At 45.2% G+C, this 144,179-nt stretch overlaps 1 pseudogene; it reads left to right on the top strand.

Annotated features, from left to right (window-relative positions):
• The first annotated feature begins 102,572 nt into the window (after positions 1-102,572).
• On the top strand, positions 102,573-103,711 carry LOC143962138 (small ribosomal subunit protein eS6 pseudogene; annotated as a pseudogene).
• The last annotated feature ends 40,468 nt before the right edge of the window (positions 103,712-144,179 follow it).

Here is a 144,179-nt window from a genome sequence, read left to right as displayed (position 1 = left end):
AAAAATACACTTTTTTGAATAAAAAAATAGGACAACAGTAAAGTTAGCCAATTTTTTTTATATTGTGAAAGATAATGTTATGCCGAGTAATGCCCCGTACACACGAGCGGACTTTTCGACATCCAAACTCCGACGGACTGAGTCCGGCGGACTATCCGATCGTGTGTGGGCTGCAACGGACTTTAGCGAAGCTAAAGTCTGACGGACTTTAGAAATGAAGCATGCTTTAAATTTTCCCGACGGAACTCCGCCGGACCCGGTCCCCTTTGAAAAATCCGCTCGTGTGTGTGCTACTCCGACGGACTAAAACCGACGCTAGGGCAGCTATTGGCTACTGTCTAGGAACTTCCTACGTCGAATCCAGTCGTACGTCATCACGTTCGACTCCGTCGGAGTTTGGTGTGATGGTGTGTGGTCAAGTCCGTTCGGTCGAAAAGTCCGCCAGAACTCCGTCGGAACTCCGGCGGAACTCCGGCGGAACTCCTTTGGAGGTCTGTCAGACTTAATCCCTCTCGTGTGTACGGGGCATAAGTTGATACCAAAAAAGCACTTCAAAATCGCTTGTGGAATAGCGACAAACTTTTATGCCCCGTACACACGAGCGGACTTTTCGACATCCAAACTCCGACGGACTGAGTCCGGCGGACTATCCGATCGTGTGTGGGCTGCAACGGACTTTAGCGAAGCTAAAGTCTGACGGACTTTAGAAATGAAGCATGCTTTAAATTTTCCCGACGGAACTCCGCCGGACCCGGTCCCCTTTGAAAAATCCGCTCGTGTGTGTGCTACTCCGACGGACTAAAACCGACGCTAGGGCAGCTATTGGCTACTGTCTAGGAACTTCCTACGTCGAATCCAGTCGTACGTCATCACGTTCGACTCCGTCGGAGTTTGGTGTGATGGTGTGTGGTCAAGTCCGTTCGGTCGAAAAGTCCGCCAGAACTCCGTCGGAACTCCGGCGGAACTCCGGCGGAACTCCTTTGGAGGTCTGTCAGACTTAATCCCTCTCGTGTGTACGGGGCATTACCCTTAAAAATCTCCAAAGGCGATGTTTAAAAAATTCTACAGGTTGCATGTTTTGAGTTACAGAGGGCTAGAATTATTTCTCTCATTCGAATGATCTTGGCTAGGGATGAGCCGAACACCCCCCGGTTCGGTTCGCACCAGAACTTGCGAACGACCCCCGCGTTCGGTACGAACGTTAGAACCCCATTGAAGTCTATGGGACTCGAACGTTCGAATTGGAAAGTGCTAATTTTAACGGCTAATATGCAAGATAGTGTCCTAAAAAGGGTTTGGGGACCTGCCTCCTGCCTCAGGGGACATGGGTCACTGCAAAAAAAAGTTTTAAAAACTGCCGTTTTGGCGGGAGCACTGATTTTAATGACGATTAAAGTGAAAAAAAGAAAGTGAAATATTCCTTTAAATATGGTGCCTGGGGGGTGTCTGTAGTATGCCTGTGAAGTGCCACGTGTTTCCCGTGTTTAGAACAGTCCCTGCACAAAATGACATTAAACGGAAATAACACCATTTAAAACTGCTTGCGGTTTTAATGTTATATCTGGTTCCTGCAACATGGTTGAAAATCATTGAGAAACATGGCATGGGTAGCCCTCCCTGCCCATTACCAGCCTATTTGGGTCTTGTACGCATATTAAGGGGAACCCCGTACCCATATTAAAAAAAGGAAATGCGTGTGGCCCCCAGGCCCTATATACTCAGAACAGCAGTATACAGGCGGTGCAAACAAGACAGGGACTGTGTAGGTTTGTTGTGTTAAGTTGAATCTGTTTGTCATTTTCAACCGGTACATTTTTAAAGTGTAGCTCCAGTCAAAAAAACTATCTTTAAGCTTTTTGGAAAACATAGGGAAGGGTTATCACCCCTGTATAATTTGTTTTGTCGTCCATCTTTTTTCATCTCACTTGCTGCTGTCTCCTTGCGTTTGCAAGTAGGAGATGTGTAAGTTGGATGTTTGAAAGTAGGGGCCTGCCCTATATTATAGCGGTATGTACTGGGTACAGAGCACGCAAACAGCACGCACTATCTCCTAACACTACTGACTGCAAGCTCTATTATTAACCACTTGTTAGCCCAATGTTTGCATAAAGTGAAAGATGAAGTTATGCTGAGTAAATAGATATCAAACATGTCACTCTTCAAAATTGCACATGCCCGTGGAATGGCGCCAAACGTCGTTACTTAAAAAATCCCCATAGGCGACGCTTTAATTTTTTTTTTACTGGTTACATGTTTTGAGTTGCAGAGGAGGTCTAGGACTAGAATTATTGCTCTCGCTCTAACATTCTCGGCGATACCTCACATGTGTGGCACATGTGGGGACATGGGCGCTTTAATTTTTATTTTATTTTTTTATTGTTCATTTTACTTTATTTATGTTAGTTTGACATTTTTTTCCCCAAAAATATATTTTTGATCACTTTTATTCCTATTACAAGAAATGTAAACATCCCTTGTAATAGGAATATGGGGTGACAGGTCCTCTTTACAGTGAAATCTGGGGGGTCAATATGACCCCACATCTCACCTCTAGGCTGGGAAGCCTGAAATAAAAAATAAAAAAAAGATTCTGGCTTTGATCGTACTGGCGAGTTGGTAGAAGCACCGGAGGGCGGTGAGGGGTGGGGGGCGTCTATGGCTGGGTATTTCAGGGTATCACCGAGTATGGCTGGGTATCTCTGAGTATGGCTGGGTATGGCAATTTATGGCAGGGTATTACAGAGTATTGGCGGGGTATTGGCGGGGTACTACAGAGTAATAGCAGGGTACTGCAGAGTATTGGGGGGTACTACAGAGTAATGGCAGGGTACTGCAGAGTATTGGGGGTACTGCAGAGTAATGGCGGGTACTGCAGAGTAATGGCGGGTACTGCAGAGTATTGGGGGGTACTGCAGAGTAATGGGGGTTACTGCAGAGTAATGGGGGGTACTGCAGAGTAATGGCAGGGTACTGCAGAGTATTGGGGGTACTGCAGAGTAATGGCGGGTACTGCAGAGTAATGGCGGGTACTGCAGAGTATTGGGGGGTACTGCAGGTTAATGGGGGTTACTACAGAGTAATGGCGGGTACTGCAGAGTAATGGCGGGTACTGCAGAGTATTGGGGGGTACTGCAGAGTATTGGGGGTACTGCAGAGTAATGGCGGGTACTGCAGAGTATTGGGGGGTACTGCAGAGTAATGGGGGTTACTGCAGAGTAATGGGGGGTACTGCAGAGTAATGGCAGGGTACTGCACTGCAGAGTAATGGCAGGGTACTGCACTGCAGAGTAATGGCGGGGTACTGCAGAGTAATGGCAGGGTACTGCAGAGTATGCACTGGTATTGCAGAGTATTGGCAGGGAATTTAGGGGTTAAATTCGGTGAGCAGCGATGTGGGCACTGCAGATGCAGCCGACACCGATCTCTTTCCCCTCCGCTGTACCGATCGGTACAGAGAGAGGAGGGAGGAACAGGCGTCATAACATGACGCCGGTTTGTTTCCAAGTGATCACTCCGTCATTTGACGGAGCAATCACGTGGTAAACGGTCGCTATGAGCGGCAGTTTACCATGATCCGTGATGCGACCCGGCGGTCACGGATGCTCTCGAGTGCGCACACCTCGGGGCACGCGAGAGCAGAATTCTGGGAGGCCGTTAATTAACGGCCTCTCAGAGTTAAACAACCCCCCTGAAGCCGTTAATCGGCAATGGGCAGTTGTTAAGTGGTTAAAGCTAGATCACTAGCTATATAGGTGAGGTGAATATAGTGGTGTATACTGCAGTCAGGGCACAGACAACAACCACTACACAGCAGCAAGATAGGAAATCAGCCAAAAACGATTGGTGTGTACTGTGTTGAAGGTACACAGAACACCCACTGCTTCAGATGCTAAGTAACACACTACACGAAGCCGCCTCAAAGGCGGCCTTATATAGTGTGGGGCGTGCACTACACAGCCTGAGCTATGATTGGCCACAGGCAGGATGCCTGTGGCCAATCATGGCTCTCCTCACTGCCGGCGCTGCGATTGGCCAAGCATGCGGGGTCACAGTGCATGCTTGGCCAATCATGGGGCAGCAATGCACTGCGCCACCGCAGTGCATTGTGGTCCGGGCGCGCGTCACTCGAATTTTGACGCGAACGGCCCAAACGTTCGGAATTCGCCGAACGCCCGAACAGCCAATGTTCGAGTCGAACGTACGTTCGACTCGAACACGAAGCTCATCCCTAATCTTGGCGATACCTTACATGTGTGGTTTGAACACCGTTTTCATATGTGGGCGCTACTCAGGTATTCTTTTGCTTCTGCATATGAGCTTGGCGGGACAGGGTGCGTTTAAAAAAAAAAATATCTTATTTATTTTATCTTTTATTTTTTATTTTACACTCTTCTTTAAATAAAAAAAGTGTCACTTTTATTCCTATTATAAGGAATGTAAATATCCCTTGCAATAGAAAAAAGCATGACAGGGCCTCTTAAATATGAGATCTGGGGTCAAAAAGACCTCAGATCTCATATTTACACAAAAATGCAAAAAAAAGGTGTCATTTAAAAAAAGCCTTTAACCACTTAAGGATGGCAATGTACGTTGGTGCAATGGCACCGACAGGCACAAGCACGTACATGTACGTGCTCGCCTTCCAGTGGGTGGGGGATCGGACCCCCTCCCGCTGGATGCGGCGGTCCGTTTCGCTGCAGGAGCGATCCGGGATGAGGGGATGGCCGTTGGTTTCTGGCCATCCCCTCTCGATCGCTCCTGGCCAATGAGAAGCTTCCCCCGCTGTGTATAGTAAACACAGGCAGGGAGGAAGTGATGTCATTCTCCTCGGGCAGTCTTTTTGACCGGACTATGAGGAGAACAGTGAAAGTAAGTGTGCACCAACACTACACTGACATGTAGGCACACATAGGCACATAAACCCCCCCCCCCCCCCATTACCCCCCCGATCGCTCCCCGCCCCCTCTCCCCCTCCCAGTCACAGTGTCACTGATTGCAGTGATCATTTATTTTCTGATCACTGCATTTAGTGTCAGTTGTGACAGTAAAAACTGTCAGGGCAGTTAGTGTTAGGTCCAGGGTAGCCCCCTACCCCCCCAATAAAGGTTTAACCCCCTGATTGCCCCTAGAGTTAACCCTTTCACCCCCTTTTGCCAGTGTCACTAAGCGATCGTTTTTCTGATCATTAGTGTCACTGGTGCCGCTAAGTAGCTAGTTATTTTTTTAGGTTCACCGCCAGGTTTTTATAGCGCTAGGTACCCCGATATACTACCCAATAATGGTTTTAACCCCCTGATTGCCCCTAGTTAACCCTTTCACCCCCTTTTGCCAGTGTCACTAAGCGATCGTTTTTCTGATCGCTGATTAGTGTCACTGGTGCCGCTAAGTAGCTAGTTATTTTTTCAGGTTCACCGCCAGGTTTTTATAGCGCTAGGTACCCCAATATACTACCCAATAATGGTTTTAACCCCCTGATTGCCCCTAGTTAACCCTTTCACCCCCTTTTGCCAGTATCACTAAGCAATCGTTTTTCTGATCACTGCATTATTGTCACTGGTGCCGTTAGGTAGCTAGTTATTTTTTTAGGTTCACTGCCAGGTTTTTATAGTGTTAGGTACCCCGATATACTACCCAATAATGTTTTTTTCTTTCAAAGTATTTTATTTTTCAATAACAATATACAAAATACAGAGAGGCTGAATCAACCAGCTCGACAAGAAGTAATTAAATAAGTACAAACATATGGTTACAGTCGTGTTAGCTAACATATCAACCTTCTGGACATTTAAAGAAAGAGGGGAAGTCATACCCAAACACATATGAAAACAAAAACAACGCTCTAAAGGTGGTGAGCCTGGTTCCCTTCCTCAATAAGGGGGGAAGAATGACCTGGTGGGCCTGCTTGGTTCAAGACATATAAACTATTCGTCTCGGCTGAGGAGTCTAAGCTCTCATGTTGGGCCTAGCCTGAGTTAGTTCTATGAGGTACCCTCATCCCTGTGCCCCTCTCGGGATCACACTGCGCAGGGAGAGGGTCTCCCAAACATAGAAAGGACCCTCCCAGCCACCCCTCCATGATGTGCAAGGTCGGATATGCGAGAATGTTGTAAAGGTCGACCAGTGCCCCTGGGGGAGTGGAAGGCAAGCCTTCCAAAGAATCGGAAAGAAGAAAGAAGAGGAAGAAAAGGGTAGAGAGAGAGAGAGTAAGAATGTTCGTTAGGTTCCCAATGGTCAATCCCTGCTTAGTGCGTGAGCCGGGGGAATCCCAGGAATGAGAGAGATCCCCACAAATTGGGCCCAGGGTTCCCAGATTAACTCAAATTTTTGTGTGCAATCATTGAGAGAGCTCACTAGTTTCTCTTGAGTCATAATCCATGAGATTTTTCGTATCGCTTGCTTAACAGAGATTGTAGTTTGCTTCCAAGCTTTAGCTAAGGTCATTTTCGCCCCCAATAAGATGAATTGGATTAGTTTCCGCTTATATTTAGGTATGTGAGGAAGATGTCCGTTCAATAAGGCAGTTTGTGGTAACCTAGGAAGCTCGTGACCTGTCACTTTTTGGATGATTGAAAACAGTGTTTTCCAATAGTGCCTAATTCTGGGGCATTCCCACCATACATGTGCGATTGTACCTAGCAGTTGACAACCCCTAAAGCACAGTGGGTCGGCTGTCGGGAACATCTTGGCTAGTCTTGCTGGGGTTAGGTACCACCTAGTGACTATTTTTATGTTTGCTTCCATAAGGGAGGTGTTTAAGATTCCTTTAAAGGCCGTGGCGAAAGCAGATTGCCAGGACTCAAGGCTCCAGTGAAACTGGAGGTCCTCCTCCCAGGATAACATGTAGGAGGACTTTCCCGAAGGTTGTGATAGTGAAGCATAGATGAGTGAGATCCCTTCCCTTTGCTCCACGGCTTGGCCACACCAGAGTAAATAAACAGAGAAGCGTGGAGGATTTGATTTGTCTGGCAAAAGGCTATGTAGAAAGTGGCTAATTTGTGCGAAACAAAACCTTTCAGTATGTGGAAGGTCTAGTTTTTTAACGCAATGCGCAAGCGAGATGGGTCCATTGATAGAAAAATAATGTCCTATGCGGTACAGCCCTTTGTCCAGCCACCACTGAAAAGCTTGAATATCCATACCCGGAGGAAATTTTGGATTATGGAATATATGGGACAAAGGAGTTAGGGCTGAGGTTATGTTCGGGTTCTTCTTTAATTTATCCCATAACGAGATGGAATGTGAAAGAGTAGGGGCCAGGATTGGGGGTCTGTTTTTAGGTGCGGTCCAAAGCAAGAAATCCAGAGTATTGTGTGGGGCTGCTTGTCTTTCTATTCGTTGCCAGTCAGGTTTCTCCCCATTAAAGTATATCGCTGAAAGCTGCACCAATTTGGCCGCTTGATAATATCTGTGCAAATGGGGGAGGCCAAGGCCACCTTGTTTGCGAGGTAAGTATAGGATGTGTTGGGAAAGTCTGTAACCGGAGCCTCCCCAGACAAATTTCAGGATTTTGCTTTGGAACGATCGAAGATGAACGGACCGTATCGGGATTGGGAGAGCTCTAAAAAGATATAATAATCTTGGCATCAGGGTCATTTTAACAGCATTGATTCTGCCTAGCCATGAGATGTTTTGTGTGGACCAAAATTTTAGGTCTTGTTCTAGCTTGTGAAACATGGATGGGTAATTTTTTTCATACAGAGTGTCGAATTTGGGGGTTAGGTTTATGCCTAAATATTTAATGGTGTGATCATTCCAATCAAAGCGAAAATTAAATTTAAGTAGGTCTACCAGTGTCGGGGGGAGAGACACATTAAGGGCTTGGGACTTGGAGAAGTTCACTTCCAGGCCAGATACTCTTGCAAATGAGGACAGGGTGCTACATAAATTCAGTAGGGAAATAAGGGGGGAGGTGATATAAAGTATCAAGTCGTCTGCGAATATTTGTGCTCCTGGGACCCGCAGATTACCCCTTTGATATCTGGGTTTGTCCTGATTGCAATAGCAAGTGTTTCAATCGCTATAGCGAAGAGTAATGGAGATAAGGGACACCCTTGCCTCGTGCCTCTCGCTATTTCGATGGAAGTGGATAGGTATCCCTGAGATCTAATAGCAGCTGTGGGTGTAGAATATAGAGCTTTAATGATTCCCAGAAAACGTTCCCCGAACCCCCACCTATCCAAGAGTGAAAACAGGTATTGCCATGAGACTGAGTCAAACGCCTTTCGTATATCTAAGGAGAGCAGCATGCCCTGTTGTTTAGGTCCCCCTGGCCAGTTAGATTGGAGAATAGAAATAATATCTATAGTGCGCCTGGTCTGGTCAGGTCCCTGACGGCCTGGTATGAAGCCAACCTGGTCTTTGTGAATATAAGAGCGTATAAAGGAGTTAAGCCTATTTGCGAGGATTTTGGTGAGGATTTTGAGGTCATTACTTATCAGGGAAATTGGTCTATAATTACCTACTTCTTCCGGGTTTTTGTCCGTTTCGGGAGTACAGTTATAAAAGCTGAGTTTAAGTCAGTTGCGTTCAAAATAATCAAGAAGTGCGGTATGAATATCTGACACCCTAGCGGGTTCCGATAAGAGAGACTCATTGAGTCTCCAGTGGTAGTGTTTAGGTCTGTAAAGCGAATTGTGCAGTGTGACAGTCACTATGGAGTGGTCCGAGAGGACAGTATCTATGATTTTGGAGTTTGCAATAAGGGGCAGCAATTGTGTGGGCAGGAGCACATGGTCTATCCTGGCATAAGATTGGTGTGGATTGGAGAAGTGTGTGAAATCCCTCTTGGTCGGATTGGCTTCGCGCCATGCATCTGCCAGGCCATAATTATAAATCAGTTTAGCAAATTTTAGGCTAGTGTTGGAGGGGCGGATGAGTTTGCTTTTGGCCGGATTTGACTTATCAAGTCCTAGGTCTAAGCCATTGTAACAAAGAGAGGGGATGCCCGCCATACCTGCTTCATATACCTCTGGGGAGTCCTGAGAGCCTGTCGTCCCAAGGTGGAATCCATCAAACAGGAGCATAAAGCTGTGAACGACCCTTAAGTAGTCCTGGAGGAAAAAAGAATAAAGAATGACCATTGGGAACCATTGAGTTAGTGAGAGAGGGATAGAGAAGAGATCCCAGGCGGGAGGAGGAAAGAGAGAAGAAAGAGAGAAGGAGGAGGAGGTCTTATAAGACAACCTCAGGTTTGTCGGGGTAACCACCTGGAGACCATGTTGTCCCCAGGAGGCTACCTCCGCTAGAGACGCTTGCACCTCTGAGGGCAGACTTCCTTGCCAACTGAGTATTAAGGTTGGTGGGGAAGGTGGAGGCGCATGTACCGAGTCCAGCGCCCCGGCACTACTGTAAACAAAATAAAGTTGTGCAACCGGCACTAAACCAGTGAAGTATATAGGTAGAGCTAAACATATTGCAGATCGCTCTTCAAGGCAGCATGAGTCTAATAAACTTACTAAATGCTAAGTACGTGTGAGAAAAGGGAAACATTTTCTGGAAGAAAAAGGGATAAAAGGAAGAATGAAAGTGCAAACAAAACATATTGGAGATATCGAGATCTTGCTGTGGGCCTCTAAGTGGGACCCGGGCAGTACAGAATCGATTAAGATTGGCTGAGATGAGATCCATCTAAAAGTAAGGAGTCCATCATTAGACAGGTATGTTTCTTGTAGGGGTCTCGAACAGTTCTGTGATAAAGAGAAACTGTGCAACGGTGCAAAAAAACAGAACTTGATGCAGTCTAGATTGAGCCCCCCTCTTTTAGGCAGGAAAAGGTCGTCAGAGAAAACTGAGGCAATTAGAGGGGAGATCGGAGATGGATCAGCCAAAAAAAAAAAAAAAAGGGGGGGGGGGGAAGGGGGGGAGGGGGTGAAACAAAATCTTCAAGAGAGTATAGTGGAGCCGAGGCTCGCATCAGGTGGGGGGGAAGTTCCCCGGTTTTACTCCATCCTGGAGTAGGAGATGGGATAGAGAGGCCAAAAAGCTTGGGGGGGGGCCGGCCTCAGGTCTGTAAGCGGTCCTTTGTCCTCTTCGGCAGTTGTTGGTTCCACAGGGGTGTAAGCGGGCTAGTTGGAGGTGGGCGCTTGGCCGGGTTGTAATTCGGGTTAGAGGTGTCCATGTCTGATTCCGTAGCGATGAATTTAAGAGATAAGAGGATCCTTTCTCCATCTTGGAAGCTGGAGAAGGAGTAAAATTTGCCCTTGTGTTGGAACTTGACGGCAAAAGGGAAAGTCCACCAGTATTTTATTTCTTTTTGTGCAAGGATCACCAGAAGGGGTTTAAGGGCTCTCCTTCTTTGAATCGTGGAAGGGGAAAGGTCAGCAAAGACTTGAATAGGATGTCCTTGAAAAGAGAGTTGTTTTGTCGCCCTAGATTGCTTCATGATCTCCTCTTTGACAAGGTAAAAGTGTGGCTTGGCAATGACATCTCTAGGGGTTCCATCTTTTCTGGGGGGTCCTAGGGCCCTGTGGACCCTATTTAGCTCCAGATGGTGCTGTGGTATGTTCGGTATCAAGGATTTAATGATGTCTTGGGTAGCTTGTGACACATCAGAAATGGATTCTGGGAGTCCTCTGATCCGGAAATTATAGCGTCTGGATCTATTTTCGAGTTCATCAATTCTGAGTATGGCAGTGTCCAATGTATCCTGCAGAGTCTGGATGTGTTCTGAATTTTGATTGGTCGCAGAGACTGTCATGTCCAATTTGTGTTCTATAGCTTCCATTCTAGCTCCCAGGGTCTGGAAATCTGTTTTTATGTCCCCTGTTATCTTAGCTGCAGTAGAAGCTAAACCTCTTTCCAGGAGGGCTGACATCTTCAACAGGAGATCATCCGTGTGGGAGCCATGCTCAGAGAGGGGGAAAGATGGAGGGGATCCCCCTGGGGGTGGATTGAGATTCGGGCCTGCTGGGGAGTATGGAGGATCACCGAAGTTTCTGCTGAGCAGAGAGTCAGTGGATGCCGGTGAGGGGGTGAGGTGCTGTGCAGGTCCGCTGGGTTGAGGTGGGGCATAGGTGAGTGAGGCGGGGGCGAGTACTTGCCGCATCTCCGAATGGATTTCTCTCCCTAAGGCGTGCTGCTGGGCCGCGGCGGCCATCTTGGTACACCCCGGCGGTGAGGACTCGTCGAATTGAGGCACTAAATCTCTGCGGGGCTTTCTTCCGGGCATACGGCTGGCTTCTCCGGAACGTCCGGGCGCCGATCGCCCGTTTTAGCTGCTGGTAGTGCGGGTGGCCGTGCGCTGTGGGTGCCGTTGGCGCTGGACTCGGCGGAGCTCCGGCTCAAGCAGCCATCTTGGAAACTCCACGCATGCGCACCCCTCCAATAATGGTTTTAACCCCCTGATTGCCCCTAGTTAACCCTTTTACCAGCGATCACGGTATAAGTGTCACTGGTGATGCTGGTTAGCCAGTTAGTTATTTAGGTTCCCCGTCAGGTTTTTATATAGCGCCAGGGACACCCATATACTACCTAATAAAAATTTGAACCCCCTGATTGCCCCTAGTTAACCCTTTCACCAGTGATCACCATATAAGTGTTACGGGTGACTCTGGTTAGTTAGTTTGCTTTTTATAGCATCAGGGCACCAGCCATTTATTACCCAATAAAGGTTTAACCCCCTGATCACCCGGCGGGTGATATCAATTAGGTTTTAGGGTCAGGGTCTGCGTCGCCCCAGGCAGCGTTAGGTTAGTGCCAGTACTGCTAACACCCACGCACAAAGCATACACCTCCTGTAGTGGTATAGAATCTGAACAGATCAATATCTGATCTGATCAGATCTATACTAGCGTCCCCAGCAGTTTAGGGTTCCAAAAAACGCATTGTTAGCGGGATAAGCTCAGATACCTGCTAGCACCTGCGTTTTGCCCCTCCTCCCAGCCCACCCAAGTGCAGTATCGATCGCTGTCACTTACAAAACACTAAACATAACTGCAGCGTTCGCAGAGTCACGCCTGATCCCTGCGATCGCTAACAGTTTTTTTGGTAGCGTTTTATATTTAAATCCGGAAGGCAGTGCTTGGTTTTCGGGGTCCCGTACATGGCTAGGCTCCCAAAAAGTCCCCCATATGTGGTATCCCCATACTCGGGAGAAGTAGCAGAATTTATTTTGGGGTGTAATTTCACTTATGCCCATAGCATGTGTGAGCAATATATCATTTAGTGACAACTTTGTGCAAAAAAAATAAAAAAATAAAAATTTAATATTCCTGCAACTTGTGGAAAAAAATAAAATATTTCATGGACTCAACATGCCTCTCAGTAAATAGCTTGGGGTGTCTACTTTCTAAAATGGGGTTATTTGGGGGTTTTGGGGGGTTTTGTGCTATTTTGGCATTTTATGGCCTTCGAAACTGTGATAGGCCCCCCCTTCCCCAAGGCACCCCCCATGTTGAGGGCACGCGGCCTGGTACGGCTCAGGAGGGGGGGCGCTCGCTCGCCCGCCCCCCCTTTTCTGGCCGGCCGGGTAGCGTGCTCGGACAAGGGTCTGATGTGGACCTGGGGGGAACGCCCACGCCGATTTTTTTCGGCGTTGGGGTTCCCCTTTAAGTCCATACCAGGTGGCGGGGCCAGCGACGTCTCCTTCGTGGGCCCCGCCTACCTGGAGACCCGCTTGAAATGAGCGGACTTTTCTATGGGTGGGAAAAGTCCGTTCATTTCAAAAGTACGGCGGACTGGCATACACACGGCCTGATTGTCCGCCGAAATGCAAGTCCGACGGGAAGATTGGAGTGCAAAACTACTTTCTAAGTCCTCCATACTTTCGCGTCAAAAAAGTATGCCGGAGGCTACACACAGGGGGATTATCCGACGGACTTGAGTTTGCCGGACTTTTCCACCCGATTGTTTGATCGTGTGTACGCTGCATTAGAAATCCTGAAGGCAGTGATTGGGGTGCTGTACGCAGCTAGACTCCCAAAAAGTCCCACATATGTGGTATCCCCGTACTCAGGGGAAGCAGCAGAATATATTTTTGGGTGCAATTTCACATATAACTATGGCATGTATGAGCAATATATCATTTAGTGACAACTTTTTGTAAACTTTTTTTTGTTTCATTATTCAATCACTTGGGACAAAAAAAAATATTCAATGGGCTTAACGTGCCCCTCAGCAATTTCCTTGGGGTGTCTACTTTTTCAATTTTTTAGTTTATTCAATTTTTCTTATAACAAAAAGTAGAAAATATATTTTTTTCTCAAAATTTTCAGTCTTTTCCCATTTATATCGCAAAAAATGAAAATACCATCAAAAGAAAGCTCTATTTGTGGGAAGAAAAGGACGCAAATTTAGTTTGGGTACAACATTGCATGACCGCGCAATTACCAGTTAAAGCAGTGCAGTGCGAAATTGTAAAAAGATCTCTGGTCCTTAGACTGATAATTAGTCCGGGGCTGAAGTGGTTAAGATCTATGGACGGAAGTGACGTTTTGACGTCGCTTCCACCCAGCAATGGTATCGAGGCGGGTGGGGGCCATCTTCTCCTCACTCATCTCCATACCCAGCATGGATCACCAGAGGGCAGCGGGAGGGGGGCCCATCTCCCATGCCAATAAAAGTGATCTTATGGAAAATCTGCTGCAGAGACCACTATTTTAAGAAACCAGAACCGCCATCTCAAATAGAGAATACCAGGGTTATAGCAGCTAGCTGCTTCCATAACAACGATGTTCCTCTTCAAACTTAGGATGCATATCGGCATGCAGCGGTCCGGAAGTGGGTAAAGCCCTCCAATATCATCTAAAACAATATGGGGGTTATTTACGAAAGGCAACTCCACTTTGCACTACAAGTACAAAGTGCACTTGAAATTGCACTGAAAGTGCACTTGGAAGTGCAGTCGCTGTAAATCTGAGGGGTAGATCTGAAATGAGGGGAGGCTCTGCTGATTTTATTATGCAATCATGTGCAAGCTAAAATGCCATTTTTTATTTTCTTTGCATGTCCCCCTCGGATCTACAGTCACTGCACTTCCAAGTGCACTTTCAGTGCAATTTCAAGTGCATTTTGCACTTGTAGTTTGCAGTAGATTTGCCTTTAGTAAATAACCCCCATAGCATCTAGGACAAAGGTCTAAGCCCTTGTACACACGGTGGGAGATTCCGACGGAATATTTCCTATCGGACCGTCTTGTCGTATATTCCGACTGTGTGTGGTCTGCATCGGACTGTTTCGGTCGGAATATCCGACGGACCAACTTTTCCAACTTGCCGGTAAAATTTTCCGACAAAATGCTCCGATTGGACATACTCCGATCATGTGTAGCCTACTCCGACGGACATAGTGCCACGCATGCTCAGATCAAATTCCTAGACCAAAGCTATTGGCTACTAGCCTGAACATAGTCCCGTCCTAACGAAATAACGTCATCACGTTATGTACAATCGGATTTTCCGACAACTTAGTCCGACCGTGTGTATGCATCATCACTTCCGGACCTCCGCCGGAATTAATCCGTCGGAATTACTCCGATGGATTTGGTTGTCAGAATCTCCGACCGTGGGTACAAGGGCTTAGCCCTTGTACACACTGTTGGAGATTCCGACGGAATGTGTCCGATCGGACCGTTTTGTCGGATATTCCGACTGTGTGTGGTCTACATCAGACTGTTTCCGTCTGAGTATCCGACGGACCAAGTTTTCCAACTTGGTAAAATTTTCCTACAAAATGCTCCGATCGGACATACTCCGATCATGTGTACAGAATTCCGATCGGACAAAGTGCCACGTATGCTCAGATCAAATTCCTACACCAAAGCTATTGGCTACTAGCGTGAACGTAGTCCAGTTGTAATGAAATAAAGTCATCATGTCGGATTTGGTTGTCAGAATCTCCGACCGTGTGTACAAGGGCTTAGAGAATTTTTGGTCATGGCAGTTGAATTTTTTCTCTTCTAACTATTTCATGTTTGATCACGTTTTTTTTTTTTTTTTTCAATTCATTTTTATTGAAGTTTCAAGTGTTTACATACAGGTACACAACATTTTAGATTAGTTTCTTAGGAAATTACAAATTGCTATACGGTAAACAGACAAGTGTACAGCCTAATGGGTACAACCATAATACAATCACAATCGAGATCCTGTTGCCATTTACGGATTGGCTCTTATTCGAGGTTGACACCACTCTCGCACTCCGGCACCCCATGGGGAACTCACTGTGCCATGGAGCGCAGAGCGGCACTCCCCCGCTCACCTTAACGTTGGGGAGGAGTAAGTCCATTTATAATGGTAAGATTGTCCATTTATATCCATGAAAGTACAGTTCATTTATACCCACCAAGGAATCCAAAGCTAGCTCACTCTGACTGTCTACCTCATAGTTATCAAATCATCTTCCGATCATAAAGTAATAAGGGGAAAAGTTTTAAAAAGGAGTAACAATAACAAAAAATATCAATGAAAACTGAACCAAACCTACACTTACCACCACTCAAATTATTAAGTTATTTATAACGAAGGTTACTTTCTCGTATGTCTCATAGTCTAGTTATTTGATAGTGGGAATTCACCTAACCAGCACTTCCAGATATCATTACATTTTTGGGGAGAGTCTTGACTGAATGCCAAAAAAAATTCACATTGGGCAGTTCTGGGAGTTCTGTACCCTTTTAATTGTATCCGAAACGTTAGGGGCTTTGTTGGATTTCCAAAGTGATGCTATAGTCATGCAGACTGCAGTAAGGATTTGGATGATTAGAGGACGAAATTGTTTGGAAATATTCCCTATCCTTAGATGAAGGAGGGCCAGCTCTGCTTGTGGGGAGATAAAGAACCCAGTAACCCTGGAAATTAGGGAGAATATCCCGTTCCAAAAGCTGCGCAGGCACCTACATGTCCAGAATATATGGTACATTAATCTAACTTCTCCACACCCTCTTCAGCACCTGGAGTCTGTAGAGGGAAAAATCCTGGACAGCTTAAGGGGGACTAGATAGCTTCTATTAGCCCACATACACACGGTCGGAGATTTTGACAACCAAATACATCAGATTTTGCCCGTCGGATTTAGTCCGACGGATTGTGTCCGAAACTGTAGCATACACACGGTCGGGCCAAGTTGTCTGATTTCGCGGTTCCCAAGAACGCGGTGACGTAAGCCGTGTACTAGAAAAAAGAAGTTCAGCACCATGTCCGGCAATGTTAAAAAATCATTCATCAAGCGCATTCTCTTGTTCTTTACAATGCTGCAAGAACCAACTTCTTTTGATGCTCATAGTCACACACACTTCTCCCGAACGGAGCTATGGATCAAATCAGAAAAATTATACATAAAGTTGCGCTGACTCAGAGCATGCATCAAATTTTTTTCGAGCATGCGTAGGAATTTTGCGCGTCGGAATTGGTACAGATGATCAGAATTTCCGATCTGAACTTTTTCTGACCTCAAAAAGGAGAACCAGCTCTCAATCTTTTGCTGGCAGGAATTCCACCAGCAAAAATCTGATGGAGCATACACACGGTCAGAATTTCAGATCAAAAGCTCAAATCTGACTTTTGCTGGTGGAATTTCCAATTGTGTGTATGGGGCATTAAGCCTGGTACACGCTAGTAGGTTTTTTTCTGTTAAACCCAGTAGACGGACAGAGAACAGATGGAGACAGGTTTGTGTATTGAAAAACCTTGGTATCTGATGATTCATTGGAGAGCCTTAGATAACTCCAGGTATCCAGAGTGATCAGACGGCCACCTTGCCTTTCTCTACGGTGACCGAGAGGAGAAGCAGGATGTACGATGGTTTCCGGAACTTTTCGATCCAGGCTGGTAACCTTCGAATGATCCGCACGTACTCACGCCCTCAGTAGTGTGTCGGACCGGAATACACACAAAAGAACCCTGCAGAGGGCTGTCTGCTCGCGATAACAACTCAGTTGGTTTGGAGTCCACCCATTGCGGTAAGAGTCAAACCTTTTTCAGATTTGGATGCGATAGTGGCAAAGTCAGGAAGATTTCACTGAATTCGTGAAAAGGATTTATTTTCCTGTTCATTGTTTTTAGTTGGAACTAAGATTTCTTAAATTACAAGGACTCCCTTTTTCTTGATTGATTTTTTCACATGATGTTTTATTTCATTTATTTGTATTTTTTATAGAATTTGTATTGAGTTTTATTACTCTTTTCACTTCAGTTTTCACGTATAGTCAGCGCAACTTTATGTATAATTTTTCTGATTTGATCCATAGCTCCGTTCGGGAGAAGTGTGTGTGACTATGAGCATCAAAAGAAGTTGGTTCTTGCAGCATTGTAAAGAACAAGAGAATGCGCTTGATGAATGATTTTTTAACATTGCAGCGTGACGAATGTGCTATATTGCTTACGAGCAGTAGTTTTACCTGAACAAGCGCTTCCGTGTCGGAATTTGAATGTGAGCATGCGTGGCACTTGGTCCGATGAAAATGCTCTACACATGATCGGATTAGGTCCGTCCGGCCCAGTTGGTCGGGAAATACTTCCAACATGTTGGAAAATTGGGTCGGACGGAATCAGTCCAATGCATACCACACACAGTCGGATTATATGACGACGCGGTCCGATAAGACGCATTCCGACAGATTCTCCGACCGTGTGTACAAGGGCTTAGACATTTTTAAGAAATTGCCTCAATGGTTGGCACATCTGCAGGCTCTAAATGTTGCCTGTCTAGCTTGTTTCCAGTCTCTGGTGCTAAACGAGTTCCTGAAGTTTTCCTCCCACGTTATTATATGGTTCGTTTTGGTGCATTCCTCATTTAACTGTAATTTAGTGTAGTACCTAGAGATGCCCCCTTTTCTGTATGGTCTAGTTTGAAGTTTTTGCCATCTCTCTCTGTTCACGTCTATATGGCTTATGTCTTTATTTTTAAGTAGATGCCGAACCTGAAGGGTTTCTTAATAGTTATACATTGGTTGTTTGAGGTTTAAATCTTTAATAAGGCTAATTCCCCGGGAAAGCCAGGGGCACACATTAAGGGACAGGATTAGGTATTTTAAGATTGTAACCGGGGCTTTAATCTTGAGCTGTTCATGCTTATTGGTCTGTTTTTGATGGCTCCTATTCCAGGCATACACTGAAGCCTGTATTGTTAGGGGACTTATATAGTATATAGTGGGAGGCCGGTTCAAGCAGCAAGTAGAAGCACTGGGAGGTCCGAGGATGTCGTTATGGCTTTCTTGATCTCCACCCAGATGGTTTGTATAAGTGGATGAAAATTGACTTTATACATGTTAGCTGTAGGGGTTGTCAGGAATAAACCTAAGTATGGTAGTTTACTACGCTCCCATATAAAGGGAAATTTACCTTTTAAACTAGCTAGGTTTGGATTATGGATATTAATCGGTGAGATGGTAGACTTGGTAGTATTAAGTTTATAGTAGGAAATGTTACTGAATATGTCTATAGTAGTTTGCACTGATTTAAGCAAGGATTCTGGGTTGGTATGGGTCAGTACTCTGTCATCTGAAAAAAGGCCTATTTTATGGTGTTGATCTGCTATCTTAATTCCTGTAATTTCGGGGTTGACTCTAATGGATTCTGCTAGGGGTTCCATTATGAGGGTGAAGATAAGAGGGGACAGGGGGCGCCCCTGCCTGGTGCCATTAGAGATTCGGAAGGGTGCAGACAAAGCATTGGAAGTATAAATGTTCGCTGAGGGATTAGAATATAATGCTAGTATGGCAGATTGTACGAATCCGTGGAATCCAAATCTGTCCAGAGGAGCCTGCAAGTATCCCCAGTGCACCCTATCAAATGCCTTTTCGGCATCAAAATTTAAAAAAGTCATAGGCATTTTCTGTGATTCCACTATGTGGATAAGGTCAAGCATACGACGGGTGCCATCTGGGGCCTGTCTACCCTTGACAAATCCCACCTGGTCTATTTTGATTAGGGTCGGTGTAACTTTTGCTATCCTATTTGCTAGGACCTTCGCGTAAATCTTGAGGTCCGAGTTTAGCAGTGTGGAAATTTTGTGGGAAATATGGGGTCTTCCCTGGTTTTGGCAGTGTCACTCTGGTAGCTCTAAGCATCTCAGGGGGGAATGTTGCGGTAGATGCCGCTTGGTTAAATAATATGTCTAATTGAGGAGTTAACGTATCTTGGAAGACTTTGTAATACTCAGCAGAAAACCCATCTGCTCCCGATGACTTGTTATTTGACAGAGATTTGATGACAGCCAGAATCTCATCTTGTCCAATAGGGGAACTCAATACCTCCATTTCCTCTTTGGAGATTTTTGGCAGGGATATTGAATCTAAGAATTTAGTTATCATTGTCTCAGTAGGTTGAGGAGTCAGTGGATCTGCAGACAAATTGTAGAGGCCCTTGCAGTATTTATGAAAGGCCTCAGCAATATGTTCTGGGTAGAAAACTTTTGTTCATGTTTCAGGATCTATAATTGAGGTTAGTTTAGCTTTTGATTGTCTTTGTTTAAGATAGTGGGCTAAGAGTTTGCCTGCCTTATTACCTTGAGAGTAATGTAAAGCTTTAAGTTTTCTCAGTGAATTTGCATGGTTGCTTTCCAATAATTCTTTGAATTGGTTAACCAAATTTGTCAATTCCTGCCACTTATCCATTGTCAAAGTCGTTTTGTGTTGAGATTCTAGCTGTCTAAAGTTCAACAACAATGCAGACATTTTAATAACTGCGTCTTTTCTCCCTGGCTGCCATCTGTATTAATAGACCTCTTACGAAGGCCTTGTGGGTGCACTAGACTGTTGAGAAGGGTAGATCTTGTGTGGTGTTAGTGGAAATAAAATCCTGAATTTTCTTCTCAAGGTCTTTTCGAGGAAGGGCAGCAGGGAGAAAAGGCTTACATTGTTTCTCCACATATACACAGGTTTGGAGTCTTGAGCCTCTTCAATTACCATCATGATAGGGGCGTGGTCTGACCACAGAATAGAGTGTATTTTTGCTTCCATCACTTTGGTTAAGGAATGAATGTCAGTAATAAAAAGGTTGATCCGGGTGTAAACCCTCTGAGGGGCTGAATAGAATGTAAAATCCTTCTCTGAAGGGTTTAGATAGCACCATACATCATAAAGGTCTTCCTTATGCAAGACTTTCTGTAAAGTAGGGTGTCTGTGTAGTTTAGCTGTAGTGTCCATTTGATTGTCCACTATAGCATTAAAATCTCCACAGATAAGGAGTGACCCTATTCGGACTTGTCGGATCTTCTTTAGTAGCTTATATACAAATGCAATTTGATGGGTATTGGGTGCATATACATTTACTATTGTATATGTGACGTTGTCAATATCACACACTAGGATAAGGTATCTCCCATTTTAGTCAGGTGTTAGAGAATGGCCACAGAGTTCCTTATTGCAGTCATGGTTCCTCTTTTCTTAACTGCTGCATTTGCCGTATATACATGGGGGAATAGTTTATGTGGGCATTTGGGAGGATTAGAAGAAGATAAATGAGTCTCCTGTATGCAGATGACATCTCCCTTTAATGCTTTTGCTTCTTGCCACATCACCTTGTACTTAAATGGGCTATTAATACCATGGGCATTCAATGAGATGAACTCAAGAGGCATTGTTAAAGTAGGTGAAATATTGAGTACCTGATAGCGTAGGTTTCTTCATTCGTCCTGTGATAAGTAGGTTTCGGGTGGATTGCTTCTGGTGGCTGAGTGATCCCAAGAGTAAGAGTGGCATCGGTGGTGACAGTGTAAAAACATAAAGAAAGTAAAAAACAACAGCAAGGGTAAATCATAACACGGGATGTAGTATAAGAATTAACAATGGCAGTAATAACTGCTTCTGGTTAACTGGGTGTATCAGCTCAACTGAGCCATAGGGTTCACAGAATTGGAATTGGTGCACTTTCCTGCTGTTTCCATCTTAACGCTCATCCAGGGACCTTGTTCCAGAGGGGGCCCACTTTGGGTGGAGATGGGCTTCCTGGGAGTGATTGTTGGTCTGCGGGTAATAGACCCCATTCCTGTTTCCACTTTGAACACTGTATGGGTCTTGCCTTTCCAGGTGACAATCAGTTTGGCAGGGAAGCCCCAGCGGTAGACCACCCCGTTGTTCCGATACAGCTTGGTGAGTGGGACTAGTTTGTTATGTGTTTGTATTGTGTGCTTGGATAAAGCGGCAAATAATGTGATGCCTGTGTACAGTTCCAGTAGGTTCGATTCTTTCCTGACCGTCAGCATCATCTCCCCCTTTACGTAATAAAAATGTATGAGGGCTATGACATCCCGTGGAAGTTTATCCAGCAGAAATGGTGGCTTGGGGAGTCTGTGTGCCCTGTCCACTATTAATTCTCTCTTGGGCACCTCAGGTAAAAGAGAGGCAATCATTTGCTGAATGTAATTGCATAGTTCTGCACGAGAAACAGTTTCCGCTACACCCCTAAACTTAAGATTGTTCCTCCTGGAATGGTCTTCCAGGTTTGCAAGCTTGGATTTAATGGCCTGTATTTCATCTTCTGCTTCGTTGTGCGGGTCTACCAATTCATTATGCGCTACGGCAAAGTCTGATATGATTAATGGACAACATATCTTTGTGAAGAGACCCCCTCAGTGATACCAGCATGTCCTTTAATGTTTTATCTGACAAGGGCTGCCCCACTACCGGGTAATCATCTATAAATTCAATAAACTCCCTTGTGCCATGTCAATATGTCCCCTCTCACCTGCATATTGATGTGCCGGGGATTTCTTAGGGTTCACCTTAAGAGGGCTGCTGCTTGGTGATTCTCCAGGAGGAAAGAGGCTAACACTCCTGCTGTGGGCACCCATCGGCATGCTGTGCCTGGCTGGGGAGTGTGTCAGCTCCCGGTCGGTGCCATCTTTAGATGAGCAGGCCTCTGTTGTGCTGGCTGAAATAAATGGTGAGTTTCCGTGGTCCGGAGGGGGTTTACGCTTCCCCATTGTGTGCAGCCAAGTGTATCTGTCTGTGATGGCTCTCGGAGGTTCTCTAAGTTGGGGTGTAAGTCGCTCGATCTGGTCGGGAACCGCTGTTGTGCTCTGGAGCTCTCCTCTCACGCGGCCATCTCTCACGCGCTCAAGTTTTTTATTAACAATGCATAAGGGCCTTGATGGGGGCCTGTTTTTTACCAACCCTGGCAAAACTGTACATGGGTTGGAGGGAGAAGAGTTTTCTCTTCTCCCAACACATCCCATGTGCAGGTTAAATTATAAGCTATGGTCAATACATAGATGACCTGCTTATGGTATGGGACAGTTCCTCTATGAATTGTGACACTTTTTACCTTTGGCTAACAATAACTCCCTTAATCTGGAGTTTACTTTTGATAGCCATAAGGATACCATCAATTTCCTGGATCTAACCCTAATAGGTGATGTAGTTCATGGTCATGTTACAACCTTTACATATTGTAAGGAATGTGCATGCAACTCATTACTTCTAGCCATTAGTTGCCACCCTGCACACACCAAATGATCTATTATGATAGGGGAGTTCGCCAGGGCCAGGCATAACTGCTCTACTGAGGAAGGTTTCAATAAGGAGTACAATATTATTGCCTCGAGACAGTACGATAAATGGAATATCGATGGAGTGGCTCGTCTGGCCATGGAGAAAAATAGAATAACCCTTTTGGGGAAAACTAGCCATAAGAAAGGTATCAACCTTAGGACAACACAGTGGTGTAGTGGGTAGCACTCTGTAAAAAGGATCACTGGTTTGAATCCCAACCATGACACTACCTACCCGGAGTTTGCATGTTCTCCCTATGCCTGCGTGGGTTTCCTCTGGGTGCTCCAGTTTCCTCCCACACTCCAAAGACATGCTGGTAGGTTAATTGGCTTCTGTCCAAAATTGGCCCTAGTATATGAATGTGAGTTGGGGACTTTGGATTGTGGGCTCCTTGAGTGTGGGGGCCAATGTGTGTGTGGTGGGAGTAAAGGTATTCTCGCGCCAACCTATGTGCCCTACAAAAGAAAATTGTGGTTGCAGCAAAACACCGGCAGGGGTACTAACTCTCCCCAAAGTAAGTGATAATGAATAAAAGTGGTGTTGCGCTCCGGCTAAATAAATGTGATAAACTAAAATAAACTAGCTAGTACCTTGGTAGCAGCAGGAAGGTAAGAGATAAATGTTAAACTACGTGTTTAAATAAACTCAGACAATGTGCGTAACCTCTTGGGTGCAATACATCAAATAGTGCATTTAACAAAAAACAAACTTAAATCAGGTGATATACAAAATCCTCCATATAGAATCCAAAATATCAGTGAAACAACGTGCAATACACATAAATTAGTAAATTATATAGTGTAAAGAACAAAAATAAAAATGAAATACCTCTATTAATAGAAACTAGATTTCAATATTATTCATTTACCATAGGGAACATATAGCGTGTTTATGATTAGCTATTTTTATGGTGTAATATTGTTTTTATCCTTCATTCACCCCCGTCCATCCACTCCTCCCCTTTTTTCCCTTGTTCCTTTCCCCTTTCCCCATACAGCGCAGCACTATTACACTTTTACTTGAGGGACTCTCCTTGCTGCCAGGGGAACAACTCCTCCATTGAGAGTGGGGGCGAAGGGAAAGGATAGACAGATTCTGGTGGTAAGGGACTCAATTCTTAGGACTGAGAGGGCAATCTGTGAAAAAGACCTGAAACGCTGAACTGTATGTTGTCTACTGGGAGCTCGGGTTTGGCACATCATGGATCTGGTGGACAGATTACTGGGAGGGGCTGGGGAAGACCTGGCTGTCATGGTGTATGTTGGCACCAATGACAGAGTCAGAGGCAGGTGGAGTATCCTAAAGAACGATTTTAGGGACTTGAGAGCTAAATTGAGGAAAAGGTAGTTTTCTCAGGAGTGCTACCAGTACCTCGAGCCACACCAGAAAGGCAGAGGGAAATTAGGGAATTAAACAAGTGGCTGAGGAGCTGGTGTAGTAAGGTGGGGTTTGGGTTCCTGGAGGATTGGGCCAGCTTCTCAGTTGGTCACCAGTACTAGGTCCAGGAAAATTTCATGGGTCAGATGGTAGACGCACCAACTAGAAATAAAGCATTGCTAGATCTACTGATTACCAACAATACAGACCTGATCACGGATGTTGAAATACTTGGCAATTTTGGAAACAGTGATCACAGGTCAATTGGCTTCAATGCAAATCACATAAATAGAGAACATAAGGGAAATACAAAGACACTGAATTTCAAAAGAGCCAACTTACCTAAAGTACAAACCTTACTAGAAGGCATAAATTGGGATAAAATCTTAGGAACAAAGAACACGGAGGAGAGATGGGTTCGCTTTAAAAGAATATTAAATAAGGGCCTTAGCCAGTGCTACAACTGGCTACAAGGGCAAATTCAGAGAATGGTGATAAATGGGGAATACTCAGAATGGTCAGGGGTGGGTAGTGGGGTCCCACAGAGTTCTGTGCTGGGACCAATCCTATTTAATTTGTTCATAACCTGGAGGATGGAGTAAACAGTTCAATCTCTGTAATTGCGGACATTACTAAGGTAAGCAGGACAATAATTTCTGAACAAATTAATGGGGTGGGCAACTACATGGCAAATTAGGTTTAATGTAGTAAAATGTTAAATAATTCATTTGGGTGGCAAGAATATGAGCGGACCTCCAGCTGTTGCAAAACTCTTAACAAGTCCTGTCATGCCTCTGCCTCTGGGTGTCATGTTTGTGGCTGTCAGAGTCTTGTTATGCCTCATAGGACTTGTAGTTCTGCAACAGCTGGAGGTCCACAATTGCATATCCCCAGAGGGGAGAACCTCTGGGGGAAACTAGGATAGAAAAGGACCTGAGGGTCCTAGTAGATGATAGGCTCAGCAATGGCATGCAATGCCAAGTTGCTGCTAACAAAGCAAACAGAATATTGGCATGCATTAAAAAAGGGATTAACTCCAGGGATAAAGCGATAATTCTCCCACTCTACAAGACTCTGGTCTGGCCGTATCTGGAGTAGGCTGTGTAGTTTTGGGCACCAGTCCTCAGGGAGGATATACTGGAAATTCAAAGAGTAAAAAGAAGGGCAACAAAACGAATAAAGGGGCTGGAGGATATTGGATAGGCACCTGAATGACCACAACATACAGAGATATACAAGGTAATACTGCCATATAATCACACACATAGGTTGGACTTGATGGACTTGTGTCTTTTTTCAACCTCACCTACTATATATATATATATATATATATATATATATATATATATATATATATATATATATATATATATATATATATTTACCTGTACTTTCCACAGACTGTGATCACCAATACTTATGGCGGGCTGCAAATATTCCAGCCAGCCGCCATGCCAGAACTGTGGGTAGCCTTTTATCCCAGAGTTTGAGTCTCAGAAACATTTAAAAAACCTGGTTGAATACTGTGTGCTCCTACTCTGTGGCAACAATACATGTCACTTTTGTAGCAGATACTCAAATCAACATAAGACTTAAATAAGGTTGTCTCTTTTGCCACAGGACAGAAATGTTTTATCCATGATTATATTAATTGTGGCACCAGCAACGTTGTCTATGCTGTACAATGTAATAAATGTAATGTCGCGTACACACGGGCGGACTGTATGGCGTACTTAGTCCGTCGAAACACATTTCAGCGGACAGTCCGCTCGTGTGTGGGCTTCAGCGGACTTTTTCAGCGTGCAGTCTGGCGTACTAAGTATTTCGGATTTTTCGAAATTCTGTCCATCGTACTTTGGTTTCAGCAGGCAATCCGCTCGTCAGTAGGCTAGTTCGACGGACTAAGAATGGCGCATGCCCAGAAAGGATTTACACGGCGGAAGGGTGCTTTGCTGTGTATTGGACTTCATATTTCTAGTCCCGTCGTACGTGCTGTACACGTCATCGCGCAAGCTTTCGACGGACTGTTTGGGTATCCGTGTGTGGTCAAGTCCGTTCAGTCGAAAGTATGACGGACTGTCCGTCGGATTGTATGACGGACTAAGTACGCCATACAGTCCGCTCGTGTGTACGCGGCATAACAAACAATATGTAGGATGCACCTCAAGACCATTGAGAACAAGAATCAGTATACACTTTCATGGGGCATCTTATAGTACCGAAAAAGGTTTATCCAATGTGTCCAAATATTTTAAGTATGAACACAGTGTAAATATGACATCTTTTTCCTTTTCTGGTTTAGAAAGGGTTAAACTATCATCCTACGGTGGGGATATTCACCGTGCACTTCTTTTACGTGAAATCTGACCTGAAGGGCCTGGTAATTGAATTTGGGGGACCCCCACGCTTTATTTATTTTTTTTTATTTTTTTTTTTATCAATCACTTTCAATGAGTGTTCTCTGTATTACAGAGCCGACAATTCATAATAGCTGCGAGTGATTTTAAAGAACAATCCGGAAGTTCCGTTAGGGGCAGATCGAGCTGTTCACAGAAGGCTAGCAAGTCATCCGGTGACTGTAGGAGAGCAGTGCGACCTCTAGCGGAGGCTGAGAGGCAGAACGGAAACTTCCAGTGATATTGTATATTGCGGGATCTTAATTGATCTAGCAGGGTGCGCAAAGCTAGTATGTTCTGTAGAGTGGTTGGGGAGAGGTCCTGAAAGAGATTAATCTCGGTGCTATTGTGTAGTATACAGCCTCTCTCCCTAGCCTTTCTCAGTATTTCTTCTTTTAGTGGAAAATTCACTATGCAATATATCACATCCCTCGGTGGTTCATTGTCTCGGGGTGGAGGTCTGAGGGCCAGGTGCAGTCTCTCCTTCCTGATGGGAGAATCTGCCGGTCGGTCAAGCAGCTCATTAAAAATGGTGCATATAGTTTGTGTCAGGGAGCCAGCTTCTAGCTCCTCAGGTATTCCCCATACTCTAACATTATGCCTACGGCCCCAATTGTCGAGGTCTTCGACTTGACTGTGGAGACCATATGGAGCTGCATGGTTTGTTCCACATCTGACAGGCGGGCAGCCACCGCTTGAATGTCAATCTTGAGGTTCAAGATAGCAGCCGACAGCGTGGTTGTAATGTTGCTCGTAATATCAGAAGCAACTTTCTGTAGGTTGGATAGGCTCACCATAGGGTTTGAGTGCCTGCTGTGCATGTCTCTCTCTCCTCCGACTGCGAGTCCCAGCCATTACTTGCGGAGTAGAGCCTTGAGGCCTGTGCGGCCTCGTGGTTGTTGGAGCGGAAGGTATGAAACAGCTCACGGATGTTACGGCTGAGCTGCGTTCCGGTCTCCTTTGGTGTCTGGGAAGCAGAGGCACTCCTATTCGGCTTACCAATGCTGAGAAAGTGCTGTGGTTGACCACCTCTTTGTTCTTCTGATGTAGATCCTGCTTTTCCCCTGCTAACTGTGCATGAAGAACCTCTGCCTCTCCCTTTGGGCCTGCCAGACATGATGAAAATACGGGATTGCCTGTTTGTTTTTTTGTAATGGCTTCAGAACATCCCAAGTCCGAGAGTGCAACAAGGCTTGAGACTATATCCCTGTGCCATGGAATTACTCTCTACACCAGAGGTGCCCAACCAGTGGCCCGGGGGCCACATGGGGCCCGTGGAGCCCTCTGATGTGGTCCGTGACCTCCTGCTCTGGGATAGTGGGATGGCAAGCCCAGATTGTGGGTTGCCAACCCGCCATTGCAGAGCATCAGTGTTGTGAATAAATCCACTGGTAGAGCTTCTGTTAAAAAAAAGACACTGGTAGAGGAAGCAAGTGGCTGCAGAGCCAAATAAGCCAGTGCTTCCTGTATAGTGCCAACTCCTATCATGGGTGGAGCGGTACCAAATGTGCTATGGCCTGGGACAATAGCCAGCGATACTTGAATTGAAGACTGTTATTAAAGGTAAGTTTATTACTTAAATCACAATGTATAATATTGTACAATTGTACAATATATATACAGTATGGGCATATCTGTTCTGCTGTGGTTACTGAACTGCTTTCAAACTGATCCGCAGGTGCAGTGCAGAACACCAGCGGGTTACCTGCACTGAGCCATAGACTTCTGTTATTACCTGCAAGTTTAGTGCACTTTCAGAAAGTGCATCACACCTGCAGGATATAATAGAACTCTATGGGAAAGTACAGCTAACCTGCAGGAAAGCCACAGGTGCACTTGTCTGTACCCTCTGTGTTGGTAAGCCACAGCGCATCAGTGTGAAAACAGCCTTAGGCCCCATTGACACTGTCTGACCCTCTGTTCACTTCTATCGAGCTGCAGCTGTAAACAGATATGTAGCCATTTACACCCAACCTACCTCCAATCCAATCCACCCCCTTCTATCTGGGCAGATGGGATCCAAGGGCCCATAGAGTAGAGTGGGTTGTATCCGTGTCCGCTCTGCATATGTAGAGTGGACATGGAACTGTCATCCTTCTGCTCCACTCATTGTGGCCCGCAACCGGTTACCAAGTCACTTAAGTGGCTCTCACTCTTCAAAAGGTTGGGCACCCCTGCTCTACACCTTTCCCTGGGATATCACACTTTTGTGCAGGAGGTTTTGTTCTGGTTGTTTGCACCTTTGAGAGGCAGGGCATGTCTTTTTCTTTCTGGCAGTGGGGATGCTAAGCAGTTAAAGCATGTGGATAGGGTCATGGAGTGGATAACTCACCTTCCCCCTTCCAAGAGCAGGGCAGCACATTTTCATCAGCAGCTGCTAAGGACTCTCTTCTTCCTCCTCCTCTGCAGCTAATCCTGTATTTGAAAAAAAAAAAAATGTGTGTGTGTGTGTGTGGATTTATGTATATATTAAAGTTTTTAAAACATATGCACATTTAGTGAAAAATTAGCTATTACCTTCCTTACTAATTAGTCCAATTTATCTTTTCCAAAAACAATTAAGGCATTATTCACACCTTTAAAAATTAAGAAGGGCACATTTAAATGTACTCTTTCAATGTCATATTAAACCTACATTTGCTAGTATGATTCATAGTCTTTTTACAAGCTATAAAAGATGTGTTAAAGTTAAATTTGAGCTTCTTTTAGAATAAAAACAATGCCCTCTAGAATGGTTTAATACAAACATTGCAAATATTTTAGATCACATTAGTGCAGATCCTTACCTGCTTTTGTTCTTCTAATAATGACATACCGGTGTACTTGTTAGAAGTGTGTGCTAAGTGAGAGGATATGCCTTCTATAATTGCATGATCAGTCCCACTGTGGTACTCAGAAATATTGCACATTTCACCCTAGTTTTGCTTTATACCACTGTTTCTAAATTGTTCTAAATTGTATTATGTATTGTATCACTTTGTGATAGTTAATATTTACAAAGTACTGCTTGGTGTAGGTTAAATGTAAACACACCATTAATATAGGTGCTGTTTTTTTAACAACATTCCTCAAAATGTATATTACTATTTTATATACATTCTCTTCTTTTGTAAATATTCAAAATGCTTACTTAGATCTGTGTTATATATATGATTTATTTGGAATGCTTATCCCAAAGGTGCCATTATTTCCCATGTCCCCTGTTCCTGTGCCCATGACTCTGCAAATAGCAACACACATACACACACACACACACACACACACACACACTAAAACACCTGGTTGGGTGGAGGATATTTAATGCAGATGTATAGACAACACCCCAATGGGAAAAGGAATATGAAACAATGACAAAAATACAGTCCAATATACTATATATATATATATATATATATATATATATATATATATATACACACACACACACACATAACAAATAGGTATAGATACTACTGAACCCTATACAGGGGGAATCCTATATAGAGAGTACTATGCCACCATAACAGTCCAGCAATCTATAATATAGTCCTGCCTCCCTTTTTTCTGCTGACCAGCTCATCGGAGCACAAACTATTATGTTAGTGACCTCCGGTTAAAGAGTAAGTATACCCTGATTGGTTTTACTTGCTCTTTTTTCCCCTGCTTTCCCCTGCAAAGTAAAAGCATAATGGGTTAGTAAGCATCACATAATAGCCTATTATGTCGCACTTATCTGCAAACGAAGCCCGCAATGTCCCCACTGGTGGCCACATCCATCTTAGCCCCACTTCCTTCCGGGGTTTCGGACTCTGGCTCTGTGACTGGCTGGAGCCACATGACGTCAGTTCTGTGCTCGTGTGTTGTCAGTCACGGCACTTGCGAGTGAAGAAACGGCCCAGAGTTCCATTTCTTCACAGCACATGCACTGATGAAGTCATTGGCGTACTACAAGATAAATATTTCCTAAATGGCCCATGTTTAGGAGATATTTCCACTACCTATAGGTACGCCTTATTCTAGGCTTACCTATAGGTAAAATTGACAATTGGGGGTTTACAACCACTTTAAGTTCCACTTTAATCCGTTCTGTCCCTTTAGGAGTTGATACGGGTGCTGACACTATGTTGCTTGTAAATAACTATTTTTGAATAAAAGGTAGTGTCTTACCAACTCCTGTGTTGACTGATCTCTCTCTCTCTCTGCTCACTGTCCATGTAGTCCTTCCTCAATGTCCTCCACACTTTTTCTCCCCAGCCTGGGAAAAACAGCAGGAACAAGAGCTATCTCTTTGCCCCAGAATCTGCTGGGATTCATAGTTCTCCATTTCCATTCAATCAATTCAGCATAGTCTATGTGGGACTACACCACCCATAATCCTAGCAGTCTACATTTTGTCCACACATCCTGCGTGCATTCCATTGGGTAAAGGGTGCGTTCAACACTGGCTGCACAGTTTCACAATAGTAGTCTCCTCCGACACTGCGTCTGTGTAATAGTACACTATGAACACAAGCCAGGGCAGCAATATAAATTGCTCCTCTCCCTTTCAGCTGTTGGCTGAAAATGATTTTGCCCACATTTTTATTATGAATAAATATCAGCACAGGTGTGCATGTACTGCTGGTTGAAAATGTACAAACCTAAATTCAAACATTGCATCTGGTTCCTCTCTCTACGATCTGCATGACTCACCCTAAACTGCTACCTTGGCCCCATGGGAAGGTGTATCACTCATACCCTTAGCTCAATGTTCCTCTGAGAATGTGTGTGTGTGTGTGTGTGTGTGTGTGTGTGTGTGTGTGTGTGTGTGTGTGTGTGTGTGTGTGTGTGTGTGTGTGTGTGTGTGTGTGTGTGTGTGTGTGTGTGTGTGTGTGTGTGTGTGTAGGGGGTGCCATGTTCTTCGAATTAACTCTCAGATTACATTCAGCTCTATGATATAGTTCTGCAGTGTGTGTAACATCAGATCCCCACCTCCTGCTTTCTGCTGTTGAGAAAAAAACTTTTGATCTGTGTGTTGTAGAAGGCTGTACAGAATATATGGCTGCAGATAAACAAGTACAACTTATGTATAATAATTTGTGTATCATATAAGGCTTGTCACTTCATTGGATATATGTATGGGTTTACAACCACTTTAATAGACTTTAATATAGAAGTATGTTTTTTTTTGTTTTATACTTACCTAAGTGGATGCTGTATCTGTCCCCTGGCACCTCTAACACTGAGAACCAAGTGATTGAACACCGTAGATCACTCAGATCTCACAGCTCCGTGAGCAGAGAGCTGCTGACTGTCAATCAGTAGCTCACTGCTCTGCCTCCTCCTTGCTCACTGGAGCGCTGGTTTGTGGAGGGAGCGGGAGCGCCCACCTGAGGCTCTCAGCGGCTCAACGAGAGCTTGGGGATGTCTCTACCAGCTTTTCAGATCTAGAGAGTAATATGTTTGCCCATTCTTCTTAGAAAAATAGCTCAAGCTCTGTCAGATTGGATCTGTGAACAGCACTTTTCAACTCTAATCACAGATTCTCAATTGGATTTAGGTCTGGACTTTGACTGAGCTATTCTAACACATGAATATGCTTTGATCCAAACCATTCCATTGTAGCTCTGGCTGTATGTTTAGTGTCATTGTCCTGCTGGAAGGTGAACCTCTGCCACAATCTCGAGGCTTTTGTAGACTCTAACAGGTTTTCTTCTAAGATTGCCCTGTATTTGGCTCCATTAATCTTCCAACTCTGACCAGCTTCCCTGTCCATGCTGAAGAAATGCATCCTCACAACATGATGATGTCTCCACTGTGTTTTATGGTGGGAATAATGTGTCAGGGTTATGTGCAGTGTTAGTTTTTTTTGCCACACATAGAGTTTTTCTTTTAAGGCAAAATGTTAAATTTTGGTCTCATCTGACCAGAGCACATTCTTCCACATGTTTTCTGTGTCCCCCACATTGCTTCTTGCAAAATACAAATGGAACTCCTTTCAACAATGGCTTTCTTCTTGCCACACTTCCATAAAGGGCAGATTTGTGGAGTGCATGACTAATAGCTGTCCTGTGGACAGATTCTCCCACTGGAGGTGTGGATCTCTGCAGCTCCTTCAGAGTTACCATGGGCCTCTTCACTGCTTTACTGATTAATGCTCCCCTTGCCTGGCCTGTCACTTTAGGTGGACGGCCATGTCTTGGTAGGTTTACCGTTGTGTCATACTCTCTCCATTTTCGGATGATGGATTGAACAGTGCTCCGTGAGATGTTGGAATTTTCTTTATAACCTAAACCCGCTTGAAACTTCTCCACAACTTTTTCCCTGACGTGTCTGGTGTGTTCCTTGGCCTTCACGATGCTGTTTGTTCACTAAGGTTATCTAGTAAACATCTGAGGGCTTCACAGAACAGCTGTATTTATACTGACATTAAATTGCACACATGTGGACTCTATTTAGTAATTAGGTGACTTCTGAAGGCAATTGGTTCCACTAGATTTTAGTTAGGGGTATCAGAATAAAGGGGGCTGAATACAAATGCATGCCACACTTTTCACATATTTGTAAAAAAAAATTGAAAACCATTTATCATTTTCCTTCTACTTCACAATAACGTCCCACTTTGTGTTGATCTATCACATAAAATCCGAATAAAATACATTTATGTTTTTGGTTGTAATATGCCAAAATGTGGAAAATTTCAAGGGGTATGAATACTTCTTCAAGGCACTGTATGAGAGGTGTTTAAGCATTTTGGCTTTGGTGACACTTTTTGTAATTGGGCCAGGTTTCTATATATATCACACAATGCCTCAATAAGAATTCATAGGGGAATGTCAGATTTATTTTCTCTGTCCTGAGGTACTAGACAAGGATTGTCACCTCTTTTGTTCTTGGTAGCGATAGAACCCCTTGCAGCTCTGCTGAGACAAATGACGGAGGTGAGAGGTTTTTGGCTAAGGTAAACATGAGGCCAAAATAGCTCTGTATACAGACAATATATTGCTGTACTTAGCTGATACTTATGGATCACTGGTTGCTGCAATGTCTTCTAGAGAGAAGTTTGATACTTTTCTGGTCCTATGATCAATTGGAACAAGTTTATATTTTATTTTTATTTATTTATTTCAGTTACTTATATAGTGCCATCAATTAACGCAGCGCTTTACATATACATTGTACATTCACATCAGTCCCTACCCTCAAGGAGCTTACAATCTAAGGTCCCTAACTCACATTCATACTTACTAGGGGCAATTTAGACAGGATCCAATTAACCTACCGGCATGTCTTTGCAGTGTGGGAGGAAACCGGAGTACCCAGAGGAAACCCACGCAGGCACAGGGAGAACATGCAAACTCCAGGCAGGTAGTGTCGTGGTTGGGATTTGAACCAGCAACCCTTCTTACTGCTACCCACTACACCACTGTGCCGCCCATCGTATTACTCCCACTAAATCCCCTTCGGTACCCTCTCCCCCTGCAGTATCACAGCTCAAGGTGGATGTAAAGATTAAATACCTCATGGTAACTATTTCTGTCAATCCTAAGGTATATATTTCCCAAAATTTGTTCCCACTACTTTAGAGGTTTTGATTTTAGAATAAAGTCTGGTGTAAGTTGCCACTCTCTGTGGGGACCGGCCTTTTCAAAATGATATGGATGTCACAGTTAATGTATTATTGACACAATTCGCCTTGATCCTGTAGAAATATTTTCAGAGAATTGGTACGATTGTCTGGAATTTGATATGGCGGAATAAGCCCACTCGAATTAAATATTTATATCTACAATATCCAAATGTTCAAGGGGGAAATTTCCAAATCCCTGTGTATATTTTCTGACACTCGCAGGTTGGTAAAGTTGTGACTTGCGTACTGTATATCCTCTTTTAATATACAGTACGCAACTCCTCTACTTTATAATTGTCATCTTTTACTGGTTTTAGATTCCTCTATTCCACCCTTTAAGCAATATACCTAACCCACATTTAATTTGATTTAAAAAGTTTGGCAGTCCACTAAAACAATATTGGGTAATTGCAGGGCATACTACATTTATACCATTACAGTCAAAGCGTTTCCTGAAATCTCCCAGCTAGGAGGATTTTCCAGATAAGAACAGACGGGGATCACTACTTTGGTGCAGCTGTATTTCAACGGGGTGTTGAAAACTTACCAGCAGCTTTGTGTGGACTACAGTTTGGATCAAGGATGTTTTTTTTTACATATTTACAATTAGGTCATGCTTTGAAGACCCAAGGTCCTGACCTTTTTCTTTCAGTCCCTATTCTGAACAGTATAGTCCAAGAAAATTATACCAAGGGTCTCATCTCTAAAGTCTATACAAGACTGTTATCTAAACTGCTTCCTAAATTTTCGATTCCGGGAGAAGGTGGAGCCGAGAGAGGTAACTTGACCCTCTGCACATATATCTTACCAAACGGTAGATAAATATCCCTACCTTACATAGGTGACATTCGGGGGGGGGGGGGGGGGGTCAGAGGAGACTCATGAGGCAGAAAATTAACAAGAAAGCGCTGCCTCACACATACAGCAGTATGGCACTAAAACCCTCCCCCTCTGAGGGGAGGCACAGTGAGGAGAACAAACAGACAGCCCCTTCTGCTGCTTTATATAAAGATGTTCTCTCATTAAAGGCACATAGTCTCTCTAACCAAATACCTGAGAAAAATATGTCAGTTCTGGAGAATTTAGAACTTTCCACACAAAAAGACTTATCCCCTCCTGTAACGCTGAAACAAATAGAAAATCTGCTTCAAAAATCACTAAAATCCACTGCAGATACCATCACCACAAATCTTACTAAAGAAATTAGAGTACTTGGTCAGCGTACATCAGCACTGGAAATTAGAGCAGACGATCTGGAAAATTATACATCTAACATTGTCTCAGAAATAGATTTTCTTAAAGAGGAAAATGACATATTACAATCCAAATTGGAGGATTTTGAAAATCATGCAAGACGCTCCAATATACGTATTAGAGGAATACCCGAATCTGTGACTGATTTAAACTGTGCTATTACTGCACTTTTTCAAGAATTACAACCAGCTATCCCACTAGAGCGTCTTGAAATGGACTGGGTTCATAGAGCCCTAGCACCAAAGAAAACAGATGGTCCTCCCCGTGACATTATCACAACATTGCATTTCTACCGCACTAAGGAACTACTGTTAAATACAGCTATAAATAAAGATCCCCTAATTTTCCAGGGTCATAAATATCAATTATTCACAGACCTCTCACGAATTACAATCAACAAAAAAAGAACCCTGAAACCACTACTGCAAATATTACAGCAAAATAACATAATCTACCAATGGGGCTTTCCTTTCTCAGTGCGTTTTACTTTCCAAAGTCGCAAATATATGTGCTGAACAGCTAAGGACCTGCATACTACTTTACAGAAACTAGGGATGATAAACACATCAAGAGATGCTGCGGACACTCGCCAAAAATCATCCTCATATGCTGATAATCCCTCCTCTGCTTCCAGAAGAGAAGAAGACAATCCACAGAAAAGAAGTCACATACAATCTCCACCTCCGGATCCAGATCTGGCTAACACTATGGACTGATAAACACCTGTACTGACGCTGCTATCTTGTCTTTTCAACAGAATGGCTACTGCCAAGTTTTTCCTCTGACTTCTAATCAATATTTTTATCATAATCTTATTTAAGAAATGTTCCTAATAATTTAGGCACCTTATTATAACAGTTTTTTTTCTCTCTCTTCTCTTCTTTGTCTCTGAGTTTGCCTTAATCTTACATTTTTATTTTTAACTTGAAAAATGAAATTATATGATTGGCTCTTGGTGTTCTGCAGGGAAGTTCCTTGCACCCTCTCTTGCTACCCTCAGCAGCTTGGTGCACACCGGGCAGTTGACAGTGGCTCATGTACCCTTGGAGGGAGAGTTTTCCTCCTCCCAACGGACACATTAAGAACATAGATATGTTAAGATATATTTCAATATTGTATATTAATTGCATTTTCTTTTTCAGTCATTATCTCCTTTCCCCTCCCTCCCTCCACCCCTATACTGTGGAGACAAATAATTTCTTTACTTTTCCCAACTCCATGGCCCCATTAAAGATCATATCATTAAATACCACACAAATGCACTAAAGCCTTACGCACATTTTCATCCAAAAAAGCACATATAGTTTGCCTCCAAGAGACGCATTTTGCATCACAATCCACTCCCAAATTTTTCCGTAAAGACTACCCCCAAGTATACACAGCTTTGGCCTCCTCTAAAAAACGAGGCGTGCTTATAGTTTTCCATCGCAATACACCATTTTCACTAATGAAAGAAATCAAGGATCCAGAAGGTCGTTACTTTATTCTTAAAGGACACCTACTTGATACCGCTATCACCATTACATCATACTACGCTCCTAACAAAAATCCTATTTCTTTTCTTTCTCATTTATTTCAAACTATAGAACACCACAAAATAGGTACTACAATTCTATGTGGAGATTCTAATCAGACCATATTTACATTTTTGGATAAATCACCAATCCCACAGTCACATACAGCAGACAAACAACTCTTATCAAAACTAATTACAAAACATAACCTAGTAGATACTTGGAGAGAATTGAATCCAACCAAGAGACAATACACACATTACTCGTTCCCTCATCGCTCATTCTCTAGGATAGACCATATATTTATGTCCATAGGGCTAATTCCAGAAATAATATCTACAAAAATTATACCCATCCCATGGTCCGACCATAGTGCACTTTACATTACTGTTGCCTCTATAATGCCAAAAAAAGATCCAACATGGATAGTAAGAGATTTCCTACTCAAAAATCCAGCTCATAAAAATAATATTGAAATCAAAGATTATATAAAATATAACTCCACACCTGACGTCTCTCCGACTACATTATGGGAAGCACACAAACCTGTTCTCCCTGGCATATGTCTACAGCAAGCAAACATATTCAACAGAGAGCGGAAAATCCTTTGTCAGACTTTAGAAACAAATTTCAATAAATGTCACACAGCATTCCAAAATAACCCTTCTTTTTTATCTAAAATAAATCTTGACAAAGCTAAATTGGAATTTGATCTATTCCTTACTGAAGCAGCGGATAAAACCATCAAGAGATCACAACACAATTTCTATATCAATGCGAATAAACCTCACACACTATTAGCCAGGGCATTAAAATCCTGCCAGAACCCAACAAAACCGATACGTCTGAAAATCTCTAGGGGGGTATACACAAATAATCCTTTAAAAATATTACAAAAATTCAAAACACAATTAAAAAATATATACTCTTCTAATAATGAGTTGGACCCTTCTAGAGCAAATGATTTTTTCTCTCATATATCTCTACCGACACTAAACACAAATGGAAATGATGGAGGAACCAGTGTCAATTATAGAGGTATCTGAAGTTATCAAAAATCTGAAACTAAATAAAAGGCCAGGTCCTGATGGTTTTTCTGCGCTGTATTACAAAATGTTTGTAGACACCCTATCTCCAGTCTTGACAAACACTTTTAATTCCCTTTTGGAAGGTCATTCTTTTAGAAGAGAAACCCTGACTGCAATTATCTGTATGTTCCCTAAACCTCACACAGACGATTCAATATGGTGTAATTATTGCCCTATTTCGTTACTAAATTTGGACATAACAATTTTAGCCAAAATTCTAGCTAACAGATTAAATACTATTATAGGCAATCTTATACATCGTGATCAAGTGGGCTTCATTCCATTACGTCAAGCAGGAGATAATATTAGACGGGCAACACTCCTGTCAGATGCCGCTAAAAAAAGACGTATTCCCACTTGTTTTCTTTCCTTAGATATTATGAAAGCTTTTGACACAGTATCATGGTCATATATGAACTATACCCTTTCCAAATGGGGATTCGGCCCTAATTCTTTACGATGGCTCTCTAATTTGTATCAAGATCCCAAAGCTTATATCAGATATGCAGGGTACAAATCGGACGAGTTTAATATACTGAGGGGGACTCGTCAAGGATGTCCACTTTCGCCATTATTTTTTGCTTTACTCATTGAACCTTTAGCACAAAGAATTAGGATGGAACCCACTATAACAGGTATTGAAATGAGTGGCTTTCATCATAAGCTCTGTTTATTCGCAGACGGTATTCTCCTTTTTCTATCTTCTCCACATGTTTCGGCCCCAAATCTTATTGTTGTACTACAAGATTTCTCATTTATTTCAGGCCTTAAGGTCAACATTCAAAAATCTTCAGCATTAAACATTTCACTTGTCGAGAAAGATAAACAATCTTTACAAAATTCACTACCCTTTAAGTGGGTAGATCATAGCCTCCCATATATGGGTGTGCAGTTTACTCCTAACCCCTCCGATTTATTTGCAGCTAATTACCCAGCTCTATTAAAACATATTACAAGGTCGTTATCTAATTGGTCATCAATGCCGATATCATGGTTTGGGAAAATCAATATCATAAAAATGTCTGTTCTTCTGATTCATATTCCCGCAACAATATTTACTTGGGGGAAAATAAAAACCCAGACTTCACAAAAAACACTTGTTCTCCCCAAAGCTTTGGGTGGTTTGGGATTTCCAGACTTTAAACATATATTATAAGGCAGCTCAATTAGCTCAATTAACAAAATATCACTCCTCTACAGAGATTCCTTTATGGGTCCTCATTGAAGCTGTAGACTGTGATCCTCTTCCTATAAACAATATATTATGGTTACAACCTGCAGATCGTAAGTCTATAAATAACCTCATTTCTAAGCACTCTCTATCTATATGGGATAGGTATAGAATATCACATGGTCTGCAATCTCCACAAAATCTGCTATTATCTTTTCACAAGAATCTGACTTTTTACCCAGCCTGGAAATATCCCAAAACCTTTAAAGCCTGGTCTAAGGCTGGTATCACTTGTCTATATAATTTAACTTCAACTACATCAATAAAATCTTTTACAGATCTATGTGAATTATATAAGATTCCACAATCAGAAATATTCAGATATCTCCAAATCAATTTTTTTTATACTCCTCTTCTCAATTTAAATGTAAACTTACATAATATTTCTCAATTTGAAAGATTTTGTCTCAAGGAACCACATGCTAAAGGTCGTATTACATCATTGTATACACAATTGATATCTAATTCTAATACTGTTATACCTAAATATGTGGCCAAGTGGGAAAAAGATTTGGATTGTACGATCGATTCTAGGTCTTGGTCCAACATATGGTCTTTCACAAAATCTTCCTCTATAAATATATTGGCATCTGAACCATCATATAAATTTCTCACATGCTGGTATTTGGTTCCTGTGAGAATCGCCAAATTCTAAACAGACAACGCTGGTCTCTGCTTTCGTGGCTGTCCAGAAAAAGGTACCTATATACATCCCTGGTGGCATTACCCAATTGTACAATCATTTTGGTAAAAGATCTTTCTGATAATTACAAAATTTTTTGATCGTCCAATTTTTCCAGACCCAATTATAGCTCTCCTTAATTTAAAACCAGCCTTTCTGAATCAGAAACAATTCAAATTAGTTCTTACACTCCTGATAGCCGCAAAGCAGACTATAGCCAATGCGTGGAAAACAGATGTGGTGAATATTGCAGAAACCAAACGTAGAATGAATCACTTTTTCATCCATGCTAAAATGGACGCTATAGATAAAAACCAGATGACAAAATTTGATATCATGTGGAAACCCTGGATTAAATATTATATGACAGATAATATTGATAACCAAGTTTTATTGTTATGGTGATTAAGATTTTTTATAGAATTACAACATTAGCTGATATATAAAACCTCCTCCGGAGAATTATTCCCTCCCCTTACCCTCCTATATACCTTTTATGTTCTTCCCTTACTATATAATATTTACTATAAACATACTTTAGAAGTTATGGTCAAAACTTTAAAATCATATATTTTCTTTTAGACATATTTATATTTTCTTGGGATTAAAATGTTTAAAACTCAGCTATAAGAATGTTTTCAAATTCTAAAATATATAAGGCCATTTATTGTCATTCCCACGAGAATATCTTGAAATTCTTCTTTTTTATATATATATTCTTTATTTTTCCATTTTAAATACCATTTACCAAATACAGATTGTACAAATAATTCACTGTCCCAGCTTGGACATATATTTATATTAATCATCCATTGAACAATCCATTCCCAACACCCTCCCAAAAAAAAAAAAAAACCCTCCCTCTTCTCTACTCCTCTCCCTCTCCTTCCCCATTACCTTCCAACATTTCAAGATAGTCCTTATTCAAGAATGTTCCCCATTGTTGCCATTTCCCTTGGTATTTTTGCCCTGTTTCCTCTAGTTTCTGTATAGACTCCTTTATTACCCTTATTTGTTCCACTTTCCGCACCCACTCTGATATTGTCGGAACCTGCACGGTTTTCCAGTGGCGTGGAATCAGGGATTTAGCGGCGTTCAACAGGTCTGAAATCATTGTACGTCTGTATTGTGTAATCCCTTTCTCTGTATCGTGGAACAAACATTCCGATGGGGATTTTCCGATCCTTTCCCCGGTTACTAAAAATATCATTTCTATTATTTTCTCCCAGAAAGGTACTATTTTAGGACAATCCCACCATATATGCTTAAAGGACCCTGGTGCGTTACATTCCCTCCAACAGAATAACCGGCTTTCTCCTCCGATCCTCTGTACTCTTTGGGGGGTCAAGAGACAGGATAATAAGGAAAGGTGGCGGGGTCTGTCTCTATGTGAGAAGTGATCTCAAAGCAAGTGTGAAAGAGGACCTGGTGGATGGAGAGTGTGATGAGTCTGAAGCATTATGGGTGGAACTGCATTTAGTTGGGTGTAGTTCAAAGTTAATCATTGGAGTTTGTTATAGACCACCCAATGTTAATGAGGAGGTGGAGACTCAGCTCCTTGCACAGATGGAAAGGGCTGCAAGGGCTGGGACAGTGATAATAATGGGGGATTTTAACTACCCAGAAATTGACTGGAGTAATGGCACTGCTGGGACAGTTAAAGGGCAAAAAATGATAAACCTATTACATGACAATTTTATGGTCCAGTTTATTGAGGCTCCAACTAGGAATGAAGCTCTGTTGGACCTGGTAATCTCAAACCATGCAGAGCTTATTACTAATGTCCAGATAAAGGAACACCTGGGTAGCAGTGATCATAACATGATTTCCTTTGATGTTAGCGCTAAACAAGAAATACATACGGGTAAGATAAAAACACTTAACTTCAAGAGAGCAAATTTTCCAAGGATGAGGGCTGCTCTCCAGGACTTAGACTGGGAGAGAATATTTGCTTCAATGGGCACAGAACAGAAATGGGAATTCTTCAAAAAGACTGTTTGGGACCTCACTGCAAAGTATATTCCCATGGGCAATAAGTTTAAAAGGCTAAAAACAAAACCTATGTGGCTCACAGCCAAAGTTAAAAAAGCTATAAACTATAAGAGAAGAGCTTTTAAAAAATATAAAAATGAAGGATCACTAGTGACATTTAAATGTTACAAAGAATTTAACAGAATATGTAAAAAGCAAATCAAGGATGCAAAAATTCTAAACGAACGACAGATTGCAAAAGATAGTAGGACAAACCCCAAAAAATTCTTCAAATATATTAATAGTAAAAAGGTCAAGTCTGAGCATGTGGGCCCTTTACAAAATAATCTAGAGTGGGTGACTGGGGACAAAGAGAAGGCTAATTTATTAAATACTTTCTTCAGCTCTGTGCACACAAAAGAGCATGGGGGAGCGCATGTCCATAATGGGGGTGATAGGGACACAGCTCCAAATGATCCACAATGGCTCAAAAGTGATATGGTCCAGAAATATTTAGACAGAATAAAGGTGGATAAAGCACCTGGCCCTGATGGCATCCACCCACGGATCCTAAAAGAATTGAGCTCTGTAATTTCAGAGCCATTGTATCTAATTTTTAGGGACTCATTAATGATGGGAATAGTCCCACTGGATTGGCGCAGGGCGAACGTGGTGCCTATATTTAAAAAGGGATCAAAGTCTTTACCAAGTAACTATAGACCTGTTAGCTTAACTTCTATAGCTGGGAAGATACTGGAACGTTTAATAAAAGACCACATTGACGAGTTCTTGCTGAACAAAAACACTTTAAGCAACAGACAACATGGATTCATGAAAGACAGAAGTTGTCAGACAAATCTGATTTCTTTTTATGAGGAGGTAAGTAAAACCTTGGACAGAGGGGTGGCGGTGGACGTGGTATACTTGGATTTTGCAAAAGCGTTCGATACAGTTCCCCGCACACGGCTCATGTGTAAGGTAAAGTCTACAGGTTTGGAAATATCAGTTTGTAAATGGATAGAAAATTGGCTAAAAGACAGAATTCAGAGAGTAGTGATTAATGATTCTTACTCTGAATGGTCTAAGGTTATCAGTGGTGTACCCCAAGGTTCAGTGCTGGGACCCTTACTTTTTAACATCTTTATAAATGATATTGGGTCTGGGATCAAAAGTAACATTTCTGTCTTTGCAGATGACACCAAGATATGCAGTGGAATAACGTCCTTACAGGATGTCTCCAATTTACAAGCCGACCTCAATACACTGTCTAATTGGGCAACTATGTGGCAGATGAGGTTTAATGTTGATAAATGTAAAGTTATGCACTTGGGGGCTAAGAATATGCATGCATCATACATGCTAGGGGGAGTACAACTGGGGGGATCCATAGTGGAGAAGGATCTGGGGGTTTTGGTAGATCATAAGCTCAATAATAGCATGCAATGCCAAGCTGCTGTTTCCAAAGGGAGCAAAGTCCTTTCTTGTATTAAGAGAGGTATGGACTCCAGAGAGAGAGATATCATTTTGCCCCTGTTCAAATCATTAGTAAGACCTCACCTGGAATATGCAGTTCAGTTTTGGGCACCAGTTCTCAAAAAGGATATCGGGGAACTGGAGAAAGTGCAGAGAAGGGCAACCAAACTGATAAGAGGCATGAAGGAACTCCGCTATGAGGAAAGATTAGAGGAACTGAATTTATTCACTCTTGAAAAGAGGAGAATAAGGGGGGATATGATCAACATGTTCAAATATATTAGGGGTCCATATAGTGAACTTGGTGTTGAGTTGTTCTCTGTACGGTCAACCCAGAGGACAAGGGGGCACTCTTTACGTCTAGAGGAAAAGAGATTTCATCTTCAAGTACGGAAAGGTTTCTTCACAGTTAGAGCTGTGAAAATGTGGAATAGACTCCCGCCAGAGGTGGTTCTGGCCAGCTCAGTAGATTGCTTTAAGAAAGGCCTGGATACTTTCCTCAATGTACATAATATAACTGGGTACTAACATAGGTAAAGTTGATCCAGGGAAAATCCGATCGCCTCTTGGGGGATCAGGAAGGAATTTTTTTCCCCTGCTGTAGCAAATTGGAGCATGCTCTGCTGGGGGTTTTTTTCGCCTTCCTCTGGATCAATTGTGGGCATAAAATTGGGTATTTGGATTGTACGATTATTTTTTATTTTATTTATTTGTTTTTAAGGTTGAACTGGATGGACTTGTGTCTTTTTTCAACCTGACTAACTATGTAACTATGTAACTATGTAACCACCTCGCTAATAATTTGTAGGACATTTCAATCGTCTGAACATCCCTTGGGAGTGAGTGGGTCATTTTAATTATTTTTTCCCTATGCTCCTCTTTTTTTAATGGGCCAATCTCCCTTTCCCATTTCCCCAGATAGGCTGGAAACTCTGAGTTTACCTCTTGCCTTACTATTTTGTATATTTTAGAAACCCTTTTCTCTAAACATTGCGCTACTTTAAATAATTTCCCCAATGGTCTAAGTAGTGTATTTCCTCTCAATGGCTGTGGTAACCCTTGAATAAAGTGTGCAATTTGAGTATATCTCCATCTATCTAGTGGATTGTGCCTCCATTCTTGTGTAATTTCCCTGTAAGTGCTTATCCTATTTCCTTTCATCATTTCCAATAGTGTTATTTCCTCTCTATTTGCCCACCTACTAAAGTATAAACGCTCCTCTTTCCCTGGTAAAAAATTATTTGTGTCCAAAAGGGACATTAATGGGGAATTATAATTCCAATTGTGCCTCTTATTAATTTTATCCCAACTTTTTAAAGTATGCTTGTTAAAGTGCTGGTGCTAATCCTTAAATCCCTAAAGTAGGGTGGTATCCATATCATCTTTGCTAACTCCGTACTACTCAGTGTGGCTTCCAACTCTACCCAACTCTTCTCTTGCTTATTGTTTCTCCAATCAGCTACCCTTGAGATCACTATCGCTTCGTAGTATTTTTTAAAATCTGGCAATGCTACTCCACCTCTGTCTTTCTCCTTCACTAAAACATTGTAGGCTATACGCGGGTTTTTACATGCCCATATATACGACACAATCATAGATTTTAACTTCCTGAAGTAACTTGGGGGTAGGGGAACTGGTATCGTTTGAAACGTGTAGATTACCATTGGTAATATGAATGTTTTAATAGCATTTATCCTCCCCATCCATGTAAGGGCTTTATATCTAATTTTATTTATAGTGTCTTTAATTTTATTCAGCAGGGGTAGGTAATTAGCAACATATAAATTAGACTCTTGTGCCGTCAATTTTATACCAAGGTACAGTGGTGTGAAAAAGTGTTTGCCCCCTTCCTCATTTCCTGTTCCTTTGCATGTTTGTCACACTTAACTGTTTCGGAACATCAAACCAATTTAAACAATAGTCAAAGACAACACAAGTAAACACAAAATGCAATTTGTAAATGAAGGTGTTTATTATTAAAGGTGAAAAAAAATCCAAACCATCATGGCCCTGTGTGAAAAAGTGATTGCCCCCTTGTTAAAACATACTATAACTGTGGTTGTCCCCACCTGAGTTCAATTTCTCTAGCCACACCCAGGCCTGATTATTGCCACACCTGTTCACAATCAAGACATCACTTAAATAGGAGCTGCTTGACACAGTAAGGTCCACCAGAAGATCCTTAAAAGCTACACATCATGCTGAGACCCAAAGAAATTCAGGAACAATTGAGAAAGAAAGTAATTGAGATCTATCAGTCTGGAAAGGGTTATAAAGCCATTTCCCAAGCTTTGGGAATCCAGCGAACCACAGTGAGAGCCATTATCCACAAATGGCGAAGACATGGAACAGTGGTGAACCTTCCCAGGAGTGGCCGGCCGCCCAAAATTACCCCAAGAGCACAGCGACGACTCATCCAAGAGGTCACAAAAGACCCCACAACAACGTCCAAGGAACTGCAGGCCTCACTTGCCTCAGTTAAGGTCAGCGTTCATGCCTCCACCATCAGGGAAAGACTGGGCAAAAATGGCCTGCATGGCAGAGTTCCAAGGAGAAAACCACTGCTGAGCAAAAAGAACATCAAAACTCGTCTCAATTTCTCCACAACACATCTTGATGATCCCCAAGACTTTTGGGACAAAATTCTGTGGACCGATGAGACAAAAGTGGAACTCTTTGGAAGGTGTGTGTCCAAGTATATCTGGCGTAGAAGGAACACTGCATTTCATAAAAAGAACATTATACCAACAGTAAAATATGGTGGTGGTAGTGTGATGGTCTGGGGCTGTTTTGCTGCTTCAGGACCTGGAAGACTTGCCGTGATAAAAGGAACTATGAATTCTGCTGTCTACCAAGAGATCCTGAAGGAGAATGTCTGACCATCCGTTCGTGTACTCAAGCTGAAACGAACTTGGGTTCTGCAGCAGGACAATGATCCTAAACACACCAGCAAGTCCACCACCGAATGGCTGAAGAAAAACAAAATGAAGACTTTGGAGTGGCCTAGCCAAAGTCCTGACCTGAATCCTATTGAGATGTTGTGGTATGACCTTAAAAAGGCCGTTCATGCTCGAAAACCCTCTAATGTAACTGAATTAGGACAATTCTGCAAAGATGAGTGGGCCAAAATTCCTCCAGGACGCTGTAAAAGCCTCATTGCACGTTATCGCAAACGCTTGGTTGCAGTTGTTGCTGCTAAGGGTGGCCCAACCAGTTATTAGGTTTAGGGGCAATCACTTTTTCACACAGGGCCATGATGGTTTGGATTTTTTTTCACCTTTAATAATAAACACCTTCATTTACAAATTGCATTTTGTGTTTACTTGTGTTGTCCTTGACTATTGTTTAAATTGGTTTGATGTTCCGAAACACTTAAGTGTGACAAACATGCAAAGGAACAGGAAATGAGGAAGGGGGCAAACACTTTTTCACACCACTGTAAGTCAGTTCTCCTTTACACCACTTAAATGGGAGATTAGTGGCCATTACTCTCTGTTCTACCTCTGATAAATTCAAATTTAACATCTCCGACTTGGCCATGTTTATTTTAAAATTAGACAATCGTCCGTACTGCTCTAGCTCTTTAAGGAGGGATGGAATTGTTGTTCTTGGATTGGCTATATATAACAATACATCGTCTTCAAATGCAGATACCTTGTATTCCCTCTCACCCACCCGGATGAAATTCTTCTTTGCTTTGTATCATCCATACTTCAATATGTCTACTTTTTATTTCTGGTAACAAATAATTTGTCTTATATTCTGTACATGTAATTTATTTTAACATAAAATAAAAACTTTTGAATGAGAAATTTTCGATTCCATGTAGGCAAAAATGGGAGATGGACATTGATGTGGCCTTACGGGGAAATATGGGATCAAATCATAAAGAACGTACAGCTGGTTTCAATATCTCCAACCTAAAGAGTGACCTAACTTTTTATCCTATATAGGGGCTACCGCACTCCAGAGCTACTGTATACAGTAGGCAGGAAAGAAAAATCTGAATGTGTAAGATGTACTCAATCTCTTGCTATTTTTATACATCTGTTCTGGAGATGTCCAAAATGACACTGGTATTGGCAGGATTTGATAAATTCTGTATATGATACTATGCTGACTCCAGACCCTGTCTTATGTCTCCTTGGGTATATACATTTCAACAATTTAGAACACGATGAGACAGTGGCCATTGTCAGACTGCTCTTCATGGCCTGCTAATAGCCTCTCCCTGGGTTTTACTCAATCCTCCTACCCTAGGGGACTGGATTTGGGAAATGGACAAACACGTAACATTTGAGAAATACACTTGCCCTCAATGTAATGCTTTTCTTTTCTCTGGAAAAAATGAATAGATGCTCCATGTTCTTATCTAAGCTTACAATAATGAATGGGTGAACACTTGCTCTTCTTTGTTCTCTCCTTTATTCCTTTTTTTCTTTCTCTCTTCTTAGCATGGGCTGTCCTGTCATAGAAAAATGCTCTATATTTAACTAGATGCCGACCGCCGGCTGTCAAATGACGGCCAGGCGGCGCACCTATTTAAACAGGGAATGCACGCGATCCCTGTTTCTTCGGTGGCGGCGTGTCACGGAGACACCGCTCGCCACCGAAGGGGGTGAACAGCCATTCATTATGGCTGTTTACCACGTGATCGGCCGTGATGAAGTCACGGCCGATCACAGATGGTCACACCCCGACTGTGCACGGCGCATGCGCGCGATCGTGAGCACGCTGTGCGTGCACGTCGGTGGCGGCGTGTTCCCCGGGAACACTGCTCGTCACCGACGCTGGTAAACAGCCATTGGCCGGCTGTTTACCCACGTGATCGGCTGTGATCCTTTCACAGCCGATCACTAAAATGTAAACAAACCGCGGTAACGAGATGTTACCGGGTTGTTCTCCTCCTCACACACCGATCGTGTGTGAGGAGGAGATTGCGGTAAAATCTCGTTACCGCCTAGTGTACACCAATCACACTGATTGCCTGCCTGCCCCCCCCACCCCTCATAGTACCTGTCAATCACAGTCCATCAGAGTACCTGTCCCAGCCCATCAGAGTACCCGAGTACCTGTCCCAGCCCATCAGAGTACCCGAGTACCTGTCCCAGCCCATCAGAGTACCCGAGTACCTGTCCCAGCCCATCAGAGTACCCGAGCACCTGTCCCAGCCCATCAGAGTACCCGAGCACCTGTCCCAGCCCATCAGAGTACCCGAGCACCTGTCCCAGCCCATCAGAGTACCCGAGTACCTGTCCCAGCCCATCAGAGTACCCGAGTACCTGTCCCAGCCCATCAGAGTACCCGAGTACCTGTCACAGCCCATCAGAGTACCCAAGTACCTGTCCCAGCCCATCAGAGTACCCAAGTACCTGTCACGGCACATCAGAGTACCCGAGTACCTGTCACGGCACATCAGAGTACCCGAGTACCTGTCACGGCACATCAGAGTACCCGAGTACCTGGGACGGCACACCAGAGTACCCGAGTACCTGTCACGGCCCATCAGGGTACCCGAGTACCTGTCACGGCCCATCAGAGTACCCGAGTACCTGTCACGGCCCATCAGGGTACCCGAGTACCTGTCACGGTCCATCAGGGTACCCGAGTACCTGTCACGGTCCATCAGGGTACCCGAGTACCTGTCACGGTCCATCAGGGTACCCGAGTACCTGTCACGGTCCATTAGAGTACCGAGTACCTGTCACAGTCCATTAGAGTACCGAGTACCTGTCACAGTCCATTAGAGTACCGAGTACCTGTCACAGTCCATCAGGGTACCCGAGTACCTGTCACGGTCCATTAGAGTACCGAGTACCTGTCACAGTCCATTAGAGTACCGAGTACCTGTCACAGTCCATTAGAGTACCGAGTACCTGTCACGGTCCATCAGGGTACCCGAGTACCTGTCACGGTCCATTAGAGTACCGAGTACCTGTCACAGTCCATTAGAGTACCGAGTACCTGTCACAGTCCATTAGAGTACCGAGTACCTGTCACAGTCCATCAGGGTACCCGAGTATCTGTCACAACCCATCTGAGTACCCGAGTACCTGTCACAGTCCATCAGGGTACCCGAGTACCTGTCACAGTCCATTAGAGTACCGAGTACCTGTCACAGTCCATTAGGGTACCCGAGTACCTGTCACAGTCCATTAGGGTACCCGAGTACCTGTCACAGTCCATTAGAGTACCGAGTACCTGTCACAGTCCATTAGAGTACCGAGTACCTGTCACAGTCCGTTAGAGTACCGAGTACCTGTCACAGTCCATCAGGGTACCCGAGTACCTGTCACAGTCCATCAGGGTACCCGAGCACCTGTCACAGCCCATCTGAGTACCCGAGTACCTGTCACAGCCCATCTGAGTACCCAAGTACCTGTCACAGTCCATCTGTGTACCCGAGTACCTGTCACAGTTTATCTGAGTACCCGAGTACCTGTCACAGTCCATATGAGTACCTGTCACCGCCCTTCAGAGTACCCAAATACCAGTCACCAAACCATCAGAGTACCTGTCACCAGGCCATCAGAGTACCTGAGTACCTGTCACCAGGCCATCAGAGTACCCGAGTACCTGTCACCAGGCCATCAGAGTACCCGAGTACCTGTCACCAGGCCATCAGAGTACCCGAGTACCTGTCACCAGGCCATCAGAGTACCCGAGTACCTGTCACCAGGCCATCAGAGTACCCGAGTACCTGTCACCAGGCCATCAGAGTACCCATCTCCAGCCCATAAGAGTACCCGAGTACCTATTTGCAGCCCATGTCTCATAGAATATACGTTGGGGTGTTTGCTTTCCAAAATGGGGTAATTTTGTGGGTAATTTCACTGTCCTGGTGGTCCAGGACCTTCAAAAGTGTGATGGGTATGAATGAAATGAGATGTGTCATTTATGCTCCTAGAACGCCTGAACGTACTACTTCAATGTTCGGCCTCTCTATGTGGCCAGGCTGTGTAAAAGTCCTACACATGTAATATCACCATACTCGGGAGGAGTAGCAGAATGTATTTTGGGGTGTAATTTTTGCTATATACATGCTATGTGTTAGAAATATCTTATAAATTGACAACTTTGTGTAAAAAAAATGCATTTAAATTTTTTTCCACATATTCCAAAAACTTCTGGAAAAAAATTAACCATTCAAAAGACTCATTATGCCTCACAGATTATACGTTGGGGTGTTTGCTTTCCAAAATGGGGTCATTTTATGGGAAATTCCATTGTCCTGGTACTCCAGGGCCTTCAAAAGTGTAATAGGTGGTTGAGAAATGAGATGCGTCATTTTTGCTCATAGAACGTCTGAAGGTACTACATCAATGTTGGTGCTTTGTATGTGGCCAGGCTGTGTAAAAGTCTCACACATGTGGTATTGCCGTACTCGGGAAGAGTAGCAGAATGTATTTTGGGGTGTAATTTGTTGTATGCATATGTTGTGTGTGAGAAATAACCTGATAATATGACAATTTAGTAAAAAAATAAAAAAAAATCTTCATTTTGCAAAGAATTGTGGGAAAAAATGACAACTTAAAAAAACTCACCATGCTACTTACTTAATACCTTGGGATGTCTACTTTGTAAAAAGGGGTCATTTGGGGGGTATTTGTACTTTCCTGACTTGTTGGTGTCTCAAGAAATGAGGTACACCTGATGTACTGAAGGCCTGATCAGAAGTGATCAATTTTCAGTGATTGGCACCATAGTTTGTAGACTCTATAACTTTCACAAAGACCAAATAATATATACTAATGTGGGTTATTTTTACCATAGATATGTAGCAGTATAAATTTTGGCCAAAATTTATGAAGAAAAATTACTAATTAGCAAAAATTTATGACAGAAACAAAGAAAAAGGCATTTTTTTTCACAAAATTTACGTTTTATTTTATTTATAGCACAAAAAATAAAAAACCCACTAGTGATTAAATACCACTAAAAGAAATCTCTATTTGTGTGGAAAAAAGGACGCAAGTTTCATATGGATACAGTGTTGGATGAGTAATTGTCATTCAAACTGTGAGAGCGCTGAAAGCTGAAAATTGGTCTGGTCAGGAAGGGGGTGTAACTGCACTGTATTGAGGTGGTTAATATACTGTTAATAATACAGTGTATCGGTTGCTCTGGAATATTTTTTTTGTTGAACATTTTCGAAAAGCAAAATGATAATGAACTAAACGCACTGCTGACACTACTGCTTTATTTGTCATATTGATTTTTGTTTAAATTTGTTTTGTTTTCTTTTTATGTATTTGTTATGAAAACTTAAAATAAAATCTAAATTAAAAAACAAAACCAAAATAAAAACACGCAAACCCTTTTCACCCAATTTCTTAAAGGAAATGACTTTAGCCACTTTTAAAGCTGTTCAAACATCTGTTAGCACAGTACTACCTTTGCAAAAGATTATTAATATTATACAGGATTTATATAGCAACAACAGTTTGGGCAGCACTTTACAATGTGAGGACAGACAGTACAATTACAATACAATTCAATACAGGAGGAATCAGAGGACCCTGCTTGTTAGAGCTTACAATCTAAAAGGGAGGGTCAAGTGTTACAAAAGGTAATAACTGTAGGAGGTAGGCTGATGGAGAAACAAAAAGTACAGTTGTTAGGTGGAGGCAGGTTAGAGAATTTTTTTAGGGATTGCCTAAAAGTGTAAAGAGTAGAAGATAGTCAGACAGATTGGGCTAGGGTATTCCAAAGGATAGGAGAGGATCGGGAGAAGTCTTGCAGGAGAGCATGCGAGGAGGTGACAAGGGAGCTAGTGAGCAGGGGTTCTTAGGAGGACCAAAGAGAATGATTTGGTTGGTATTTTGAGACTAGGTTAGTGATGTAGCTGGGACCAAGTTATGGATGGCTTTGCAAGTTTTTGTTAGTATTTTGAATCTAATTAGTTGGGCGAGTGGCAGCCAATGGAGGGTTTGGCAGGAAGGGGTAGCAGATGCTGAGTGGTTTGTAAGGCCGCGTACACACGGGCGGATTGTCTGTCCAACTTAGTCCGCTGAACCGTGTTTCAGCGGACAATCCGCTCGTGTGTGGGCTTCAGCGGACTTTTTCAGCGGACTGTCTGACGAACAAAGTCTTATGGAATTTCCGAAATTTTGTCCGTTCAAACTTGGTTTTGTCCGTCGAAACTTGGTTTCAGCGGACAGTCCGCTCGTGTGTAGGCAAGTTGGACGAACTAAGTATGGCGCATGCTCAGAAAGGATTTACACGGCCAAAGGTTGCATTGCAGTGTATAGGACGTCGTTTTTCTAGTCCCGTCGTACGTGCTGTACACGTCATCGCGCACGCTTTCAGCGGACTGTCTGCTCATCGTGTGTGGTCAAGTCCGTTCATGCAAATTTTGAACGGACTGTCTGTCGGATTGTCTGACGAACTTAGTTGGGCAGACAATCCGCCCGTGTGTACGCGGCCTAAGTTGGATAAGTCTGACAGCAGCATTCATGATCGACTGAATAGGAAGCAGCCTATGTAAAGGTAAGAAATGAGGAGGGCGTAGCAGTACTTAAGGCAAGCGATAACCAGGGAGTGGATTAGGGACTTTGTGGTGTCATTGGTTAGGAAGTGGCGTATTTTGTAGATGTTGCGGAAGTTGAAGCAGCACATTTTGGAAAGTAGTTGGATGTAGGGCTGAAAGGAGAGTTCAGAGTCCAGGATTACACCTAGCATGCTGTCATGTGGGAATGGGTTAATGGTCGTGCCATTGATCTTGATAGACAAATCAGGGGAAGGGGCATGTAGGGGAGGAAATATTATAAGCTCAGTTTTGGACAGGTTGAGTTTGAGGAAGTGGTATAACATGCAGACTGATAGGTCGGTCAGTAAATTAGTGATGCGTAAGGAGACTGATGTGAGCTGATGGTTAGAGAGATAGATTTGGGTGTCCTCAGCATAGAAATTAAATTGAAAGCCATGAGAGGCTGACCCAGGGAGGAGGTGTAGATTGAAAATAGGAGAGGTCCTAGAACAGAACCTTTTGTTGGACTCAGATGGAGAAAGGCAGAGGAGAGGAGGAAGTAGAATTTTAAGTGACACTGAAGGCGAGTTGGAATAGGTAGGATGAGAGCCAACAGTCATGGAGATCAAAAGAGTAAAGTTTTTTTGAGGAGGAAGGGGTGGTCAACTGTATCAAAGTCAGCCAAAATGTCCAGAAGTACTGAGTACAGAATAGTAGCCATTGGTTTTGGCTGTTAGTAAACCATTTGTGAGTTTTAGGAGAGCAGTTTCTGGGGAGTGTTGAGGGTGAAATCTGGACTGAAGGGGATCAAGAAAGTTATTCTTAAAGAGTTGATCACTCAGTTAATTATAGATCAGACGTTCAAGGAGTTTGGGGAAAAAGAGGTGCAAGAAGGGTCATAGGATGTTTAGATTGCTGGGGTTTTTAAGTATGGGGGTGACTAGTGCATGTTTTAGAGAGTTGGGGAGGATGCCAGAAGAGAGGGAGTTATTGAAGATGTGGTTTAGAGAGTGTAGGTTAGAATCAGAGGGTGATGGCAGTATTTGAGAGGGAACAGGGTCCAGGGGTAGGGTGAGCCAGCAGTTTGAGTCGAACATAAGGTGCTGCTGAGAGAGCCATAATTAACGAAATCTACACCCCACACTATATAAGTCCACACCCCATACTATATAATGCTGCTTACATAGCGGCCATGTGTAGTGTTGTTGGCGTGCCAGGGTCTAGAAGGAGGATGTGAGGAGTATGTAATATGAAGAGGAAACTGGCCTTTTAGTTTCCTCAGTTTTTTCTAAAATCCACTTTGGGACCTGGAGCTCAGGGATTTCTGAAAGATCCGGTTGGGGTGAAATCCCTAGTCCTGGGTCCTGATTTTGAGAACATCCAGCAAACTGACAATGGTTCTGGGCTCCACCCAGCAGATAGGAAGTCTGAGTACCAGGAGTCAGGGGGGCTCCACGTGGGAGTCAGAGTAGCAAGAGGCTACTAGCTATATGCACCAAGGTGGTTGGTTAGTGAAACAGTTTGTACGGGACAAGTGAGAGCCAACTGGGCTGAATGTCATTTTTTTTGTTAATGGAAAAAGGAATGCTGAAAACCCCTTCGAGGGAAACCTATGTTTGTTTGCTGAACTTGCTTTTAATAAAATTGGGCAAACAAAGCCCTTAATCACTTCAGGCCCGGAAGGATTTACCCCCTTCCTGACCAGAGCACTTTTTGGAACTCTGCACTGCGTCTCTTTAACTGACAATTGCGCAGTTGTGCGACGTGGCTCCAAAACAACATTTGATCACCTCTGCAGTTTTTATTTTTTGCGCTATACACAAAATAAAGGGACAATTTTGAAAAAAAAAAAACGCATTATTTTTTACTTTTTACTGTAATAAATAACCCCAAAAATATACAACATTTTTTTTCTCCCTCGGCTGATACGTATTTTTGGTAAAAAATTGATTGGTTTGAGCAAAAGTTATAGCGTCTACAAAATAGGGGATAGTTTTATGGCATTTTTATTAATAATTATCTACTAGTAATGGTGGCAATCAGTGATTTTTATCATGACTGTGACATTATTGCAGACACATCGGACAATTTTGACACATTTTTGGGACCATTGGCTATAAAATTGCATTGATTACTGTAAAAATGTCACTGGCAGTGAAGGGGTTAACCAGTAGGGGTTGGGCAGGGGTTAAGTGTGTCCTGAGGGAGTGTTTCTAACTGTCTGGGGGATCGGCTAGCAGTGACACAACACTGATCACTGCTCCCGATGACAGGGAGCAGACTATCACTGTCCTGTCACTAGGCAGAATGGGGAGATGCTGTTTACATCTCCCTGTTCTTCAGCTCCATGACACGATCGTGGGTATCCCGGCAGCAATCGAGTCCGCGGGTCCCACGGGCATGGTCACGGAGCTTGCGGCAGGAAATTCAAAGTAATGTACGAGTCTGTTACTTTGCCCAGCCATGCCATTCTGCCGAAGTATATATGCTGACAGCAGTCGGTAAGTGGTAATAAAGAAGAACCAGGGAGTGGCGGTGTTGGTATATATATATATATATATATATATATATATATCGCTCTCTCTCTCTCTCTAGATAGATAGATAGACAGTCTGTTATATACTCGGAATTCAGTGTAGCCTATATCTACAGTGCACTCGGTGGTGTACTTTTTCTAATACACTTTAGGCGGTGTATTAAAATATATATATATATATATATATATATATATATATATACACACTGTATATACAGTCTAGTATATGTAGCGCCAAGGTCGTGACCAAGTTATCATGCTAAATAATGTGATGTTCTTTAAGTAAGAATTTGGCTCTCTCTAGTGTCCTTTTTTTTTTTCATAAAATTTTATTGAAAAAAAGAGGACATTACAGAAGGGCAACCAGCAAGTACAAAATATATATATATATATTTTTTTTTCGTAAAATGTACAGACCATATAGATACAACAAAATAGATCAACTGTGCCGTCTCACAAACCAAAAACGGAGAGTACCACTCTCCCTGACAGACAGAAAGAAATGAGGTAGCTATGACTGGATGGATCTGAGAATAATAAGGCACTAAGTTAACCTTGGGGAGAAGAACAGGGTATATAACTTGTCAACAAGAAAGCTCTGACGGGGGGAGGGAGGGGGGGTGGGGGCCCAAATTTGCAGTCCTGTCGTAGGTAGCTACCCAGTAGTAGAAGGGGCTACGGTCGGCCAACGGCCATTGTAGACAAAGGAGTGTTCAGCAAGGTGAGCTCGTTCTTGAGGAGTGAGTTGCGATGCCATAAAAGAGTCCCATCTGCTGTGGAAGCGCTGATTGGCTTTCTTGTGGGCTAGATTGGTGTTGATTTTGTCGCGGAATAGAAGTTGCAGGAGATCTCTATTGACCTGAGTGACGGAGGGTTTGGAAGCAGACGTCCAGTTGGCTAGTATGGCCCGTCGTGCCAGCAAGAGGCAGATCAAAGCCCATTCCTTGCCTTGAGGACCGGGAGCATTTGACCAAGGAAGTAGTGTAGGATCCCAGTGTTCGAAGATAAGGGTCTTTGGGGAGTTTTAGCAGTGTAATCCTAAAGATGAAGGCCAGGATTTTGGTCCCAAAAAGCAGAGATAAAAGAGCAAGTCCAGTAACGGTGCGCGAGAGAGGGCTTAGATTGGTGGCACAAAGGGCATAGTGAAGACGAGGCTGAGTGTGGTTGTTTGGCATGAAGAAAGGGGATATGCACCCGGTGAGCGATTTTTAGTTGCGTTTCCCTCCAGAATTCATTTGGAACCAAGTTGTAGACAGTGTTGAGGCCTTGAAGGATCTTGTCCATTATATCTTCCTCCGGGAAGTCTTTTGCCCAATTGGACACTGAGGATGAGTCCAAAGAAGGTGTCGTTTTTAAGAGTAAAGGCTTATAGATATCAGAAATTTTGTAGGAATCTTTCTATATAAGTGTCTCGAGGAGTGATGATATGAATCTTGTGGATTCGACTCTGCGGGTTTTGTGGAGAAAGCTGAGACAATGGCCATAGTGAAAGGCGGATGTAGCGGTGAGAGAAAATCGAGCAGCTAGAGTACGGAAAGGTAATGCTCGACCAGTATCAGGATTACAAAGGGAGAAGAAGGTGGTGAGACCCTTTTGCCGCCATGATTCATAAGGTTGGTGTTCCAGACCTGGAGAAAAGCTCGGGTTGCCTTGTATCGGAAGGAATTTTGAGATGAAAGGGGAAAGTCGGAGGCTTTTCCTTACCTCCCTCCAGGCAATAGCGGTGTCTCTCAACAGGAGGTTATGTTGATGCGGTGTTGGTAGGGATTTCCACTTACAGTGGAGAAGGGCTGTTAGGGAGTTAGGGGGTGGACCATTTCAGCCTTCAGTGGATAGTTGGAACATTTGGACTGTTGGGTTATCCAGTCCAGGCATACCCTCAAAAGACAAGCAAGGTTATACATTCTGAGGTTCGGGAGACTAATACCGCCTTCGGTCCTGGGAAGATGGAGTTTCGAGAAGGCTATGCGTGGTCGCTTGTTTCGCCATATAAATTTTGATATCGCAGAATTCAACAATTTGGAATCTTTGTGTCTTATAAGTAAAGGTATTGTCTGGAGAGGGTATAGCAGGCGTGCGAAACTGACCATTTTCACCAAATGGCATCTTCCTAGGAGCGAGAGGGGCAGATCCATCCAGTTGTCTAATTCCTGGGTGATTTTGGCAAAAAGTGGGAGGTAGTTTAGGTGGTAGAGAGAGGAAGGGAGTTTCCCTATTTTAACTCCCAGGTATGTGATATGGGACTTTGCTATATTGAAAATGGAATTTTGAACCCATGCTGGAGGGGGGAGGGCGCCTAGGGGCAGAATCTCGCTTTTGGAGTAGTTTATGCGCAATCCTGAGCATTTTCTGAATAGATCAAAGGTATATTTTATTGTGGGCATGTCTGCGGAAGGGTCAGCGGAGAAGATGAGGACATCATCCGCAAAGAGAGATGTCCTCAATTCCTGCTCCCCTATTTTTATGCCATGTATCTGGGCTACCGTTAATAGATATCTGGAAAGTGGTTCCAGAGCTAAATTGAAGAGTGGGGATAGGGGGCAACCTTGTCTCGTGCCTTTGTGTAGGCGAAATTAGTTTGAGAGGAGGCCAGCAGCAACTAATCTGGCTGCTGGTGAGGTGTAAATGGAGTTTATTAAGTTGAGGAAAGGACCAGAGAATCCCATTTTATGTAAAACCATGGAGAGCCATTCAAAGTTCACGTTGTCAAAAGCCTTGACAACGTTGTCAAAAGCCTTGACAATGGCATAGTCACCATTTGGATTGCATCTGGCGTGTTCTAGCGCCATCATCACCTTTCTGATGTTAATCGTTGCCGTTCTGCCTTTTACAAAGCCAGACTGGGCAGGATGTATCAGAAAAGGGATTATGTCGGCCAGTCTCGTTGCTACTATTTTAGAAAGAATCTTAACATCAAGATTCAGGAGTGAGATGGGCCTGTACGATCTGGGTTCCTGGGGGTCTTTCTCCTTTTTTTCTAGTAACTTAATTATTGCCTGATTGCCCGTGGGAAGGTAGGGGCCACCAGACCACATACATTGATAGACATTTTGAAGAGTGGGTGCCAGGAGCGGGTTCAGGGACTTGTAGAATTTGCCTGTTAGGCCATCTGGGCCAGGTGCTTTAAAGGAGGATAAATTGCGGATCGTGGCAGTTATTTCCATAAGAGAGATGGGGGAATTAAGGGATTCTAGTTGGGAGGAAGATATTTGTGTCAGTGTCACTTTGTCCAGGAAGTTGCACGCCGTGGGTTTGTCAATGGGATCAGCGGCATATAGCGTAGAATAATAACGCAGCATGGCCGAATGTATGCCTTTTTGCGTGGTTGTAACAGAGCCATCTGGCTCACGGATGGAGGGGATGATAGACGGGCGGTAGGTTCCCTTGCAAAGTCGGGCTAGGAGTTTACCTGCCTTGTTTCCAAATTTATGGAGAGTGGCGTCTAGGTATGCTCTCTTGGTCGATTCCAAGGTGTCTGCCCAGGTGTCAAAGGATTGTTTGGCTATTTGCCAAGCAGCCCGGTTTTCAGGGGAGTCATGAGTGTACAGTGCTAGTTGAGCCTGGTGAAGTCTGGAGCTGGAGGTGTTGTAGTTGAGGTGTGCGTTTTTCTTAAAGGACGATGCATACGAAATGATGCGACCCCTAAGAAAAGCTTTCCCAGCATCCCAGAATAGATTTGGGTCGTCTGTGTGAGTCGCATTCATTTGCGTGTAAAGCTGCCATTCTTTTGTGATATAGGTTTGAAAATCCGCATTATGTTGGAGGAAGGAGGGGAAACGCCAGATTTTAGGATTGGGGTGTATGTCTGGGGTCTCTAGGGACACAGAAATGGGAGCATGATCAGAGATAGCTATATCGTGTATCTTCGCTTCTGGGATTAGAGGGAGTAAATCGTCGGAGCAAAATAGATAATCTATCCTGGTGAAGACATGATGTGGGTGCGAGTTAAAGGAGAATTCGGGTGGTGTAGTCGCCATATGTCATGGAGGTGAAGGGATTCCATCGTTGCTGCAAGCATTGTGGGGTTTAAAGGGGTCGGGAGCGGGATGGGGCGTAGTTGCGAGGATTTGTCATCTAGCGGGTGAATAACAGAGTTGAAATCACCCCCAACGATCTGAGGGAGGTGTGGATGGCGTAGGAGCCAAGTGGTCAGTGTATTGAAAAATTGCTTCATGGGGCTGTTAGGGGCATAGATGTTAGAGATTACTAGTTCCCTTGTCCCAATGAGGACACGGATAGAGAGAAGTCTACCCTGGTCATCTGAGTCCTTAGATAAAAGTTTACAGGGGAGATGTTTGTGAATGAGGACAAGAACTCCTGCTTTGCGGCCTAAAGCCTCAGATCCCACAACCGTACCCACCCAGAGTTTCCTCATCCGAACAAAGTCGGGTGACAAAAGGTGGGTTTCCTGAAGTAATGCTATATCTGTTTTCAGCCTTTTTAGATGGCGAAGGACCTTCATTCTTTTAGAAGGGGAAGGAAGGCCCTTCACATTCCACGAGATTATTCGCAGCATGATGAGATTGCACTGGGGAGATGTTGTACAAGTATTAGAGCTACTAAGATATTGGGGCCTGGGTAGGCTATGTAGTTAAAGGCTGCATTGGAGTTGGCCTGCCAGGCCCCAGGAAGCGGGGTAGCAAGTGGTGTCATAACATTAGCGGGCTCAATGGGGAGAAGGAGAGAGAGAGGGGGGAGGGGGAGGACTGGTATGTGTACCAAAAGTGGAGTATACAGAATATTATTCATTAACCAACTACACTTTTTTCTGCATGGGGGTCACCGTGAGGACCAGCTCCCATAACCAGCCCCATGTCTGATGTGAGGGTTTCCGCCCTTCAAAGAAGAAATAGGGAGTATCATCAGAATCGGCAGGGGAAGAAAACATGGGTACATGTATAATGAAATCAAAATCTAGAGTATCATCAAAGACAGAAAACCGTACTAGATAACGTAGCAAGGAAAATACCACAAAAGATAACAGAAAACAAAAGAACAAAACGAACCGAGATGTCAATGTAGACATCCCCATAACCGTTTAACTCATATCGAATACTATCTGAAAGGTGTGGACAGTCCAGGAAGAAGAGTCCAAGAACAGTTCACCTTGACCAGGTCGGGGGGGTGGCCAGGTAAGGCCATCCGGAAAGAATATGAGACTGTGCCAGGGGGCACCGTTGATAACATCGCCCCTCAACGGGCAGTAAGGCCATGCTGTGTCTGGCCCGAGGCCCTAAAGCGATTGGGAGAGTTTTTCCGCGGGCTCCGTTGATCCAAGGCTCGGTTGACTGGGGGGGGGGGCTTTAGGTGCGGGACAGAGGTGGGAGCCCGAGCGTGAAGATTTCAAGAAGGACGCCGCCTCCTCTGGATCTTGAAAGGAAAGTTGCTCGCCGGCGGGTGTTTTGATCCGCAAAACGGCCGGGAATGCCAAGGTGAACTTGAGTTGACGTTGGTGGAGTTCTGCGCAGATGTGCTGAAAGGCCTTTACGTTTCTTGGAGACGTCCGCCGAGTAGTCAGCAAAGATTAAAATTTTGATTCCATCAATCTGCAAAGATCTGGACTGTCGGTATTGCTGTAGTATGGCGGCCTTGTCTGAGTAGTTGAGGTATTTGGCGATTATCGGGCGTGGGGTTTTGCGTTCAGAATTAAAGGCTCCCACTCAGTGAGCACGTTCCACTGTGCAGGGGCCTCCCAGACCGAGTGCATCAGGAATGCTGTGGGCACAGAATTCTGACAGAGCAGACTGAGGAAGCGATTCGGGGAGTTCTACAAACCGCAGGTTGCTCCTCCTGGACCTATTTTCGAGGTCATGGAGTTTTTCCAGTATGTATTTTTTCATTCTGTCTTGGGCATGTTCAAGAGATTGCGTCTGGTAGAGTTCTTCTTCAAGATTAGATATACAGTGTTCTGCTTCATTTAATCTAGAGGCATGTTCCCCTAGCTGGGCTTGAATCTTTTGCATGCCTGAGCCTACAGCCTTCTCCACTGATGCAGCAATCATAGGGGAGAGAAGAGCAGCCACAGCTTGAGCCAGAACTTCAGTGTGGTAATCCTGCAGCTGTTGAGGTATGTGAGGCTGTTGTACATACTGAGCTGTTGCAGGGCCGGAGATTTGTGGAGGGGTCTGGGGTTGTGGAGACAACGAGTGTCTCTCTGAGTAGGCTGTGTAGCTGGCTGATCGCCTACTTCCATGGCTGGGGCTGTCTCCGCTGGATAGGCCGCGCAGGCCGGTTCCGTGTAGGCCGAAGCCGGGGCCTCGATTTGCGGCAGGGCCGACCGTGCGGTGGCGGCCGTGTACGATCTTGGCCCGTTTTTTTAAACGAACCGATCCATCTCACGACTGGATTAGTGGAGAGGGTGGCTGGAGTTGTTGTGAGCGGAAACGCCGATTTTGTAGGCCGTTTTATAGGGCGGTCTGCGGGAGCTGTGAGGAGAGACAGCTACTCCATGCGGCGCCGGAACCGGAAGTAGTCTCTAGTGTCCTTTTAATGCTATTGAGACTTTTGTTTAGTTTCTGTGAACAGTTTCTGTGAAGTAGCGTTACAAAGCATTGTGGGAGATATAGTTTAAGAGGAAGTGACTCTTGTGTTAAAGTCAATCTGGGAACTACTGACCCACAATGCCCAGTTCACCTACCCATAATGCCAAGTCACTTAACAGCCTTCTGGGTAAGCAGATAAAAGGACAGGCGTGGCATGCTTTCGGTCTCTCCAGACACCATGCAACACACAGCAGGAGGCCTGTGTATGTGTGCCCCGGGCTGGAAGAGCCTTCAGTCTACAGCAGTGAGTGGATCGCCTGCCCCAGAGGGATCCTTGTGAACAGCCCTGCTGATCGAGCAGGAGGACCGGTCTGCGCTTCAGAGCATTTGAAGCCATCTGCACCTCAGCTATCCAGAGGAGCGATACAGCACGGAGGACCTATCTAGGATCAGACTGAAATCTCAGGAAGGGAGAGTTCAGAAGGAATCCTACAGCATCTGAACCTGTTGTGGTGAGTGGGCACTTGCCCAGACCAATAGAATACACTGTTTGCTGGTGAAACTTCTAGTTCCACGGAGGTGGTTCTGCTTATTCATAGTCCGTGCACAGCGGAACTCTGGGGTTTGTTATAATCCATGCTGTAGAGCTGATATTGCATTACCCGCACAATTCACAAGGAAAAGTTACAGGAGTATTGTTTGTTCATCACCACCAAAGGAATAGTCCCAGTACACTCATCACTCTAAAGTCTGTTTCTTTATGTTTTTCTCATGCGGATTACAAATAACTGCAGTTCAAATCCAAGGGCTAGCTGAAGAATAACTGAAGATACAGAACTCTTACCACCTTCAACAAAACATCAATATGTCACTATACTTTATGAACATTAAATTTCAGCCTAAGGGGAGCCCTAGAGTATAGGATTCAAATATTATACTGCATTATCTTGTCACTGTGTTATAATATTGAGCATTTGTCTCACTGCACACCTGTTTGCATATACCTTCCATGACAATCATTGAATTCTTGTTTCATGTACACATTGACTGTTTTCTATTGTCATTCTTTATGTCTGAGTTACCACAGTGTTTATTGTGCTAAGCATCTTCTTAGTAAATTTCCTAAGTGGTTGATTGACAACTTGTGTGAGACTCCATTCATTACTACAACTGGCTAAGGGACTGGTTCCAAGGATACGGTAAATATACTGTGTTTCTCTTTACTACTAGACATGTGCATTCGTTTTCGTCTGAATGCATTTTTGTCCGAATTTCAGGTATTTTCGTTATCGTTTTGACAAATGATAATGAAAGCACAGAATAAAAAAAACAAAAGATCCGACATAAATTAATGCTTTATTTTCATTTTCGTTTTGACACAGTTCGATACAGATAGGTGATTCAACGTGATTCTGACAATAACAATCTGTGTCTATTGAACTTGTATCATAACAGTCCATTCACACAGGGGCAACCCGACTTCCAGCGTGACTTTGGGAGGCAACTTGGACACGACTTGAGTGTGAATCACAGTGCGACTTACAACACAACTTTAATGTAAAATAAAAAAACAGCATGGGTTCCCCTTCAAGAGCATACCAGGCCCTTCAGGTCTGGTATGGATATTAAGGGGAACCCCGCGCTCCCCAAAAAATGGCGTGGGGGTCCCCCTCAAAATCCATAACAGACCCTTATCTGAGCACGCAACCTGGCAGGCCGCAGGAAAAAAAGGGGGCGAGAGAGCGCCCCCCCTCCTGAACCGTACCAGGCCACATGCCCTCAACATTGAGAGGATGCTTTGACTTCCTCCCTAAAGCACCTTGTCCCCATGTTGAGGAGGACAAGGTCCTCATTCCCACAACCCTGGCCGGTGGTGGGGGTCTGCGGGCGGGGGGCTTATCGCAATCTGGAAGCCCCCTTCAACAAGGGGACCCCCAGATCCCGGCCTTCCCCATGTGAAATGGTAAGGGGGTACAAAAGTACCCTTACCATTTCACCAAAAAAGTGACAAAAGTGTTACAAATGACAGGAGACGGTCTTTGACAAGTGCTTTATTAAAGTCTTTTTTCATCTTCTTTCTTCTGGTCTTCCTCCTTCTTTTATTCATCCTTTGGTTTCTTTCTCCAACTTCTTCTTCCTCCGATCCTCTTCTTCCTCCGATCTGCTTCTTCTTGCTCCGGTGTTCTCATCCAGCATCTTCCTCCATGGCGTCTCTTCATCCTTCTCAGGCCGCTCCGCGCAATGGGAGGCTCCCGCTGTGTGGCACTTCTCTTCTTCTGACAGTTCTTATATAATGGAGGGTGGGGCCACTAGGTGACTCCGCCCCCTCTGATGCATGGAGCCATTATATATATATATATATATATATATATATATGTATACACACACACTCTGCATTCAGTGTAGCCTATTTATACAGTGCATTTGGTGGTGTATAGTTTCTAATATACTTCAAGCGGTGTACAGTGTAGTGTTGCAAAACAAAAAATACGTCATGTTCAGAAGGCCACCAAGGAGAGGCAGATGCTCACGGCCACTAAAAGAGGGCAAGCAGTAAGGATGAGCCGAACATCCTCCTGTTCGTTTCGCAGTAAGGATGAGCCGAACATCCTCCTGTTCGTTTCGCAGCAGAACATACGAACAGGCAAAAAAAAAAATTTCTAAAGGAAAAATTGTCCTTTAAAATTGATCACGGATGTAATGAATTGTTGGGTCTCCGCAATATAGGTAAAGCTCACTGAAAAAAAGAGCATAGGATCCCCCCAACCAGTCCATTACCAGGCCCTTTGGGTCTGGTATGAATATTAAGGGCAACCCCAAGCCAAAATTAAAAATAAAATTCCGTGTTCGGGTCTGGTATGGATTTTAAGGGGAACCCTGTGCCAAAGTTAAAGAAATTACGTAGGGGTCCCCCCAAAATCCATACCAGACCCACATCTGAGCACGCAACCTGGCATGCCACAGGAAAAGAGGGGGGACAGGAGAGCACCCCCCCTCCTGAACTGTACCAGGCCACATGCCCTCAACATGGGGAGGGTACTATGGGGTAGCCCCCCCAAAGCACCTTGTCCCCATGTTGATGAGGACAAGGGCCCTTATCTCGACAACCCTTCCCCGGTGGTTGTGGGGTCTGCTGGCGGGGGGCTTATCAGAATCTTATCAAACCCTCGTGGTGTCAGAGGGCCAGAGTCACCCAGTTACATCACCGGGTGGCCCCGCCCTCAGTTATCTAAGAGCTGTCACAGCAAAGATCCATCACTCAGCGGGAGCCTCCCATGGGGGCGGGGCAGTTGCGACTTTTTTTTCCGGTCTGTCAGGGGGCGTGAACTTACACCGTGGGAAATTTTTCTTTTTTAATAAAGGACTTGTCTCAAGCTGTCTCTTGTCTTTTTTACCATTTTGACATTTTTTGGGTGAAATGGTAGGGGTACATTTGCACCCTGTTACCAATTCACACAGGGGGAGGCCGGGATCTGGGGGTTCCCTTGTTAAAGGGGACTTCCAAATTCTGATAAGCCCCCACCCACAGACCCCCACAACCACCGGGCAAGGGTTGTGGGGATGAGGCCCTTGTCCCTGGGCATGTGGCCTGCTACGGCTCAGGAGGGCGAGCGCTCTCGTCCCCCCTCTTTTCCTGCAGCCTGCCAGGTTGTGTGCATGGATAAGGATCTGGTATGGATTTTGGGGGACCCCTGTGCCATTTTTTTATTTTGGCACAGGGTTCACCTTAATCTCCATATTAGAGTTGAAGAGTGGATTTTAGGGGGAGCCCACACAATTTTTTTTTTTACATTTTAATTTGGGGTTACCCTTAATATTTATACCAGACTCAAAGGGCCTGGGAAATGGATGGGGGGATCCCATGCTCTTTTTTTTCAATTATCTGTATCTATATTGCCGAGACCCGACAATTCATTACAGCCACAATCAGTTTTAAATGACAATTTTTCCTTTAGAAATTTCATTTTGCTGTGGTACTGTTCTAAACAGGGTAAAAAAGGGCAATTTTTACAAAAAATGTTTGCATTGATACATGTCCCCTGGGGCAGGACCCAGGTCCCCAATCACTTTTTAAGACAATAATTTGCATATAAGCCTTTACAATTAGCACTTTTGATTTTTCATGTTAGTGTCCCATAGACTTTAATGGTGTTCTGGCAGCTGTCGAATTTGCCACAAAAACTGCATATTGTTCGCTGAACAATTCACTGAATGTTCGAGTCCAACGTAAGTAAGATGAACATCAGGCTCATTCCTAGCAAGCAGCCTCTGTGTCTACAGTCAACAGTGGTGGTCGTGGACATCCTCTGCAGGTGGCCGTGGGGCACGATTGTCCTTTTTTTTCTGCTGCTGACCGTCTTATTGAGCCACAACATGCAGAAGAGCTGGTGAAGTGGATAACAAATCTGTCCTCATCCGCCTCATTCTCTGTCAACCAGGCTCAGAGTAGTTTTGCCTTCCAATACAGCTGCCAAAGTGGCCTATTCCATTGGCTCCTTGTCCATAGTCTCTCCTTCCATAGCTCCCCCATCATGCACGGAGGAGTCCCCAGAATGATTTGACCACAATTTCGGTTATATGCTGCTGGAGGATGCACAGTGATTTGAAGGCTCCGATGTTAGTTCACAGGTTGAAGAAGGGAGTAAGGTGAGCCTAGAGAGAGGAGGTACCACAGAGGGACAAGAAACTGTCATATCCCCCCAGCTGCAGCATACTGCCAAGTTTGATCCAGTGACGAGGAGGGAGGGGATGATGAGGTCACTGACTGTACTTGAGAGAAGAGAGGAGGAGGAAGAGGCACAACTCCAATGAGGCAGGATGTCCTCTAGGGGGCAGCTTAAGGGCATCCACCCTATTGCATCACACCCCAGAGCTCCACGTAAACAGAGCCCTGCTGACTCCCCGCTGACTTTTAAAAGTTCCTTGGTGTGGACGTTTTTTGACCCGTATGCAGCAGATTACACTGTTGCTATTTGCAACCTATATCTGAAGCGGATCAAGTGTGGCCAGAACAGAAGCCACTTGGGCACCACATGCTTGACAAGACTTATGATGACCTGCCATGCAGTCCATTGCCAACACGTCAGAAAGACTCACATCATCCTCATCTGGAATCTCCAACCTTACTTATCCTCTCAAAAACTACACTGAGAGGAATGAAGGTATAGCAATAGGTGTTCCAAGTACAGCCAATCTGCTAGCAGAACACCACCAATTGATTTTAGCAGGCAAATTTCCCTACCCCAGTTGCTGAACCATAAAAAAATTGGTCCCAGCCATCCACATGCTCAGCATCTAAATGCTAGCTTGGCCAAATTGCTAGCAATGCAACTGCTGCCTTTTCAGCTGGTAGACTCTGCCCCCTTTTGTGAATTTGTGGAATGTGCTGTACCTCAGTGGCAGGTTCCAAAATGCCATTTGTTTTCATGGAAGGCTCTCTACCGGCATGTGGAAGGCAATGTTTTGGTCTAATTGGACAGGGTGGTCAGCAGTAAGTTTCATATTACTGCTTATGCCGCATACACACGACCGGACTTTTCGACGGACTAGGTCCGATGGTCTTCCCGAAGGACTTTCGGCGGAGTTCCGAAGGACTTTCCAAATGAACGAACTTAGACACACACAATCACACCAAAGTCCGATGGATTCGAACATGATGAGGTATGACTGGACTAGAATAAGGAAGTTCATAGCCAGTAGCCAATAGGGGTGCAACGGATCAAAAAACTAATGGATCGGATCGTTCCTCGGATCAGAGTCACGGATCGGATCTTTTTTCGGATCAGCAAATAATAATTGAATTTGCAAAAATCTGTGAAAATTCCACCACAATATAGTCCCCACTGTAATATCCACAATCTCCCTACTGTAATATACATCTCCCCCACAGGGGAGATGGACTGGCGCTAATCGCCAGACGGCTGAGCCGCCAAGGTGAAAGCTGTCCTACTCTCCAGTAATATGTTCGCCTGCGTGACGCCCGTGTTTGGAACCAGGTTGGTTCTCCATTGTGGGCACTTCACAGGTTGGGCTATACACATCTCCCTCTCCCTCCCTGCACAATCACATACAATTTTGACACTAAGTTCACTCACCTAATCACTTTAGGTTTCCTCATTGTTTATACCCCTCTTTTTTTTTTCTTGTTTTGGTGGTCATTGTCTTTTGCTAGTTTGATAGTTTAATCATGGTTTCCTTTTTGCCCCCTTGTCACCACATTAATATCCAATACATACATTTTATACACAACACATACACAGATCCATATGTGGTCTGTTTCACATAGATCCCTCACATAGATATTTCCATTTATTTCACAGGCCTTGCATCTACCCACCGTGGGAGTGCCTATGTTGGTGGCTACCTTTCCCGCAGGCTGCCCCGGTGCTTGGTGGCTATGCACTGCGGCTCTTTCTGCGAACCCTGATGCTGTTTTACTGGCCCGCTGATGCAGACGTGAGTTGAACGCCTAGCCTTCAAATCAATTATAACAATCAAATTATTTTGTCAATTTTTACTTAATTTACAATAACATTTTTCTTTTTATACAATTTGTAGAATTATGCCATGATGTATGCTCCTGATGAGCGGTTGGAATACCGCAAAACGAGTAGAGCCTTTAGCCATTATCTTCTATCTCAATCATGGAAAATCAAGATTCATATGATCCTCTCTGATTCATAATTTATTATTTAGGCATTTTTAATCGATTTTTTAATTTATTATTTAGTTACCATGGTTATTTTGGCCATTTTGGGTTCAACCACAGCAATAAACGTATATACATGCCTACTGCTCTTTGTGTTTTATGTGAATGTTTTTTGGATTGTAAACTATTATGAAATATTAGTCCATGATTTATTGTGTGGAGGCTGTATGCCCAGAGCATTTTAGAGGTTGATGCCCAAAATGTTTGTATGACATATCATGGACTATACAAAATAAATATTTATTATAGTCAATTGACTTATCCTCTTACTGATGTGTGCTTCATTTAAAGTCCAAATTCTGTTCTCTCCTCTCATATACTATCTCCCCCACTGTAATATCCACGTCATCTCCCCCACTGTAATAATATTGGCTGAGTATGGCTGGGTGCGGTTGAGCATGGCTGGGTACAGCTGGGTATCGCATAGTATGGCTGGGTATTGCCAAGTATTGTAGAGTATGGCTGGCTATGGTGGGGTATGGCTGGGTATAGCAGAGTATTGGCAGAGTCTTGGCTATTGTAGAGTATGGCTGGCTATGTTGGGGTATGGCTGGGTATAGCAGAGTATTGGCAGAGTCTTGGCTGGGTATTGCAGAGTATTGGCAGGGTATGGCAGAGTATTGGCAGGATATTGCAGAATATGGCTGGGTATTGCAGAGTATTGGCAGGGTATGGCAGAGTATGGCTGGGTATTTCAGAGTATTGGCAGTGTTTTGCAGAGTATTGGCAGTGTATTGCAGAGTATTGGAAGGGTATTGCAGAGTATTGGCAGGGTATGGCAGAGTATTGGCAGTGTATTGCAGAGTATTGGCAGGGTATTGCAGTGTATTGGCAGGGTATTGCAGAGTATTGCCAGAGTATTGCAGGGTATTGGCAGAGTATGGAGGGATGGCTGTGACTGCAATTGTCACAGAGCAGCGCTGTGAGCACTACAGATCCAGCCCACAGCGCTGCTGCCATCCGATCTCACCCCTCCACTGTACAGATCTGTACACAGAGGGGAGAGAGGAACCGGCGTCATCATAACTCCGGTTTGTTTACAAGTGATCGCTCCGTCATTTGACCGAGCAATCACATTGTAAACGGCTGATGGGTGCACCAAGATGGCCACCGCTCTGGAGCTAGGCCGAAGACGCGCCCTTTCCTAAGGCCGAGGCCGCGGAGTGCTCCGCAGATCGCTGCGTGTGCCGATCCGAACAGGGTGACCTGTTCGGATCACGGATCAGTGATGATCCGTTGCACCCCTAGTAGCCAATAGCTGCCCTAGCATTGGTTTTTGTCTGTTGGACTAGCATACACACAAATGGATTTCTCGATAGGAACTGGGACTCGGAGTTCGAAAAAATTGGAACGTGTTCTATTTCTGAAGTCCGTCAGATTTTTGGACAGCAAAGGTCCGATGGAGCCCACATACGATAGAATTGTCCGACGGATTTGTTCCGTTGGACCTTTGCTGTCGAAAAGTCTGGTCATGTGTATGCGGCATTACTCATGGTCCAGCAGGCATGGGCAGGAATGTTACCTTTCCTTCACAGCAATATATCATTTAGTAACAACTTTGTGTAAAAAACATAAAACTTTTTTTTTAATTTTCCCGAAACTTGTAGCAAAATATAAAATACTCCATGGATTCAACATGCCTTTCAGAAAATCTATTTTCTAAAATTGGGTCATTTAGGGGGGCTTTTGTGCTATCTTGGCATTTCATGTTCTCCGAAACTGTGATAGGTAGTGAGGAGTGAAATTAAAAATGTACGCCCTTAGAAATTCTGAAGGTGGTGACTGGTTTCTGGGGTCCTGTACGTGGCTAAGCTCCCAAAAGGTCTCACACATGTGGTATCTCCATACTCAGGAGAAGCAGCAGAATGTATTTTGGGGTGTAATTCCACATATACCTGTACCCATGGCATGTGTGAGCAATATATCATTTCAGTGACAAATAGTTTTGTCAATTTTCAATCACTTCAATTCCTTGGGGTGTCTACTATCCAAAAAGGAGTAATTTGGGGGACTTTGTACTGCCCTGCCATTTAAGCACCTCAAGAAAGGAGATAGGCAGTCACAAAGCGAAAAAGCTGCGTAAATTCCAGAAAATGTACCATGGGTTGTAGAAGCTATAACTTTTGCGCAAACCAATAAATATATGCTTATACATTTTTTTTTCTACCCAAGACATGTAAAAAATAGAAAATAAACTGCGCTCAGGTGAAAACAAAAATTAAAATAAAAATAAAGGTAAAAAATAAAAAATAAAAAATATGTATAATGACAAAATAAAAAAAATACTAGAATCAAGGCCGCAGATCTAAGTGGGATACACACACTAGAGTAAATTATAGAAAGATTTGGAAAGCTGCACCACAACCCCTATTTAACTAACCAAAATAATGTGAAATACCTGAATACTTAATATACACACAAATAAATGAATAAGTGTATGATACATAATAAATAAATAACATTGGTATCACACAAATTAATTAAGCAAAAAAGACAGTATGAATAATAGAAAAACAGCTTGAAAAAAGCCAAAACTGAGAAATAGAGTCCACTATATATGTTCTTATAAAGACACCGCGGTGAATCCACACGAAACTGCAAACCAGTGCCCATCGCCGAAAATTAGATGCGCTTACCAGATATAGATCAAATTGCAGCCTTAATAATAAATCATCCGTGTCATTTTCCATGCATCAGACCCTAATAGATCAGCTATCCCCAGTGTATGGCAGCACCGCACAAATAACTTCCACAGTCAGCAATCGGACATATCACTAACAGTGGCTCAAAAAAGAAGAGGATGCCTTCATAGTGTAAAACCACTCAGGTAATTTATTAAGCTATAAACAATTGCACTGACACAGAACATCCATTAAAACAGCACAAAAGATTATTTTCAAAAAGCCGGCCGGCATTCAGAAGCCCGTCCTCCCCTCGTATAGCGTGGTGGCGTCACTGCGTGCCTTCCCAGATGTGTTTCGTCACAAATGACGTTGTCAATGGGGTTTGTGTGATACCAATGTTATTTATTTATTATGTATCATACACTTATTTATTTATTTGTGTGTATATTAAGTATTCAGGTATTTCACATTATTTTGGTTAGTTAAATAGGGGTTGTGGCGCAGCTTTCCAAATCTTTCTATAATTTACCCAAGACATGTGGCTGAATACATTTTTGCCTAAATGTATGACTAAAATTTAGTTTATTGGAATTTTTATTTAACAAAATGTAGAAAATATCTTTTTTTTTTATTTCAGTCTTTTTTCATTTATATCACAAAAATAAAAATCCCAGAGATGATCAAATGCCACTAAAAGAAAGCTCTGTTTATGGTAAAAAAGGATGTAAATTTCCATTTGGTACAGCATTGCATAACCATGCAATTTCCAGTTAAAACAGCGAAATGCCAAATTGCAAACATGCTCTGGTCATGAAGTGGGTAAAACCTTACAGGGCTTAAGTGGTTAAAGGGACAGTGTAAAAATAAAATAACTACAGTAAAATAAATAAGAATTTTTTTTTAAAGCCCTCCGAGCTTGAGCACAGAAGCGAACGCATATGCAAGTTTCACCCACATATGTAAACGGTGTTAAAACCAAGCATGTGAGGTATTGCCGCAGTCATTATAGCAAGAGCAATAATCCTAGCACTAGATATCCTCTGTAACTCCAAACTGGTAACCTATAGAATTTTTTAAACTAAGCCTATGGAGATTTTTAATCACTTTAGCCCCGGAAGAATTACCCCCTTCCTGACCAGAGCACTTCTTGCGATTCAGCACTGCGTCGTTTTAACTGACAATTGCACGGTCATACATCTTTGCACCCAAACAAAATTTACATAATTTTTTTCCCACAAATAGAGCTTTCTTTTTGTACTATTTGATCGCCTCTGCGTTTTTTATTTTTTGCGCTATATAAAAAAAAAAGAGCGGCAATTTAGAAAAAAAACACAATATTTTGTACTTTTTGCTATAATAAATATCCCCATTTAAAAAAAAAAAAAAGCGTTTTCTTTTCTCAGTTTAGGCCGATATATAGTCTTCCACATATTTTTGGTAAAAAAAAATCACAATAAGCATATATTGATTGGTTTGTGCAAAATTTATAGCGTCTATTATTTTTTTTTACTAGTAATGGCGGCGATCTGAGATTTTTATCATAACTGCAACATTATGGCGACACAGCCAATTTTGACACATTTTTGGGACCATTGGCATTAATACAGTGATCAATGCTATAAAAATGCATTTACTGTAAAAATTTCACTGGCAGTGAAGGGGTTAACACTAGGGGGCGATCAAGGAGTTAACTGTGTTCCCTGGGAGGTGATTCTAACTGAAGATGGAGGGGACTGACTAGAGGAAATGATGGATCGTGGTTCATAGCTCATAGGAATACATGATCTGTCACTCCTCTCAGAACAGAACAGGGAAATGTGCAGCATGCGCGCGCCTGCAATCCCGACCCCGCGAGTGGACGTATAGCTACGACGGCTCACACAAGGGAGCCAACCTGCCACAGTATAACTGTGACGGCTGGTTGGGAAGTGGTTAAGTACCAAATTTTTTTTATACGAACTTTTATTGAGACATAAAGAGAAAAAATAGGCACATACATTGAGCGACTGAGTGCTCCAGAATACTAGCATCAAAGTACAGTACACAGAGTAACAACAATACATTGCTTGTGGTAATGGAATAGCAGGCATTCAAGTACAAAACAGAATAATGGTTGATAAATACCTGCCACCCAACACAATAGTCATTGTTCATGGGGGTACAGAGAGCAAGGCATCAAACAGAGATAAAGTATCCCCCACTATACCAAGCACTGGAGTAGTGACTGTAACATCGAATAACAACAAGTATGGAAATGCCAAAGAAAACCAAAGAAAAACAGGAATCATAGCACAAAACAATAACTAAAACTGAAATAATGAAATAAATGCTCAAAAAGGGTACGGAACTACAAGATCCTCAACCTAGGTCAGAACCCCGTTTGGGGGCGAGCAGACTCCCAGACAGTCCCAGCCCGAAGGCATAGGGTCTCAGGGGGACCAAGACTTCCATTTAAGGTCGTATACCGGCATGGTGTCCAAAATTGTATGGGAAATCCTCTCCATTAACTGAATTGCAGCCATCCTCTTGAGCACCCGTTCCCATGCAACCGTAGGCGAACGCCAGAATAAGGCAATCGACCAGTGTACTGCACTAAAGAGAGTATGGGAGAGCTTTTGCTCCGGGGGGGTAGAACCGGGGATATCAGCAAAAAAGAGGCACATTTGGAAGGTAAGCGTGACAGGGGTGCCAATGATACCCGACACTCTGTCCTGCACTTTCTGCCAGAGGGTTCTGAGAGCTGGGCAGCTCCAAAAAATATGGAGATGAGTGCCTGAATCAGGGCAACCCCGAAAACAAGATCCAGAAACGGTGGGGAAGAAGGTATGCAGCTTCGCAGGGGTGTAATACCACCTGGTATGGAGCTTCAACACCGTTTCCTTCACCGCCTCGGACCTGGTACACTTATGCATGTTAGAAATTCTGCGAGACCACTCCTCCGAGGAGACTACCTCTCCCGTCTCCAGTTCCCATTTAAGTATGGCCGCAGATTTCTCCGAAAGGCCCACATCCGTAAGGGATAAGTATATGATGGAAATACCGCCCCTATCTCTAGATTCCGGGCCACATAGTCTCTCAAATAAGGTGTCCGCCCCCCAGGTGGCCCTCGGGAAATAAGTGTTATAAAAATGTCTAATTTGCAAGTAGCGAAAAAATTCCGAGTTAGGTAGGGCATGAGAGGACCGGAGGGATCCGAAAGACCGAAAGGTCCCCCTGACATGCAGGGAACCATAGGTGATCAGATCCCCCCTAGTCCATAATGCAAAACCAGTATGATCCTGGAGGGCCGCAGGGAACTCAGGGTTCCCGATAAATGAGGCCAGTTTTGGGTTAGGGGGACGAAGTGAGAATTTCCCACTGTACAGGGACCATAGGCGAAGTGACTGACTCACAACTGTATTCAGGGCTGAGAGCTCTTTAATGTGTAAGGATTTATTCCAGAGAAGACCGGGGAGGTAATAGGGGATTACCGAGGCGCGCTCAAAGCGCAACCAGGGCACTGATCTCGGGGAATAGTGCCATTGGGCAAGCTGGAGAAATCTGGCTGAAAGGTAGTACAACCAGATGTTCGGTAAACCCAGGCCTCCCCTGTCTCTACTCCTGTATAACATATGCTTGCCCAAACTAGGCTTTTTGTTGTGCCAGACGAACTTATTAATATCACTTTGTAAAGATTCCAGGGTGAGACGGGAAATATAGTTGGGTAGGGATCTAAATAAAAATAACAGTTTAGGGAGGATCGACATCTTAACCGCCTGAACCCTGCCCAAAAATGAAATATGGTAAGAGTCCCAGGTGTGTAACAGTTGTCTAACTCGGGAAAACATAGCCGGGTAATTAGCAAGGTATATTTTATGGCTAGAAGCCGCTAGCTTAATCCCCAGATAGGAGAAGGTCTGGCAATCCATAGGAAAGCCAAAGTTCGCTTGAATCTGAGCTGCTATCTGTTGGGGAAAATTAATTGGCAGAGCTGAACATTTCGTGAGGTTAACACCCAGACCAGACAGACCCCGGAAATCATGCAGGACTGAAACTAAGTTAGGTATGGAGACCATGGGGTCCGTCAAAAACAGGAGCACATCGTCCGCATACATGCTCAGCTTAAATTCCTGATCGCCCTTAACATAGCCCCTAATATCAGGGTTGAGGTTGATCGCCCGAGCCAGAGGTTCTATGGCGAGGGCGAACAACAAGGGCGATAACGGGCACCCCTGCCTGGTTCCACGACCCAGTGTAAAATAGTCTGAGTTGCAGCCTGGCAGCTTGATTCGGGTGCGGGGGTGGTGGTAAAGTGCCCTAAAGCCATGAACAAAGGCTCCGGAAAAACCAAACCTCCCTAAAGCCAGTTCTAGATAGGACCACAACACACTATCGAACGCCTTGTGGATATCAAGGCCCAACAGTAAAACTCTACGGGAAAATAGATCAGCATCCTGAATGACATTAGAGGCAAGCCTGATATTATCCGTGATCTGTCTGGTCGGTATAAAACCCGTTTGGTCAGGGGAGACTAGAGAGGTGATTATCTTAGAGAGCCTGTCGGCCAAAATGCGCCCAAAAATCTTGAGGTTGGTGTTGATAACCGAAATCGGCCTATAATTCTGTGGAAGAGTGTGGTCCCTGTTCGGCTTGGGGATCAGAGACATATTCGCTAAGAGCATGTCATCCGGGAAGGTATTACCCTCAAGGATATGATCGAACATGGCCCTGAGGTACGGTGTCAGGGAGTCCTGAAATTTTTTATAGTACTGGGCCGAGAATCCATCCGGCCCGGGGGTTTTGGAGGGTTTAAGGGATTTGATAACTTTAGAAATTTCCTGATCAGAGCACGGGGCATTCAATGTTTGAATCTGGTCCGTAGTCAATCTAGGGAGCGGTATCTCCTCCAGCCAAGCCTCGAGGGCCTGGTCCGGGGGGGAGGCCGGGGGGGAGAGAAGGTCCGCGTAAAACTTGGAAAAAATTTTAAGGATCTCAGCGGGGTGGGAAACTGCAGTGCCTTGAGCGTTTCTTAATCTGTATGTATGCGGTGCTTGAATAGATTGGTTCAACTTTCTAGCAAACATAGCTGAGGCCGAGCTGCTGTGTAACAGAAACTTGGCCTTAGACCAGCGTAAATATTTCTCAGTTCTGTCAGACAAGATTCTGTCAAGTTCTAGTCTGTGCGAGTTGATTTGTAATAGGATGTTAGGGTCGTGATCTTGAGAATGTAAGTGATAAAGTCTGTCCAGTTCGATCGTGAGTCTGCGAATGTCTGCCAACCTTTGCCTATTCCTTTCTGCCGCTAACTGAATCAGGTGCCCCCTGACCACTACCTTATGTGCGGCCCACAGTATGGGGGGGGACACCTCATTCGTATCATTATGAGCAAAATACTCTGTAATATGGGAGGAAATCTGCGTTAACACGATTGGGTCGGAAAGAAGTGCCTCATTTAGTCTCCAACCCGCCACTGAGGGCTTAAGGCCCATGTGGGACAGGTCCAGGGAAACCATCTGATGGTCTGACCATGGGCAGGGGTGGATGGATGCAGCAGTGGAGTTTGCCAGGAGAATTGCAGAACAGAATAAATAATCCAGCCTGGAATAACTGTCATGAGGGTGAGAATAAAATGTATACTCCCTGGCCCCCATGTTATGGGCCCTCCAAGAGTCTGTCAAATTATGGGAGAGAAGCAATGCTTTTAAAGACTTCGAAAAGGCGTTAGCGGAGCCTCTGTCCCTACTACGGTCAAGCACTGAGTGAGCTACCAGGTTGAAATCACCCCCCACTATCATGTGGGGAGAAATAAAACCATCCAGGACCCGGAAGAACGCTTTAAAAAAAGCTAGTTGTGAGTCATTGGGTGCATAAACATTTGCTAGGGTGACCTGTTTACCTTGCAAGGAACCCTGAAGGATGATAAATCTGCTCTCAGGGTCCTTATACACTCTATCCATGTTAAACAGAACCCCATTGCGTAAAAAAATAGCCACCCCTCGGGATCGGGATGCATAAGTGGAGTAATAACCACGAGAATAAGCCTTATCGAAAAATGAGGGGTGATTACCCGTAGAGAAATGTGTCTCCTGGAGGAGCAACACATCTGCCCGCAACTGTTTGTAGGCACTAAATGCTTTTTTACGTTTTTGAGGGGAGTTAAACCCCTTAACATTATGTGAGACTATCTTAATCCCCATTGATCATATTGAGGGAAAAGCAAAACCCAATAGAGGCTTTTAACTCCGATCCCGAGGGGGGGGGTGAAAGATAAACATAAACACATTGGACAGCCCAATAGGCCGCACTGCAGCGGAAGACAACTAGCGTATATAAATAAGTGTTTCCAGAGGATCTTAACCTTAGGTATTCTAATGATATAACAAAAAAGTGTCCCGTACCTAAAAAAATAAAAACAACCAAAAAAAACATAGTGAACATATAAACCATTGGGGTCGGGAGGGGATAGACCATCCCGACATAAAGATAAACCATATCTGCCAGGTGAGTGACCTTCCTGAACAGTAGGACCTCATGGTCCAACACTCTCGGCCACCCGAGAGGAGACAGATGGCGGGAGGAGCAGGGACTAACTTGCCTCCACTCACCCCAACCCTCAACTCTCCCGCGGGGACGCAAGAGCGGGGGGACAAACAAGCGCGGGACCAATATCCCAGCACAGCGGGGACTAGGTAGAGCCAAAGGTGCATCAAGAAAAGCGCAGTGGGCCAGAGGGGGGAAGGGTGTCAAAAGCACAGTGTTCTAAGAAGAAAACCCCCCCAGCTGGCCTCTACACCAGTCCACCAGTCCCATCAAATCCCAGGCCGGGGGAAAAAAAAGGAAAAGAAAAGCAACCGGGCCAACGGGTTAAGTATCAAAATGCAAAAAAAAAAAACAAGACACGTCCTCACATGAGGTGGGCTCTGAGGTTTTGCCTTTGCCGCCTGCGGTCTCTGTTCGGGGAAGGAGTGGCCCATATGGCCGAAGGGCGAGGTGTAGAGGGCATCCTGGGCAGGTCCTCCTTCGCCATGAGTCCCAGCTTGACCAGGAGCTCCTTGCCCTCCTGAATGGTGGTAACAGAGTACGTGGTGCCGTTTTGGATAACCTGAAGTTTGAATGGAAATCCCCATCTGTACCGGATTCGTGCTTCCTGCAGGGGAGTCGTGATTTCTTTAAATTTACGCCTCTTGTCCAGGGTCGCCGGGGAAATGTCCGGGTAGATTTGGATCTTGACCCCCTCCAGGGTAATGTTGGGGGTGGCTCGAGAAGCCCTTAGGATCTCCTCCTTCACCAAATAATCCTTGAGACACAGGATAATGTCCCTTGGAGGTTTGTCTTCCGGGGGCTTGGGCCGCAAAGCTCTATGCAGTCTGTCACAGGTAAATGCAGAGATAGGAGAAGCAGGCAGTAGGGATTGAAACAGCTTCAGCACGGCAGGGGCTATGTCAGTTATGGCCTCCGGGACCCCCCTGAGCCTCAGGTTGTTACGTCTGTTTCTATTGTCAAGGTCCTCCAAGTGGCCCTGGAGCTGGGAGACAGACTCAGAGAGGGTTTCATGATCCCTGCGGAGGTCAGAGTATGCAAGCTGCAGCTCATCATGCTTTGTTTCCAGTAAGTCAGTTCTGCCTCCTAAAACAGCAAGCTCCTGTTGCAAAGTGCTGGTGGACTTATGGAGTTCGGTTTGAAACTTCTCCGCCAGTTTTGTATACATAGCTGTGAGGCTGTCATCCAAGTCTGCTTTGGTGAGTTGTAAAGAGTACTCACCATCCCTGATCGAATGTGCAGGGGAGGCTGCAGGGCTGCCTCTGAGCTCTGGCGTGCGTCCCAGGTCAACGCCATCTTGAGAATTCCCCGCCATCTCCCGGGCCCTGAGGAGATAATTTGTGAGGGACCGCTGTGCTGGTTTCCCGCGACGGGACTTGGCGGACGGCATGCACCGATCTTTCCTCCGGGGGTGCAGGTACTTCAGGTGCTCAAACAGCGCGTTAAACGGCCCCGGGGAGTGAGATAGCGTCCCCGCTGTGACGGAGCTCCGCTCAAGTGCGACCTTCCAGGTTCGCGCCGCGCATGCGCCCCCGTTAAGTACCAAATTTTGGCACCTTTTCATGAGCGTATGCAATTTTTAAGCATGACATGTTAGGTATCAATTTAGTCAGCTTAACATTATCTTTCGCATTATAGAAAAAAAATTGGGCTAAATGTACTGTTTTATTTTTTAATTCAAAAAAGTTTATTGTTTTCCTAAAAAAATTGCGTTTGTAAGATCGTTACGCAAATACAGTGTGACATAAAGTAAAGCAACAATCTCCATTATATTGTAAGGTAAGTACTCCTGCGCTAAAAGGAATTTATAATATATTCAAACAATAGGTGCTGCATCCACCGCAAGGACCAAACTCGTGTCCAAATATGTGTATAGTTGTAAAAAGAGGGGAGTGGTGTTGCGCTCCTTAGAAAATATATATATATTTTTCTTATAATAAAATTAATAAAATATTTAACTATGCTTCAAACTAGCAAACATTTATCAGGGACATCAATAAAGTGCAAAAGTGCAGATGACATAATATCCTGAATTAAATGGCATATATGTTAAAAGAGACATAATAATTTTTCTACTGTGCAAAAAACAAATATAAAATATATATCAAACATGTGCAATACTGCAAAAAAAATAAAAAATAAAAGTATGATATAAAGTGTAACTGCAAGTGATACAAAAACTGTGCAACATACACAAAGAGTGAATAGTTCATAAAGTGACTTGTTTTGGCAAAGAAAAAATTAAGTAAATGAAAAACGGATAATTAAATAAAAAATGCTTTTAACAAACTAAGTGTAACAAGTTTTTAGTGCAATATTGGACGTTATTCCTTGGTCCAATGTGCAATAGTAGTGCATGTGTGCAAGTGTTTCACTGGAACACTGTGTGCTGCTATCTTGACATTTTGGTGATACTGTGCCTATAAGTGCAAAAAAGGTTGATCTTCAGTGTCACTGACACCCGTGGTTATAATGAATGATTACCTTACTGCTGTAAGGTAAACAGCATGTAGCAGGATATTTATGGGGGGGAAGGGGTCCCTTCAGATCGATCCTTTCCTAGGCGTTCGTACACTATATGAAGTGAAGCCGGGGGGAGGGAGGGATGGTCCTTTCCTTTTTTCTTCTCTTTCCACTGGGCGTTTAGATGTCTTGGATCACTCAAATGATTAAGGTGCTCAATGTATTAAAAAAGATAAAAGAGGCCCACCATGGTGTAGTATTTTGAAAGATGGTATACGGTTTTATTTGGATAAGATAATAAAAACTCACATTTTGTTATGTAAACAGAGCGGTGTAAAAACGAGCGCCGAGCTCGTGTCTGGGCGTCTATTACAGTGTCTGATTTGCCTCTGGTCTCCTAGGCGTTACGTCACAACACACGTGACTTCGACTGGGACAGTCGAAGTCACGTGTGTTGTGACGTAACGCAAAATTTTATTAATTTATTATAAGAAAAATATATATATTTTCTAAGGAGCGCAACACCACTCCCCTCTTTTTACAATCTCCATTATATTCTCTAGGGTCTCTGTAAAAGCGGAGGTTCACAAAAAAATGTAACCTCCGCTTTTCGGAATCCTCCTTCTCTCCGTTGTTACGTTTGACACCTTTCAGGAGGGTGCAGATACCTATTTGCACCCATTTCCGGGCATAGACTCCCACGGGAGTCTATGCCTCTTCCTGTCCCACCACGCTGTCTGCTGGGACACACATGGGTCCCAGAGACAGCGCGGACCATTATCTTTGTGCTGCGCGACTCACGCATGCGCAGTAGGGAACCGGGAAGTGAAGCCGCAAAGCTTCACTTCCTCATTCCCTCACCAAAAATGGCACCGGCAGGAGCCGAGAGCCGAGTGATTGCTCAGCTTCGGCTGCTGACATCGCTGGACTCCAGGAAAGGTAAGTGTCCATTTATTAAAAGTCAGCAGCTGCAGTATTTGTAGCTGCTGACTTTTAATAAAAAATATTTAGGTGGACTCCCTCTTTAAGTGGCTAAACTGACACACTATGCTCACACACTATACTAACACTAAACTAACACTCTACACTCAGTAAAATGTTATGTAAAGCTGTGTTAAACACTACACTATACTAACACACTACACTGACACACTATTCTCACACACACTATACTAACAATAAACTTATACTCTGCACTCAAGAATCACAATAAGTGAACAGTAAACACACTACACTCTATCTATCTTCACTCCAACACACTACTAGTGCTGGCTATTGGAAATTAGCTTTTATAGTGTGGGGTGAGACAATGAGTAATGAGCCATGATTGGAGAAAGTATTCATCACTTTGTCCAACCAGGGCTCTGATGGTGCTAATTGGCGAAGGCTTTATTCAATTAGGGCGTTAGAATGCACTGTGAAGCGTGCATGCATTGTGGGGTGCTTGGCAGGCAAACATCCCATTGAGCTAGCTGCAAGTTTAGATATTTGCTAAAAGGGCAAACAGGAGACGTTTGGGCCAAATGTATGCTCAGCTAGAACCGTGCCCCCATCTCTAATAAGGTATACGGCTATCACAGCAATATTTTTACACCATATTCAAACTGCAAGAGGACCAAGAGGGCAGGGTTGTAAAGATTAAACTCAGTTCATAATTTAGGTAAGAGACTTAAAAAACAAAATAAAGATCACAATAATTTGAATAGAGTTACAGATAGATGCAAAGTAGCAGTAATATGCAAGTTGATCAGTGTTAAAAGTGAATGGTGGCCACATGATGGAATTTCTATTTCTTACCATGACAGTGATATCCCTGCAAGCTTTAATATCCACATGTATGAAATTTCTCTTTTGAATGGCACAAGGTGGCAACTAGAATCTAGTGAAGAATAGTGGCTTGAGTGTGCACAAGTGTAATGTGCTCAGCATCATATTGGAGACAAGGACAAAGTTATGGCAACTCTTCAGCGTTAGTATCTGGCAAACTTGAGCAATAAGCCATACGTCAATAATACAAGGCAAAATTTAGCATTTGTAAATACAGAGACTGGTCACTAGGGATGTGCTTCGAGTTCGAGTCGAACTCATGTTCTACTCGAACATTGCCTGTTCGCCTGTTCAGCGAACAGTGAACAATTTGGGCTGTTCGCAGCAAATTCGAAAAGCCGGAACACCCTATACAAGTCTATGGGAGAAATCTAAAGTGCTAATTTTAAAGGGTAATATGCAGGTTACTGTCCTAAAAAGTGTTTGGGGACCCGGGTCCTGCCCCAGGGGACATGGATCAATGCAAAAAAAAAGTTTTAAAAACGGACGTTTTTTCAGGAGCAGTGATTTTAATAATGATTAAAGTGAAACAATAAAAATGGGATTTTTATATACAGCTTACCTGTAAAATCCTTTTCTTGAGAGTACATCACGGGACACAGTAGCTTCATTACATAGTGGGTTATATAGGCACCTCTGGTGATTGGACACTGGTTGACCCCAATTAAGGAGAATTCCTCCCCTATATAACCCCTCCCATCTGGGAGGCACCTCAGTTTTGTAGCAAAGCAATAAGAAACCACGTAAAAACCCAAGAGGGGCGGGAGCCCTGTGTCCCGTGATGTACTCTCAAGAAAAGGATTTTACAGGTAAGCTGTATATAAAAATCCCATTTTCTTGATCATACATCACGGGACACAGGAGCTTCATTACATAGTGGGATGTCCCATAGCAATGCTCAGATTGAGGGGAGGGAGACACAGATCATAAATATAGACCGCCAGGGACCGGAGGACCTAAACTGCAGCCTGCAGTACACTGCGCCCGAAGGCGATATCCTCTTGCCCTCTGACATCCACCTGATAGAATCTGGTGAATGTGTGGACTGATGACCAAGTCGCAGCCTTACAGATCTGAGCCAGGGAGGCCTGGTGATGCACTGCCCAAGAAGCACTAACAGCCCTAGTAGAGTGCGCTTTCAAAGGAGGAATCTTCCCCTTTAAACCATAGGCCTGAGAAATAACTTGTCTGATCCACCTTGAGAGAGTGGATTTTGACGCCGCCTGGCCCTTTCTAGGGCCTTCCGGCAGAATAAATAAACAATCCGTTTTCCTTATCTGAGAAGTTGCTTGAAGATAAATACTGATTGCTCTAACCTCATCCAAAGTGTGTAAAGATTCTTCTTCTGCGGACTGTGGGTCCGGAAAAAAGGATGGTAGGATTACATCCTGATTCAAATGGAAACCCGAAACCACCTTAGGTAGAAAGGACCTGTTGGGACGCATGACCACCCGGTCCTTATGGATAATTAAATACGGCTCCTTACTGGAAAGAGCTGCCAACTCTGATACTCTTCTAGCCGTAGATATGGCTATTAAGAAGACCAGCTTTTTAGTCAGGAGAACTAAAGAAGCCAGATGCAAAGGTTCAAATGGTTGCCCCTGTAAGGCTGAGAGAACCAAATTCAGATCCCATGGGCATACCGGAGGTTTAACTGGTGGTTTTGTCCGCATAGCCCCCTGGATAAAAGCCCGTACTAGGGAATGTGATGCAAGCGGCTTTTGAAAAAATACTGACAGGGCCGAAATCTGCACTTTGATAGTGCTTATGGCCAAATTCATTTCTAGGCCTGACTGGAGAAAGGCCAAGATTCTGTTAATGACATACTTTCTAGGATGCCATTTCCTGAGTTCACACCAGGAAACATATGTCCTCCAGATCTTGTAATAAATAAGCCTGGAGGCCGGCTTTCTGGCATTGACCAGAGTAGAAAGGACTGGCCCCGAAAGGCCACGGTCTCTCAGAATGTGGGTCTCAGCAGCCAAACCGTCAAATTCAGACTGCGTAAAGCAGGATGGTAGATTGGACCCTGTGAGAGCAGATCTGGCCGGAGAGGGAGGGTCCATGGCCTGCCTACTGCCAACTTCATGATTTCTGCGTGCCATGGTCGCCTGGGCCAAGCCGAGGCCACCAAAAGGACCGACTTCGTCTCCCTCTTGACTCTTCCCAGGAACCGCGACAGAAGCGGGCTCGGGGGGGAAGGCATAGATCAGGGAACTGTCAGAGCATCTGACCCCTGAGCAAGTGCATCTCTTGTCGTTGATACAAACTTGTCCAGCTTCCTGTTGAACCTGGATGCAAACAGATCTACGTCTGGAGTACCCCACTTGTGACATATGTTCTGAAACACGTTAGGGTGCAGAGTCCATTCTTCTGGGCACAACTGCTGGCGGCTGAGAAAATCCACCTGCCAATTCTCCACTCCTGGGATGAAGACTGCAGAAAGACACGGAACATGCTTTTCTGCCCAGACAAGTATGCGATTCACCTCTTTTTGGGCCACCAGACTTCTGGTACCGCCCTGGTGATTGATATAAGCCACTGTGGTGGCATTGTCGGACTGAACCCGAACCGGGAAACCTCGCAGTCTGTAAGACCACTCTATGAGTGCCATGTAAACTGCCCGGATCTCCAAGATATTTATGGGCAGTAGACTCTCGGTCGCAGACCATTTCCCCTGCGAGCACGTCTCCTCCAATACAGCTCCCCAGCCTGTCAGGCTGGCATCTGTTGAGATAATCTTCCATGGGAGAGGAAGAAAAGTTTTGCCCTTCAGCAAATTCTTGGTTTGTAACCACCAGACAAGACTCTTGCGTGTCCCTGGGGATAGACGCATAGGAAGATCCAGAGATTGGGGCTTCCTGTTCCAAGCCGCAAGAATGCATCCTTGCAGAGGCCTTGAGTGGAACTGGGCGAATGGGACGGCCTCGAAAGAGGCGATCATCTTCCCTAACAGTCATGCACAACCGAATGGAGGAAGATCTTCTGCCCAGAATCAGGCGCACCAGATCCCCAATGGCCAAGGCTTTAGCCTTGGAAGAAACACCCTGCCCTGAGCAGTGTCGATGATCATACCTAGGTATTCCAACCTGGTAGTCGGTTGTAGGGACGACTTTTCTAGGTTTATGATCCAACCTAGGCGTTCTAGGTGTTCTAGCGTTTTGGTGATGCTGTGACTTAGGAACGCTGCAGTTTTCTCCATAAGAAGCAAGTCGTCTAGATAAGCCATGACGGCTATGCCCTGAGCTCTTAAGATTGCTAACAGAGGGTCCAGAATCTTCGTGAAGACTCGAGGGGCTGTAGCAAGCCGAACGGCAAGGCCACAAATTGAAAATGGCGCCACTCTACCGCGAACCTTAGAAATTTTTGGTGTGCGGGAAAAATTGGCACATGGAGATATGCATCCTTGATATCTATTGATGCCATGAATTCTCCCCCTTGCAGGGAGGAGACCACAGTGCGGATTGATTGCATTCGGAAGGACCGGATGTGTAAAAACCGGTTCAGATCCTTCAGATCCAGGATAGGTCTGACACTTCCATTTGGTTTTGGAACGGTGAAAAGATTTGAGTAAAACCCTGAACCCTGATCTTTCGGGTTCACTTCTACTATCACACCCTGGGATAGTAACTGATCTAAGGCCAGAAATAGCGGTTTTTGCTTTACTGGACCCCTGGGATCCTTGACCTTAGGAAACGAGAAGGTGGAATCTCCTGAAACTCTAGCCTGTAGCCCAGAGATATCGAAGGGATTACCCACTTGTCCTGGATCTCTTTCCGCCAGGCTCCTGCAAACTGCAGGAGCCTTCCTCCCACTCTGCCGAGCGGGGGCGCCCCTTCACAAGGAAGATCTTGGGCTTTGCTTGGCAGGCTTTCGCCCCCAAGTCTTTTCCTGCCCCTGGGCTCTGCCTTGAGCCTTTCTAGTAGAGGAGGGCTGAGAAGGCCGTCGCCACTGCTTAGAGCTTGATGCTTTGGGAGAGAGAGCACGCCTGAATGATGGACGTTGGCTCTTTTTGATTGGAAGGAGAGTAGATTTTACCCCCTGAAATATTTTGGACGAATTTCTCCAATTTTTCTCCAAACAAACTTTCCCCTTTAAACGGGAACCCAATCAAATGCTTCTTGCATGACAGCTCAGCTGCCCAATTCTTTAGCCATAAGGCCCTTCGCATGTGTACCAACATGAGGGACAAACGTGATGCTTGTTGGACAGAATCCAAAATCGCATCAATCATAAAGCACAGAATATGAGGCAGTTCTGCATAATTTTCTACTTCCTCACTGGGAAGGATCCCAAGCATCTGCTTAACCTGTTCCTTGAGGAACTGACACAACCCCACGGCTGCGACTGTAGGTTGCACCACAGCGCCAGTCATGGAAAAGGAGGCTTTTTAATAAGGTTTCCAGCTTTTTATCAGTTGGATCCTTTAAATACCTGCGCAATATCCAAAGGACAAGTCAGGTTTCATTCACGCAAGAAACAGCCGCATCAACAGATGGGACCCCCCACTACTTGGTGAAACTTTCCTCCAGAGGATAATGCAAAGAAAACCTTTTTAGGAGGAGCAAACAGTTTATTGGGATGTCCCCAATCCTTATACAACAATTCATCCATTAAGGGATGGATTGAAAGGAATAGGCAGTCTGTGGTGCTTTCCTGACTCCCAGGGAAGAAACAGAGGATGTAGCGACTTCAGCAGCAGGCATTCTGAATGTGGTACGCACCAATTCAGTATAATACTGCACCTGTTTTCTGAGTGCCTGGGAGGAGGGGACTATCTCCTCTTCCTCTGATTTATCCGACTGCTCATGATCCCCATCCTAAGATAGGGATCTCTCCTCATTTTCAGAAAAATCATCTGAGAGAGGAATTTCAGCAGAGGGAGGGGATCTACCCCTTTTCTTGCTATATCTCAGGGAAGCAGAAATAAAAACTCATTATTTTCTCTTCAAAACCCTCCAATGTAGCCCTAAGGGAGTATCTCAGTGACATAAACTGGGGCTGACACATTAGGAGAGGCTGCAAACCTGACAGGTGCACTGACTCATCTTGAGAGGCTGGCTCCAGTCTTGCAGGGGGGATGGTAACTTACAGGCACTCTTTTAGAACCCCTGGACCTAGGCGGTGATTTACTAGTGCCTTTGCTACCTCCCCCTGAAACCCTCATACGAGGAGACATAGTCCTAAGCTATAAAGCAGAGGTACTAGTACAAGTGCAATCACTGTTGTGCTTAAAGTCTCACAATAATATATATGCTTAAACTGCACAACCTGATGCTGAGTAGGTGTCTAGGTTTGCCTGGATCCAATTCCATGGATGCTTACTGCCCACAGCTCCTGTGTCTCCACTTACAGCCCCCTGATGCTCTGGACTTTTTACAAACTGCCGCCTGGCGTCTGTGCATTACAGCGCTGTGCACACTAAACGTGCATGGTATACAACCACACTCCCCCCTCCTCCATTAGGCCGGGAACGCGCCCGGTGCACGTGCACACGCCCGCGCGCGTGCACGAGGACTGCGGGATCCAGGGGGGAAGGAGAACCCCAAACAGGGCTGCGTGGGACCCCCAAACTACGTGGGACCTCTGTTTACCTTGATGTGGCAGGGACTGTAATGGAGACGTGAGTCAGCTGGAGAACCAGGCTTCACTGAGCGTGTGTATTGAAAGGCATGTAAGTATGCATCAGGCTGCTCTTACTCCCTCTAGTGGTGGAAACCAGGTAAGACATACAACTACTCACAATGAAGAAATCCATTCATATATTTAAATATACAGGATGGCTTCCTTTACCTGTCCTCGCCGCAGGAATTGCTGAACCAGACAAATTCCAGCCTTCACCCATCACGGCGGGTATTGTTAGCCAACCTTCAGGTTTATTTGGGGCTCCTTCTCGGAAGAACCTCCCACCTGGGCCATGTAGAAAGCTCTGCCAGAAACTTTCGTGCGCTCTGTATAAACAGTACACCAAGTCTGGTTCTCCCAGAGCCCAGTCTTCCAATGGAGAGGACTTACAGGCAAAACCTCGCTTCTTCGGCTGACGAGGCCCGGGTACCATACCATCTTGGGAGTCAAATATCGGCCCGAGGTATGGATCCGGTTTGTTGTAGCCCTTCGGCCCTCACAGGGACCTGCATAGAGCTAAAGTTTTTACGTCACCATCACCATAGACACTGGCGAAAAAACTGAGGTGCCTCCCAGATGGGAGGGGTTATATAGGGGAGGTATTCTCCTTAATTGGGGTCAACCAGTGTCCAATCACCAGAGGTGCCTATATAACCCACTATGTAATGAAGCTCCTGTGTCCCGTGATGTATGATCAAGAAAGTGTAATATTCCTTTAAATTTCGTAGCTGGGGGGTATCTATAGTATGCCTGTGAAGGGGCGCATGTTTCTGGTGCTTAGAACTGTCCCTGCACAAAGTGTCATTTGTGCAGGAAAAAAAGTCTTTTAAAATCACTTGCGGCTATTGTCGGGTCCCGTAATACAGAGAACACTCAATGAGTGTTCTCTGCATTAGCCGACAATTCATTCATTCATTGATAAAAAAAAAAAAAAAAACGTGGGGGTTCCCCTAAATTCAATTACCAGGCCCTTCAGGTCTGCCATGGATATTAAGGGGAACCCCGTGTCAAATTTAAAAAAAAAATGACGTGAGGGTCCCCCTAAATATCCATAACCAGACCCTTCAGGTCTGATATGGATATTAAGGGGAACCCCGCATCAAATTTAAAAAAAAATTGACGTGGGGGTCCCCCTAAAAATCCATATCAGACCCTTTATCCGAGCACGCAACCTGGCAGGCCGCAGGAAAAGAGGGGGGATGAGAGAGCGCCCCCCCCCCCCTCCTGAACCGTACCAGGCCACATACCCTCAACATTGGGAGGATGCTTTGGGGGTCTGTGACCCCTCAAAGCACCTTGTCCCCATGTTGATGAGGACAAGGGCCTCATCCTCACAACCCTGGCCGTTGATTGTGAGGGTCTGCGGGCGGGGCGCTTATCAGAATCTGGAAGCCCCCTTTAACAAGGGGACCCCCAGATCCCGCCCCCCCCTGTTTGAAATGGTAAGGGGGTATAAAAGTACCCCTACCATTTCACAAAGAAAGTGTCAAAATGGTTAAATAAGACAAACACACTTTTGAAAAATTCCTTTATTAAAAATAAAAAAAATAAAAAAAAGATTCCAGCGGTGCTAATCCACTCTTGCTATCCAGCGACGGGTCTCCGGGCTCCAACGATGGATGATCATATCCAGCGACGGGGAATTTCTCAGTTCAGCGCTGTCCATACATCCTTCTTCTGTCTCCACTCCGGAGACACTGCAGAGATCCCAGCGCTGACGTTTCTTATATTAGGAGGGCGGGGCCACCCGTCACCTGACCCCGCCCCTCTGACGCTGGAGAGGGAAACCAGGGGTTCCCCAGTGACGTGTGGGTGACCCCGCCCCCTCTAATGTAACGGAAACCTGCGTTGGATATGATCATCCATCGCTGGCCCCCGGAGACCCGTCGCTGGATAGCAAGAGTGGATTAGCACCGCTGGAATCTTTTTTTTATTTTTTTTATTTTTAATAAAGGAATTTTTCAAAAGTGTGTTTGTCTTATTTAACCATTTTGACACTTTCTTTGTGAAATGGTAGGGGTACTTTTGTACCCCCTTACCATTTCAAACAGGGGGGGCGGGATCTGGGGGTCCCCTTGTTAAAGGGGGCTTCCAGATTCTGATAAGCCCCCCGCCCGCAGACCCTCACAATCAACGGCCAGGGTTGTGAGGATGAGGCCCTTGTCCTCATCAACATGGGGACAAGGTGCTTTGAGGGGTCACAGACCCCCAAAGCATCCTCCCAATGTTGAGGGTATGTGGCCTGGTACGGTTCAGGAGGGAGGGGGGCTGCTCTCTCGTCCCCCCCTCTTTTCCTGCGGCCTGCCAGGTTGCGTGCTCGGATAAAGGGTCTGATATGGATTTTTAGGGGGACCCCCACGTCAATTTTTTTTTAAATTTGATGCGGGGTTCCCCTTAATATCCATATCAGACCTGAAGGGTCTGGTTATGGATATTTAGGGGGACCCCCACGTCAATTTTTTTTTTAAATTTGACACGGGTCCCCCTTAATATCCATGTCAGACCTGAAGGGCCTGGTAATTGAATTTAGGGGAACCCCAACGCTTTTTTCTTTCTTTTTTTTTTTTTTTTATCAATGAATGAATGAATTGTCGGCTAATGCAGAGAACACTCATTGAGTGTTCTCTGTATTACGGGACCCGACAATAGCCGCAAGTGATTTTAAAAGACTTTTTTTCCTGCACAAATGACACTTTGTGCAGGGACAGTTCTAAGCCCCTTCACAGGCATACTATAGATACCCCCCAGCTACGAAATTTAAAGGAATATTACACTTTTATTGTTTCACTTTAATCATTATTAAAATCACTGCTCCTGAAAAAACGGCCGTTTTTAAAACTTTTTTTTGCATTGATCCATGTCCCCTGGGGCAGGACCTAGGTCCCCAAACACTTTTTAGGACAGTAACCTGCATATTACCCTTTAAAATGAGCACTTTAGATTGTGAACGTTCGAGTCCCATAGACTTTAATAGGGTTCTAAAGTTCACACGAAGTTTAGGTCTGTTCGCAGGTTCTGGTGCGAACCGAACAGGGGGGTGTTCGGCTCATCCCTACTGGTCACACAATACATGAATAATATTCAAAAGGCAAAAGAAAGACATGTCATACATGTATATATGTAGTAAAAGCTGAACTCCAGGCACACAAGCTTTCATTTATATATATATATATATTGTGAGGGGTTAGCTCGGCAACGGGTGTGTGTGACCCCCTGGATGGGTTCACAACACAAAATCAGGCACAGCAGACAGCGTTGTAGGTGCAAAAAAACAAAAGATGCGGTTTATTCATGCTACATGCAGTGAAACATATAACAGCCAAACAAAAATAAAACATGAAAATAAATCCTTGGTCAGCTTGACCTCTAATTACATACTTAGATTCCCTGTCTAACAACTGAGTGCAGCCTTGTGCAGCACCAGTCCCTGTCTCTGTTGTAGAGGTTTGCCACACAGGCGTTAACTCACCGCACAGAACAAGTGTCACACTCCCCAGTCTATACAACACAAAACTGGTTCCAGGATGGAGCATCTCCCTAAGCATGCTGGGGTTTTTTGTAGAGGTCTTAATGAGCCCACTTACTTCAGCTGGGCTCATTAACTCTTCCCCTCTAGTTGTACAAGTCTGCATAAAGCCTGAATCTAGGGCACACATATTTCCCATCCTGGATACAACCAGGTGACTTTACCTGCCTGCTGCCACAATATATATATTCCTCAGAAAGGAAGAATATAAATCCACTTTGAGCGCACCAGATGTATTTATAAACTCAGATACTATCTTTTGTAGAACTACACCTGAAGATGCCACTTGGTAGATTGGGGTCTCTGTTCTTCTGCCTCAACTCCGAAAACACAGATATATGCAAAACATATTAATTGCGACATATTGCTGTATTACTGTAACAAGTGTATGAATATATGCTTGTTACAGCCCTACTAATGTAATGGATATGACTAAGGTATCACATTAAATTGTCATATGAGGTACTAGATAGAATGCTAAAATGAATGCTAGAATGCTAGATAGAATGCTAAAATGAATGCTAGAATGCTAGATAGAATGCTAAAATGCCTATTTCAATATGTAATATCACTGTATAAGCTTACTGAAACCTTAACTCAGATTCAGATTATTGCTAGCCGCCCCCCCCCCCCCCCCTTCTTTGTCTCAAAGTCAAACCGCAAAGAATTATAAAAAGTCTGTGCCACTTTTCCGAGAAGTGCACCCAAGACAGACATGACACCAATATCCAATGTCTCATCTCGAAGAAAGTGGAAGAAGTTACAAAAATATCTAATATAGCTATGATCAATTACTAAACTTGCTAAATCAGCTGAAAGCATATATTCATACACTTGTTACAGTAATACAGCAATATGTCGCAATAATATGTTTTGCATATATCACGCCTTGCTTGTTTTTCTCCATGTTCAGCCGGTATAATATAAGCGGCAAAAAGGGGAAATAAAGTACAGAAAGTAATTTTCACACTGGACAAATGGTGTCAGGGTGATTACTTCATAGCATGCATGCTTTATACTTAATGATTTTATGAGGGGCAGATATAAAAAAACACCAGACCTTGGTTCTGATTCAAAACATTTTGGCGCCCAACGTGGGGCGGTGGGCTCTGTACCGGAGGATAGCCGATCGAGAACGGACCGGGACAGGCTAATACGGAGACTGGATGTGGAGATTGATCACCTCTAGGAAACGGTAAGACACTTTTGATAACTTGTATATCTAGTCTACTGTTTATCCTGTACCTGTGATTGGCTAATCTCTGTCTATATCGGCTCTCCATGGTCAGCAACAGATAGGTACCGTATTTATCGGCATATAACACGCACAGGCGTATAACACACACATTCATTTTAAGAGGGATGTTTGAGGATAAAATCTTACATTTTTAATAGGGAACTTTGAAGCAAAATAAGGGTCAGTGACCATCTGCAGCCTCACCATTGCCATCAAAGCAGCCTGATCAATGCCCATCTGCAGCCTCACAAGTGCCATCAATGCAGTCTTATTAGTCCAAATCAATGCAGTCTCATCATTGCCATCAATGCAGCAGCCTCACCATTGCCATCAATGCAGCAGCCTCACCATTGCCATCTATTGATTTCCTATTACAGAGGCCGCCAAGTAAACAGGAGATTCTCACTGTATGTAATCTGACGGTGCTCGTCCCGCCCCCTCCCTGTTCACTCCAAGGCAGCTAAAATGTAAGTATTGGCGTATAACACGCACACGTTATTTGCACCTGATTTTCATGGTGAAAAAGTGAGTTTTATATGCCAATAAATACAGTATATATCTTGCCCACAGCCTTTGAACCTGTACTAATTATATCTCCCGCCTGTTTTGTTGTTTTGTTCTGTTTTGTTTTGTTGATCGATCTTGTGTTTTGTGGTGGTTGTTGAGAATGAGGTATTGATTATATAGTCATGGATGAGTTAGTTGACGTGGTTTAAACTCCTCCTGGGAAATAAATAATTGTGCAACGAAGCATGTACCAGTGGGGGCATCAGGAATACACCCAGCGGTGGCGTGGTGTTCCCGTGAAATCTGAACAATCCTGCATTTCTCTACAGTTGTCACACATCTTGTTGTGTAGTTGGTTTGTTTTGTTTGTATTTTGTTGGTAATGTCATGTCCTAAGTGTATTTGTGGACTGTTTTTTACCATAAATGAAGAAGGCTGGGGTCTTATTGAAGTAGTAGAGAGTAGACCCAGGATATAGAACTCTTGGTTATAAGCCCTTATTCCCGGAGGCTGCACACGTATTGGTGTTCAGATTAAATGTGCATTACCCAGTCAAATTTGTTTGTGGGAAATCATTGAAAGTTATATAAGCTGAATCTAGAATAAGAGGACAGGGAGACGAGAGGTGTCCCTTACAGGTTGACCCTGAACAACCAGAAGGACTTGAAGAAGTAGAGAAGAGTAGAATAAGAAGTTTGGGATTTGTATTGGGACGTCCAGATGACATTCAAAATGACATTTGAAGTGGCGCATTGAATATTAATTACTGTACTCCTTATCTGTTTGTTAAATGTCTTGTTGAGAGTAATAAGTGATTCCCTACCTGTGGCCACCTGGGGGGTGGACAGAGCTGTGACTGGTCTACGTTTTGGGAAGACATGTGTAAGGAGATGTTCTTTTCTCTCTCTCTCTTTCTATCCTTTTGTCCTTGTCAACTTGACCTCGTTAACTTGAGACTGTGATATAGTCTGAACCGGTACCAGGTGACGGATATAGGAATTGTTGGACCCTTCTAGTAGTGTTATATATTGGGTGGTGGTCCAAATGAGGACAGGTGGCAGTCAGAGGATTGTCACACCCTTTTGAGTCCAGAACAGCTTCATAAAACCGCCATACAAATCCTGAGCCCGGACACATAAACTTCCCAATAGCTAACGATGGGGCAGAAATTGGAGAGACCTAAGGAGGGTAGTTTGGCTTGTGATTTGGTGTTGGAGAGAGAGGGAGAAGATGCTGTCAAAAAGGGAAAGAAACTGGCAAAAGTGTGTGGGGTCACTATGCATTTGGGTGGTCAGCTAGAGCCAGATTAATGGTGTAATATTTTGAAACGTGAAAAAGGTCTGTTGTCAGATCACAGGCTGCTGCAAACAGCAGACACTTGGTTTAAAGTTACAAAAGCTATTCATGAATAGGGATGGCGGAACAGTTCGCCTGGCGGTCGGTTTGTGGCGAATTTCGGCTGTTCGCGGTCCGCCCGATCGGGGGACTATTGCCGCTGTTCGACTTACGTGTTTACTGTGTAAAAGAACTTTGACCTATGATGACACATCCATCATGTGGTACAGGACAGCCAATTGAGACTTTACAGCACATGGACACTTGGACATTCTCCCTAACTTATAAATAGACTCCATCCGGCGGCCATTTTACATTCTTTCTACTGTCACTATAGGGAGAGGTTGCTGTGTGGAGCAGGGAGAGACTGCAGTGACCCAAATCGCTAGCTATTAGGTCCACAAAAGTTCTTTTAAGGACTGGTATGGTATAGGTGTAGTTCAGGATATAGGTTTGAGGCACTGCTATTCAAGTAATTGTTGCAGCAGATTGTCTTTTCTCAGTGCAGATAGGAACAGATAGGACGCTGTGTGTTGCAGTGAGGGACAGTCAGTTTAATCAGTAGCTGTTACTATTAGGTCCACAAAGGTCCTTTTCAGGACTGGTATGGTAATAGGGTTGTACACGTATAATATTCTTTCTTCCAAATATAGAAAGAATATTATACTTGACTGCTGCCCTTCTGCTGCAGTAGTCCTTTATGAGTATAGGGACTGAGGTACAGTCTGCTAATCACAACCTACTAGTTGCACAAAGGTCCTTCTAAGGACTGGTAAGGTATAGCGTACTAGAGTATATAGGGTTGAGTGAGGTACAGTCTGCTAATCCTTAAGGACTGGTATAGGTCCACAATATATAGGGTTGAGGTGCACTACTGCTGACTGCTGCCCTATTCTGCAGCAGTCCTTTATCAGTATAGGGACTGAGGTACAGTCTGCTAATCACAACCTACTAGTTCCACAAAGGTCCTTCTAAGGACTGGTAAGGTATAGCCTACTAGAGTATATAGGGTTGAGTGAGGTACAGTCTGCTAATCCTTAAGGACTGGTATAGGTCCACAATATATAGGGTCGAGGTGCACTACTGCTGACTGCTGCCCTATTCTGCAGCAATCCTTTATCAGTATAGGGACTGAGGTACAGTCTGCTAATCACAACCTACTAGTTGCACAAAGGTCCTTCTAAGGACTGGTAAGGTATAGCGTACTAGAGTATATAGGGTTGAGTGAGGTACAGTCTGCTAATCCCAACCTACTAGTTGCACAAAGGTCCTTCTAAGGACTGGTAAGGTATAGCGTACTAGAGTATATAGGGTTGAGTGAGGTACAGTCTGCTAATCACAACCTACTAGTTCCACAAAGGTCCTTCTAAGGACTGGTAATGTATAGTGTACTACAGTATATAGGGTTGAGTGCGGTACAGTCTGCTAATCACAACCTACTAGTTGCACAAAGGTCCTTCTAAGGACTGGTAAGGTATAGCGTACTAGAGTATATAGGGTTGAGTGAGGTACAGTCTGCTAATCCTTAAGGACTGGTATAGGTCCACAATATATAGGGTTGAGGTGCACTACTGCTGACTGCTGCCCTATTCTGCAGCAGTCCTTTATCAGTATGGGGACTGAGGTACAGTCTGCTAATCACAACCTACTAGTTCCACAAAGGTCCTTCTAAGGACTGGTAAGGTATAGCGTACTAGAGTATATAGGGTTGAGTGAGGTACAGTCTGCTAATCACAACCTATTAGTTCCACAAAGGTCCTTCTAAGGACTGGTAAGGTATAGCGTACTAGAGTATATAGGGTTGAGTGAGGTGCAGTCTGCTAATCACAACCTACTAGGTCCACAAAGGTCCTTCTAAGGACTGGTAAGGTATAGCGTACTAGAGTATATAGGGTTGAGTGAGGTACAGTCTGCTAATCAAAACCTACTAGTTGCACAAAGGTCCTTCTAAGGACTGGTAAGGTATAGCGTACTAGAGTATATAGGGTTGAGTGAGGTACAGTCTGCTAATCCTTAAGGACTGGTATAGGTCCACAATATATAGGGTTGAGGTGCACTACTGCTGACTGCTGCCCTATTCTGCAGCAGTCCTTTATCAGTATAGGGACTGAGAGTTTTGTCACAGGGTCATTTAAAAAATGACAGGCAGAGGAAGAGGCAGGCCCTTCCGCAGGGGTGGTAGGGGTAGGGCAGGAGCAACAGGCTTGAGCCAAAGTGGGAAATTGCAGAAGGTGCGTGTGATTACGTCAAAGGAAGCACCAGAATTGGTTGACTGGCTCACTCAGCCTTACTCTTCTGCACCCTCCTCATCCTCTCGATCTGCACCCTCTTCTTCACTCTCTGCTATGTGCACCCCCAAAGACACTACCACCAACAACACCACCACCACCACATACCTTCCGCTTGAGTCACAGGAATTATTTTCCGATCCATATCAAGACATTTCTGATGCGCAGCCACTCTTGGCATTGGATCAGGAAGAGGAGGTAGCAAGAACCGCCACTCAGCAGTCTGACGACAGTACCCAGATCAGCCCAAGGAGGAGGTTGGTCACCGGTGTTGATGCCTACTCCGAGATCTCTAATTATAGCGGTGGGGAAGGTGACGTTGATGATGACGTGTCTAGTGATGTCATGTGGGTGCCCACAAGAGAGGAAGAGGACGGGAAGTTCAGAGGGAGATATGGACCAGCAGATAGGGAGGAGAAGCAGGAATAACTTACATTGCACAGGAGGGACAAAGCAGACTGCTAATGTATCAGGAGCGAGTCATCGACCATGTACGGTCACATCTGGAACTCCCAGGATGCCGGCACATGGCTCCGCAGTGTGGGCTTTTTTTAACGTGTCCTCTGCTGACAATAGTGTTGCCATCTGCAATCTTTGCAGTCAACGCATTAGTCGCAGTAAGCCCAACACTCACCTAGGGACGACCGCCTTAAGAAGGCACATGAGCTCCCATCACCGAGCCCAGTGGGAGCAACGGAACACACAAAGCCACACTCCAGGCTCTCACCGTCCAGCCTCGTCTTCTACTCTACAATTGTCCTCCACTCCACCTTCCATCACGCCAAGCTCACGTTTTTCTGCAAAAAGGCAGGCTTCCGTGGGCCTAATGTTCTAGCGTAAAAAAATGATGACGCCGGATAACCCTCTTGCCCAACGGTTGACGGCTGGCTTGTCAGAACTGATAGCCTGCCAACTACTGCCATATAAACTGGTAGACTCGGAGGCCTTTCGCAAATTTGTGGCCATTGGAAGGTCCCAGGAAGGAAATATTTCTCACAGAAGGGCTTCCCAGAGCTATATGGCCATGTTCAGCGGCAAGTGAATGTATCTCTGGCACACAGTGTCGGTGCCAAGATACATCTGAACACAGACACGTGGTCTAGCAAACACGGGCAGGGAAGGTATATCACTTTTACTGCCCACTGGGTGAACCTTCTGAGGGCCGTCAAGCATGTAACCCATGGCACCCGTGTAGATTTGGTTTTACCGCCACGGATTGCATGCAGGCCTGACTCTTCTTCTCCCCCTCCTCCTACTCCATCCTTCTCCCTCTCCTCCTCGGCTGATTCCTCCTTTTCCGCTGCTAGCGTCTCTTCCACTGCGCTGCCCAAGCTCCCCAGAACCTATTCGACATGCCAGGTGATACATTGCCATGCCGTGCTGCGTCTGTTGTGCCTGGAAGCCAAGAGCCACACTGGCCGGCACTCCTTTCAGCTTTGCGTTCACAGGCAGATCAGTGGCTAACACCGCTCAATTTGACAGTTGGTAAAGTGGTGTGTGACAACGGTGCCAATCTGCTTAGCGCATTGAAACAGGGCAAAATTACGCACGTGCCATGCATGGCACACGTCTTAAACTTGGTCGTGCAGCGATTCGTTGTCAAATACCCTGGGGTCCAGGACATCTTGCGGCAGGCAAGGAAAATCTCGGCCCATTTCACAAGATCTTACACGCCCATGGCTCGCCTTGCTGACATTCAGCGGCGACACAATCTGCCGGTCAGATGTCTTATTTGCGATTGCCCGACGCGATGGAATTCAACCTTCTATATGCTTGATAGGCTGCTCCAGCAGAAACGTGCAGTTAACATCTACCTGTATGAACTCTGCGGCAGAACAGGTTCTGAGGAGCTGTTTTTTTTTTCAACGCGCCAGTGGCTACTCATGTGTGACGCATGCAGACTTCTGCGGCCATTTGAGGAGATCACCAAACTGGTCAGTCGCAGCCATAGCACCATCAGTGACATGGTACCTTATGCCTTCTTTATGGAGCGTGCATTGCGTCGTGTCATTGATCAAGCTGTGGAGGAGCAGGAGCGGGAAGAAGAGGAAGTCACAATGCTGGATGAATTCCCGGTGGGGCTACTCTATCTGAGACAAGTGAACAACAGGAGTCTGAAGAGGAGTCAGAGGAGGATGGTGCTGGGGCGGATGAGGAGGAGCAAGAAGAGCATGCTTTAAACCTTTCTGGGATCCCTGTTGTTGTGCGTGGATGGGGAGAGGAGAATGAAGAGGACGACATTATCCTGGATGATGAGCAGGAGCCAGGCCACCACACCGCTTCCAGTTTAGTGCAAATGGGGGCCTTCATGCTCCAGTGTTTTAATAGGGACCCCCGTATAAAAAACATAAGGGTCAAGGACCAGTACTGGGTGGCAACGTACTTAGACCCCGGTACAAACACAAAATGGCGGAAATGTTACCGCCATCACAGAGGGCTGTCAGAATGGAGCACTTCCAGGCCTTGCTTCGAGAAATGCTGCATTCTGCTTTTGCGTGCGCTGGCAGAGGAGCAATTCCCACTCCCAGAGAAGGAGTTGCGGGTACCAATCCAACAGCGCCTGCAAGAAGAGGCCGGTTTGAAGATGTGTTGGTGACTTCTGATATAAGGTCATTCTTTCAGCCGACCCATCGACAGGTGTCATCCGGATCCAGCATCATGGGAACGCCTAGACCGTCAGGTGCCCGACTACATCGGGTTAATGGCCGATGTGGATGCTCTGAGGAGTGATGAACCCCTGGACTACTGGGTGGGCAGGTTTGACCTCTGGCCAGAGCTTGCCCAATTTGCAATCGAACTGTTGGCTTGCCCCTCGTCCAGTGTCCTGTCCGAAAGGACGTTCAGCGCAGTAGGGGGGATTGTGACCGATAAGCGTACTCGCCTAGCTCACGACAGTGTTAACTACCTCACATTTCTAAAAATGAATGAGGCATGGATCTCGGAGGAATTCAACACATGTGACCAGTAGACCATGTATATGTCTAGAAACGATTTTTTTAATCGAGCACACAGATCTTCTTTCTTCATTTGGCTCACTTCCTTATACAAAAAAAGCACACCGTACTATATGCCCGTACCCTCCTGTTTGAAGAGGTTGAGCGGTGTCATATTTCTACTGGGGCTGCTTATTATGAGGGGCTCCCACCATCCCTGTACTGTGCTGACTTCCTCCTGGGGCTGATTATTATGAGGGGCTCCCACCATCCCTGTGCTGTGCTGACTTCCTCCTGGGGCTGCTTATTATGAGGGGCTCCCACCATCCCTGTGCTATGCTGACATCCTCCTGGGGCTGCTTATTATGATGGGCTCCCACCATCCCTGTGCTGACTTCCTCCTGAGGCTGTACCTCTGCTGTGCATATTATGAGGGTCTCCCACTATCCCTGTGCTATGCTCATTATGAGGGGCTCCCACCATCCCTGTGCTGTGCTGACTTCCTCCTGGGGCTGCTTATTATGAGGGGCCCCCACCATCCCTGTGCTGTGCTGACTTACTCCTGGGGCTGTACCTCTGCTGTGCATATTATGAGGGGCTCCCACCATCCCTGTGCTGTGCTGACTTCCTCCTGGGGCTGCTTATTATGAGAGACTCCCACCATCCCTGTGCTATGCTGACTTAATCCTGGGGCTGTACCTCTGCTGTGCATATTATGAGGGGCTCCCACCATCCCTGTGCTGACTTCCTCCTGGGGCTGTACCTCTGCTGTGCATATTATGAGGGGCTCCCACCATGCCTGTGCTAAGCTCATTATGAGGGGCTCCCACCATCCTTGTGCTATGCTCATTATGAGGGGCTCCCACCATCCCTGTGCTGTGCTGACTTCCTCCTGGGGCTGCTTATTATGAGGGGCTCCCACCATCCCTGTGCTATGCTGACTTACTCCTGTGGCTGTACCTCTGCTGTACATATTATGAGGGGCTCCCACCATCCCTGTGCTGTGCTGACTTCCTCCTGGGGCTGCTTATTATGAGGGGCTCCCACCATCCCTGTGCTATGCTGACTTACTCCTGTGGCTGTACCTCTGCTGTGCATATTATGAGGGGCTCCCACCATCCCTGTGCTGTGCTGACTTCCTCCTGGGGCTGCTTATTATGAGGGGCTCCCACCATCCCTGTGCTATGCTGACTTACTCCTGGGGCTGTACCTCTGCTGTGCATATTATGAGGGGCTCCCACCATCCCTGTGCTATGCTCATTATGAGGGGCTCCCAACATCCCTGTGCTATGCTGACTTCCTCCTGGGGCTGCTTACGGTGCAGGTGTCAGTGCTGTATATCATGATGCTGGTGTCAGTGCTGTATATCACGGTGCTGGTGTCAGTGCTTTATGTCACGCTGCTGATGTCAGTGCTCTCTATCACGGTGCTGGTGTCAGATCACTCTATCACGGTGCAGGTGTCATTGCTGTATGTCACGCTGCTGATGTCAGTGCTCTCTATCACGGTGCTGGTGTCAGATCTCTCTATCATGGTGCAGGTGTCATTGCTGTATGTCACGCTGCTGATGTCAGTGCTCTATCACGGTGCTGGTGTCAGATCACTCTATCACGGTGCAGGTGTCATTGCTGTATGTCACGCTGCTGATGTCAGTGCTCTCTATCACGGTGCTGGTGTCAGATGACTCTATCACGGTGCAAGTGTCAGTGCTCTATATCACGGTGCTGGTGATCATCTCCTGCACCCTCTTCTTTCCCTACCCTGACCTTCCCTCTCCTCCATTGCCTTCATGTGCTCCACAGTCCTGCATTGTCACAATTTCACATATAAAAAAAGAATGCTTGTAGTTGTCGATCCCAGATTCACCTCATACATGTGTTATGTCATTGGCCATGTTGTGGGACTATGTGTGCACAGCTAGTAATTATTTTGTGGCTGCAAATATGACCTGTAGGTTTGCAAAGTTCGCCTCCCATTGAAGTCAATGGGGCCTGCCGCGAACGTTACGGTTCGCGAACTATCGGCCGCGTTAGCGGTTCGCGTTCGCGAAACGTCCCGTCGGAAGTTCGTCCATCACTGTTCATGAAGAAGGGTTTACAGAACATGAAATTAATCAAAATAATCAAAATGGTCATATTGTATATGTGTATAGAAAACCAGAAAAGAGGAAGTCAAGTAGTCAGCCACCACCCTATAATGACGTCTGGTCCCCAGGAAGTAGACACTGCCCTTCGTCTACTGCCCCTCTTTTCCAAGTGACACCTCTCCGGCTGTGCTTTGTCCTCCGGGACATATTACAATCAAAGTAGCAAATCAATTTATATACTAAGGACTTTTTCAGTTGTAGTTGCCTATCCTTGCATTATTGAAGTTGAAAGGTGCATCTTTTCTAACAACAGCAAATGTAGCAAATGTGCTATATTTCTGCAAATGGTTTTAATTGTGTTTAAGCTGTATTAGCAATAACTGGGGATTTTAAAATGTGATTTTTAACCAGATACAAGTTTTAAGAATATTATAATGGGGAATTTATATATATTCTGGGCGTCATGCCAGATGAATTGTGCTCAGTAAAAAAAAAGGAAGCGATTTAAAGTTGCATAATCCTTTACACTATAACATCCTTTCTCAACCTTTTCAACAGAGAGGAATCCTTGAAATAGTTCTCCGGTCTCGGGGAACCCCTGCTAAAAATTTGAAATCTACAATTCATGATACATTAGTGTGATGGTCAGTGGGAAGAATGGTCCTTACACTTGTGGTTACTGTTAAGAATTACCTCCTTACAAATAGCTAAAAAGATCAATGGTGTCTGTGGGAACTTATATGAGAGGCAGAAATTGCCCAATGCTGAAGGAACCCCTAGCAACCAAATGTTTACTGATTTGGGTATTAGCATGTTGAACAAAGTATACAAACATGCCGCATTTGTCTTAGGTCTTAAAGCGTCAATACAAAAGGGTCTGCTCCTATCACGCCCAGAGTATAGAGTAATGGATCTTGAGATGTTGTTATTAGTAGCAAAGGTTCTAGAATCTGCACAGAGCAGTAAAAAGGTAGCTCCTCTCATGATGGCCTCTGACACACCATGTTCACTCCAGAAGGGAACACCAGAGCTGAAGACCCGGAAGTCTGCCTGCTCAGTACCAGGGACATGACTGCTCACCTTGCCCACCACCCTCCTTTCTCTGGATCACATGTGTGTTCTCCACTAGGATTCAGGCAAGCCTGTGTCACCTGCTTGCTACACCTGGACTGTTATGCCACAAGGTGCCCAGAACTCTCCCTCCCAATACAATCCAAGGCAATGGCCCTCATCCTGGACACCTGGATGAAGTTACAACCAGACATTGTACTCCTTCAGTATGTAGATGACCTCCTGCTTTGTGCAGATACCCTCCAACGTGGTGACACCTCAAACTTCTCTGAAAGCCTCTTATCTGCTTCCTCTCTCCTCTTTCCAGCTAGCGACCTGCGATAGGCTGTGCTGACATGAAGCTTAATATCTCTTTCCCAGCCAATGGCTGCCAGAATCCGATTAAAGTTGACGATGAACGCAAGCTACATACTTTTTATGAGAAACACATGGCCACAGAAGTTTCAGCTGATCCTTTGAGTGAGGAATGGATGGGATATGTTGTGCGCATCAGCAGAGGCAACGATAAGCAAGATTTCCCCATGAAACAGGGAGTTCTCACCCACGGCCATGTTTGTCTGCTATTGAGCAAGGGTCACTCCTGTTATGGCCCCGGGAGGACTGGTGAGCCCTAATACAAGTCTATGCATGGCTGTATTGTAAATGCCAACTTAAAGTGGTTGTAAACCCTTACAAACCACTTAGACCTACAGGTAAGCCTAGATTAAGGCTTACCTGTAGGTCCAAGAAATTTCTCCTAAACCTATACGGTTTAGGAGATATTTACCCAAAGACAGCCACCGCTGTCTCCGGTGCATGCGTCATAGACAGTGGCGCACAGGCGCACTGGGCAGGCTGCAGATCGTGGTGATATGCCGCTCGTGTTGGCTCCTGTGCGCATGCGCAGGAGTGACGTCATCGCGGCTCCGGCGAATCATAGCGCCGGAGCAGCGAGACCTGGAAGTCGCTCTGGGATCCATGTCAGCGGCAAAGAGGAAGACGGAGGACCGCTTCGGGGGCTTCATTCTCAGGTAAGTTGTTCATAATAAGCTAGTATGCTATGCATACTAGCTCATTATGCCTTTGCCTTACAGAGTGTGTTTTTTTTATTTTTTATTTTTCCTTTACTTCCTCTTTAAGTGTGTTGAACTTGGTGATTGTCAGGAAAGGTGACAAGGACATCCCTGGCCTCACAGACAACACTGTTCCACGTCGTTTGAAGCCTAAAAGGCAAACAGAGTCCGCAAGCTCTTCAACCTGTAAGAAGACCAGGACTAAGGCCCCCAAGATCCAGCATCTTTTAACACCTAGAGTTCTTCAACACAAGTGCAGACGTATTGCCCTGAAGAAGCAGCGCACTCAGAAGAATAAGGAGGAAGCATCAGAGTATGCCAAGCTCCTTGCTAAGAGAACAAAGGAAGCAAAGGAGAAGTGCCAGGAGCAGATTGCCAAGAGGTGTAGACTTTTATCACTGAAAGCCTCCTCCACTACGTAGCCAATCAAGGATGCAAGGCTTCAAAGCAAAAGGTCCAGTGGTGCAAAGAGAACGTGGTTTCCCTAGGTCACTGCATCTCCCAAGGCACTCAACATCTCACCGAAGAAAGAGTTGCTGCAATCAAAGCCATCCCCTTGCCTCAAGGTCAAAAGCCCCTACATGCTTTCCTAGGATTAATCTCCTACTGCCGCTCTTGTATCCCGGAATCCTCCCTTTTGATGCAACCTCTCTATGATGCCCTGAAATCTGATCCTTTCCAGCTTTCCTCAGAGGCGGGGGACAATTTTGAAGTTCTGAAGGAGATCCTATCCACGGCCCCTGCTTTGGGCCTCCCAGACTATGAAAAGATTTTCAAACTGTCTCAGAGAGACAAAGACATGCCACAGGGGTTTTGGCTCAGGCCCATGACAACAGGCTCAGACCCATCAGTTATTACTCTTGTCAACTGGACCCAGTGGCCAAGGGGGGACCCTCCTGTCTCAGAGCCGTCTTTGCAGCCCAAGCCCTTTTGGACAAAACTGCTGACCTGGTGTTGGGCCATCCTTTAATCCTCCTTGCCCCTGATGACATAACTGCTATACTAAACCAAGTACAGCCCAAACACCTGTCTTCAGCAAAACACCTCAGTCTCCAGTGTGCCTTGCTTCTCCTCGATAACATCACTCTGCTCCGATGTGTTACCCTTAACCCATCCACTCTACTTCCACTTCTTGAGGAAAATGATCCCCACCTTGCCGCTAATGACTGATTTGAGGTAATGAAGATGGAGACTTCACACCTACCGAGAGTTAGTGAAACGGCCCTTGAGAATCCTGACTTGACAGTCTTTGTGGATGGTTCCAGGTATGCAGACAGCGCTGGATGGTACCATACAGGATACGCAGTCACCACTGAAGATACAGTTCTTCAGGCTTCAGCATTACCCTCCTCCATGTCTGCCCAGGAAGCAGAACTCCAGTCCCTAACAATGACATGTAAGTTGGCAGAAGGAAAAGAGCTAACATCCATACAGACTCAAGATACGCCCTCGGTGTTGCCTGCAATTTCAAGGTCATTTGGAAAACCAGAGGGTTACAGCAGGTACACCTGTAAAACACAGTGCAGCTATCAGGGACTTAATGGATGCCCTACTCCTAGCACAAATGGCTATACTTAAGGTAAAGGCGCACAGCAAGCTGAATTCTCAAGAAGCAGGAGGCAACCACCTGGCAGATACCACTGCGAAACAAGCTGCAAAGGGAACGTTAGAAGTGATCAGCAGAGTGAATGCACCCATCCTGGATGATACAGTGGACACCCCTCAGGAAACTGTACAGACCACCATGATTCTACAAAACCCTCCTGTGAGTAGGACCTATCTCAAGGAGCAACAAGAAGCGGTTGACAAAGAAGAGAAAGATATGTGGATAAAGAAAGGAGCTACAGAAATTGAAGGGATCATGGAATTGAACAAGAGATCGTGTCTGCCACGATCAATGTTCCCTGTAGTGGTACAGTGGGCCCACGGTGTCTCTCATCTGTCAAAAACTTTTTTTTTTAACTGTAAATTTTTATTATAAGATGAAAAGAAAAATCAGCAAAAAGATACATAGCCAAATGGGCATACCCTGGCAGTAAACTTGTCAAACAGGTAGAGTACATACAGATACAGGTGTGCAAATATGGTGTATAACAGAGTAACATATCAAAATTCTTACAGGATACTCGGTTTTGAAGGAAGGGGAGGTTTGCAAAAGGGATGAGTGAGGACATATAAGAGTACAAATATGAAAATATAAAAACAGGTATAACCATAGTTTGATTTGCGGACATAGTATAAACGAAAACTGAATGAGGGAGAAAAATCAGACAGGAGAAAAATATACGGGTAGGTTCAGTATAGGTACTTTGGGTATATTCTTGAGTGTGGGTTACATCAAGCTTTAGAAAGAGATATAAAATGGATATGATACGATACCCAGGATGTTCAGTGCAATGGGCTACTCCTGGGGTCTGCTATCCAAAGTTTCCAGGCATAGAGGAATTTATCGGTTGTGAGGTTAGCTTTAGCAAAGGCGTATTCTAATACAAAATGGTTATTCAGCAGTATAAGGACTTGTTTCAGGGTCGGGGAATGAACAGATTTCCAACTTTTTGCAATAGCTAGTCGGGCGGCGATAAGGATGTGGGTCAGTAAGGCGTGTAGGTGGTGCGGCCACGAGAGGACAGATAGACCTAGTAGTAAGTCAGTGGGAGAGAGCAGGAAAGTTATTTTACAAATCTGGTGTATTAGGTTTTTGATTTTTTTCCAGAATGGTTGTATATAGGGGCAGCTCCACCAGATATGTAGTAATGTACCTCTATCACCGCAGTTCCTCCAACAATTAGGTGAGGAAGAGGGAAAAATTTTAGCCAGTCTGGTCGGTGTGTAGTACCAACCGTGGTAAAGTTTCATCAGAGATTCCCAATGTGAGATGCAGTGAGAGAAGCGTGTCGGAGCATTCAGAGCTTTCTGCCAAGTTTCTGGGGGAACTACGTGTTGCAATTTAGATGACCAGTATGCAGTGCGTGCAGGGTCAACTTCTGGGTCTGGCGAGGTGAGTATTTTGTAGATGAGTGAAATGCCTCCCTTTTTTTGAGATTTATTCCCAAAAAATTGAAGCAGGGGATCCTTGAGTGAGTTCTTGGAGGAAAGAGAGAGATTTGCTAGGATGGACCTGATCCGGAGATATAAGAAGAATGTTGTGGAGGGGACACGATAGTTGTGTTGTAGTTGGGAGAAGGGTAGGAGAGTTGCTGAAGAAAATAATGTGTTCAGATTAGTAATCCCAGCTGCGACCCAGACCCCTACAGGGAGATCGGGGGAGAATACTTGGAGGGCTTCTAGGGGGACCAGTGGAAGAAGCGTCAGAGAGACATGAGCAGTGTTTTGAAAGTATGTTTGCCATACTCTAAGGGATGCGTTAATTGAGTCAAGTGGGTAACGAGAAGGCTTAAAGCGCAGCCAGATAGCTGTCAAAATATTGATTGGGTCTGTCATTAAAGTAGCAAGTTCTATTTGCTTCCAAGTAGGTTGTAGGTCTGAGGACCACCATGTTTTGAGTTGATCTAGTAGGACAGCTCGGTAATATGCTTTGAGATTAGGGGCCCCCATGCCACCAAAGCGAGTGGGTGTCAGGAGGATAGTATTTCTAATTCTGGGGTGTTTATGTTGCCAAATGAAAGCGTTAAGTATCCCCTGGAGCTTTTTAAGATGGGCTTGTAGGGGCGGGAGGGGGATGGAGCGGAAAAAGTAGAGGATGTGGGGGAGTAGATACATTTTGGTTTGTGCAATTCTACCTGCCCAGGAAGCCGGTGTAGTCAGTAGGTCTTTGGTTAGTCGGTGAAGTTTGCCCAGTAGAGTTTCAAGATTAGTTCTTACTAGAATGGAGCTGGGGTATGTCAGCTGTATACCTAGGTACGGGAGGAAAGAGTTGGTAGCCCACATGAAAGAGGACGTTGCTGAAATTTGGGACACTGTGTGTGGGTCTAGGCCAAGATTCAGCATTAAAGATTTGGAATGGTTAACTTTGTACATTGATACAGCACTGAAGGAGTCCAACGTGCGTTGAACCTCAGAGAGTGAGGTAAGTGGGTCTGTGAGGGCAATGATAACATCATCGGCGTAGAGGCCAATTTTATGTTCTGTGTCTGCCACCGTGATGCCTTTAATTTGGGGGTTTTGTCTGATAGTCTGCGCCAAGGGTTCCATTACCAGGGCAAATATCAATGGGGACAAAGGGCATCCTTGGCGGGTGCCATTGGTGATTTGAAAAGGGTTCGATATTATGCCCGAGGTCCACACCCGTGCACTAGGGTGCGTATAGAGTCCCAGAATGGCTGACAGGAAGGAGCCTGAAAGCCCTACCTTGCGGAGGACTGCCTCCATATAGGGCCAGGAGACTCGATCGAACGCCTTCTCTGCGTCCAGAGAGAGGAAGAGAGAAGGCGTTCGCTTACATTCGACCCATTGAATCAGGTCGACAAATCGTCTGGTTCCATCTGCTGTCTGCCTTCCCGGGACGAAGCCCACTTGGTCACGATGTATTAGGTCTGGGAGAATTACGGCTAGTCTCTGGGCTAGAAGTTTGGCATAAATTTTGGTGTCTGTGTTGAGGAGTGATATGGGACGATAGTTCGCTGGGCTGTCAGGAGGTTTTCCTGGCTTAGGGATAGTGACTACAAGTGCTTCTAGGGATTCCTTGGGGATCTGTCCAGTGCTCGCAAATTGGTTATAGGTTTTGCAGAGATAGGGTACGATGATGTCAGCATATTTCTTATAGTACTCGTTGGTAATGCCATCTGGGCCCGGGGCTTTATGTAGGGGGAGCTTCTTAATGATAGAATGGATTTCTTCTGGGAGGAAGGGGGCCGATAAGGAGTCCAGTTGTTCAGGGGTGATCGTAGGGAGCGATACAGACGCTAAGAAATTAGCTATATCGGCTTGGGAAGGTGGGGGGGAGGGGTCAGTGGTGTTGAGGTTGTAAAGAGCATGATAGAAGCTGCTGAATTCGTTGGCGATATCGAGGGGATTAGTAATACGTGTTTTATTGGAGTTTGTCAGAAAGGAAATTTTTTTGTGAGTGAGTTGTCGTTTCAGCTGTTTGGCCATAAATGCGGTCGGTTTGTTCGCTGAGGAGTAGGATTGTAGCTTAAGGCGTTTTATATAGTATTCAAATTTCATGTGGAGGTGTTCGCTAAGTTTAGCCCTAAGGTTTTTTAAGTCAGCGGAGATCATGTCCGAGGGGGAGGATTTGTTTATGGCTTCCAAGGTTCGAATCTGTTGGAGCAAGGTAGTCGTGGTGGCCGCACGGGCCTTTTTTTGCTGTGCACCCAACTTAATGAAAAGGCCGCGTAGGCAGGCTTTATGGGCATTCCAGATGATAGCGTGGTCATTAACGGAATTGTCATTGGATTGGAAATAGGAGAGGAGTTCTGCATGTATTTGGGAGGCAAGTTTAGGATCATTAAGGAGGGATGAATTCAATCTCCAGAGAGTGTGCCTGGGTGATTGTGATAGCGGGGCTAGTTTAATAGTGACAGGGGCGTGGTCGGACCATGAGATAAGTCCTATACTTGATTCAGAAATTGACTGTAATACATGTTTATCTGTGATAATCAGGTCTATTCTGGAGTAGGATTGATGGGGGGGGGAAAAAAAGGTGTAATCTCTCTCTGAGCCGTGCATGCATCTCCATGAGTCATAAAGGTCTTCGCGGGCAAGCATAGCTGCTAGGGCAGAGGGTCTATGCTTGGCGTGTGAAGTTGAGTCCAATGCGGGGTCAGAGAGACCGTTAAAGTCTCCGCATATAATTAATGGTGACGATCTGTACGGAGCTAGCTTGGCCGTAAGGGTAGTAAAAAATTTTTTTTGTGCAACATGAGGAACATATACATTTACAATGGTTAGAGGACGGGTATTGACTGTGGCCGATAGAATTATGTATCTCCCCTCTGCATCCTTCTCGAATTGGTGTAGCTCAAAGTCTACCGAGGCACTGACAGCTATCATCACCCCCCTCTGTTTCCGTGAAGCATTCGCAAAAAAGGTGTGAGGGTAGCGTCTGTTAGAACATTTGGGGGGATCAGCTTGTGTAAAATGAGTCTCTTGAACACAGAGGATGTCAGAGCGGAGATTAGACGCCTCTCTCCAGAGGAGGCTACGCTTAAATGGGGAATTTAGGCCTTTGGCATTGATAGTGGAGATCGTGAGGGCCATGCCTATAGGGAGACAACGGAGAGGGAAGACTCAGAAAGAGATTACTGTAGCGAATACAAGTGAAGAGAAGGCAATACAATAAGTATCAAGTGTGTGCTGTGAAAACAGGGTTTGCAAACCTCTAATAAAAAATAGAAAACAAAAAACTGGATGAATACAAAACAAAACAAGAGAGCAAGGGTGTTAAGGGGGAGAACCGTATGAATACGGGTATCTGTTCGTGTGCCTAGCACACTCTAATTTGGGGGGTGTAAAGAGGAAGAGTGCACCAACAAACAAACAGTAACGTTGTTCAAGTTGAAAGAAACTAAAGCAAACAGTAATAACTCAATATACTTGCAAGAGTCAGTCCGTCCATAACGGGGAGATCCATGTTCGGACCGGAGTGTACCGCGGAGTCAGGTTTCGCGCTCTCTTCGTGAAGTAGCATCTTTTCCAGGAGGGAGTGAAGAAAAATGCTCATTAGTGCGGCGGGAGTCTCTCGGGGGTAGCGGGAGGAAACCCCAATTGGTTAATTTCTTATAGCCATCTTTGGGGTTGAGGATGGGGATCACTTGCTGCTGATAGCTCACCAATAGTTTCGTGGGGAAGCCCCACCTGTAGGCGATCTTTTTTTGTTGCAGGATGGATGTGACTGGAGAGAAAGTTCTGCGAAGTTCCATCGTGGCCGGAGAGAGGTCTGTGAACAATTTGACATCGTTGTAGGGAGGTGGTAGAGACTTTGATAATCTGGTAGTGGCAAGGATCTGTTCCTTAATGTGAAAAAAATGGATGCGCGCTAGAATGTCTCTGGGGACGTCATCAGGCAGATGAGAGGGTTTAGAAATTCTGTGGGCCCGGTCAATTAAAATGTCAGTGTTGCTCAGATGAGGCACCAGTGTGGTAAATAGTTGCTGTAGGTATGGAATGATGTCCGGTGGCTTAACTGATTCCGGGACCCCTCTGAATTTGATATTATTGCGCCTAGCGCGATCTTCCAAGTCCGCCATTTTTAACTTTAAACGGTGGATTTCTGCGGAGTGATGGTCATGTGCATCCAAAAGTTCATTGTGGGCTTTGGAATAGTCTTGCAACGTCTCCTCGATGGTATCTGTTCTCTCCTCCAGGCAATCCACTCTGTCGTGAATCTGGGACAACGAGAATTGCAGTTCTCTGTGGAGATCAGTTTGGAGTGTGAGCAGCATAGTCTTTAACGTGGCTTCTGAAACTGGGTTATCTGATACTGGGACTGCAGCAAGAGAGGGTGTTCGGTCTGCATTCTGACCACCTGCCACAATTGCAGACCAGAGCTGCTTCTTCGCGTGAGGTTCCTTGCCTGGGGATTGTGCAGGGGAAGAGGCCAATCTCTTACCTCTATCAGCGTGAGGTGTGCCCAGCGGCATAGGTGGTGGTGGGAGGGTGTCCATCTCAGTCCCTTGGAGAGTGCTGGTGTCCTCTTCTGCATGACGAGGATGGGGTTTCCCATTGGAGCGTTGAGGGCTGGGAGAGGACCTGCGAGAGCTCCCGGAGCCGGCGCCATCTTGAGCCTCCTGCATGGTGGCAGACGTGTAATAATGAGTGAGGCGGCGCGGCGCAGGGGGTTTCTGTCGCTTCTTCGACATGCCCTGGAGTCCGGGTGTGTGTCTCAGTCCAGGCTGTATGCCTGCACGGGGTATGCAGTAGCTGTGAGTAGCTTGTCTCCCCGCTATGGAATGGAGGTAATGACTCAGACAGGCATCTCAATTAGGGGCTAGCCATGCCCTGGAGTTAGTATGGAATGAGGTTGAAATAAGGCCCACACCCTGCGGAGTTATGAGCTATGAAGAACAGGGTGTAGCAGGGTGTAGCAAGATGGCCTCTATGCTCCAGTATAGGCCGAAGCCAGGGCCTTGCTGGGAGAGAGCTGTTAGTGATGAGGAGTGCCTGATGGGGTGGGATACTGGTGGCAATGGGTCAGTTCTCAGGGATCTGTGGGGGTATCCCAGCAGGGTCAGCAGGGTCTGGAGGATGTGGGATAGGGAGGAGAGGCTTGGAGGAGAGCTGGCAGCTGGATGTTTGGAGCAGAGCAGTTATCCCCACAGGAGGACTCACCAGGCCGGGTGGAAGCAGAGTTGAGGATCCCAGGAGGTTCCCACATGCAGCGGATGTAGCGGTGCGGCGGCGGGATGCGTTCGATCCGGCAGCGGATCCGGGCGTCCCGCAGGAAAGTCCGGGGATTCTTGAGGCCTAGTAGGCCGCAAAATGGCGCTCGGCGAGGCGGCCCCCAGCGGCCGAAACGGGTGGAATCCTGCAGCGTACGGGAGGATGAGGACTCCCAAAAGCAGCCCAACTGGTGGGGAGTCCTGTGAGGAGCAAGGTGAGGTAAGTTTTTGGTGTGTAGGGCACTTAGAAGCTGAGGATGGCAGTAGATAGAGATAGGCCCGGCGGAGCTGTGCTAAAACACGTCCGTCCTCGGTTCCGGCCGGCCACGCCCCCCATCTGTCAAAAACTTTGATGAACGCCCTGATCAACAAATACTACTTAGCTCCTGGGATTACTCCACTTACCAACAATTTTTGCAAGTCATGCACCATCTGTGCTAAATGTAATCCAGGAAGAATGGAAAAGGTACCTTTGAAGCATTTAGCAAAGGCCCAGTGCCCCTTTCAAAGGATACAGATCAACCACATCCAGATGCCGAAGAGTGGCCCCATATGAATATGCATTGATTGTCATTGACATGTTCTCAGCATGGCCAGCATGGCCTGTAACCAACATGACAGCAAAAACCATGGATAAAATTACTTTTAACGGAAATAGTGTGCAGATATGGTGTCCCAGAGGTCATAGAGAGGGATCAGGGGCCAGCTTCGCTTTCACTGCCTTTCACGGCCTCGGTGACCAAATAAATATGGGCAGCCTTAGGGGTTACACTAGCCTTCCACACCCCATACCATCCTCAGAGCAGTGGGAAGGTGGAAAGGTTAAATGGTACAATAAAATCTAGAATGCTAAAAATGTCTCAGGAAACGGGAATGAGTTGGCCAGATAGCCTGCCCATAGCCTTATTCAGTGTGAGGTACACTCCAAGGGGGAACCATGACTTGTCACCCTATGAGATACTGTTTGGTTCAGCCCCCAGACTGGGTTGTTACTTTTCACAGCAATTACAGATCCAATCTGATGTATTGACTGATTATGTGACTGCTTTATCTCGAGAATTAACCCGTATCCCTTCGCAAGTGTTTTCTTCATTCCAGAGAGCTAGATACAGGGTCACACAAGTTAGTCTTTGGCGACTGTCGGTGCTGGTGAAGAAGTTTGTGAGGAAACACACCCTTGAACCCAGATATGATGGTCCTTTCCATGTTCTCCTAACAACCACCACATCAGTCAAAGTGGGCGGAAGAAGCTTGTGGATACACACCTCCCACTGCAAGGAAGTCCCTGTACCTGAGGAAGAGGCCAAAGGGACCAAATGATTCTATATATCATTTTCATTGTGATTATTGTTCAGGCACAAGAGGTAGCCATCAAACAAAAAGATGGTATGACCCAATTCTGGTATAACTCATCCAATACACATGTTGCCTCTTTTATATCCTCTTACAAACAGATACTTCCAGGTACTATGTACCAGATCTGGTCCTGGGATGGAGCAGTAGGACCCATGACTGTATGTATGCGTCACTGACACCTATTGGGGTAACAAATGTGATTCCTGGGGAGCAGTGGGTTGGAACACTGGGGGTAAAAAACTGGGGGTACAAACCTGAAAGTGCCCAAAATAAAAAGGATAAGAATGGGAGGTCACTTCTAGATAGATTGACCATTAACAAGCACATAGATCAGTATTTCACCAAGGAGATCAGGCTGACCATTGAGAATCCTAGCCCAGGAGACAGCGGGACTTATGTTCTGGGCCTGTGGTGGGGAAGTGGGTATTCTGGTCTTAGAAAACCTTTCCAACTGAAAGATATGTTCAATAACCCGGAGTGGGGAGTTCCGCAATCTACATCCAGCTCCAACCCCCTGAGGCCCCATATACAGACGGTATAGGACATGGTGGTCATAGCAGATCCTACCTTTGAGGATACTATGGCTGCAGAAACCAGGTTCTCAGATGTCAACCTGTGGCTAGAGTGGATGAGGTACAGTGCAGGGAAACATAACAAAACCAATTGTTATGTATGTGGGGGGGCTAGGCCTCATTTGGGAACAGTATCCCTGAACATACCCCTAGAACATGAGACATGTTTCCTTAGCCTGTTCACCAATACAACCATTAACCACTCCCTGTGTGAACATTGGAAGAAGGAATATCCCATAGTCACCAAGACCCCCAAGCCAGGAGAAGGTATCACCATATATCCTGGCAATTAAACATGCTATGGACGGTACCAGGGGGTGGGGAAATGTCTTGGGAATTTCACTAAGGGTTACTGTGAATCTTATAGTGAGACCTCTGCAGATCTAGTGCAAAATCAAGTCCAGTCTTTGGGAGATATGTACTGGATCTGCATAGACATGAAAATCAGAAGCAGGTTGATGGAACAGTGGACAGGAGAATGTGCACTGGCCAAGGCCATAATGCCTCTGCATATTTTCTCAGAGACCACTATACAGATAGAGCCAGATACGAATAACGCACCCAGGCCTAACTGGAGGTGTAGGAATGCTCCAGCAGGAAGCTTTGACCCTCATGTGTACATAGATGCCATAGGGGTCCCTAGAGGAGTCCCAGATGAGTTCAAAGCAAGAGACCAAGTCACAGCGGGATTCGAGTCTCTAATCCCTATCATCACCATAAACAAGAATGTAGACTGGATAAATTACATCTACTACAACCAACAAAGGTTTGTCAATTACACTAGAGATGCACTCCAAGGTTTAGCTGAACAACTAGAAGCCGCTTCACATATGACCTTACAAAACCGCATGGCCTTAGATATGGCCCTAGCTGAAAAGGGGGGTGTATGTAAAATGTTACCTGAAACAAGTACATGCTGTACTTATATCCCAGATAACACTGGCCCAAATGGTAAAGTGACCTTGGCCATCAGGAAACTTGAGGATCTGTCTAAGGAATTAAAAAAGAATTCAGGGATCACCAACCCCTGGGATCAATACTTCGCCTGGATCAAAGGCGGGTGGCAAGGGTTATTGATGCAGATAAGAATAACCATCCTGATAATTTTAGTGACTTTGGCTGTCATGGCCTGCTGTATTCTCCCCTGTCTTAAAAAGTGTGTGGAAAAAGTTGTTGACCATGCCACTCCCACATTTGTGAACCAGGAAATACTAGATGAAGACTATGAAATGCACTCCATTACAGACACTCCCTCACCCAAGATGTAACACCAAAAGGGTTGTAGGGACAGACAGCACCTGACTGTCTTTTTCCAGGCTGCATCGAGGGGGGCAATGAGTTAGTCACTGCCTTTCTCTATATGCAGTCCGAAAAAGTTGCTGACTGAATGGGCCAGGTGGAATAGGACTCAGTGCAAGGGATATGTTTAGAATAGACATTTTAAGGGGGGAACTGTAATGGATGTGACTAAGGTATCACATTAAATTGTCATATGAGGTACTAGGTAGAATGCTAAAATGCGTATTTCAATATGTAATATCACTGTATAAGCTTACTGAAACCTTAACTCAGATTCAGATTATTGCTAGCCCCCCCCCCCTCTTCTTTGTCTCAAAGCCGAACCGCAAAGAATTTTCTAAAAAGTCTGTGCCACTTTTCCGAGAAGTGCACCCAAGACAGACATGACACCAACATCCAATGTCTCATCTCGAAGAAAGTGGAAGAAGTTACAAAAATATCTAATATAGCTATGATCAATTACTAAACTTGCTAAATCAGCTGAAAGCATATATTCATACATTTGTTACAGTAATACAGCAATATGTCGCAATAATATGTTTTGCATATATCACGCCTTGCTTGTTTTTCTCCATGTTCAGCCGGTATAATATAAGAGGCAAAAAGGGGAAATAAAGTACAGAAAGTAATTTTCACACTGGACAAATGGTGTCAGGGTGATTACTTCATAGCATGCATGCTTTATACTTAATGATTTTATGAGGGGCAGATATAAAAAAACACCAGACCTTGGTTCTAAACCAAACACTAACACACCAGGAGCACCAATGTAGGTACCCTGCACACAACGTAGGTTCAATATTAATAGGTACACATCAAACTGGTTAATAGTAAATGAACCCAAAATATTGTCATCGGTTACAGTAAAGAACAGTATGCACATAAATGAATAAGTGTAGATTTAGATAGACAATTCACTAGACAATATGTTTACTAGGCCGTAACAGCATATATTACAGTAAACCTGGTAATCTACAATCAGCAATAGGTAATTGCAGTAGAAAACAGTAACATCAATGATAATTAATACTTTGTCAACTCCTCTGTTAACAGTAGACTATATCCACTTTAGAGTGCAATCTATATAAATAAAAGCAATGAAATTAAAACTCCCTAAAGGGGTACCTATTACTATGAACAATAGGCAAGTTGCAGATAAGTAAAGACCAAGTAAAGTCTGCATGCAGTAATTAATGCTGCTAGTTAGATTGTCATTCCATATGTGCTCAGCAGGGCCCGGACAAGGGGCGCACGAGAGGAGTGCCTGCCCTGGGCGCAATGGTCTCATGTGGGGATGGGGGTGCCTATCTTCTGTTACTAGGCTGACAGAAGTATTGACAGTGTCAGTGATTTTGAAAAGTGAGTGACTGCTCGGGAGCTCACACATCATGAATGGGGGGGGGGGGGGCACAGTTTGGCATCTTTGGCCTGGGCGTTGGATGACCTAGTTCCGGAACTGGTGCTCAGTCTCTGCTAGCAGCAACAGGTTTATGGAAGTATTGTCCTCTCACCAGTCCCAGCAATACAGCAATTGAGATCTCACTGTTCAAATGTCAGTTCACTTGTGGATCTTCCTGGAAGAACTCTGGTCCTCAGCACAGAGCTGCAGGCCTGTGGAAGGTTGATGTGTACACAGGAGCATTGATGTGCACACCTCAGTCTCCTTGCAGCAAAGAGAGAGTCCTTCGGTATTCAGTCTGTGAAAAATATAACTGTCTCTCTCTTTATACTTTGTTTATTGAGAATTGTAGTCCAATTGTCCCTTAACTGCCATAGTAAAGTTTCTCTCCCAAACGTCATCTCCCATGATTCCTTGCTGCCATCTATCAAATCTATTGAGCTCCTTCTGCTTGTCAGCTCCCCCTGGCTAATGGAGGTTAGGTAGTGTTAACCCATTCAGCTGAAGTCTATTTCAGCACAGTGCCCTAACTCACTCTCTGCCTTTAGCCATACATATAGCTACACTTGTAAAAGCACTAAAGACATCTCTATGCTGTACATAGCCTGTGCAAGGAGCAGAACTGTGGGAGGAACCCAGATGCTTCACCCACCACAGGCTGCCTGCAGAGATCCACAGGAGGGGCAGATACAAGACCAGTCAACATGTAAAAGATGAGAGAGCAGCAGTGTCTGTTTTTTATTGCAGGAAGCTTCTGCACAGAAGCAAAGTTTCATACTATATTACTGCAGAGATCTAGAACAAATACACAAAGCACGTGGAGATTTCGAAAATATGCAGACATAAAATTAAATTCTCTGACTACCATACTTAGCTATGTTTGATAACATATGCATATTTCTGGAACTTTCATTTTGCAGTTCAGGTGTCAATACTAACCGATAATATGTGCACAGGTAATCATCTTACATATTTGTGAGGTCCATTTATCACCACAGTTTCCAAAGTCTTCATACTGAAGTTAAAAAGAAAAAAACTACCTAAGCCACTTAACTAATGACACCTACACATAAAACACACCATTCCAAATTAGCCATTTAATGAAAGGATACACTTTGCTAGTATAGATAAATAAAATAATTAAAAACATGAAATGAATTAAAAATGTATTTGAATGTAAAATTCCAGCCCCTAATAATGTATGAAATATTTCCAGTTTTAACGTGGCACATTTTAATATCACGTGTAATAATAAAAATGTTAATGTCATCTTTTTACATACCACACCTTGAAGAATGAGGACTTTGGTGTTTTTTGTAATTATCCTTGTGAAAATGGTCAAGGCTAAAGCTGCAACTAAGATCTTTTTCAAAGAAATAAAATGAACTCTAATCAGCCTTTAAATACATACCTAACATTACATAATTGTGTTAAATGTTGTGCATTTGAATTCTGAGGCATAGCCTGATCCATTAAAATGTTTTGGCTAATTTAGGCCAGATGGTGATTTCAACTCAGTTATTTCCTGAAACATATTTCAGTTTAATTTGCAAATGGCCATTATTGCATAAATGTAGGTAGCCTTTTTCTGTGCTGGGTTCTGCAGGTTGCTGATCTGTTTCCGTTTAGATGATTTTGAGAGTGTTCTTTTACTGTATTCCAGCCATTGAATTAAGACGTTCTTGTGATATTTTCTTCATTATTCAGCAGTCACAAAACAAAGACTGTATAGAGCCAGAAAATGCTTTACAAGTGGCTTTAGCTTGTAATGAAAAATAGAGAGGAAAGACAGAAAAAACTAATAAAGGCACTTATCTTTGCATTTGCATTATAAGTAGAAATGAATAACAGCTATATTCTAAGTCTCACAATGAAAGAAAGCGCGTTTGCACTTTTTTCACAGTTCTTCCATTCAGCTTGCAGTTATTAATAAAACTTTATAAAAGTCATTTCTGTGGAAAGAATAAGGGATGTTTCTATCACCAGGACCAGACTTCCACTGCTGGAGGCTATAGGCACATTTTTGGCGCCCAAAGTAAAATCGCAAGGATCATCCTCTTTTTCAATATTTCACCCTATTAGTGGTACTAGCCTGGCTTAGAATATTTGAGCAGTATGTTATGATAAGAAATCATGTAAAATTAAAGATTAAGTCAAACCAAAAACATTTTATTTTTATTTTGGCTAGAGCTGGGAAGAATAAGAACCTGATACGTTTTTACTGCAATTTGAGATTTCCATTCACTTCCTGAACCAGACGACAACAGTTTTACAGGACAGGAGAGCAGAGAACATCTACAGAGGAGATACAAACAGCCATAAAAAATGTACAGGGAGTTCTAGCTTTCCCCAATTCTTCTAAAAAAAAAGTATTAGTAATACCTAGGGCTTTTTTCTCAAACAATAGGTGCTGGAACCCCCAAAATGCCTCCCCCACACACACCCTCCAAGTCACACCAATAGTGGGTGTGGTCATATTTCACAAACAGTAGAAGGGTCTTAAAGGGGCATTTAATATCAGGTTTGCATTGCATACAGACTCCAGAGTCCATGGGGGTTACACACAGAGTGCAGAGCTGTCACTTGTAAACACAGAAACCAGACTTCTGTGTTTACAAGTGATTGTGATGAGCAGGCACCAAAGGGTCTGAGCCAGAGGTGGTGGAAGTTCCCCCTGAAAAAAAGTCCTGGTAATACCTACAGTAACTGTTTTGCTATTTTAGAGTTATGTTTGCTTCCTGTTGTCAGAAGGACAGAATGTTGGGGAACATCTCTTTAACAGAGCCCTCAGATAGCAGTTCTGGCCCTTCCTCACTTCATCCAAGACTAAAGCCCCATACACACTATCAGTTTTTCTGCTGAGTTTTCTTCTCAGATTTACCAAAACCATATAATATGAGGTCAAACCTTAGGAGTTTCAATTTGTATGCAATCAGGCAGGCCCTTGCAATACATGGTTTTGGTAAACCTGAAGGAAAAAATCAGCAGAAAATCTGATAGTGTGTATGGGGCATTACAAAAAGTTTAAGCTTGTCCTACACTTGAAGTCTATATTAGATGATTGCACTTTCTTTTGATGAAAAATATATACAGTATCCCTAATTTTTTTGCAGAGAAACTCACCTTGGTGCTAATGTAACCTATTGTGGTAAATAATAAATCTGGCTATGATTATCACAAAGTAGATACAAAACATATGTAGTGGCTATGTATGTAGCTAAGTAAACATACAACTAGCCCTCTATGTCAGGGGTAGGCAACCTTACAGAGGTTGAGATCTACCTAAAAAACACAGGAGAAGTCAAAGATCATCAGTCACAGTGTCACCTCATCACACCTGATTTAGGCTGGGTTCACCCTATTGCAAATTGGATGACAGATCCCTGCATCCAATTCGCAATAGCAAGAGAATGTGACTGGCTCTCTATGGAGCCGGTTCACATATCTCCGATGCGGCACCACTGCGAATTTGCACAGGAGTCCTGTGCGTGTTTTGATCTGTTTCACATCCAAATTCAGCCCAAAATTTGGGCTGAAATCGGACCTGGAACAGTAAACCAGGGCCTCTGCTGGGAGCCGCATCGGGATCCAGTGTGAACTGAGCCTTAAACTTCTAATTGCAGGACTACTGTGTCGCAAATGCTTGCATATTGCACAGCAATCGTGGGTTTAAATCATGTGTTGGGAAGGCAACATATCGCCTCCTCATCACCTATCAATACACACTCGGATTGCTTTTCAGAGTAGCAGCAGGATATAATAGAAGTCTATGGCTAGGTGCAGCAAACCCACAGGAAAGCTTCAGGTACACTGCTTTTCACCCACAATGTTGTTAACCACAGCTCATCAGTGTCTGCTGCAGCTGTGCAAAGTAATCAATAAGCAATACTATACATCTGGCAAGTTCCCTTGATGACGCTGTCTACAGTGATATCGGTTAAGCAGAGCCTTAGGATGTGACGTTATCACACATATAATCGGTGATCGGATCAAGCAGTGATTCACTTACAGGAGCATTTTGATCTCTTAAACGCTGTCTTCCAAGAGTTTATATGTGAGTTTGCATTTAGTTTTTTTAATAAATTTGCACTATAACAGTTTTACACTTTGGAGCTTACTTTCTTTTTTTTATGCTACTTTGAGTATGAGATCCTGTCTGCTGGTAATGATGTGGAGTCAGATGACATTTCTGCATTTATGAGTAATTATTTGGACTCATTATCATTTTTTATTTTCATTTTTTTAAATTAAATCTTTATTTGTATCTATATTATATCACTTTTGTGATTAGCATGGCACAACACATGCAGTTTTTTTTTTCTGCTCACTTAATTATCACAAATATGTGCCAGCTGCTTCTGATTTTAAGACTCTGAGTGTGGTAGTGCATTTTATAACTAGTTTTCTTTGTGTATCAAAATTCTGAATGGAATCAATGACAAATGCTAATGCTTCTCTCAGACAAGATATCTTCTTTGTGCTGGAGACCATGCTGGACTGACTTGATCAGTCACTGGTAGGGATGAGCTTCGTGTTCGAGTCGAACATACGTTCGACTCGAACATCGGCTGTTCGCCCGTTCGGCGAATACCGAACATTATGGGCCGTTCGCGCCAAATTCGTGTGGCGCTCACGGCCCACAATGCACTGCGATGCCGCAGTGCATTGCTGGCTCATGATTGGCCAAGCATGCACTGTGACCCCGCATGCTTGGCCAATCACAGCGCCGGCAGCGAGGAGAGCCATGATTGGCCACAGGCAGGATGCCTGTGGCCAATCATAGCTCAGGCTGTGTAGTACACGCCCCACACTATATAAGGCCGCCAGCCCGGCGGCCTTGTGTAGTGTGTTGGCGTCTGAAGCAGTTAGTGGGTGTTCTGTGTACCTTCAACACAGTATACACCGATCGTTATCGGCCGATTTTTCGATCTTGCTCTTCTGTAGTGGTTGTTGTCTGTGTGCCCTGACCGCAGTATACACTGCTATATTCACCTATATAGCTAGCGATATATCTATCTTTTATAATAGAGCTTGCAGTCAGTGTTAGGAGCTTGTGTGTGCTGTCTGCGTGCTCTGTACCCAGTACACACCGCTATATCCACCTACATAGCTCTTCTCTATTTGAGCCATCTGCCATCTGCAGGAGTTATTGGAAGTTGTGTGTGCCTCCAGCACAGCACAGTATACATCTGTATTTACCCTTTATTGCTGGTGTTCTATAATAAAGGCATCTGCAGGAGTTAGTGGGTGTTGTGTGCCTCCAGCACAATATACACCTGTATCTACCCTTTATTGCTGTTCTCTAATAGAGCCATCTGCAGGGCTTAGTGGGTGTTGTGTGCCTCCAGTACAGTATACCCCTTTATCTACCCTTTATTGCTGGTGTTCTATAATAAAGGCATCTGCAGGAGTTAGTGGGTGTTGTGTGCCTCCAGCACAATATACACCTGTATCTACCTTTTATTGCTGTTCTCTAATAGAGCCATCTGCAGGGCTTAGTGGGTGTTGTGTGCCTCCAGTACAGTATATCCCTTTATCTACCCTTTATTGCTGGTGTTCTATAATAAAGGCATCTGCAGGAGTTAGTGGGTGTTGTGTGCCTCCAGCACAATATACACTACCCAATTGCTGTTTTACCCAACTCCCTTCAGGCCATTACCATGTCTGGAAGGCCAGCAAGGAGAGGCAGACAGGCGCGAGCCGATAAAAGAGGGCAAGCAGGCTCTGTGTCTAGAGACAACAGTGCTGGTCGTGGACGCGGTGCATCGTCATCATCAGCACGTGGCCATGGGACACGCTTGTCCTTCTTTTCGGCAGCTGGACATGTTGAGCCGCAACATGCCAACGACTTGGTAGAGTGGATGACCAAGCCCTCTTCATCCTAATCATCCACTTTCACCCAGTCTCAGGGTACTAGCAAAGCAGCTGCCAACGCATCGTCTTCCCTCGTCTCAATGTCATCATCAGTGACTCCTTCCCTAGACCCACCACGTCCTCCTGAGGAGTCTCCTGAACTCTTTGAGCACAGTGTTGGGTACATGCTCCAGGAGGATGCCCAGTGTTTTGTAGGCTCTGATGATTATTCTCAGCTAGAGGAAGGCAGTAGCGTGAATGCAGAGAGAGGGCATGCTCAAGAAGGACAGCAATCTGGCAGTCATGTTCCACAAGCTGCAGCATACTGCCAGGTTTGCTACAGCGATGAAGAGGGAGGGGATGATGAGGGCACTGACTCCACATGGGTGCCTGGTAGGAGAGAGGAGGAGGAGGAGGAGGCACATGTTCAATGAGGCAGGATGCCCTCCGGGGGCCAGCTTAGGGGCAGCACACTGACTGAATCACACGCAGAGCTCCGCCTGTGCAGGGCGCTGCCTCTGCGCGTTATTCTAAAAGTTCTTTGGTGTGGGCCTTTTTTGAGACGAGTGCATCAGATCGCACCGCTGCTATTTGCAACATATGTCTCAAGCGTATCTCGCGTGGCCAAAACATCAGCTGCTTGGGCACCACATGCTTGACCAGACATATGTTGACCTGCCATGCAGCTCGTTGGCAAGCGTACCTCAAAGACCCACACCAAAGAACAAAGCGGACCTCTCCTTGCTCCTCATCAGCTGGCATCTCCAACCCCCCTAGACCTTCAGTCCTCTCTGAAACCTGCTCTGAGAGGAATGAAGGTGTAGAATTAGGTGTGTCAAAGCCAAGTGCTTCCGGGCACTCTGCTAGCAGTATACCCACGTCTGATTATAGCAGGCAAATGTCCCTGCCCCAGCTGCTGGACCGGCGAAAGAAGTTCACTCCCAGCCATCCACATGCCCAGCGGTTAAATGCTAGCTTGGCTAAATTGCTAGCACTTCAACTGCTGCCTTTTCAATTGGTAGACTCGGCCCCCTTCCGTGAGTTTGTACAATGTGCTGTTCCTCGGTGGCAGGTCCCCAAACCCCACTTTTTCTCATGGAAGGCGATTCTGGCTCTCTACCGGCATGTGGAAGGCAATGTCCTTGCCTCGCTGGACAGGGCGGTCAGCGGTAAGGTGCATATTACCGCTGACTCATGGTCCAGCAGGCATGGACAGGGACGTTACCTGTCTTTCACGGCCCATTGGGTCACTCTTCTGGCAGCTGGGAAGGATGCAGGCCAAGGTGCAGTAGTGTTGGAGGTTGTTCCGCCACCACGCCTCCAAAATGCTACTATTGGTTGTGACACTCCTCTCTCCTCCACCCCCTTCTCTTCTTCTTCCTCCATGACCTCTTCCAGTGCTCTGTCCTCAGAACCAGCGGTGCTCCGTAGGCGTTCCAGGGGCTACGCAAGTACGCAGGCAAAACAATGCCATGCCATTCTTGCGCTGGTTTGTTTGGGGGACAGGAGCCACACTGGGGCGGATGTTTTGTCAGCTTTGCAGGGGCAGGCGAGAGGTGGTTGACGCCACGCCAGCTTAAGCCAGGAATGGTGGTTTGCGACAATGGCACCAACCTCCTCTCCGCCCTCTGACAGGGACAACTGACCCATGTGCCCTGTGTAGCTCACGTCCTTAACCTGGTGGTGCAGCGGTTCTTGGGCAGGTACCCCAGCTTACAGGATGTCCTGAAGCAGGCCAGGAAAGTCTGTGTGCATTTCCGCTGATCATTTAACTTCTGTGCATGGCTGGCTGAGCTCCAAAAGGAGTTGAACCTGCCCAACAACCGCCTTATATGTGACATGCCCACCAGGTGGAACTCAATGTTGGCCATGCTGCAGCAGCTGCACACGCAGCAGAGGGCCATCAATGAGTACCTGTGCGATTACGAGACCAGAACAGGGTCAAGGGAGCTCGGTTTTTTCTCACCACGCCAATGGGGCATTATCAGGGATGCATGCACTGTCCTGTCACAGTTTGAGGAGGCCACAAGGATGGTGAGCAGTGACAGTGCATGCATCAGTGACACTGTACCTCTTGTCTACCTGTTGGAGCATACGCTACGTGGAATAATGGGCAGGGCACTTGAGGCAGAACAGAGGCAGGAAGAGGAGGACTTCCTTGCCTCTCAAGGCCCCCTTTATCCAGACAGTGTTCCTGCTGTGCCACCCATCACACAGGAAGAGGAGGAGGAGGAGGATTGTGTCAGCATGGAGGTGGAGGCTGGCACTCAGCATCAGCAGCAACAGCAGTCTTGTAGGGATGATTTACAGTCCCAAGAATCCCGTGGACTTATACGTAGCTGGGAGGAGGTAGCTGCGGATCATGTTGTCCTTAGTGACCCAGAGGACTCCAGACCGAATGTCTCAGCTAACTGCATCAACTAGGCTGCATGGCCTCCCTGATCCTGCAAAGCCTGCATAAGGATCCTTGTATTCTTCGGATCAAGGAGAGGGACCATTACTGGCTGGCCACTCTCCTTGATCCATGGTACAAGGGTAAGGTTGCCGACCTTATCTTGCTGCCACAGAGGGAGAAGAGGATGAGACAGGCCTTGCAGAAAGGTCTGTGCAACACATTCCCAGAGACTGGGAGGTTACAAACTCCTGGTCCTGGACAACGTGTTGCTGAGGCAACGGTCAGAAGGAGCGGTGGAGAAGGTAGCCGTCTGACCGATGCGTTCAGACAATTTTTTAGTCCGCAGCCCCAAGGTATGACCGGTTCCAGCAACCATTGCCAGCGTCTGATTTACATGGTGCAGGAATACCTAGGGGCAAGGTCAGACTTGGACACCTTTCCCACCGAAAATCCTCTGGCTTACTGGGTCTTGAGGATGGATCACTGGCCAGAGCTTGCACAGTATGCAATTGAGCTACTGGCCTGTCCTGCATCCAGCGTTCTTTCGGAACGCACCTTCGGCGCTGCTGATGGCTTTGTTACCAATCACAGGGTGCGCCTGCCCACCGACTCAGTTGATCGACTGACCTTCATCAAGATGAATCAGTCTTGGATCACCCACAGCTACCAAGCACCTGAAGCTGATGTAACCGAATAATTTTTTTTAAAAATATCACATCCCTTCAAGACTCCCTATGCTGATGCTGAATGACTGTCCTGTTATGTTGATTGTCTATCCTATTCCTCCTCCGCTGATATGTTGGAAGAACATTTTTGGTTCTGGGTGATGCCACCAGCCCAATTTTTCAGCCCCTGTTTAACAGGGGCGTTTAATTACAATTTTTGATGCAATGCTTTGCAGCAGGGCTCATTCCTGCACCAGTGCCTAAGGCCCAATTTTTCAGCCCCTGTTTAACAGGGGCATGTAATTACAATTCTTAATATAATATTTCACAGCAGGGACCATTCCTGTGCCCACCCAGAGTAACTTTGAGGACGTATAGTGTTGTGGCACCAGCACCAGCACCACAACCACCAAAGGTCAATTTTTTACCACTGTTCAACAATGGCATGTAATTACAATTCTTGATATAATTGTTCACAGCAGGGCACTGCAGCGCACACCAAGAGTCACTTTGAGTGCTTACAATGTTGTGGCAACACCAACACCTTGTTCCGCCATTTCTGCAGAGCATATAAAGCAGGCCCCTACTTTCAAACATCCAACTTACAAATGTATCCTACTTGCAAACGGAAGGAGACAACAGGAAGTGAGATGAACAAAGACGGACGGCAAAACAAATTATACAGGGGTGATAACCCTTCCCTATGTTTTCCAAAAAGCTTAAAAATAGATTTTTGGACTGGAGCTACACTTTAAAAATGAACCAGTTCAAAATTACACACAGATTCTACTTCACAAAACAAATCTACACAGTCCCTGTCTTATTTGCACCGCCTGTATACTGCTGTTCTGAGTATATAGGGCCTGGGGGCCCCACGTCTTTCTTTTTTTTTAATATGGGTACGGGGTTCTTCTTAATATTCGTACAAGTCCCAAAGGGGCTGGTAATGGGCAGGAGGGGCTACCCATGTCATTTTTATCAATGATTTTCATCCCTATTGCCGGAACCAGATATTACATTAAAAACGCAAGCAGTTTGAAATTACTTTTTTTCCGTTAAATGTCATTTTGTGCAGGGACTGTTCTAAACACGGGAAACACGTGGCACTTCACAGGCATACTATAGACACCCCCCATGCATGATATTTAAAGGAATATTTCACTTTTTTTTCACTTTAATCATCATTAAAATCAGTGCTCCTGCCAAAACGGCCATTTAAAAAAACATTTTAGGCATTGACCCATGTCCCCTGGGGCAGGAGCCAGGTCCCCAAACCCTTTTTAGGACTGTATCTTGCATATTAGCCATTAAAATTAGCACTTTTTATTTTGAACGTTCGAGTTCCATAGACTTCAATGGGGTTCTAACGTATGGGTCAATAAGACCCCATATCTCACCTGTAGGCTGGGAAGAATAAAAAAAAAAAGATCCTGGCTTCCCTGCCAAATCGGCACCGTTAATTTGAATACCGAGGCCGGGCGTGACGTCATAACATTGTGCCGGCCTCCAAACGATCATAGAGACTCCGGGGATGATCTGGTCCGCCGGAAATCTTTATGGCGGGGGCCGGCGGATCCTGTGACCGACTCACCGATGGAAGCGGTGAGTCGGTACAAGCACTGGAGGGCGGCGGGAGGGGGTCACAGGATCCGTCGTAAGAACGATCAAGTGGCAGAACAGCCGCTATGATCATTCCTATGGTGCAGGGAATCGCTGGCTGAAAACGCTGATATCTGAATGATGTCTGTGGCCTCAGGCATCATTCAGATATAACCACCGAAAGCCCATGACGTCAATAGACATAGTATGGGCGACAAGTGGTTAAAATATTAGTGCTACATTGGCTTTTCTCCAATCAGCTGTTACCATTCCAGTCAGTAAACTGAATCTAAAAATGAGGAACAATGGTCTGGCAATTACTTAACTGAGTTCCTTAACCACTTAAGGACCAGGCCTCTTTTTCGGACTTGGTGTTTCCATGTTTAAAACAGTTTTTTTTGCTAGAAAATTACTTAGAACCCCCAAACATTTTATATTGTTTTTTTTCTAACACCCTAGAGAATAAAATGGCGGTCATTGAAATACTTTTTTTCACACCGTATTTGCGCAGCGGTCTTAGAAGCGCACTTTTTTTGGAAAAAATTCACTTTTTTGAATAAAAAAATAAGACAACAGTAAAATTAGCCCATTTTTTTTTATACTGTGAAAGATAATGGTATGCCGAGTAAATTGATACCCAACATGTCATGCTTCAAAATTGCGCCCGCTCGTGGAATGGCGTCAAACTTTTAGCCTCAAAAATCTCCATAAGCGACATTTAAAAAATTCTACAGGTTGCATTTTTTGTGTTACAGAGGAGGTCTAGGGCTATAATTATTGCTCTCGCTCTACCGATCGCGGCGATACCTCACATATGTGGTTTGACCACCGTTTTCATATGCGGACGCTACTCACGTATGCGTTTGCTTCTGTGCGCAAGCTCGTCGTAACGGGGTGTTTTTAAAACATTTTTTTTTTTTTCTTATTTATTTTAATTTATTTTATTTATTTTTACACTTTTTAAAAAAAATAAAATAAAATGGATCACTTTTATTCCTATTACAAGGAATGTAAACATCCCTTGTAATAGAAAAAAGCATGACAGGTCCTCTTAAATATGAGATCTGGGGTCAAAAGGTCCTCAGATCTCATATTTGGGCTAAAATGCAAAAAAAAAAAAAAAAAAAAAAATCTGACATTTCAAAAAAAAATATAGCTTTAAGAGGTATGGGCGGAAGTGACGTTTTGACGTCGCTTCCGCCCTCCTATGGTATAGAGACGAGTGGGGGCCATCTTAGCCTCACTTGTCTCTATGCCCAGCTGACTGAAGGACCCGATCGCCTCCGCCGCTACCGACGGCTCCGGTAAGCGGCGGAAGGTGCGGGAGGGCGGCGGGAGGGGGGGTGGCACCTCTCCCGCCACCGATAGCGGTGATCTCGCGGCGAATCCGCCGCGGAGACCACCGTTATCGTACAGCCGACCACCGCCTGAAGAGATGGATACCTCGGTTGTGGCAGCAGCTGCTGCCGTTACCGAGATATCCCTCTTCAAAAAATGGACGTACATCGTCGTGCGGCGGTCGGCAAGTGGTTAAGGATCCTCGGGTGCAAGCCATCTGGTCCCGGTGACTTATTAATGTTAAGTTTTTCAGATATATTTCAAATTTTGTCCTCTGTTAACCATGAGGGTATTTCCTGTGATGTGCCATGAAGACAAACATTGCAGTTGTGGTTACTGAAGCCTCCTGTTTCCCTCGTGAAGACTAAGAATAAATAATTCAATACCTTCGCCATCTCTCCATCCTTAGTAACCAGATTCCCTTAATCAATCTTTATGGGACCAATATGATCTGACTTTCTTACTATTTATGTACTTAAAGAATTTCTTGGGATTTTTTATTTTTTTACTCTCCTCCGCTATGTGCCTTTCGTGTTTTATCTTAGCTGCCCTGATTGCACCCTTAAATTTTTTGCTGCATTCTTTGTAAAGTTGGAATGCTGATGATGATCCCTTAGCCTTGAATTTTTTTGAAGGCCTTCTCCTTTGCTTTTATATGCATTTTTATGTTGGAGTTAAGCAACCCAGGACTTTTATTACCTGTTTTAAATTTATTTACCATTGGGATGCACTGACTAAAGCCTTATTTAATATTCTCTTAAAGCATACCGATTTTTCCTCTGTGTTCTTTGTTCCTAAGATTTTATCCCAATTATCTTCTAGCAAGGATCGTAGTTTAGGGAAGTTGGCTCTTTTGAAATTCAGTGTTTTTGTATTCCCCTTATGTTTCCCATTTGTGTGATTTATACTAAGACGAATTGACCTGTGATCGCTGTTTCCTAAATTGCCCCATATTTCTAAATCCATGATCAGGTCTGTATTGTTGGTAATCAGTAGGTCTAGTAACGCTTTCTAGTTGGTACATTTAGTAACTGACCCATGAAATTGTCCTGCAAGACGGTTTCTTCCACCCAGTCTATGTCTGGATAATTAAAATCCCCCAATGACACTTCCCATTCTTGCCACTAATATAAATTGTGATAGAAGGTCTGCCTCCTCCTCTGGTTAGGGGGCCTATAGCATACTCCCAATATTACTTTCCCCTTGGTTCCTCCTTTTGTAGCTCTACCTGTAAGAAATTCCACCTCCTCCCTTGCTCCCTTAGTGATGTCATCTCTCACATTCACTTGTACATCTCACAAAAATGAGTACACCCCTCACATTTTTGTAAATATTTTACTATATCTTTTCATGTGACAACACTGAATAAATGACTGTCATGGTTATGCAATAGTTTGTCTGCTTACCTGTTCCTATGTGTTCATCTAGAGACCAGCCGACCCTCACCTGTCTGCTTTTGTAATCCATCCTCTGGCATGGCTCCACCCTAGCTCCTATCAGGGAGCTCTATATTAACCTGTGCACTGCAAGCCAACCCTGCTGATCAACCTTTGTGTGTTAGCTTCCTGTTACCTGCCGTGTGCTCTTCTGTTGTTCCGTTACCGACTTTGGCGTGTCCTTGACTATCCCTGTTTTTCTGTGATCCTGACCTTTTGGCGTGTCCCTGACTATTCCTGTCTGCTTGTGGCCCCGACCTTGGCTTTGTCCCTCACTATCCCTATCCTCCTGTTGCCTACTGTGGGTGGGAGCTGGGGGACCCTGTGGGTCGCAACCTGGAGCCAGTTGCAGCCAAGTCCATCCTCACCACTACAGGCGCTGGTGAACACCTGCTGGCTCTTAGACTCCGCGCCCCAGGGAATCTTACGCTCTAACCCCAGTGGGATCTGTCCCCCATCTGCAGCAGTCAACCGTAGGGGCCACAACCTTGCGGTGCACTCCTGATCCCTACGGTGTGCATCTGTCACCTCGCCTCAAGGTGACCTGACAATGACACTTTGCTACAATGTAAAGTACTGAGTGTACAGCTTGTATAAGTGTAAATTGTCTGTCCCCTCAAAATAACTCAACACACAGTCATTAATATCTAAACTGCTGGCAACAAAAGTGAGTACACCCCTAAGTGAAAATGTCCAAATTGGGCCCAAAGTGTTTAGCCACCATTATTGCCGCTCAGGGGCAGGCCGAGAGGTGGTTGACGCCACGCCAGCTTAAGCCAGGAATGGTGGTTTGCGACAATGGCACCAACCTCCTCTCCGCCCTCCGACAGGGACAACTGACCCATGTGCCCTGTGTAGCTCACGTCCTTAACCTGGTGGTGCAGCGGTTCTTGGGCAGGTACCCGGGCTTACAGGATGTCCTGAAGCAGGCCAGGAAAGTCTGTGTGCATTTCCGCCGATCATTTAATGCCTGTGCTCGGCTGGCTGAGCTCCAAAAGCAGTTGATGCCTGCCCAAGAACCGGCCTTATATGTGACATGCCCACCAGGTGGAACTCAACATTGGCCATGCTGCAGCGGCTGCACACGCAGCAGAGGGCCATCAATGAGTACCTGTGCGACTACGGCACCAGGACAGGGTCAGGGGAGCTCAGTTTTTTCTCACCATGCCAGTGGGGCATGATCAGGGATTCATGCACTGTCCTGTCACCGTTTGAGGAGGCCACAAGGATGGTGAGCAGTGACAGTGCATGAATCAGTGACACTGTACCTCTTGTCCACCTCTTGGAGCATACGCTGCGTGGAATAATGGACAGGGCACTTGAGGCAGAACAGAGGCAGGAAGAGGAGGACTTCCTTGCCTTTCAAGGCCCCCTTTATCCAGAAAGTGTTCCCGCTGTGCCACCCATCACACAGGAAGAGGATGAGGAGGAGGAAGAGGAGGAGGAGGATGATTGTGTCAGCATGGAGGTGGAGGCTGGCACTCAGCATCAGCAGCAACAGCAGTCTTGTAGGGATGATTTACAGTACCAAGAAACCTATGGACTTGTACGTGGCTGGGAGGAGGTAGCTGCGGATCATGTTGTCCTTAGTGACCCAGAGGACTCCGGACCGAATGCCTCAGCTAACCTACGCTGCATGGCCTCCCTGATCCTGCAAAGCCTGCAGAAGGATCCTCGTATTCTTCGGATCAAGGAGAGGGACCATTACTGGCTGGCCACTCTCCTTGATCCACGGTACAAGGGTAAGGTTGCCGACCTTATCTTGCCATCGCAGAGGGAGCAGAGGATGAGACATCTCCGGGAGGCCTTGCAGAAAGGTCTGTGCAATGCGTTCCCAGAGACTGGGAGGTTACAAACTCCTGGTCCTGGAAAACGTGTTGCTGAGGCATCGGTCAGAAGGAGCAGTGGAGAAGGTGGCCGTCTGACTGATGCTTTCAGACAATTTTTTAGTCCGCTGCCCCAAGGTATGATCGGTTCCAGCAACCATCGCCAGCGTCTGATTTACATGGTGCAAGAATACCTAGGGGCAAGGTCAGACTTGGACAGCTTTCCCACCGAAAATCCTCTGGCTTACTGGGTCTTGAGGATGGATCACTGGCCAGAGCTTGCACAGTATGCAATTGAGCTACTGGCCTGTCCTGCATCCAGCGTTCTTTTGGAACGCACCTTCAGTGCTGCTGGTGGCTTTGTTACCAATCACAGGATGTGCCTGTCCACCGATACAGTTGATCGACTGACCTTCATCAAGATGAATCAGTCTTGGATAACCCACAGCTACCAAGCACCTGAAGCTGATGTAACCGAATAATTTTTTTTGAAATATCACATCCCTTCAAGACTGCCTATGCTGATGCTGAGTGACTGTCCTGTTATGTTGATTGTCTATCCTCTTCCTCCTCCGCTGATATGCTGAAAGAACATTTCTGGTTCTGGGTGATGCCATCAGCCCAATTTTTCTGCCCCTGTTTAACAGGGGCGTTTAATTACAATTTTTGATGCAATGCTTTGCAGCAGGGCTAATTCCTGCAATAAAACTAGAGTATATGGGAGAGGTTGCAGTGTTGTGGCACCAGCACCAGTGCCTAAGGCCCAATTTTTCTGCCCCTGTTTAACAGGGGCATTTAATTACAATTTTTGATGCAATACTTTGCAGCAGGGCTAATTCCTGCAATAAAACTAGAGTATATGGGAGAGGTTGCAGTGTGGTGGCACCAGCACCAGTGCCTAAGGCCCAATTTTTCTGCCCCTGTTTAACAGGGGCATTAATTACAATTTTTGATGCAATGCTTTGCAGCAGGGCTAATTCCTGCAATAAAACTAGAGTATATGGGAGAGGTTGCAGTGTCGTGGCACCAGCACCAGTGCCTAAGGCCCAATTTTTCTGCCCCTGTTTAACAGGGACATGTAATTACAATTCTTGATATAATATTTCACAGGAGGGCCCGTTCCTGTGCCCACCCAGAGTAACTGTGAGGACTTATAGTGTTGTGGCACCAGCACCACAACCACCAAAGGTCAATTTTTCTACCACTGTTCAACAATGGCATGTAATTACAATTCTTGATATAATCGTTCACAGCAGGGCGCTCCAGCGCCCACCAAGAGTTGAGGGCTTACAATGTTGTGGCAAATCCAACACCTTGTTCCGCCATTTCTGCAGAGCATATAGGGCAGGCCCCTACTTTCAAACAACCAACTTACAAACATCTCCTACTTGCAAACGGAAGGAGACAACAGCAAGTGAGAGGAAAAAAGATGGACGACAAAACAAATTATACAGGGGTGAGAACCCTTCCCTATGTTTTCCAAAAAGCTTAAAAATAGTTTTTTTTGACTGGAGCTACACTTTAAAATTGTACCAGTTGAAAATTACAAACAGATTCAACTTAACACAACAAACCTACACAGTCCCTGTCTTGTTTGCACCGCCTGTATACTGCTGTTCTGAGTATATAGGGCCTGGGGGCCACACGCATTTCCTTTTTTTAATATGGGTACGGGGTTCCCCTTAATATGCGTACAAGACCCAGAGGGGCTGGTAAGGGGCAGGGAGGGCTACCCATGCCATTTTTCTCAATGATTTTCAAACATATTGCAGGAACCAGATATAACATTAAAACCGCAAGCAGTTTTAAATGATGTTATTTCCGTTTAATGTCATTTTGTGCAGGGACTATTCTAAACACGGGAAACACGTGACACTTCACAGGCATACTACAGACACCCCCCAGGCACGATATTTAAAGGAATATTTCACTTTTTTTTCACTTTAATCGTCATTAAAATCAATGCTCCCGCCAAAACGGCCATTTTTTAAAACATTTTAGGCATTGACCCATGTCCCCTGGGGCAGGAGCCAGGTCCCCAAACGCTTTTTAGGACAGCATCTTGCATATTAGCCGTTAAAATTAGCACTTTTAATTTCGAACGTTCGAGTCCCATAGACTTCAATGGGGTTCTAAAGTTTGTACGAATTTGGGGTCCGTTCGAAAGTTCTGGTGCGAACTGAACCGGGGGGTGTTCGGCTCATCCCTAGTCACTGGTAATGGGTGGGTGATTGCATGGGTAAGTATCAAACAAATCACTTCTGGTAGTTCATGCCTGATAGTGGATAGTGGCGGTGAACCCTCTTGGGCTTTGGGCTGCTGCCTTTTGGTTTAGCCTTATGATCGTTTCTGCATGTAGACTTAAAATTGTAAGTGTTCAAAGAAATGCAAGTTTGAAGGTGTGTTAAAAAGCGTTTATTGAAAGAAGCGACAAAGTACATCAAGCTAACGCATTTCGTGGAAAGGGACTGTTGCTGTGTGCTAATAGAAGGGGATTGTTCCTGGATCAGGCGGGTTAATAACAAAATATGTACGTGCCAGCCACAGTTGCAGAGGCAGCAATCTACATCTAGTGCAACTAAAGCTGGCATTCAGACAGATTTCTTTCCAATATTTTATTATTAACACACCCAATCCGAGAACCATCCAATTATATTAGCTGGCAGCAACAGCCCTGGAAAAGGGGGAGTCTCTTTCCCCCAGAACACGTTGGCTTGATGTACTTTGTCACCAATTTCAATAAGCACCTTTTAACCCACCTTTAGTGATGGACGAACTTCCGACGGGACGTTTCGCGAACGCGAAACGCGAACGGGCACAAACGTTCGCGAAAACGACCGTTCGCCGCGGGCTCCATTGACTTCAATGGGAGGCGAATTTCGCAAACCTTTAGGTCGAATTTGCGGCCACGGGGTAATTATTAGGGGGTAGCACGTAGTCCCACCACCTGGACAATAGCATAATACATGTATGAGGTGAATTTGGGATCGATAACTACAAGCATTTTTTTTTTATTTGGGAAATTGTTCTGACAATTCAGGACTATGGAGCTAATGAAGGCAATGGAGGAGAGGGAAGGTCAGGGACCAGGGTAGGCAAACAAGAGGGTGCAGGAGATACAGAGCACTGACAGCAGCACCGTAATACAGAGCACTGACATCAGCACCGTGACATACAGCGCTGACAGCAGCTCCGTGACATACAGCGCTGACAGCAGCTCCGTGACATACAGCGCTGACAGCAGCTCCGTGACATACAGCGCTGACAGCAGCTCCGTGACATACAGCGCTGACAGCAGCTCCGTGACATACAGCGCTGACAGCAGCACCGTGACATACAGCGCTGACAGCAGCTCCGTGACATACAGCGCTGACAGCAGCTCCGTGACATACAGCGCTGACAGCAGCTCCGTGACATACAGCACTGACAGCAGCTCCGTGACATACAGCGCTGACAGCAGCTCCGTGACATACAGCGCTGACAGCAGCACCGTGACATACAGCGCTGACAGCAGCTCCGTGACATACAGCGCTGACAGCAGCTCCGTGACATACAGCGCTGACAGCAGCTCCGTGACATACAGCACTGACAGCAGCTCCGTGACATACAGCGCTGACAGCAGCTCCGTGACATACAGCGCTGACAGCAGCACCGTGACATACAGCGCTGACAGCAGCTCCGTGACATACAGCGCTGACAGCAGCTCCGTGACATACAGCGCTGACAGCAGCTCCGTGACATACAGCGCTGACAGCAGCACCGTAAGCAGCCCCAGGAGGAAGTCAGCACAGCACAGGGATGGTGTGATCCCCTCATAATAAGAACCCCCAGGAGGAAGTCAGCACAGCACAGGGATGGTGGGAGCCCCTCATAATAAGAACCCCCAGGAGGAAGTCAGCACAGCACAGGGATGGTGGGAGCCCCTCATAATAAGAACACCCAGGAGGAAGTCAGCACAGCACAGGGATGGTGGGAACCCCTCATAATAAGCAGCCCCAGTAGAAATATGACACCGCTCAACCTCTTCAAAGAGGAGGGTAGGGGCATATAGTACGGTGTGCTTTTTTGGGTCAGGGAAGTGAGCCAAATGAATTAAGAAGGTCTGTGTGCTTGATTCCAAAAATTGTTTATAGACATATACATGGTCTACTGATCACATGTGTTGAATTCCTCCGAGATCCATGCCTCATTCATTTTTAGAAATGTGAGGTAGTTAACACTGTCGTGAGCTAGGCGAGTACGCTTATCGGTCACAATCCCCCCTGCTGCGCTGAACGTCCTTTCGGACAGGACACTGGATGAGGGGCAAGCCAACAGTTCGATTGCAAATTGGGCAAGCTCTGGCCAGAGGTCAAGCCTGCCCACCCAGTAGTCTAGGGGTTCATCACTCCTCAGAGCGTCCACATCGGCCGTTAACCCAATGTAGTCGGACACCTGACGGTCTAGGCGTTCCCTGATGCTGGATCCGGATGACACCTGTCGATGGGTCGGCTGAAAGAATGACCTCATATCCGAAGTCACCAACACATCTTCAAACCGGCCTCTTCTTGCAGGCGCTGTTGGATTGGTACCCGCAAATCCTTCTCTGGGAGTGGGAATTGCTCCTCTGCCAGCGCACGCAAAAGCAGAATGCAGCATTTCTCGAAGCAAGGCCTGGAAGTGCTGCATTCTGACAGCCCTCTGCGACGGCGGTAACATTTCCGCCATTTTGTGTTTGTACCGGGGATCTAAGTACGTTGCCACCCAGTACTGGTCCTTGACCCTCATGCTTTTTATACGGGGGTCCCTATTAAAACACTGGAGCATGAAGGCCCCCATTTGCACTCAAGCGGAAGGTATGTGGTGGTGGTGGTGTTGTTGGTGGTAGTGTCTTTGGGGGTGCACATAGCAGAGAGTGAAGAAGAGGGTGCAGATCGAGAGGATGAGGAGGGTGCAGAAGAATAAGGCTGAGTGAGCCACTCAACCAAGTCTGGTGCGTCCTTTAAAGTAATTGAACGCACCTTCTGCAACTTCCCACTTTGGCTCAAGGCTGTTGCTCCTGCCCTACCCCTACCACCCCTGCGGAAGGGCCTGCCTCTTCCTCTGCCTGTCATTTTTTAAATCACCCTGTGACAAAACTCTTAGTCCCTATACCGCTGAAGGACTGCTGCAGTATAGGGCAGCGGTCAGCAGTAGTGCACGTCAACCCTATGTATTGTGGACCGATAGCGGTCCTTACAGAACAGCAGACTGTACTGCACTCAGGCCTATGTACCGTAGCACCCTATACCAAGTTACCAGTCCTTATAAGAACTTTTGTGGACCAAGCAGGTTGTGTGTTAGTGATTAGCAGACTGTACGTCAGTCCCTATACCAATGAAGGACTGCTGCAGTATAGGGCAGCGGTCAGCAGTAGTGCACGGCAACCCTATGTATTGTGGACCGATAGCGGTCCTTACAGAACAGCAGACTGTAACGCACTCAGGCCTATGTACCGTAGCACCCTATACCAAGTTACCAGTCCTTATAAGAACTTTTGTGGACCAAGCAGGTTGTGTGTTAGTGATTAGCAGACTGTACGTCAGTCCCTATACCGCTGAAGGACTGCTGCAGTATAGGGCAGCGGTCAGCAGTAGTGCACGGCAACCCTATGTATTGTGGACCGATAGCGGTCCTTACAGAACAGCAGACTGTAACGCACTCAGGCCTATGTACCGTAGCACCCTATACCAAGTTACCAGTCCTTATAAGAACTTTTGTGGACCAAGCAGGTTGTGTGTTAGTGATTAGCAGACTGTACGTCAGTCCCTATACCAATGAAGGACTGCTGCAGTATAGGGCAGCGGTCAGCAGTAGTGCACGGCAACCCTATGTATTGTGGACCGATAGCGGTCCTTACAGAACAGCAGACTGTACTGCACTCAGGCCTATGTACCGTAGCACCCTATACCAAGTTACCAGTCCTTATAAGAACTTTTGTGGACCAAGCAGGTTGTGTGTTAGTGTTTAGCAGACTGTGCGTCAGTCCCTATACCGCTGAAGGACTGCTGCAGTATAGGGCAGCGGTCAGCAGTAGTGCACGGCAACCCTATGTATTGTGGACCGATAGCGGTCCTTACAGAACAGCAGACTGTAACGCACTCAGGCCTATGTACCGTAGCACCCTATACCAAGTTACCAGTCCTTATAAGAACTTTTGTGGACCAAGCAGGTTGTGTGTTAGTGATTAGCAGACTGTACGTCAGTCCCTATACCAATGAAGGACTGCTGCAGTATAGGGCAGCGGTCAGCAGTAGTGCACGGCAACCCTATGTATTGTGGACCGATAGCGGTCCTTACAGAACAGCAGACTGTAACGCACTCAGGCCTATGTACCGTAGCACCCTATACCAAGTTACCAGTCCTTATAAGAACTTTTGTGGACCAAGCAGGTTGTGTGTTAGTGATTAGCAGACTGTACGTCAGTCCCTATACCGCTGAAGGACTGCTGCAGTATAGGGCAGCGGTCAGCAGTAGTGCACGGCAACCCTATGTATTGTGGACCGATAGCGGTCCTTACAGAACAGCAGACTGTAACGCACTCAGGCCTATGTACCGTAGCACCCTATACCAAGTTACCAGTCCTTATAAGAACTTTTGTGGACCAAGCAGGTTGTGTGTTAGTGATTAGCAGACTGTACGTCAGTCCCTATACCAATGAAGGACTGCTGCAGTATAGGGCAGCGGTCAGCAGTAGTGCACGGCAACCCTATGTATTGTGGACCGATAGCGGTCCTTACAGAACAGCAGACTGTACTGCACTCAGGCCTATGTACCGTAGCACCCTATACCAAGTTACCAGTCCTTATAAGAACTTTTGTGGACCAAGCAGGTTGTGTGTTAGTGATTAGCAGACTGTACGTCAGTCCCTATACCAATGAAGGACTGCTGCAGTATAGGGCAGCGGTCAGCAGTAGTGCACGGCAACCCTATGTATTGTGGACCGATAGCGGTCCTTACAGAACAGCAGACTGTAACGCACTCAGGCCTATGTACCGTAGCACCCTATACCAAGTTACCAGTCCTTATAAGAACTTTTGTGGACCAAGCAGGTTGTGTGTTAGTGATTAGCAGACTGTACGTCAGTCCCTATACCAATGAAGGACTGCTGCAGTATAGGGCAGCGGTCAGCAGTAGTGCACGGCAACCCTATGTATTGTGGACCGATAGCGGTCCTTACAGAACAGCAGACTGTAACGCACTCAGGCCTATGTACCGTAGCACCCTATACCAAGTTACCAGTCCTTATAAGAACTTTTGTGGACCAAGCAGGTTGTGTGTTAGTGATTAGCAGACTGTACGTCAGTCCCTATACCAATGAAGGACTGCTGCAGTATAGGGCAGCGGTCAGCAGTAGTGCACGGCAACCCTATGTATTGTGGACCGATAGCGGTCCTTACAGAACAGCAGACTGTAACGCACTCAGGCCTATGTACCGTAGCACCCTATACCAAGTTACCAGTCCTTATAAGAACTTTTGTGGACCAAGCAGGTTGTGTATTAGTGTTTAGCAGACTGTGCGTCAGTCCCTATACCGCTGAAGGACTGCTGCAGTATAGGGCAGCGGTCAGCAGTAGTGCACGGCAACCCTATGTATTGTGGACCGATAGCAGTCCTTACAGAACAGCAGACTGTACTGCACTCAGGCCTATGTACCGTAGCACCCTATACCAAGTTACCAGTCCTTATAAGAACTTTTGTGGACCAAGCAGGTTGTGTGTTAGTGTTTAGCAGACTGTGCGTCAGTCCCTATACCGCTGAAGGACTGCTGCAGTATAGGGCAGCGGTCAGCAGTAGTGCACGTCAACCCTATGTATTGTGGACCGATAGCGGTCCTTACAGAACAGCAGACTGTAACGCACTCAGGCCTATGTACCGTAGCACCCTATACCAAGTTACCAGTCCTTATAAGAACTTTTGTGGACCAAGCAGGTTGTGTATTAGTGTTTAGCAGACTGTGCGTCAGTCCCTATACCGCTGAAGGACTGCTGCAGTATAGGGCAGCGGTCAGCAGTAGTGCACGGCAACCCTATCTATTGTGGACCGATAGCGGTCCTTACAGAACAGCAGACTGTACCGCACCCAAGCCTATGTACCGTAGCACCCTAGACAGACCAAGTTACCAGTCCTTATAAGAACTTTTGTGGAACAAGTGAGTTGTGAATGATTAGCAGACTGCAGCAGAAGGGCAGCAGTCAAGTATAATATTCTTTCTATATTTGGAAGAAAGAATATTATACGTGTACAAGCCTATTACCGTACCACTGATACCAGTCCTGAAAAGAACCTTTGTGGAACTAATAGTAACAGCAAGTCTTTAAAATTATCCTCACTGCCTGACACACTGCTTCCTGCCTGTCCCTATACAAATTGGCAAAAAAGAGTAGGCTGGAACGATTAGCTGGAACAGCTCTTTTGTGGACCTGATAGTAACAGCTAATGATGATGATGATGATGATGATGAAGAAAGACTAATCTGGCTGAGCTGTCCCTAAAATAGCAGCATACAGCGCTCTGTCCCTTTATCTAAACTGACAAAAGAAACTCAGGCTGCTGACCTAACACCTATACCAGTCCTGAAAAGAACTTTTGTGTACCAAATAGCTAGCGTTTTCTCTGTCCCTACTCCACACAGGATCCTTTCCCTACAGTGACAGAAGAAAGAATGTAAAATGGCCACCGGATCGGGTGTATTTATAGGTTAGGGGGAATGTCCAAGTGTCCATGAGCTGTCATGTCTCAATTGGTTGTCCTGTAACACATGATAAACGTGTCACGAAAGGTTAAAGTTCTTGTATACATTAAACACGTAAGTCCGCCGGGGCGAACGACGGAAAAAGGCGTTCGAACCCGCGGACGGCGAAAGTCGGAAATTCGCCGCGAAACGACCGCCGGGCGAACCGTTCGGCCATCACTACCCACCTTTAAATTCACATTTCTTTTGCAACTGGGCTCTCCTTCAACCATACTCTCAGATGAGATGAATTTTCCTCTCAAACGCTCAGATGAGATGAATTGATGGCATTGGTAAACATTCAAGATTGCCTATCTACACATCCCCATCTTCCCCTTACAGAAACACTCTCTGCATTTTGCTAAGCAGACCAACATTTCAAATTTGTAGCACTACCATTCGGACAATCTTATGCAAATTGAATGTTCACAAAAGTGCTCACCCATCTTCACCCCACGGGGCTTTCATGTCACAGGTTACCTGGATGATCTTCTACTGAAGTTTTCCTCAGCCACAAACTCATCTGCCAACTAGGGATGAGCCGAACATCCCCCCCCGGTTCGGTTCGCACCAGAATTTTCGAATGGAACGAAAATTCGTACGAACTTTAGAACCCCATTAAAGTCTATGGGACTCGAACGTTCAAAATCAAAAGTGTTCATTTTAAATGCTAATATGCAAGATATTGTCCTAAAAAGGGTTTGGGGACCCGGCTCCTGCCCCTGGGGACATGGACCTATGCCAATTTTTTTTTTTAAAAACTTCCGTTTTTTGAGAGCACTGATTTTAATGACGTTTAAAGTGAAAAAAAATGAAATATTCCTTTAAATATCATGCCTGGGGGGTGTCTATAGTATGCCTCTGAAGTGGCACGTGTTTCCCGTGTTTAGAACAGTCCCTGCACAAATGACATTTAATGGAAATAAAGTAATTTAAAACTGCTTGCGGTTTTAATGTAATGTCTGACGGATGAAAATCATTGAGAAAAATGGCATGGGTAGCCCCCCCTGCCCATTACCAGCCCCTTTGGGTCTTGTACGGATATTAAGGGGAACCCCTACCCAAATTAAAAAAAGTAAAGGCGTGGGGACCCCAGGCCCTATATACTCAGAACAGCAGTATACAGGCGGTGCAAACAAGACAGGGACTGTGTAGGTTTGTTGTGTTAAGTAGAATCTGTTTGTAATTTTGAACTGGTACATTTTTAAAGTGTAGCTCACATCAAAAAATCTATTTTTAAGATTTTTGGAAAACATAGGGAAGGGTTATCACCCCTGTATAATTTTTTGGGCCATCTGACTTTTTTCATCTCCCTTCCTGTTGTCTCCTTCCGTTTGCAAGTAGGAGACCTTTGTAAGTTGGATGTTTGAAAGTAGGGGCCTGCCCTATATGCACTGCAGAAATGTGGGCCTAAGGTGTTGGTTTTGCCACAACACTGTAAGCCCTCAAAGTGACTCTTGGTGGGCGCTGGAGTGCCCTGCTGTGAACGATTATATCAAAAATTGTAATTACATGCCATTGTTGAACAGTGGTAGAAAAATTGGGCCTTTGGTGGTTGTGGTGCTGGTGGTGGTGCTGGTGCCACAACACTATATATCCTCACAGTTACTCTCGGTGGGCACAGGAACGGGCCCTGCTGTGAAATATTATATCAAGAATTATAATTACATGCCCCTGTTAAACAGGGGCAGAAAAATTGGTGCCACGACACTGCAACCTCTCCCAGATACTCTAGTTGGAGTGTAGGAATGAGCCCTGATGCAAAGCATTGCATCAAAAACTGTAATTACATGCCCCTGTTAAACAAGGGCTGAAAATTTTTGCCTTAGGCACTGGTTCTGGTGCCATGACACTGCAACCTCTTCCAGATACTCTAGTTGGAGTTCAGTAATGAGCCCTGCTGCAAAGCATTGCATCAAAAATTGTAATGACATGCCCCTGTTAAACAGGGGCTGAAAAATTTGGTCTTAACCACTGGTGCTGGTGCCACGACACTGCAACCTCTCCCAGATACTCTAGCTGGAGTGCAGGAATGAGCCCTGCTGCAAAGCATTGCATCAAAAATTGTAATCACACACCCCTGTTAAACAGGGGCTGAAAAATTGGGCCTTGGCCACTGGTGGCATCACCCAGAACCAAAAATGTTCTTCCAAGCTATCAGCAGGATCATTGAGGAGGAAGAGGATAGTCAGTCAACATAACAGGACAGTCACTCAGCATCAGCATAGGCAGTCTTGAAGGGACCTTGCCCCTAGGTATTCCTGTACCACGTAAATCAGACGCTGGCGATGGTTGCTGGAACCGATCATACCTTGGGGCTGCGGACTAAAAAATTGTCTGAACACATCGGTCAGACGACCACCTTCTCCACTGCTTTTTCTGTGACTGACCGAAGCCTCAGCAACACGTTGTCCAGGACCAGGAGTTTGTAACCTCCCAGTCTCTGGGAGCGCATTGCACAGACCTTTCTGCAAGGCCTCCCGGAGATGTCTCATCCTCTGCTCCCTCTGCGATGGCAAGATAAGTTCCACAACCTTACCCTTCTACCGTGGATCAAGGAGAGTGGCCAACCAGTAATGGTCCCTCTCCTTGATCCGAAGATTACAAGGATCCTTCCGCAAGCTTTGCAGGATCAGGGAGGCCATGCAGCATAAGTTAGCTGAGGCATTCGGTTCAGAGTCCTCTGGGTCACTAAGGACAGCATGATGCTGCTGCTGATGCTGAGTGCCAGGCTCCACCTCCATGCTGACACAATCCTCCTCCTCCTTCTTGTCCTCTTCCTGTGTGATGGGTGGGACAGCAGGAACACTGTCTGGATAAAGGGGCCTTGAGAGGCAAGGAAGTCCTCCCCTTCCGGCCTCTGTTCTGCCTCAAGTGCCCTGTCCATTATTCCATGCAGTGCATGCTCGAACAGGTGGACAAGAGGTACAGTGTCACTAATGCATGCACTGTCACTGCTCACCATCCTCGTGGCCTCCTCAAATGGTGACAGGACAGTGCATGCATCCCTGATCATGCCCCACTGGCGTGGTGAAAAAAACGAGCTCCCCTGACCCTGTCCTGGTGCTGTAGTCACACAGGTATTAATTGATAGCCCTCTGCTGCGTGTGCAGCCACTGCAGCATGGCCAATGTTGTGTTCCACCTGGTGGGCATATCACATATAAGGCGGGTCTTGGGCAGGTTCAACTCCTTTTGGAGCTCAGCCAGCCAAGCACTGGTATTAAATGATTGGCGGAAATGCACACAGACTTTCCTGGCCTGCCTCAGGACATCCTGTAAGCCCGGGTACCTGCCTAAGAACCGCTGCACCACCAGGTTAAAGACCTGAGCCACACAGGGCACATGGGCCAGTTGTCCCTGTCGGAGGGCGGAGAGGAGGTTGATGCCATTGTCGCAAACCACCATTCGTGGCTTAAGCTGGCGTGGCATCCCCTGCAGAGCTGACAAAATATCTGCCCCCGTGTGGCTCCTGTCCCCCAAACAAACCAGCACAAGCACGGCATGGCATCTTTTTGCATGCGTACTTGCATAGCCCCTTGAACGCCTACGGAGCACCGCTGGTTCCGAGGACAAAGCACTGAAAGAGGCCATGGAGGAAGAAGAAGAGGAGGGGGTGGAGGAGAGAGGTGTGTTACAACCAGTAGTAGCATTTTGGAGGCATGGTGGCGGAACAACCTCCACAATACTGCACCTTGTCCTGCATCCCTCCTAGCTGCCAGAATAGTGACCCAATGGGCCGTGAAACATAGGTAACACCCCGTCCATGCCTGCTGGACCATGAGTCAGCAGTAATATGCACCTTACCGCTGACCGCACTGTCCAGCGGGGCATGACGGTGGGGGAGCCAGAAATGCCTTCCGTGAGAAAAAGTGGCGTTTGGGAACCTGCCACTGAGGAACCGCACATTGCACAAACTCACGGAAGGGGGCAGAGTCTACCAACTGAAAAGGCAGCAGCTGAAGTGCAAGAAATCTAGCCAAGCTAGCATTCAACTGCTGGGCATGTGGATGACTGGGAGTGAACTTCTTTTGATGGTCCAGCAGCTGGGGCAGGCAGGGAAATTTGCCTGCTACAATTGGACGTCAGAGTACTGCTAGCAGATTGCCCGCAAGTACTTGG

This window comes from Lithobates pipiens, unplaced genomic scaffold (genome assembly GCF_037356315.1).
Source record: "Lithobates pipiens isolate NorthernLeopardFrog02 unplaced genomic scaffold, aLitPip1_a1.2 Scaffold_8, whole genome shotgun sequence".
In the NCBI taxonomy this organism is placed as follows: Eukaryota; Metazoa; Chordata; class Amphibia; order Anura; family Ranidae; genus Lithobates; species Lithobates pipiens.
The sequence above is the reverse complement of the archived record's forward strand: the minus strand, read 5'-3'. Positions and strand labels throughout refer to the sequence as shown.